General features: G+C 45.1%; 3 protein-coding genes and 1 pseudogene across 13 annotated transcripts in view; 2 read left to right on the top strand and 2 right to left on the bottom strand.

Annotated features, from left to right (window-relative positions):
* HTR3C (5-hydroxytryptamine receptor 3C) overlaps window positions 1-7,020 on the bottom strand; it is a 7,558-nt gene extending 538 nt beyond the window's left edge. Inside the window, 8 exon segments of the mRNA XM_033202125.1 lie at window positions 129-333; window positions 1,180-1,340; window positions 3,023-3,192; window positions 3,771-3,880; window positions 4,694-4,738; window positions 5,198-5,364; window positions 6,953-6,992; window positions 6,994-7,020. Of these exon segments, the coding sequence (XP_033058016.1) occupies window positions 129-333; window positions 1,180-1,340; window positions 3,023-3,192; window positions 3,771-3,880; window positions 4,694-4,738; window positions 5,198-5,364; window positions 6,953-6,992; window positions 6,994-7,020 (925 nt within the window).
* A 14,213-nt stretch (window positions 7,021-21,233) lies between these two features.
* HTR3D (5-hydroxytryptamine receptor 3D) lies at window positions 21,234-28,574 on the bottom strand. 2 transcript variants are annotated; one of them, XM_033200970.1, is made up of 8 exons: window positions 28,514-28,574; window positions 25,003-25,052; window positions 24,099-24,184; window positions 23,674-23,843; window positions 23,323-23,471; window positions 21,973-22,207; window positions 21,616-21,837; window positions 21,234-21,520 (listed from the first exon to the last, which is right to left on the bottom strand). In XM_033200970.1, exons 1-8 carry the CDS (start codon window positions 28,572-28,574, stop codon window positions 21,276-21,278), a joined length of 1,218 nt encoding a protein of 405 aa, XP_033056861.1. In that variant the 3' UTR covers window positions 21,234-21,275. The 2 variants fall into 2 exon arrangements, with proteins under 2 accessions (XP_033056861.1, XP_033056869.1); XM_033200978.1 differs by lacking the exons at window positions 23,323-23,471; window positions 24,099-24,184; window positions 25,003-25,052; window positions 28,514-28,574 and having other exon boundaries at window positions 23,678-23,818.
* A 4,331-nt stretch (window positions 28,575-32,905) lies between these two features.
* On the top strand, window positions 32,906-34,281 carry LOC117077301 (annotated as a pseudogene).
* An 8,849-nt stretch (window positions 34,282-43,130) lies between these two features.
* Window positions 43,131-140,747, top strand: ABCC5 (ATP binding cassette subfamily C member 5). 10 transcript variants are annotated; one of them, XM_033211859.1, is made up of 31 exons: window positions 43,852-44,090; window positions 44,176-45,402; window positions 46,713-46,896; window positions 71,905-72,062; window positions 72,553-72,708; window positions 73,358-73,505; window positions 78,288-78,521; window positions 78,655-78,828; window positions 79,392-79,539; window positions 82,501-82,649; window positions 83,522-83,629; window positions 88,932-89,288; window positions 92,842-92,913; window positions 95,102-95,226; window positions 95,346-95,418; window positions 96,982-97,185; window positions 99,216-99,359; window positions 101,332-101,434; window positions 106,982-107,166; window positions 108,865-109,011; window positions 109,297-109,426; window positions 110,744-110,897; window positions 110,983-111,111; window positions 113,655-113,841; window positions 114,720-114,809; window positions 117,704-117,893; window positions 122,873-123,032; window positions 131,481-131,559; window positions 133,168-133,281; window positions 134,708-134,872; window positions 139,280-140,747. In XM_033211859.1, exons 3-31 carry the CDS (start codon window positions 46,768-46,770, stop codon window positions 139,379-139,381), a joined length of 4,314 nt encoding a protein of 1,437 aa, XP_033067750.1. In that variant the 5' UTR covers window positions 43,852-44,090; window positions 44,176-45,402; window positions 46,713-46,767; the 3' UTR covers window positions 139,382-140,747. The 10 variants fall into 10 exon arrangements, with proteins under 10 accessions (XP_033067748.1, XP_033067756.1, XP_033067753.1 ...); XM_033211857.1 differs by lacking the exons at window positions 43,852-44,090; window positions 44,176-45,402 and adding an exon at window positions 43,131-43,311; XM_033211862.1 differs by lacking the exons at window positions 43,852-44,090; window positions 44,176-45,402 and adding an exon at window positions 43,147-43,311 and having other exon boundaries at window positions 88,817-89,288.
* Window positions 140,748-142,617: the final 1,870 nt, after the last annotated feature.

Genomic DNA, 142,617 nt, shown 5'->3' with positions numbered 1-142,617 from the left:
CCTCTTTCCTAAATCCAGTCTTCTTTCACAGCCCCTTCCTTCCTTCGGTGGAGCAGCAGCCATTTCTCCTGGCCCTCCTCCCTGGCCCTGGGTGCCTTTCCTCCTCCCGAAAGTAGGAGGAGCCATACTGATGAGGGGGGTGCCACTGGCAGGAAGCAAGTCATTCATCATGAGCAGGAAGACGTTGCAGCCCAGCAGAAGCGTTATCTTGAATGGGGCATGATTCTTGCTCTCTGCTGGCAGGTAGAAGCTGAGGGCATCAATGGCAATCAGAAAGCTACTGGGCACCAGCAGGTTTATGATGTAGAGGCTGGGCCTGTGCCTGATGGCCACCTGGAGAGAGACCAGAGAATATGGCAAATAAATAGATGGCAGAGGGCTCAATTTGTATATCTGATCCCTAATCCTTGCCAATGTGCTGTGAGGCTGCTGGGGACGATCTTTTTAAGTAACATTTGCGCATTTAATTGTGCTCGTCTACATAGGGGCCTCTGATTTGTTGTCTAATTTGCATTCATTTTTAACCTACTAGGAACACAATGACTGTAGAATTTTAGGTGCAAGTGGACCCTTGAAGTCATTGTGAGCAGCAGGGGTGAGCTGTTCCATTCTGAGTGGCAGGGCTTATTACAGTCCAGCCATTCCTCCCCTCTCCAGAGCAGGAGCGGGTGAATGAGGAGTGGGTGAATGGGGAGCGGGGGAGGCCTTGGGGATCCTGCTTCAGGGTAATTAGGTAGATGGGGCAGTGGGGAGCAGGCGCCCAACCCTCTGGAGCTTTTTTTTTTTGAGACGGAGTCTCACTGTCTTGCCCAGGCTGGAGTGCAGGGGCACTATCTCAGCTCACTGCAGCCTCCACCTCCTGGGTTCAAGCAATTCTCCTGTCTCAGCCTCCCGAGTAGCTGGAACTACAGGCATGTACCACCACACCTGGCTAATTTTTTTTTTTTTTTTTTTTTTTTTAGTAGAGACGGGGTTTCACCATGTTGACCAGGCTGGTCTTGAACTCCTGACCTCAGGTGATCCACCCACCTCGGCCTCCCAAAGTGTTGGGATTACAGGTGTGAACCATGCACGGCTCCTGGCCTGGAGCTTCTTTTTCACTTCCCAAAGAGCATTAGGTCAAGAGGACAATCACGAAGCTGCTGGGATCAGAAGTCAAACAGGGACCCCTGGACTCACATAGAACATGATCTGGTCATATAGGTTGTTGCCCATGGACATCTTTGGGGTGGCCTTGTTGATGCCCAAGAGCTCCCACTCCCCCTGGGTTCGGATGACGTTGCGAGACGTGTCTGTGATCTCCCACACCTCCTTGTCCATGCCCAGCAGTATGCCGTCCACTGGAAGGGAGGCCGGTCAGTTCATTGCAGACGTTTTCCCAAGCCTCCTGCCCAAGAAGTTGGATTCCTCCCCCACTGAGCTTCTAAAACAAATTTTCCTCTGTCCTTTTAAAGCAGGGTATTCTGGTTTTCTCAGAAGTGGGTTACCTACTAGCAATTCATATGTGTGTGGACAGCAGCATTAATTTCTTTTGTTGTTGAAAACAAGAGTGAATCTAGTTCATTATGGGAATATTGGATATGACTCAAATGTGAGTCAAGAACTTTTGGAGTCATTCCTATTTTCCTTCTCAGTCCCTCAGTTGTATGGTGGTGTTTTAGTGGAATCAAGCTTGAAGAGCTCAATATTTTAATAATGATATGCATGCCCATTTTGATGGTTTTAGTTTATCCAAATCTGCCCCGTGACACCTGGTGGCATTCAGTTATATTAATTTACCAATTTTTAAGTGTGTTAGCTATTAGAGTTAAAAGATTTGAGCTAAAAATTATAGGTGTGCAGCAGCTCAGAGTCAGCTGGGCCTCATTTGGCATAAGGGCCACCCAGCTTGTAAAGCAGCAGTTCTTAACCCTGTCTGCATGTTAGCATCACCTGGGCCCCACCTGGGACAATTTAATTGGCATCTGGGGTGATGTGCAGTTATTAGGATTTTGTTTTTGTTTTTGTTTTGTTTTGTTTTTGAGACAGAGTCTCGCTCTGTCGCCCAGGCTGGAGTGCAGTGGTGCATCTCGGCTCACTGCAACCTCTCCCTCCCGAGTTTCACACCATTCTCCTGCCTCAGCTTCCCTAGCAGCTGGGACTACAGGCGCCCGCCACTATGACCAGTTAATTTTTTGTATATTTAGTAGAGACGGGGTTTCACTGTGTTAGCCAGGATGGTCTGGATTTCCTGACCTCATGATCCACCCGTCTTGGCCTCTCAAAGCGCTGGGATTACAGATGTGAGCCACTGCGCCCGGCCTGTTTTTTTTTTTTTTCTTTTTGGAGATGGAGTCTCGCTCTGTTGCCCAGGCTGGAGTGCAGTGGCGCGATCTCGGCTCACTGCAAGCTCTGCCTCCCAGGTCACACCATTCTCCCACCTCAGCCTCCTAAGTAGCTGGGACTACAGCCGTCCGCCACCACGCCTGGCTAATTTTGTTTTTTTTGTACTTTTAGTAGAGACAAGGTTTCACTGTGTTAGCCAGGATGGTCTCAATCTCCTGACCTTGTGATCCGCCTGCCTCGGTCTCCCAAAGTGCTGGGATTACAGACATGAGCCGCCGCACCTGGACCTGTTTTTTGTTTTAAAAACAGAGTATCACTCTGTCACTCAGGCTGGAATGCAGTGTGCAATCACAGCTCACTGTATCCTCAGCCTCTGTGGCTCAAATGATCCTCCTGCCTCAGCCTCCCAAGTAGCTGGGGCTAATTCTTTTTATATTTTGTAGAGATCGAGGTCTCACTATGTTGCCCAGGCTGGTCTCAAACTCCTGGGCACAAGCGTTCATCCCGCCTTTGCCTCCCAAAGTGCTGAGATTACAGTGTGAGCTACTGTGCCTGGACAGTTATTAGCATTTTCAAAAAGCTTTGTTAGGCCACCGGAGTGGAGCAACACTGATCCAAAACCTTTTCTAACGATACCTATACCACTCAAATGTCTTTCCCTGAATCTTAAACAGCTACCAAAATGTGTCAAACTTACCTGTGTGGAGGAAAGAACTGAAGGTGAAGGTACAGTTCTGTTGGTCAAAAGGGAAGTAGAAGATGTCTAGGTTGCAGATGCTGGTCACCCTCATTGGCTTATCGTACTTTATTTGACCTTCACTGTTGATATAGGCAGTGAGACTCGAAGGCGTCTGAGACACATCCATGCTGTTTGGGGAAGGAAGGGAAGAGATGGAGGCTTAATCAGCTCTTGTCTCCCTTCCTTCCGGGGTCTCCCCTGCTGTGCTCTCCTCCTAGGCTCTTTCTCTTTTTATTTATTTTTTGTTTTTGAGACAAAGTTTCACTCTTGTTGCCCAGGCTGGAGTTCAGTGGCTCAATCTCGGTTCACTGCAACCTCTGCCTCCCAGGTTCAAGCAATTTTCCTGCCTCAGCCTCCCGATTAGCTGGAATTACAGGCGCCCACCACCACGCCTGGCTAATTTTGTATTTTTATTAGAGATATGGTTTCACCATGTTGGTCAGGCTGGTCTCGAACTCCTGACCTCAGGTGATCCACCTGCCTCGGCCTCCCAAAGTGCTGGGATTACAGGCGTGAGCCACCACGCCTGGCCCTGGGCTCTTTCTTTAATGTCACTCTCTCGCCTCTTCTACTTGTAGTGATTTGTGGAAGTCGGTTCGTCGAGACTGTGTGCCTGAATCTTTTGGTGGCCCCATGCCCTGTGCTGACCCTAGGCTGTTCTCGGCAGATGAGGTTTCATGCTGGCTTCCCCAGCCTGGATACGCACAATTCCACGATGAAGATGTCTGGGAGCCACAGGTTTTCAGCTAATACCATGAGTTTATTGATGCCAACACACTCTTTTGGGTTTCGACTAATGAAAGGATTGTCCCCCACCTGTATCAGGGCAGTGAGGGACAGAGGTGAGTGATGGTGAGCTTCTCCTGTTGGCCTCTCCCACTCTTTCCATTCTTCTTTACACCTTGATCCTCCCACTCCCATTTGTGACCCTAATGACCACAGCCTAAACCCCCCTTTCTTGATTTAACAAGGTGTCACCAGAAAAGTGCCCCTTGATAGCCTTTTGTCAGGTAGATATTAAATATGGCCTAAAATCACTTGGAGCTAGGACCACACCAATATGTTGGCCTGCAACCACTTAGCCTTTTTTTTTTTTTTTTTTTTGAGTTGCTATTTCTTCCTTCCTAAGATTCCCAGGGAGGTTTGGGTTCCCATGGTGAGTCCAATTCTACATGGAGTTATTTTGTCCCAGATCCCAGAAAAAGTTATACTTTGGGTAGAGGTTTGAACTAGAAAACTCTTAAGTCACTTTTGTGTGTGTGTGTGTGTGTGAGATGGAGTTTCGCTCTTGTCACCTAGGCTGGGGTGCAGTGGCACAATCTTGGCTCTCTGCAACCTCTGCCTCCCCGGTTCAAGCAATTTTCCTGTCTCAGCTTCTCGAATAGCTAGGATTATAGGCACCTGCCACCACACCCAGATAATTTTTGTATTTTTATTAGAGATGGGGTTTCACCATGTTGGCCAGGCTGGTCTCGAACTCCTGACCTCAGGTGATCCATCTGCCTTGGCCTCCCAAAGTGCTGGGATTATAGGCGTGAGCCACCGCTCCTGGCCCCTTTAAGTCACTTCTAACTCCTCAGGCTTACAATTATAAATGAAGTGGGAAGGAGATAGTTGAATCTGCCTTACCAAATCCATCCACAGGAATGACGTCAGCAGCTGGAGCTGTGCATCCTGACAAGGAAATTTCCATGCAGGATTATTAGTGTAAAAAGGTTTGGCCCATGTCCACTTCATATTCCCACCAATATTTACTAATTTATTGGGTTAGGCATTGTTGCAGATGCTGAATTGTCTTTTCCTCACTTGTTTCCTCTGTGTCTATGGGCAATTCTGATTTTAATTAATATACAGACTACTTTTTTCTAGAGAATTCTAGAAACGACAGGATTCAAAGACAAATGGCTTCCTGAAAAAATATCACTGTAGTATTCTTCTTCATGCCTCTCCATTGCATAGGAAAACCATCTAACTTCCATTGCATAGGAAAACCACTTAACACATTAACTTGTGTTAAATCCATCCAGGGTACCTCTTGTTCACCACGGGGCCAGGGCCATGTTGGGTTGACAGGGCAGAGGGTCCTCGTTCCTTATTAGAAGCCATGGGAAAGATGCAAGGACTAAATCTCACCACTCCCAGGATGGCAGACAGGGTGAAGGAGATGTTGACACGGGTAGGGATGCTGTAGTTGGTGAGTGGACAGAAGGCCTTTCTGTCAAACACTGCTTGGAAGGCAGCAGGGTCAACCCCATGCTGGTCAAAGCCAGAGCAATTGATGGTAAAAGCGTCACCTTTTCCTATAGAGAGCAGAGACTCCGTGAGAGAGGGACTCTATTTCCAGGGCTGGAGTCTCTCTGCAGAGAGACAAAATAGGGGATATACTGAGAGGAGCAGGTGAGCCCCTCCTTCCCATGCCAAGACTCCCAAGGCCATGGTTGGGGATGATGGGTTAGGATGGTAGGCAAATGGTGGAAGTCGATGTGGTGAGCTGAGGTCAGGGCTCTATTCTCATTCCCATTGTTTCATCCTCATGCAAAGTTTGCCCAAATCTGTATGAAAACTTGGCTTAAGTGCAATGGCAGCTACTTCCAGGAGTCCTTTAATATACCTGTCGCAAGGCTCTTGGCTCACCTAGCAGTAGAACTGCCCAAAACTTGTGGTCCAGGTCACCTAAAAATCGATGCTAATGCATTTCTCTCTCTAACTCTTAGGATCTTAGGTCTACTGAAGGCAAGAACTGATTTATCAAGAGGATAAGAGACATTTTACACAACTGCGCTTACTAGGTAGATATGGGAAACGTGGTAGGTATCTGACTAGGTGCTTACCTTGGTGCTATGCATTCATTTTGCTCTTCTCAGATTTAGTGACCTCAGTTATCTCGTGGGTTATTTCTAGCATCGGGATCACGAGGTGACATCACTGAGCATACAGCATTTGTTCAGTCACAAAGTGAGGCCGGTGTGCCAGGCGCGGTGGCTCATGCCTGTAATCCCAGCACTTTGGGAGGCCGAGGTGGGTGGATCATAAGGTCAAGAGATCAAGACCATCCTGGCCAACATGGTGAAACCCCATCTCTACGAAAAATACAAAAATCAGCTGGGCGTGGTGGCGTGCGCCTGTAATCCCAACTATTCAGGAAGCTAAGTCAGGAGGAGAATCACTTGAAGCTGGGAGGCGGAGGTTGCAGTGAGCCGAGATCACGCCACTGCACTCCAGCCTGGGCGACAGAGCGAGACTGCATGTCAAAAAACAAACAACAACATCAACAACAACAAAAACCAAAAAACCACAAAGTGAGGCCGGTGCAGATATTGTCTCTTGGCCATGGCCAGGGAGCCATCTGGGTAGTACCTGAGTGGCATCTTTGCCCCATTGCCATTATTATATGGTTCTTTTCTCTGCCTCCTTCTCTCTATCTCCATCTCTTTCCATAATATTTAAGGTATGTGCCCAGATTGGGAACAAATATTACTTCATGGAAGCAAAATATCTACTCATTTCTACCTCAGATTGTCCCCTTCCTCAGGGCATGTTTAAAATCAGCAGCTGCTCTTCTCATAGATATCATATCAAGAGAAACAGAGACAAGGAGTGGGGAAGAGGTTGAGGCAGAGGAGCATCAGAAGTTGGTGAAAAGGTGGAATTGGAGAAGTGGTGAAATGAGATGGTTTGATAGATCCCTGTGCAGGCAGGAATAGAGAAAGTCTGTTTGTACTCATCAGTGAAATGTTTTTCTACCTGTCACCAAAAGGAAATCAGGACACAGACATTATGGAAGAAATATTTAACACGTTCATTCTGAATGCCCTCCAAGTGCTAGAGGTGAGTCCAGGTGTCCCTCAGAACCACATTCTGGTCTTCCCTGTTCTTGTCCCATCTTACCTTGAAGCAGAAGACTGACAGTGAGGCAGAGGAGGACACCCCCTTCTTGCAGGCCACCCTCCTTCCATTCTTCTTTCTGGACTCTTCCCTGGGGACTCACCAGGAGCCCCCAAACCCTGGAGCTTAAAGGAGCTCAGACCACACCTTGGTTGCTGGTTTTGAATACTACTCATGGCAAGTGACCACTCCCTGTGAGAGCCTGTGGCCAGAGAGATCCCACCAAGTGTCCTGTGTTGGCTCTGCCCAGGTGCACCTTCCGGGCTCCAGGCAGGCAGAAAATTGGGCGGACACTGGGGGAGAAGTATTCTATTTGGCAGCTGTGTGCTGAGATCCAAAACAAAATAACGTGCCTTAATGAGAGAATGTGGGCTGGGGAAATTAGGATTGTGTGCTTCTGAGACCAGGAACTCTGCAGATTTGGAAAGGTGGCAATACTTAGTGATTTGGTTATGAATACCAAAGTATCTCTTTTTTTTTTTTTTTTTTTTTTTTTAAGACAGAGTTTCACTCTGTTGCCCAGGCTGGAGTGCAGTGGCACCATCTCGGCTCACTGCAACCTCCACCTCCCTGGTTCAAGTGATTCTCCTGCCTTAGCCTCCGGAGTAGCTGGGACTATAGGCACCTGCCACCACGCCAGGCTACTTTTTTGTATTTTTAGTAGAGACGGGGTTTCACTGTTTTAGCCAGGATGGTCTCCATCTCCTGACCTCATGATCTGCCCACCTCGGCCTCCCAAAGTACTGGAATTATAGGCCTGAGCCACCAAGCCCGGCCCCCTTACCAAAGTATCTTACAGCTTTTGTTGACAGTGGAATTATTCCAAATGCCAAATTATAAAGCTTGGTTCATGCATTCATCATCTAGTGTCTGTACTTTTCCAGTAGCCCCTAACTAGATTTCCTCTTTACAGTGTCTATGCCTTTCTGATTTATTCTCCCCAAACCAATGTTCTCTATATAATTTTTAAGCTATGCATTGATTACATGATAATAGAAGTCATAAAATTAAGATAGTAATACTTTGTGCTGTCAATAGTGTTAATACGTATTGTTATTGTAAACTAGTAATCTCAGCTAACATCAATATTATTGGCATGTGTTAATATTATGTCTTATGTCACCACATTCCTATTAAAAAAAAATTGGCTCAAATGAATGAATTGGAGCATTTTTATTTCAAGTATCTTAGCTACATTTCCAGAAAGACTTGGACACTTTTTCCTTGCAGAAAGGGTGAAGGGCCAGATGTAGAATACAAAAGAAACTTTGTTCAGAATCGATGATCAGGACAGCCCTAAGTAGAAAGTGCTGAAAAATGCAGGAATGACTTAGAGGCCCAAAGTAGGAAGGCAACTGGAGGGGGCTGCAGTGGATTCCATTTGAGGTTTGCAGTAGCCACAGTCCTTCAGACCTACGAGCTCTGCAAGTAATTTCTTCCCTGATTTGGAAACTTGGCCAGCCTGAGCCAGCGGTTGAAGGGAAAGGAAGAATCAAAGAGGGGAGAAAGAGAAGCAGAAACGTGGCTAGAAGTACTGGAGTGGAAGAAGCAAGAAAGGGAGGAAGAGAAGGGAACAGAGGAATTGTTAGAAAACCTGCTCCAGGCCAGGCACGGTGGCTCACGCCTGTAATCCCACTTTGGGAGGCGGAGGCAGGAAGACCACTTGAGCCCAGGAGTTTGAGACCAGCATAGGCAACATAGTGAGACCCCAGCTCTACAAAAAGTAATTTTATTTTATTTTATTTTTGAGATGGAGTCTTGCTCTGTCACTCAGGCTGGGGTGCAGTGGCACAATCTCGGCTCACTGCAACCTCTGCCTCCTGGGTTTAAGCAATTATTTGCCTCAGTCTCTCGAGTAGCTGGGACTACAGGCATGCACTACCACACCCAGCTAATTTTTGTATTTTTAGTAGAGACGGGGTTTCACCATGTTGGCCAGGATGGTCTCGAGCTCTTGACCTTGTGATCCAGCTGCCTCGGCCTCCCAAATTACTGGAATTACAGGTGTGAACCACTGCACCCAGTCAAAAAGTAATTTTTAAAATGAGCCAGGTGTGGTGGTGTGTGCTTATAGTTCTCACTACTTGGGAGGCTGAGGTGAGAGAATTGCTTGACCTCAGGAGGTCAAGGCTGCAGCAAGCCATAATGGTGCCACTATTTTCCAGCCTGAGCAACAGAGCAAGAGTCTGTAAGAAAGAGAGAGAGAGAGAGAGAGAGAAAGAAAGAGAGAGAGAAAGAAAGAAAAAGAAAGGAAGGGAGGGATGCAGGGAGAGAGGGAGAAAGATGTGTGCTACTCAGGAGGCTGAGGCAGGAGAATCACTTGAACCCGGGAGGTGAAGTGAACCAAGATCACGCCACTGCACTTGAGCCTGGGTGACAGAGCGTGACTCCATCTCAAAAAAAGGAAGGAAGGAGGGAGGGAGGGATGGAAAGAAAGAAAGAAAGAAAGAAAAAGAGAAAGAAAGACGGAAAGAAAAAGAAAGGGGAGAGACAGAGAAGGAAGGCAGAAAGGCAGGAAGGAAGGAAGGAAGGAGAAAGAAAGAAGAAAGAAAAGAAGGAAGGAAACCTGCTCATGGTTTAGAGCGCTCTTTCATGACTTGAAAGGGTTCAGCTGGGAGACACGTTGGCACCTGCAACACAAGGTACTGGCTGACACAAGGAGGAAGTTGTTGTCATGAGGGCTGGGGCAACTGGCCAGGCTACAGATGCCTTCCCAAGCCAGGCAGCCAGGTGGTTCTATACATAATGTACTTTTAAAGCAAGTCAAACACAGGTGCGATCAAGGACAGATCTGGAAAGCCAGGTATGTGAATGGCCCCAGAAGTGGACTGAAGAAGAGAGAGCAGCAAATGAGAGCCTAGGACCCTGGTTTTGGACTATACAAGGCGTCGATCTGGGGTATAGGAACCCTGGAAAAAATGGCCTATCATCAGGGTGATTCTCAGCTTAAAAGGAGGGAAGTGGGGACTGAGGATGACTGAACAACCTGGCAGAAATGGAGCATGAAGTCTGTCCTTTAGATTTGACCTATCAAGCCATTTAGGACCAAAGTACAATGTCACAATGTGACTTGGACAGTGTGTCCTGGGAGTGCCTGCCTCCTCCATCCCTTCCTCAATGGGCTCTCAGAAAGGGGAGGTCAACCATAGAGCTTCAGTAGCTGAGATTTTTTTTTTTTTTTTTTATATGGAGTTTTGCTCTTGTCACCCAGACTGGAGAGCAATGGCGTGATCTTGGCTCACTGCAACCTCTGCCTCCAGGGTTCAAGAGATTCTTCTGCCTCAGCCTCCCAATTAGCTGGGATTACAGGCGTGTGCCACCATGCTCAGCTAATTTTTGTATTTTTAGTAGAGACGGTGAAACCATGTTGGCCAGGCTGGTCTCAAACTCCAGACCTCAGGTGATCTGCCTGCCTAGGCCTCCCAAAGTGTTGGGATTACAGGCATGAACCTCCGCACCTGGCGCAGATGTCATTTTTCTAAAGCCATCAGGAATACCTGTTCCCTACATTCCTACATTCTCTGGAATATCCTGGGTAGTCTTTATGGCTCCCATTTTAATTCCCAGCACATGTCCTTCCTAAGCCAAGCTATAGGCTTTCATGGTGGCTCAGAAGCTCTTCTCTGACTCAGAGGTCACTGCGGAAGGGTCAGGGACTTCCTCCACACTGTCTTCTTTCTCTGAGCATCTTTGGAGCTTATGTCTTGGGTTTACTTATCTCTAGAATTATTGGGCACTCGGCCAGGACAACATCTAGAAATAAAGCCTCTGAATTTAGGCTTTAACTGCCTCCTTGGGTAATTCTGGGTTCAGTTAGGATTCCTGTGAGCCTGCGGTTACCTAGAGCAGGGTTTCTTGACCTCAACACTGTTGACATTTGGGGCCGGGTAATTCTTTGGAGGATGTTTAGCAGCAACTCTGGCCTGTCAGATGCCAGTAGGATCCCCCCACCCTAGTTGCAACCATTAATAATGGCTCCAGAGATTGCCAAAGGTCTTCTTAGGGGTAAAATTGCCTGCACTTGAGAACACTTGGCAAGTTGGGATTCTAGAAGTTTAATGCTTTTTAAAATCCCAAACGACAATAGGGTGGTCATCACGTCCTCTCTTCTCCTCCCACCCCCTGTTCTGACTGACAAGACAATTCCTAGCCCCTCTCATGAAACTCCCAGTATGGACTGGCAGCAGACACTTGAGACTCCTGTCCTGGTACTTTAGTATTGGCACCTGGTGTCTGCTGGGCTGTACTCTGGGGATCAGAAATAGGGAGGTTGCGCAATAGATTCCCTAAGACCTTAGGACACCAAGGTGAAACTTCTTCGGAAGGGTCGGGGCACAGACACTGGATTTAGGAGCACAGTGCTGGGGTCCGGCGCCAGGCCAGCCAGCAAGGTCTGCGTGAGTAGGCATGAAAGCTTGCTCTACTCTGAAATGAGGGCAAGTGTCACCTTTCATCAGTTTCATACACCCTGTGGAGGCACCATGTGAGTATTGTCCTGGCCTGGGATGCACAGCTTGTTCTGGCTGAGGGTATCCCGGGTGACTGAATAGTCAGAATCGGACGTTCCAGAAAGGCTAGAGGCTGGACACAGGAGCACTTGGGCCTTCAGAGGCTCAGGAGAGCCAGAGGTGGTTTGAGTCAGTGCTAAGGACACTGCTGGGCTGGGTTTCCAAGGCCTTCATGTTTTGGGGGGCAGCCCTAGATCTGTTGGAGAATACCATCAAGTCAGGTGTGGGTGTTTCCAGAAACCTTAGTGTTTCCTTGGAATTCCCTAAACCTTGGTTGCAGCTCTGCAATAGCTATCCCTGAGTTGCCTGGAAAAGCATTTCCTTCAGCCTAGGGCTGCCCATCCTCTAGGTGCCCTCATTGGAGAATGGCCTCGTGCAGCGTAGCCAGCCTTCCCAGGAAGGTAGAAAGTTAAGGCGAAGAATCTCTCTGGCAACCGTGCATTACCATCAAAACCCTCCAGCTTCACACCTGGTCACCTGCTTAGTGATCTCACTCCTAGTTTGGTATTTGCTACATTATCTGTCCTTCTAGATTATTCTGAGTTCATTTGTTTGAAATGCAAATCTGACCATGTCTTTTTTTTTTTTCTTTGTTTTGGAGACGGAGTCTTGCTCTGTCACCCAGGCTAGAGTGGTGCAGTGGTATAATCTCGGCTCACTGCAACCTCCGCCTCCTGGGTTCAAACAATTCTCCTGCCTCAGCCTCCCAAGTAGTTGGGACTACAGGCACATGCCACCACGCCTGGCTAATTTTTTTGTATTTTAGAAGAGATGGGGTTTCACTGTGTTGCCCAGGCTGGTCTCGAACTCCTGAGCTCAGGCAATCCACCCGCCTCAGCCTCACAAGTGCTAGGATTACAGGCGTGAGCCACCGCACCTGGCTGACCCTGTCTTTCTTATACTTGAAATCTTTCAACGGCTCCCATTGTTGATAGCACTTAAAATTGTTGGGCCTGAGAATCTGCATTTCCAATGGACTTCCAGGTGTTGCTGCTCTGCAGCTAGCTGGTCTTGGGACCACACTTGGAGAACCATAGGCCTCCACGATAAAATCTAGCTCCTGAGCATGATATAAAATATACTCCCTGACGTAACTCCCACCTAGCTCCCCATCGTTTTTTGCCTAGAATTTTATGTTCTAAAAGAGTTGTTCTTATCTTTAACGTGTATCAGAATTACCTCATGTGCTCTACCCTCATCCTTCTGTCCCTAAATCACAGTCTTGGCTCCAAATCAGAAATGCAGGCAGTTGTCCTCAGGAATTTCCATTTCATTCATGGGTGATTCTAATATGGGTGGGCCATATTAGAAACAGCACCCCCAGCCACATAATACATGATTTTACATCTCTATAGTTTTCTCAATCTAAAATACACCTTCTACCATTGTTTTCCTGTGCCACTAATCAATTCTTTTTTTTCTTTTCTTTTTTTTTTTTTTGAGACGGAGTCTTGCTCTGTCACCCAGGCTGGAGTGCAGTGGTGTGATCTTAGCTCACTGCAACCTCTGCTTCCGGGGTTCAAGCAATTCTCCTGCCTCAGCCTCCTGAGTAGTTGGGACTACAGGTGCACGTCACCACGCCCGGCTCATTTTTTTGTGTGTGTTTTTAGTAGAGATGGGGTTTCACCATGTTGTCCAGGATGGTCTCAATCTCTTGACCTTGTGATCCACCTGCCTTGGTCTCCCAAAGTGCTGGTGGCTCACAGGCATAAACCACCATGCCTGGCCTAATCAATTATTTTTTTTTTTCTCTTGCGATGGAGTCTCACTCTGTTGCCCAGGCTGGAGTGCAGTGGCGCAATCTCTGCCTCTGTGTTCAAGCGATTCTCCTGCCTCAGCCTCCTGAGTAGCTGGGACTACAGGCGTGGGCCACCATACCCGGCCAATTTTTTGTATTTTAGTAGATACGGGGTTTCACCATGTTGGCCAGGCTGGGCTTGAACTCCTGACCTCAGGTGATCCGCCTGCCTCTGCCTCCCAAAGTGCTGGGTATACAGGCGTGAGCCACTGCACCCGGCCAATCAATTCTTAAAGATTCAGCTCAGCTCAAGTATCTGGTCTTCTGTGAAGCCTTCCTCTTGCATGCACACGCATGCCCACACATACCTGAACTCTATCATGATCCCTACATTGGAAGCATCTCTTTGCACGTACATCTCCCCTACTGCTCTGTAATGTCTTGGAGAGCAGGAATCACATCTTCTTTTTTGTATCCCCAGTATATGGCATGGACTAGCAGACAGTCAATAAATGTTTGTTAACTGCCTGGACTGCCAGTTCACTATGCATGACGGGAGGGGACACAGGCACCCTGGGAAGATGTAAGAGGTAGTTGGGAGCTGCATGGGAGTCCTGAGGCCATATCAGAGTAGTTAGCTGTTGTTTCTGTGGTGTGGCTAGGGTGTGGGCCTTTGTCTTGGGTACAGTCTGGAGGAGATTGGGGTTGGTAGAAGCACTGTGGTCTGCAGCAGGTGGGATTCAGAGGGCTGGAGCCAGGGCCTAGCCTTTTCTTTCTTTCTTTCTTTTTAATTTTATTATTTTTTTGAGACAGTCTTGCTCTGTCATCCAGGCTGGAGTGCAGTGGCGTGGTGTCGGCTTACTGCAACCTCCGTCTCCTGGGTTCAAGCGATTCTCCTGCCTCAGCCTCCCAGGTAGCTGAGAATACAGGTGTGCATCCCTACACCCAGCTAAGTTTGGTATTTTTTTTTTTAGTAGAGATGGGGTTTTGCCATGTTGGCCAGGATGGTCTTGAACTGCCGACCTCAGGTGATCCACCTGACTCAGCCTCCCAAAGTGCTGGGATTACAGGCGCGAGCCACCATGCCCAGCCCCAGCCTTTTATTTCTGAATGCTTCTCTAACTTTCCAGAAAATGCCAGGCTCTGAATAGTCTACCAGAGCCACCACTAATTGAGTTTGCGCCATGTGTCCTATACTGTGTTAAGCACTTTACTTACAGTATTCTTATCCTCATGACTGCTTTCAGACCTCAGTATTATTACAGAATTCTCATTTTACAGATTGGAAAATTGAGGCTGGGGTGTAGTGATTCACACCTGTAATCCAGCACTTTGGGAGGCCAAAGTGGGAAGATCGCTTGAGGCCAGGAGTTTGACACCAACCTGGGCAATATAGTGAGACCCCATTTCGACATATGCCTGTAGTCCCAGTTACTTGGGAGGCTGAAGCGGGAGGATCACTTGAGCCTAGGAGTTCAAGGCTGCAGTGAGCCATGATTGCACCACTGCACTCCAGCAAGACCCTGTCTTACAAAACAAAGAGGCTGTAATCCCAGCACTTTTGTAGGCTGAGGCAGGCAGATTGCTTGAGCTCAGAGGTTTGAGGCTAGCCTGGGTGACATGGTAAAACTCCACCTCTACAAAGAATACAAAAATTAGCCAGGTGTGGTGGCACATGCCTTTAGTCCCAGCTACTTGAGAGGCTGAGATGGAGGTTGCAGTGAGCTGAGATTACACCACTGCCCTCCAGCCTGGGTGATTGGGTGAGACCCTGTCAAAAAAGAAAGAAAAAGAAGGAAGGAAAGAAGAAAGGAAGCAAAGAAAGAAAGAAAAGAAAAGGAAACTGAGTTGCAGAGAGGTCCAAAATCTTGCTCAGGCTGGGCACGGTGGCTCACGCTTGTAATCCCAGCACTTTGGGAGGCCGAGGCAGGTGGATCACCTGAGGTCAGGAGTTCGAGACCAGCTTGGCCAACATGGTGAAAACCCGTCTCTACTAAAAATACAAAAATTAACCAGGCGTGGTGGTGAGCGCGTGTAATTCCAGCTACTCGGGAGGCTGAGGCAGGAGAATCACTTGAACCCAGGAGGTGGAGGTTGCAGTGAGCTGAAATCTCACCACTGCACTCCAGCCTGGGCGACAGAGTGAGTCTCTATCTAAAAACAAAACAAAACAAAAAAACAAAAACAAAAAACTTGCTCAGTGTCCACTCAGGTGGAAATTGGTAGAATCCAGATTCGAAGCCAGATTAATCTGATTCTATTGCTCTTTCTTTGCTCTTTTTATTATTCCATAGCTAGGGAATCTTGTTGACTGGTTCATTATGTCCTTAGGTTTTCATCAGTGAAATCCCTGGGCCTGAACAGTGCTTGGATCCCAAGGTAAATAGTAGGGACAGCAGCTGTAGTTTTGCAAATCACAGGCACCAGTATCTGTTTCCTCAGCTTATCCCAAGAGGATCACACTGCATGGCCCCTGGTGGCTCCGTTCATCTGGGACTCTGGGAGATCAGATTTGGAATATAGATGTTAGCTGGCAAGGGCAGAATTCGATGGTTGAAGGAGGCTGTGAGGGCCGCCATTCTGCATCCCGGATGGATGGCAATCACATGCAGAGGCCGTTGGCCAGGGCTAGGGAGCTGGGAGAGCAGGAGGCATCTAAAGCACCCAAACAGCCAGCTGGGTCACAAGCTGAGGTCAGGCTGCTATAGTGCCTGGGAGCAGGAGAGTGGGAGCGTCCTGGGCCTCCTGAGCCGCACCTGGGGAAAAAGGCTGATGGACAAGCCTTCACCTGTGGCTGCCACTTTCACAGGCCCAGGCTCTTGTCCCAGGCACTGTTGAATGATGACAACCTCATATTTGTCACTTCACTTCTCCCATCTGAAAAAGGAGGGGGTTGAGCGCGAAGTCTGTAATTCTTTATGTCTCTTGCCTCCCACCTAGAAGACTGTTTTGCACTTCAGATTTCAGCCTTCGTGAAAAATGGATGCTCTCTACTGTTTCACATTCAGTTTTGCAGCTTCTATCAACTTATTAATAATTTGTCACTAGCAATATTTGAAACATAATTTAATCTGCATTATAGCTCTACTTCACAAGTGAAAAAAAATTTAAATTTATAAGGTTAAGCCACTTGGCCAAGATGATCCAACTAGCAAGTAATGGCATCAGATTAAAAACCCAGGACTGCCAGATGCCAGATTTCTCTCTTCTGTACCTTTGTTTTTTCCTGCTGTATAAAAGAACCAGTGCCAATGAACTGTCAAATAAGAGAGGTTATCAAAGGGAAAATCAGAAATAGAAGAGGAGAAAAAGGACAGGTTTGAAATGCCTGTGGCTTCACACCTCAGAGTAGACCTGAAGGAAAGGGCAGGGGAGGCAAACATGATAATGAGACAAATATTCTAGCCTGAAGTTAATACGGAACCAAAGGAAAGATTAAACATGGAAAAATGATTTTTTTTTTTTTTTTTTTTTTTGAGACAGGATCTCACTCTGTCATCCAGGCTGCAGTGCAGCGGCGTGATCTCGGCTCACTGCAGTCTTGACCTCCCAGGCTCAAGAGATCCTCCCGCCTTGGCCTCCTAAGTAGCTGGGACTACAGGTGCATGCCACCATACCCTGACAATTTTTTTGTATTTTTTTTATAGAGATGAGGTTTAGACTGTTGCCCAAGCTGGTCTCGAACTCCTGAGCTCAATGGATCCGCCTGCCTTGGCCTCCCAAAGTGCTGGGATTACAGGTGTGAGCCACCGTGCCTGGCTGAAATACTGCTTATAATGGTTTAGATAATGAGAAAGTGAACATGTGAGAACCACAGGATAGCACAGCAGATAAATGGACAAAGTGAGGAGCCGCCAGGCAGAAACAGGCCATCAAATGCAAGGTGGCACAGGTGGGACCACTGCCTATAAGCAAGGTTTCTAAAGAGGTCATAAATTACCTTGCAAAGCCTTTCAGAGGTTTGCCAGATAACAAGAGGAAAGTCATTAGCACAAAGTGTACTCATCATATGATTCTATTATAGGTGGAACAGCGAAGCAGCAGGCACACCTGTTAATTTTGTGGGAGAGCTCCAGATTCAAAGGTTCTGTATGATTACCATTGATGTTAGGATCACATGTTCAGATTTTGCTTGTGGAGAAAATAAAATCACTATAATTATATCATGCCTTACTAAAAGGAGATATATAGAATCTTAATCCATGTGTCAAAAAAGATAAACTGCAGACTTTCTGTTAAAATAAAACTTAAAGCTACATTTTGGGGAAAATGTGAAGAAACGAAGCAGAGAAATATGTACCCGGCTGGGCACGGTGGCTCCTGCCTATAATCTCAGCACTTTGGGAGGCCAAGGTGGGCAGATCACCTGAGGTCAGGAGTTCGAGACCAGCCTGGCCAACATGGTAAAACCCCATCTCTACTAAAAGTACAAAAAAATTAGCCAGGCATGGTGGTGCATGCCTGTAGTCCTAGCTCAGGAGGCTGAGGCAGGAGAATTGCTTTAACCTGGGAGGCGGAGGTTGCAGTGAGCCAAGATTGCACCACTGCACTCCAGCCTGGGTGACAGAGTGAAACTCTGTCTCACACACAAAAAAAAAAAAAAGGAAAAAGAAAGAAAAAGAAAGAAATATGTACCTGAAGATGGGGGGAAGACAAAATAATGCAAATTGATCTTACATAATTTCAGAGCCCCTCAAAAGCTGGGTAAACAAGCTACTCCGAAAAAGTTTAGGATGAGTTTCTAAGTGAGAATGACCAACTCAGGATGGGGTTATAGGAGTGGAAGGTCAGCAAGGGTCTGGCAATAGAAGGTACGTTAGCAGCAAAAAAACTAAATCCAGGCTGGGCGTGGTGGCTCAAGCCTGTAATCCCAGCACTTTGGGAGGCCAAGACGGGAGGATCACGAGGTCAGGAGATCGAGACCATCCTGGCTAACATGGTGAAACCCCGTATCTACTAAAAAAATACAAAAAACTAGCCGGGTGAGGTGGCAGGCACCTGTAGTCCCAGCTACTTGGGAGGCTGAGGCAGGAGGATGGCGTAAACCCGGGAGGCGGAGCTTGCAGTGAGCTGAGATCCGGCCACTGCACTCCAGCCTGGGCGACAGAGCGAGACTCCGTCTCAAAAAAAAAACTAAATCCAGAGGGAGCACAGAGAAAAGATGGATTGCTCAGAGTCGATTTGGGAAATACACTCTCCAGAAAGGAATGGAGAAAGTATAAATAGTGAACTTAGGTGCTGGGTCTTGTGACAGGGGTGGGGAGGTAGTGGGTAAGGGATAGGGGTGAGACTCGGGGAAGTAGGGGAGGGAGTAAAAGGAAACGTAAAAGAAAGTTTGTCTTTGGGACCCTGATCAGGGCCTTGCTCTTCCTGTTTTAATTTTCCTCAAGTGTCAACCAATAGAGACTTGAAGTGATACTGATGTCTCCACATGGGACTCTGAGCACCTCTCTGGGTTTCCTCCTCAATTTGGAAAGCAGTGTAGCAGACAGGTTAGGAGTCCGGCCTCCAGGAGTCAGCCAGCCTCGGGTCAAACTGCAGCTCTGTCACTTAACTAGCTGTGGAGCCTTGTGAGACCACTAACTGGCCTCTCTGTCTTCATTTTCTACAGGTAAAAAATGGAGACAATAATACGAAACTACAGTTCTAAAATCTAAATGGCTTGGAAAACTAAATGATTTTTTACAAATATTTGGTGGCAGCCAGGCGCAGTGCCTCACGCCTGTAATCCCAGTACTTTGGGAGGCCGAGGCAGGTGGATCACCTGAGGTCAGGAGTTTGTGACCAGCCTGGCCAACATGGTAAAACTCTGTCTCTACTAAAAATACAAAAAATTAGCCAGGCGTGGTGGCGGATGCCTGTAATCCCAGCTACTCGAGAGGCTGAAGCAGGAGAATCGCTTGAACCCGGAAGGTGGAGATCGCGCCGAGATCCCACCATTGCACTCCAACCTGGGAAACAAGAGCGAAACTCTGTCTCAAAAAAAAAAAAAACGCCAAATATTTGGTGGCAAAACCAGACCAGAATTGATGCAAAGCTATTCGTAGTTTTATTTTTTCCACCTAGTGTGAATATTCATAGATTTCATTGCAGAAATATTAATGTGCCTGGTTACAGGGTGCTGCTCCATACCCTAGTTGGGGTGTCAGTAACATATAGTAAATAAATACACACTTACGACCTTTTTAAAATCTGAAAAATCCCGAACTCCAAAACACATTTGGCTCCAAAGGTTTTTGAATCTATGGTTCCTACTTCATAGGGTTACTATAAGTATTCATACAGTGCACTTAGAGTGCCTGCCACATATTAGTAACTCAATAACTGGTGGTTATTATTATTACTATTACTGTGTCTTTTCTGAAGGCCCACCTTTTAGAAAGCTGTGAGTACAGGAACTGCCAAAATAATGACAGACACAGCAATTTACTTAGGTGAATGTGAGGGTTGTATTCTCCAGGTTATGGATATGCCTGGAGGATGGTGATGGTGAAAAGAATGTGTGACAGCGTTCTGGAAACTGAGGAGCAAAAGACTTTCGAAACAAACAAACAAACAAAAATGCATCCTAAAAAGAGAATGAAGGGACACAATTTGGTTTGAAGACCATGGGCCTGAGTGATAGGAACGATTCAGAGTATTGCAGGGTATTTCTGACTTAACACCCCAGATGCCCATGGGCCCCTCCGGAGTCCCAGTGGAATTGAAAGAAAAGAGCAAGTGACAGCTGGTCCTGGGGTTGCAGCATCCAGCTGGGAACCTCTGTAGCTCCAGGATCCAGTCCCCACCATGGCTTCGGCTCTGCGAGAGCAGATACTCTTGCAGCTAACGTGGGGTAGAACTTTTGGCAGGCACTACTAGCAGCACCTCTAGTGGACATTATCAGCCTTGCCACCCTTTGGGCACCTACAGTGATCAGAGGGAGCCGAAGGAGTTTGGGAAACAGCAGTGGAGAGGAGAAGCCAGAGAAATATTATTTAGTGAACCATTTTGTGAGTCTATTTTTACTCCTAGATGGTCATGATTTGGGAAATATAAGCTACAGGCAGAAAGTAGTAGAATAAATGAAAGAAATGGAAATAAATCGTTGCGAAAAAGAAAATATGATGTTCGAGTTGTAGTCAAGTTGCTCTCAAATAGGTGCTTTCTGAACCAACAAATGCCTTAGCTCTCATGTCCAAGGGCACAGTGGAGCCTCTACTTGTGCAAGTCGGTTAGTGGTCCCTAGGAAGAGACCTTCGAAATAATAAGGCAAGTGTTAGGAAAAGGCACTTTCCAGTTCATACAAGGGCATTTGTGTTCCTCCCAAGTAAAGTAGATGTCATTTTCAAATGTGCTTCCCTTGACCTTATGTTCTTTTCTTAGCATGATTAAGGGTAGATCAACTCAAATTACAACACAGACACTTTAACGGTAATGCAGGATTATGTTAACACTCTAAGTACTTAATGATGAATGAGTCATATGTCAGACTGTGACAAAAGGCTGCGCTCTTTAAGCAGGAGAGGCCTAGTTTTGGCACATTAATTTCTGAAGCTTAAGTCCAGAGTAACTGGATTTAGGAAGTTAATCTCTATTTTACTGTAATTCCTTCTAATAGATTTTGGCCCCTTCTTTCTCTTCCCCACACTTTACATGTTGTCTGATAGACTTAAAAAAAACACACACGTAAGAGAAAATCCTTCTTACTTTGGCTAATGAGGAGAAGTTTCTGCAAGAAGACTCTCAATCCCAAGATTTTTCTTTTTTTACCGTAACAGAATTCAGGGAAAAGCCAATACTTCCTGCAAAGGGGCGTATTGGGGTGATTTAATCAAGGATGTAGCCTAGGAACCTGAATCCTGAGGAGCAAGGGAGGCATGGGAGGGCTGAGTGGGGCTGATGGCATGCAGTAGCAAGGACCCGACTTTTGGAGGGCATAGGAGACTATTCAGGTCTGGTCTGAAACTACACAGAGGACTGGGTTAAAAATGAGGTGGTTGCCAGGGCCACGAGGCTGAAATTTGGACAGGCATGAGAGCCTGGCTGGTTTCTGGAGGCAAAAAGAACTCCAGACTGAAGTTTGCAGCTGAGCACCTGCCTAGGTGTTCCAGAGGCATATGACAGTGAGGACAGAGGAGGCCATGAAGAGCAGGTAGAGGCGGAAGAGCAGGGCGTCCATCACGTGGCTGAACTGCACCCACAGCTCCACCGAGTGCTGCTTTTGGGCCTCATGTTCCCACTGGGACCTAGTCCATTCTGAGCCCCCTGTCAACTCTGCCTCCCCAGGGCCCGGCATCTGCCCTGCTGATACCTCTGGCTCCTTCACACTTACAGAAAGACAGACTCAGCCATGGGCTGCAAATGTCACCTATACAGGCAGGGATACAGGGAAGGAGGCAGGAGCAGAGAAGTGGAGGTGGGGGAAGAGGAAGTGTGACTTCCCTCACCAGGCAGGTGGGTGGGGGTGAGACCCAGGCCCTTATTTCCCCTCTGGGGCGCAGTGGGACAGCATCTCCCTGGGCTGGTGCAGTGGAGCAGCAGGAAGTAGAGCCACCGAGGCAGGGGTGGGGGATGGGTGGTGGCCACGTGCAGGTGGGTGATGAAGATGGTCTCCAGCAGGCTGTCCACCATCAGGGAGAGGCACAGGGCGAAGCAGACACCTGCAGGCAAGGGGGTCTGCAAGAGGGCCAGAGGCGCCACCTAGGATTTCTTGTTTCTTTCCCAGAGGATCTTTTTCTGGGATCCCTTTTCACTTCACCTGGTTCTGCTGGTCCCTCTCCCCATCCAACCCACACCTCGCTTTTGCTCTCTTGGTGGATGAGGACGTACTGATGACGCGTGTGATGAAGTGCCAGTGGCTGGGAGCAAGTCATTCATCATGAGCAAGAAGACGCTGTAGCCCAGCAGAACAGTCGTCTTGAGTGGGGCATAGTTCCTACTTTCCAGTGGCAGGTGGAAACTGAGGACGTCGATGGGCACCAGAAAGTTTACCACGTAGGGGCTAGGCCTGCGCCTGCATCTGATGACCACCTGGTGGGGAGGAGAGGGAGGGGCAAGTGAGGAGTAGGATGGGAGGCTATCAAGACAGGTAATAGCAAGAACTGGAATTTGTCCCAGGCCAAACTGTCTAGTAAGGAAATATTACCTCCTGTCCCTTTCACCATCCGGTCTCTCCATCCAAAGGCGTCTCACAAGGTTAGAGTCTTCCATGCTGCTTACCACTGAAATGTATCTCATTCCTTTTGGCTCAAGGTGTCAACTTTCTCCACTTAAATTTTTATTCCTACCGATGTGCTCTTAGCCAGACTGTGGAACCACCGACTTAGGTGTCACGTGCATTTTATCTTTTCATTTCTAATTGCTGTTCTCATCAAGGTCTAATCTCTAGTGACTTTGCAGGAGGACATTTGAGACCAGTGGGAGGGAAAGCAGACAGTAGCAGATATTCTGGGGTTATCAGGATTTGGAATCATAATATCCCTAAGACAGTGTTTGCTAACTCTTTCTACCATATCTTTTTAAAAATAACAAAAATTCCTGCCTTCCAAAAAGTTCTGACAGCCACTGGGGAAGGGGGAGCTCACCCTCACTGTGAATCACTGGCATAGAGGCTTTGTTTCTTCCTCAAGAGATGCTTTATTTAGTAACTATTTACTGAGTACCAGGTATTGTTTTAGTACTGAAGGTTTATCAGTGAAAAAACTGACAAAAGTCTGGGCACGGTGGCTCATGCCTGTAATCCCAGCACTTTGGGAGGCTGAGGCAGGCAGATACCTGAGTTCAGGACTTCGAGACCTGCCTGGCGAATGTGGCGAAACCCCATCTCTACTAAAAATACAAAAATTAGCTGGGCATGGTGGCGGGCCCCTGTAATCCCAGCTACTCAGGAGGCTGAAGTAGGAGAATCACCTGAACCCGGGAGGTGGAGGTTGCAGTGAGCTGAGATCACGCCATTGCACTCCAGCCTGGGTGACAAGAACAAAACTCTATCTCAAAAAAGACAAGAGTGACAAAGACCAGGCTCTGTGGTTCATGCCCGTAATCCCAGCACTTTGGGAGGCTGAGGCAGGCGGATCACCTGAGGCCAGGAGTTCAAGACCAACCTGGCTAACATGGTGAAACCTGGTCTCAGCCCCTGAGCTCACATAGAAGATGGCTTGTTCATACTGGTTAGTGGCCATGGTCACTTTTATTGCTCTTTGGTGGATACCCAGCAGTACCCACTCCCTCCTTGCTCTGAATGAGGTTCTGTGATGTATCTGAAAGCTCCTGGACGTCCTTCTCCATGCCCAGGCCCGTGTTCTTCCCTGCAAAGCAGGCCCAGACGACTCAGCCTCCCCAAATGCTCCCAAGTCCCTTGCCCAGACTGTTGGATCCCTCACTCCTTAGCATCCAGGCCCTTTTCAGCAAGATTCCTCACTGTTCCCAGCTTTCTGTCCTCTTCTCAATCAAAGCCCTCTCTCTGCCTCTCAACAGTCTACTTTAGTGAGCCCCACTAACCTGTGTAGGTGAAAGAGCTGAAGGAGAGCATGCAGCTCTGTTCATGGAAGGGGAAATAGAAGGTGTCCAGTTTACAGATGCTGACCACTCCCATTGGCTTATTGTATTTGATGTGACCTTCACTATTGACATACTAGCCATGAGACCTGCAGGTGTCTGATCCACACTGATGCTGTGTGGGAGAAGGACAGAGAGGTAGGTGCTGTGGGTTTCCCCATCAGACTTGACCTTCTTTCTCTCTCAGGTCATCCCATTCTTGAGCTCCAGCCCCACTCAGATGACTTCTTTCTTCTACCTATAATCATATTCTGGGGGTTTGTAAGTTCTTCAGTTCAGACCCGGCTCTTTTCTAACTTGAGTCTTTGTGTGTCCTTCCCTGTAGATGTGGTTTCCATTTTGCATTTTTGGCCCTGAGACTCACGACTGCTCGATGAAGACATCTGAAAGCCATAGGTTCTCAGTTGCCATGCCGGACTTCTTGATGCCTCTGCATTCATCTGGGTTCCACTGCACAAATTGAGTGTGCCCAGGCCAGGCACAGTGGCTCATGCCTGTAATCCCAGCACTTTGGAAGGCTGAGGTGGGTGGATCACCTGAGGTCATAAGTTCGAGATTAGCCTGGCCAACATGGTGAAACCCCGTCTCTACTAAAAATACAAAAATTAGCTGGGTGTGGTGGCAGGCCCCTGTAATCCCAGATACTCAGGAGGCTGAGACAGGAGGCAGGAAAATCGCTTGAACCCAGGAGGTGGAGGTTGCAGTGGCCTGAGATCACACCACTGCACTCAAGCCTGGGCAACAGAGTGAGACTCTCTTTCAAAAAAAAAAAAAAAAATTGATTGTGCTAGATCTGTAGGAAACCATGGCATGAGAGAAACATGGGTAGGGAGCTAGTTTTAGTTTTGCTCTGTCTTCTACACCTTCCCATTCCCTTTCTTCACCCATTTCTTTACTCTCCCACCACCTATCTGGTGACAGCCGTCACACTAACAAAGCCTTGTTTGTTTACCTCAGTATTCTCAAGACAGAGCTTGAGCTTGGTTCAGGATTCCCTGGGACAGAGCCACATAAGTATTGGCTCCCGTGGCCTTAGTGTATGCACCTTCTCCCTGTGCCCCTTCTCTGCCCTCCTAAACCAGCAGAATAATCAGAAAGTTTTATATTTTCATTATTGGTCTGACCATTTGACCTTGTCTAATTTATGGATATTCTCGGCTTTATCCAATATACTCTGCAAAACTGGACCTAGCAGTGGAAAAAAGGGAGGTACCCTTTTTTTCCAGAGGTACCAGAGTAGAGTAAAGGGGAAACTGAGTCTGTCATACCATATTTAGCCACAGGAATGATGTCACCAGTTGAAGATGTGAATCCTGGAAAAGCAGCTTTCATTTAGATGATTAACTCCAGGAAGGCAGGTCCCATGCCACCACCCCCTCCTTGCTCACTTTCAAGTCTGTTCCATGTGGCAATAATGATTTTTGATCTAAGCCACGGAAATATACAGGTCAAAACAATTCAAAGTACATGGAAAATATAACCAAAAAACCTAGTAAGAAGGTCTATTGGGAAAATGTTTCTTGACAAATATTCCAAAAAGAACAGATTTTACCTGCAGTAATGTCATTGCAGCATTTCTTATCATGCCTTTCCACTCCCCAGAATACAGCTCTACTTTTTAAAACACTTTTAAGTGTCATTTTTTCTCTTTTTTGAGGCAGAATCTTGCTCTGTCTCCCAGGCTGGAGTGCAGTGGCGCCATCTCGGCTCACTGCAAACTCTGCCTCCCGGGTTCAAACGATTCTCCTGCCTCCTGCCTCAGCCTCCCGAGCAGCTGGGATTAGAGGCACACACCACTATGCCCAGGTAACTTTTTGTATTTTTAGTAGAGATGGGGTTTCGCCATGCTGCCCAGGCTAAAAATAATTTTTTCAATATTTTATTGTGATAAAAATATACAACGTAAAATGTACTCTCTTAACCATTTTAAGTGTACAGTTCAGTGGCATTAAACACATTCACATTGTTGTCCAGCCACCACCCTCCATCACCAGAGCTCTTTTCTTCTTGCAAATCGGAAACTCTACACCCATTAAACAGTTAATTCCCTATTTCACCTTCTCTCCAATCCCTGGCAACTGCTATTCTACTTTCTGTCTCTATAAAATTAGACATATACACTATTTATCGTTTTGTGACTGACTTATTTCACTTAGCATAATATCCTCAAGGCTTTCCCACATTGTGGCAAGTGTTAGAATTTTGTTCCACTTGAAGGCTGCATAATATTCCATTGTAAGTACGTACCACATTTAATCTGTCCATTCATCTATCGATAGACACTTAGACTGCTTCCGAGTTTTAACTATTGTGAGTAATTCTGCTATGAATGTAAGTGTACAAATATCCTGTTTTCACTTTTTTTGGGTATTTATCCAGAAGCATAATTATTTGGTTGCATGGTAATACTATTTTTAATATTTTGAGAAACAGCCATACTGTTTTTCCACAGTGGCTACACCATTTTACATCCTCACATGCAGTGCACAAGGGTTCCAATTTCTCCACATCATCACCAACACTTGTTATTTTCTGTTTTTTTGTTTTGTTTTGTTTTGTTTTGAGACAGAATCTTGCTCTGTCTCCCAGGCTGGAGTGCAGTGGCACAATCTTGGCTCTCTGCAACCTCCACCTCCTGGGTTCAAGCAATTCTCCTGTCTCAGCCTCCCTAGTAACTGGGATTACAGGTACCTGCCACCACACTCAGCTAATTTTTGTATTTTTAGTAGAGACAGGGTTTCACCATGTTGGTCGGGCTGGTCTTGAACTGCTGACTTCAGGTGATCCACCCACATCAGCCTCCCAAAGTGCTGAGATTACAGGCATGTGCCACCTTGCCAGGCTTCTGTTTGTTTTTAATAGTAGCCCTCCTAATGGGTGTGAGATGGTATCTTATTGTAGTTTTGATCTGCGTTTTCTTAACTATTAGTAACACTGAACAAACATCTTTTCTTGTGCTTATTGGCTATTTGTATATCTTCTTTGGAGAAATGTCTTTTCAATTCCCTTGCCCATTTTTGAATTGAGTTGTTTGATTTTTTTTGTTGGAACCAATTTTACAAAATCCAATCAGAGGGCTGGGCACGGTGGCTCACGCCTGTAATCCCAGAACTTTGGGAGACCAAGGCAGGAGGATCACCTGAGGTCAGGAATTTGAGACCAGCCTGGCCAACACGGTGAAACCCTGTCTCTACTAAAAATACAAAAATTAGCTGGGTGTGGCGGCACGTTCCGGAGGCTGAGGCAGGAGAATCACTTGAAACTGGGAGGCAGAGGTTGCAGTGAGCTGAGATTGCACCACTGCACTCCAGCCTGGGTGACAAGAGCGAGACTCCGTCTCAAAAAAAAAAAAAAAAAAAAAAATCCAATCAGAGGGTCCACTGCTCACCACTAGACCACTGCAATGTTGGGTGAGGACTTACCACTTCCAGATGGCAGACAGGGTGAAGGTGATGTTGACATGTATGAGGATGCTGTAGTTGGTGACTGGACCGATAGCCTTTCTGTCAAACACTGCTTGAAAGGCAGCAGGGTCCACCCCATGCTGGCCAAAGCCTGAGCAATTGATAATTAAAGTGTTGCCCTTTCCTGTAGTGAGCAGAGACTCTGAGAGAGGAGGGCCAGGGCTGGGGGGCCTGGAGAGTGTTTCTGCATGGAGAGAAAACAGGGGGCACTGAGAGAAGCAGGTGAGCTCCTCCTTCCTGGTCCAGGAAGGGTGGGCTGGGCTGGTAGGCAAATGGTGGAAGTTGATGAGGTGAGCTGAGTCAGGGATCCATCCTTAGTGCCATTGTTTTGTCCCCATGCAAAACCTGTCCAGATGTGTACGCAAACTCAACCCTAACCGCCACTTTACAGTGTCCTGCCACGTCCTTAACAATCTCACTGCAACCTCTCCACCTTCCCCCAGGGTCCTTCTCTTGCTTACCTCCAATGTGGAGCCATGTGAGTGATGTCAGTGACAAATTTTGCACTCACAGTTCTCCGCCTCACTGTATTAATATGTCATAGATGCTAACAAATTAATGATAAGGGAGGTAATCAGGTAGGTAGTGTGAGACATATGGGATCTTAAGAAAACAAATCAATTTCAGTTTTTTCAATTTAATGAGTATTTACTGTGTCTTTACTATGTGCTGTGATTGTTCTAACATTTAGTAGTCTCCGTCACTGAGATTATCTTAAAGAATTCTCAGGCTGGGCTCAGTGGCTCACGCCTGTAATCCCAACATTTTGGGAGGCCGAGGCGGGTGGATCACCTGAGGACGGGAGTTCGAGACCAGCCTGGCCAACATGGTGAAACCTCATCTCTACTAAAAATACAAAAATTAGCCGGGTGTGGTGGCGGTTGCCTGTAATCCCAGCGACTCAGGAGGCTGAGGCACGAGATCGTTTGAACCTGGGAGGTGGAGGTTGCAGTGAGCCGAGATTGTGCTATTGCACTCTAGCCTGGGTAATAGACCAAGACTCCATCTAAAAAAGAAAGAAAGAAAGAAAGAAAGACAGAAAGAAAGACAGACAGACAGAAAGAAAGAAAGAAGAAAGAAAGAAAGAAAGAAAGAAAGAAAGAAAGAAAAAGAAAGAAAGAGAAAAGAAAAGAGTCAACTAAATGTTAGGATCCTAGGAAGAGGTACAAAGTTGTCAATGACATGAGCATCATTTTTACCATAATGAACATCCAATCATTGACTATCTAGGAATAACAAATATTAGCCTGTTTTCTCAGCTTCCCGGGAGTTACATGTCTGCTCAGCTCTTGCTCTTATTTTATGGTACCTTGCAGCAGCAGGTGGAGGATGAAGCGGAGGAGGAATCCTTTCCCATGGAACCAGCCTCTTTCCATCTTCCTCTCTTTGGCACTTCTCTGGGTACTTGATGATGATGTTAACCTTAAAAAAACTCAGACCACACCTTGAGCCCTACCTTTGAATAATACATATATGAGCTGGCATTAGCCACCTCTCTAACAAGACCCCTTGGTGACAAGAGAATGTCACAGAGGAATAACTCACCCAGTGCTTTAACTGGGCCTGAATCCAGCCTCCAAAAGTAATATGGCAAATCAGTTTGGAGAAGAGGAAGAAAAATATGTGGTCACTGGCTTCCTCATTCTTTAAAGTCACTCTGGTGCACAGTGCATCACCGAGAAGGCACGTACAGCTACCAATGCCTCTAGGTGCCACATGCACTTGTTAGACCCTGCTGCCGCCTTTCTCTCTCTTTCTTTCTTTCTTTCTCTTTCTTTCTTTCTTTCTTTTTCTTTCTTTCTTTCTCTTTCTTTCTTTTCCTTCCTTCCTTCCTTTCTCCCTTCCTTCCTTCCTTTCTTTTTCTCTCTTCCCTCCCTCCCTTCCTCCCTCCCTCCCTTCCTTCCTTCCTTCCTTCCTTCCTCTGTCTCTCTTCCCTCCCTCCCTCCTCCTTCCTTCCTTCCTTTTTTTTTTTTTTGAGATGGAGTCTCGTTCTGTCTCCCACGCTGGAGTGCAATGGTGCGGTCTTGGCTCACTGCAACCTCCACCTCCCGGGTTCAATTGATTCTCCTGCCTCAGCCTCCCAAGTAACTGTGATTACAGGCACCTGCCACCATGCCTGGCTAATTTTTTGTATTTTTAGTAGAGATGAGGTTTTACCATGTTGGCCAGGCTGGCCTCAAACTCCTGACCTCAGGTGATCTGCCTGCCTTGGCCTCGCAAAGTGCTGGGATTGCAAGTGTGAGCCACCGCGCCCGACGCTCTGCTGCCATCTTTCAAAAAAGAAAAACGTTGGGGGGGGCCCATTAATATAAGCAACTTCATACACTGAGGCTTTAAACATGACTTCAGTATAGTTAAGACTTTAGGCCGGGTGCGGTGGCTCAAGCCTGTAATCCCAGCACTTTGGGAGGCCGAGATGGGCGGATCACGAGGTCAGGAGATCGAGACCATCCTGGCTAACACGGTGAAACCCCGTCTCTACTAAAAATACAAAAAACTAGCCGGGCGAGGTGGCGGCGCCTGTAGTCCCAGCTACCCGGGAGGCTGAGGCAGGAGAATGGCGTGAACCCAGGAGGCAGAGCTTGCAGTGAGCTGAGATCCGGCCACTGCACTCCAGCCTGGGTGACAGAGCGAGACTCCTTCTCAAAAAAAAAAAAAAAAAAAGACTTTAAAGTATGAGGACGCCATTAACACTGCTCCAGTGACAACATATTTTTGCTTCCTCTTCTCCAAGCTGATTTGCCATGCCTTTTTAGTGTTTCAAAAGCAATCTGGACCCAGGTCTACCCAAAGAAGGGAGTGATTAGTGGATAGGGGGTGGTGGCAGAGGTAATACGTTTTTTAAATAAAAGCTGACTTATGATTTTTTTAAACGGAGTTTCTCTGTTTCTCTCTTATTGCCCATGCTGCAGTACAATGGTGTGATCTCAGCCCACCGCAACCTCCGCCTCCCAGGTTCAAGCAATTATCCTGCCTCAGCCTCCCGAGTAGCTGGGATTACAGGCATGCACCACAATGCCCAGCTAATTTTTTTTTTCATTTTTTAAAATTATACTTTAAGTTCCAGGGTACATGTGCACAACATGCAGGTTTGTTACATATGTATACATGTGCCATGATGGTGTGCTGCACCCATTAACTCGTTATTTACATTAAGTATATCTTCTAATGCTATCCCTCCCAGATCCCCCCACCCCACGACAGGCCCCAGTGTGTGATGTTCCCCACTCTGTGTCCAAGTGTTCTCATTGTTCAATTCCCACCTATGAGTGAGAACATGTGGTGTTTGGTTTTCTGTCCTTGCGATAGTTTGCTCAGAATGATGGTTTCCAGCTTCATCCATGTCCCTACAAAGGACATGAACTCATCCTTTTTTATGGCTGCATAGTATTCCATGGTGTATATGTGCCACATTTTCTTAATCCAGTCTATCATTGATGGACATTTGGGTTGGTTCCAAGTCTTTGCTATTGTGAATAGTGCTGCAATAAACGTTTAAGTGTGCATGTGTCTTTATAGCAGCATGATTTATAATCTTTTGGGTATATACCCAGTAAGGGATGGCTGACGCCCAGCTAATTTTTTTTTTTTTTTTTTTAGTAGAGACGGGGTTTCTCTGTGTTGGTCAGGTTGGTCTCGAACTCCCAACCTTAGATGACCTGCCCGCCTCGGCCTCCCAAAGTGCTGGGATTACATGCGTGAGCCACCGCACCTGGCTGCTGACTTACGATTTTAAAGAAAAGGTCATGAGCTATTATCCTGAAAGTTTATGTTGTTTTTGGCCCTGCTAGTGTTTTTTTTTTTTTTTTTCTTTCTTTCTTTTTTTAAAGTTAGTTGTGTAACACTTAAACATTGAGAGATTTCACATAAAAACTGTTTCTGGCTTCGTTTGAAAAATAAGATCTAGTAACACGAGGCTCTTGTTTCTGCTTGACAACAATCTGCCAAAGCTCAGAAGTGGTGAAACCCTTTGGATGGTTCATATTTGCTCTAGATCACCGCAGTCTCCATCACCCCTCCTGTCTCATTCCTGAGCAGCTTTCCTCATTTATGTTACCTCCTTGGCCTCTGTAGTTATTTGACTTTGGCTTCCAACGTTAAGATTTTCTTGTGTGATTGTTTTTTTTTAACTTTTTTTTTTTTTTTGAGACGGAGTCTCACTTTGTTGCCCAGGATGGAGTGCAGTGGATCTCTGCTCACTGCAAGCTCCGCCTCCCGGGTTCACGCCATTCTCCTGCCTCAGCCTCCCGAGTAGCTGGGACTACAGGCACCCACCACCACATCTGGCTAATTTTTTGTATTTTTAGTAGAGGTGGGGTTTCACCATGTTAGCCAGGATGGTCTCAATCTCCTGACCTCGTGATCCACCCGCCTCAGCCTCCCAACAACGTGCTGGGATTACAGGCGTGAACCACCGTGCCTGGCCTCTTTTTTTAACTTTTAAGTTCAGGGGTACATGTGCAGGTTTGTTATACAGGTAAACTTGTGTCGTGGGGTTTGTTGTACAGATTATTTCATCACCCAGTTATTAAGCCTAGTACCCATTAGTTATTTTTCCTGATCCTCTCCCTCCTCCCACCCTCCACCGTCTGAAAGGCCTTAGTGTGTGTTGTTCCCCTCTATGTGTCCATGTGTTCTCATTTAGTTGGTACTTGTAAGTGAGAACATGCAGTACTTGGTTTTCTGTTCCTGTGTTAGTTTGCTAAGAATAATGGCTCCCAGTTCCGTCTATGGTCCTGCAAAGGACATGAATTCATTCCTTTTTATGGCTGCATAGTATTCCGTGGTGTGTGTGTACCACATTTTCTTTATCCAGTCTATCATTGATGGGCATTTAGGTCAGTTCCATGTCTTTGCTATTGTGATTAGTGCTGCAGTGAACATATGTGTGCATGTGTCTTTATAATAGTGATTCTTAAATAGCCTTGGGAAGTAATTTCAAAATACCATTCCATGCCTAGGTAATCATAGGTCTTATCAGATTAATGTATGTAATTAATTGGTTCATGATGGAAGCCAGACCTGATAAGATTAATTGGGCCAAGGTCATCAGTGGTTTAACCTGTTTTATTCTAGAATTGTTTCTGGCAGGGAAGGCTTTAGGGAAAGTAATAAGTGGCTTACAGAGCAAAGAGAGAGCAGTTGCCTCAATGAAGGTTTACAGATTGAGGTAGCACAATGCAGTAAGAAATGTCTAAGACCAAATCCTTTCTACGAGAATCATGTCACTCTCTCTCAGCCTCAGTTTCCTTATCTCTAAAATTGGGAGGGTAAAATCTATCTTGCAAGAGTTTTATGTGGTTTGAGATAATGTATATATAGTGCCTTGCCCATCTTAAGCAATTAATAGCAGTAAATTGAAGCAGAAATAACAGTAAAAATGGCAGTAACAGTTATCCTGTTGAACCTAAGATTGCCCAGGTTGCTTCAGCCTAAATGGACTATTCTGGACTTAAAATGTGTGGGTTGACTGCAGCAACCCCAGTTCCTGTAAGCATAAGGCCCTTCTCTCTTAGCCTCACTCAGCTGGGTACTGACAGGATTCACCCATCTGCTGTCCTCAGCATCACTCTTTATCACTGGAGAATCCCTGACCCTTTGGGAAGTTTGTTGTAGCTGTTTTTTCTTTTTTTTAAAAAGTGACATTATTCTTTTTCGCACCAGGTTTGCCGCCAGAACACAAGTGTCATGAAAACTACCAAGCCAAATGGGAAAAGAAAAGACTCATATCAACATCAGTGTCATTGGACACGTAGATTCAGGCAAGTCCACCACTACTGGCCATCTGATCTACAAACGCGTGTCATCGACAAAAGAACCATTGAAAAATGTAAGAAGGAGGCTGCTGAGATGGGAAAGGGCTCCTTCAAGTATGCTTGGGTCTTGGATAAACTGAAAACTGAGCGTGAACATGGTATCACCATTGATATCTCTTTCGTGGAAATCTGAGACTAGCAAGTACCACGTGACTATCATTGACACCCCAGGACACAGAGACTTCATCAAAAACATGATTACAGGGACGTCTCAGGCTGACTGTGCTGTCCTGATTGTTGCTGCTGGTGTTGGTGAATTTGAAGTTTGGGCAGACCCGAGAACATGCCCTTCTGGCTTACACACTGGGTGTGAAACAACTTATTGTTGGTGTTAACAAAATGGTTACACTGAGCTACCCTACAGTCAGAAGAGATACGAGGAAATCATTAAGGAAGCCAGCACTACATTAAGAAAATTGGCTACAACCCCGTCACAGTAGCAGTTGTGCCAATTTCTGCTTAGAATGGTGACAACATGCTGGAGCCAAGTGCTAACACACCTTTAGGTTCAAGGGATGGAAAGTCACCAGTAAGGATGGCAATGCCAGTGGAACCACACTGCTTGAGGCTCTGGACTGTGTCCTACCACCAACTGGTCCAACTGACAAGCCTTTGTGCCTGCCCCTCCAAGATGTCTACAAAATTGGTAGTATTGGTACTGTTCCTGTTGGCCAAGTGGCGACTGGTGTTCTCAAACCTGGTATGGTGGTCACCTTTGCTCCAGTCAACGTTACAACTGAAGTAAAGTCTGTCAAAATGCACCATGAAGCTTTGAGTGAAGCTCTTCCTGGTGACAATGTGGGCTTCAGTGTCAAGAATGTATTTGTCAAGGATGTTTGTCATGACAATGTTGCTGGTGACAGCAAAAACGACACACCAATGGAAGCAGCTGGCTTCACTGCTCAGGTGATTATATGGAACCATTCAGGCCAAATCAGCGCTGGCTATGCCCCTGTACTGGATTGCCAAATGGCTCACATTGCATGCAAGTTTGCTGTGCTGAAGGAAAAAAACTGGTCACCGTTCTGGTAAAAAACTGGAAGATGGCCCTAAATTCTTGAAGTCTGGTGATGCTGCCGTCGTTGATATGGCTCCTGGCAAGCCCATGTGTATTGAGAGCTTCTCAGACTATTCACCTGTGGGTCGCTTTGCTGTCCATGATATGAGACAGACAGTTGCTGTGGGTGTCATCAAAAAAGTGGACAAAAAGGCTGCAGAAGCTGGCAAGGTCACCAAGCCTGCCCAGAAAGCTCAGAAGACTAAATGAATGTTATCCCTAATACCTGCCACCCTGGTCTTCGTAATCAGTGGTGGAAGAACAGTCTCAGAACTGTTTGTTTCAATTGGTCATTTAAGTTTAATAGTAAAAGACTAGTTAATGATAACAATGCATCATAAAATCTTCAGCAGGAAAGAAGAATGTTTTGTGGACCACTTTGGTTTTATTTTTTTGTGTGTGGCAGTTTTAAATTATTAGATTTAAAAATCAGTACTTTTTAATGGAAACACTTGACCAAAAATCTGTCACAGAATTTTGAGACCCATTAAAACAAAGTTTAATGAGAAAAAAAAAAGTGACTATTTTATTTTATTTTTTGAGATGGAGTTTCGCTTGTCGCCCAGGCTGGGGTGCAATGGCGCAATCTCGGCTCACTGCAACCTCCACCTCCCGGTTGGTCTCAGCCTCCCGAGTAGCTGGGATTACAGGCACCCACCACTATGCCTGGCTAATTTTTTGTATTTTTAGTAGCCATGGGGTTTCACCATGTTGGTCAGGCTGGTCTCGAACTCCTGACCTCAGATGACACCCACCTCGGCCTCCAAAGTGCTGGGATTACAGGCGTGAGCCACCACGCCTGGCCTAAAAAGTGACTTTAGATAAGCATTTGCCAAAGCATTTTCTGTAAAACACTAATTCCAGAGGGTGTTAAATTCTGTTTCTAAAATAATATTTTTGTTATTTCATGTTTGGTATGGTTTGGCTGTGTCCCCATCCAAATCTCATCTTAAATTGCAGCTCCCATAATCCCCACGTGTCATGGGAGGGACCTGATTGGAGGTAATTGAATCATGGAGGTGGGTTTTTCCCCGTGCTGGTCTCCTGATAGTGAATAAGTCTCACAAGATCTGATGGCTTAAAAAAGGGCACATGCTCTCTTGCCTGCCACCATGTAAGACGTGCCTTTGTCCTTCCTTCCTTTGCCTTCTACCATGATTGTGAGGCTTCCCCAGCCATGCGGAACTGAGTCCATTAAACCTCTTTTTTCTTTATAAGTTACCCAGTCTCAGGTATTTCTTCACAGCACTATGAAAATGGACTGATAAAATATTCAAATAAGTGTAAGAAATGCTGAACTAAACAAGACTAACCAGCTTTCATTGTTGCGGGATTTCTCAGAGTATTTAGCTTATATTATAAATATATATTTATATATCATATATATTTATATTTACATATTATAAATATATATTTATATATTTGAAAATATATTTTATATATTTTAACATATATAAAATAATATATAAATATATTAAAATGTATAAATATATAAATATATTTACTATATATATGATTATATATATTTACTACATATATATGATATATATATACACATATTTAGATATGGAGTCTTACTATGTTGCCCAGGCTGGCCTTAAACTTCTGGGCTCCTAGCAGTCCTCCTGCCTCAGCCTCCCAAAATGCTGAAATTACAGGCATGAGCCACTGCACTTGGCCTAGCTAATATATTAATGTAACTTTTGACTATGATATACACAATTTTCTAAACTTAGTTGATTTTGGAAATTCTTTTTTACAGAATATCTTGCAGGGCTAGTATTTCATGGATTATTTTGTGGAAATACTGTTTTAAGTAAAAAGGAATCTAGAAAAAACTTGAAAAAATTGTCTCAAATGTGCTACAGATAGAAAATAAAATGCAAAAAGCATATATACAAATAAATGAAGAAATTTTTTAAAACTTGATAAGTATTTTAAAACCTAAAGATTGCTGCAAGCAAGTAGAAAGTAAAATAGACATAAATTTTAATCCCTGAATCCTTTAGCAATTTAAAGTTAGACTGACTCAAGGAGGAATCTTTTTTTCCCTTTTCCTTTAGATCAATGACCTGACAGCTGCAGGCCACATGCCATCTACCTAGATTTAATATTAGGATGAAAGTTTAAAAAGATGCTTTGGTATCATGACTTATCAAATACACTTACATGGCAACCTTAGTTGCTGAAAAACAATGTTGATTTTTTCTCAATGGTGGTCTCCTATAATCAATAAAGTATACAATTTCTGTTTTAAGAATACATATGTTGGCCGGGCGCGGTGGCTCAAGCCTGTAATCCCAGCACTTTGGGAGGCCGAGGCGGGCGGATCACGAGGTCAGGAGATCGAGACCATCCTGGCTAACATGGTGAAACCTCGTCTCTACTAAAAAATACAAAAAACTAGCCGGGCGCATTGGCAGGCGCCTGTAGTCCCAGCTACTTGGGAGGCTGAGGCAGGAGAATGGCGTGAACCCGGGAGGCGGAGCTTGCAGTGAGCTGAGATCCGGCCACTGCACTCCAGCCTGGGTGACAGAGCGAGACTCCGTCTCAAAAAAAAAAAAAAAGAAAAAAAAAAAAAAAAAGAATACATATGTTTTCCTCAGGGTCTCAACAATTGAATTGTTTTGATTGAAAGAAACTGCAGCCTGCCGGGTGCAGTGGCTCTTGCCTGACATCCCAGCATTTTGGGAGCCCGAAGTGGGCGGATCACTTGAGCTCAGAAGTTCGACAGCAGGTTGGCCAATGTGGCAAAACTCCTGTCTCTACTAAAAATACAAAAATTAGCCAGGCTTGGCGGTGCATGCATATAATCCCAGCTACTCCAGAGGCTGAGGCAGGAGAATCACTTGAACCCAGGAGGCAGAGGTTGCCGTGAACCGAGAGAAAGAGAGAAAGAAACAGAGGGAGAGAGGGAGCGAGGGAGGGATCGCTAGTGATAACAACCTTTACACCAAAGTTGTTTATCTCTTCTTCTGGTCAAAAGTCCGTATTTATCAAGCAAAACACTTAAGAGAAGTATTGGGGAATGACTGGGATTGACCATTCTGTCTGACAAGGCCTGTTTTTTGGAGAAGGCTCTGTTTTGTCTGGACTGTTGGTCCTGCTTCTCTGGCTTAGAGGGATCCTATTGATTCCCAGGTAGTGACCTGACAGGTGCTCAGTCCATTCTTCAAAATATGATGTGGGAGAATTCTCCATATACATCTCATCATGAGATGTCAGACATATTCTACCATTTTATTCCGTTGAGTAAGTAAGTATCTAACTGTCATTCTGGGAGGATTAAAATCCCAAGACCTGCCTATGGGCTGTGATGTATTATTTTAGCTGAGTGGATTTAGAAGGGTGTTCTGGGGAGAAGGAACAGCTAGAGTAAGAACATGGAGGCCGGGCGCAGTGGCTCAAGCCTGTAATCCCAGCACTTTGGGAGGCCGAGACGGGCGGATCACGAGGTCAGGAGATCGAGACCATCCTGGCTAACACAGTGAAACCCCGTCTCTATTAAAAAATACAAAAAAATTAGCTGGGCGTGGTGGTGGCGCCTGTAGTCCCAGCTACTCGGGAGGCTGAGGCAGGAGAATGGCGTAAAACCCGGGAGGCGGAGCTTGCAGTGAGCCGAGATCGAGCCACTGCACTCCAGTCCGGGCGACAGAGCGAGACTCCGTCTCAGAAAAAAAAAAAAGAGCATGGAAATTACGTGGACTTCAGGTTTGACTAGGAGAGTGACAGGAGATGAAGCAGTGGTATTATGAGGGCCAGATAATGGAAGACCTTGTATACCCAGCCAAGGTTTGCTTTAATTTTATAACCCAGCGTTTCCATAACTCAAATAAGGCTCAGACCCCTTTTAAGAGAAACAATTCTCTCAAACCCCTGATGTTGACTTCTTATTTACATTATAATATTACTTAAATATATCCATTCATAAAGTTGTGTGCAAAGTCATTATGCTTATAGTTCTTATAGGAATATAAAGTTAAAATTAATTTACAAATATTGTTTTGCTAAAATTAGATAATTGCTGTCCATTTCTTTCCTGTTTTTAACAAGGAGCTAGTTTTTGAACACCTGTTATTGTTGGGCCAATGAATTTGATAGTGCATCTCAATGTAACAGTACTTTAAAAACTTTTTAAAGCAGGCCAGGCCTGGTGGCTTATGCCTGTAATCCTAGCACTTTGGGAGGCCGAGGCGGGCAGATCACCTGAAGCCAGGAGTTCAAAACCAGCCTGGCCAACATGGTGAAACCCCATCTCTACTAAAAGTACAAAAATTAGCTGGGCATCATGGCATCTGCCTATAATCCCAGCTACTAGGGAGACGAGGCAGGGGAATCGCTTGAATCTGGGAGGCGGAGGTTGTAGTGAGTCAAGATCACCCCATTGCACTCCGCCTGGGCAACAAGAGCGAAACTCCGTCTTAAAAAAAAAAAATTAAAAAGCAACTCTTCATACTAACTACTACTCATATTGCTAATGAAGTAATGTAACAATGAAATAACAAGGGAAGTTGTTACCACAAAGGAAATGTGCAATGCTTTCCTTTATAATGATGAATGTGCAATTATGACTGACCATAACATGCCTATACTTCTGTGTACTTTAGGAAGACTTGGCTTCTCTATGAAAATATGTGAACCCTTTGGCTGTAGAACATGCTATCATGTCATCTGGCTTTCATCTGGTATTATTTAAAACAAATTCTCTTGTTTTCTGATTTGCCTGAGGCCATTAAAGAGGTGCATTATTCTTTTACACTACATGATTTCCATGATGTCAAATATAAAACTTAGGTTGGGCATGGTGGTTCATGCTTGTAACCCCAGCACTTTGGGAGGCTGAGGCAGGCGGATTGCCTGAGGTTAGGAGTTTGAGACCAGCCTGACCAACATGGTCAAACCCTGTCTCTACTAAAACTACAAAAAATTAGCCGGACATGGTGGTGGGCGCCTGTAATCCCAGCTACTCGGGAGGCTGAGGCAGGAGAATCATCTGAACCCGGGAGGTGGAGGTTGCAGTGAGCTGAGACTATACCATGCACTCCAGCCTGAGTCACAAGAACGAAACACAGTCTCAAAAAACAAACAAAACAAAAAACAAACATAAAACTTGATTTATTAACTAACTTTAAAAAAGGTCTTATTCCATGAAAATGCCTTTCATTGGAAAATTGAACTGCAAAGGGAGCTTCTGTCTTGATCACTGTTAGAAGAATTCAACATGAGTATCAAAGCAGATATGGGGTGATTGTTAGCATTTGACATTGGCTCTAGACAAGCTAGGTAGAGGAGGGTGTCAGGCTATTGCAGTAGAGCGCTTCTGCCAATGAATAAACCACCGTCTATCCAGTTCCACAACCACCTACTTGTTACCCTTGACATTTCTTTCTCATTCCCCTGTATCTAATCCATCCACATGTTCTGTTGATTTCACCTCTTAAATTTCTCGAGTTCACCTTTTTCTCTCCATCTTTTCCATCACAACCTTAATCCAAGCCACCATGATCTCTTTCCTAGATAACAACAGTCGCTCCTAGGTGGCCTCTTCTCTCCCATTCTAGTGGTCTCGAATTTTTTCTCATCTGCCAGCCACAGTGCGGTTTCCAAAAGGTACTTTTTTTTTTTTCTGTTTTTTGTTTGTTTGTTTTTTGAGACCGAGTCTTGCTCTATCACCCAGGCTAGAGTACAGTGGCCAGATCTCGGTTCACTGCAACCTCTGCCTCCTGGGTTCAAGGGATTCTCGTGCCTCAGCCTCCAGAGCAGCTGGGATTATAGGTGTGTGCCACCACACCCAGCTAATTTTTGTATTTTTAGTACAGATGGGGTTTCACCATGTTGGCCAGGTTGGTCTCGAACTCCCAACCTCGGGTGATCCACCCACCTCAGCCTCCCAAAGTGCTGGGATTACAGGCCATGAGCTACCACACCTGGCCCCAAAAGGTAAATTTAATTTCTCAACTCCTAACATATTCACCCTTTTAAAACTTTTCAGTGGTTGCCTTTTGCTCCTGAAGACCTGTAACAATATCTACATGTTTGGAGATGCTCCCTTCCTTCTACCACCACCTGGTCTTCATCGTTTCCTCTGCTTCAACTGCTCTCTCTGCTGCCTACTTCCACTGTCTTCACTTCACAAACTCCTCCTTCCTTCAGATGAAACACACACCTCCTTTCCTTGCACTTACTACAGTTATTTAAATTTTGATTCGTGTTTATTTGGGAGTCTAAGCCCCATGAGGGCTGGAAATGTGTTTGTTTTAGCTCCATTGCATCTCCATCAAATACTTAATGAATATATTTAGTACATTACACAACATAAATATTGTTTAGAAATACCCACAATTCTGGCTGGGTGCGGTGGCTCACGTCTATAATCCCAGCACTTTGGGAGCTCAGGAGTTCGAGACCAGCCTGGCCGATATGGTGAAATCCTATCTCTACTAAAACTACAAAAATTAGCCGGGTGTGGTGGGACACGCCTGTGATCCCAGCTGCTCTGGAGGCTGAGGCAGGAGAATCAGAATCACTTGAACACTGGAGGTAGAGGTTGCAGTGAGCCGAGACCTAAAAAAAAAAAAAAAAAAAGAAAAGAAATACACACAGTTTTACAATGCAACATAGATTCTCTAGCCCTGCTGCCTGAGGTCCGGGAAATATCGCCCCTCTAAACATTTCACAATACAAACATTTTGAGGGGGTAATTTTGTAAGTATAATTCTTTCACTCAGACTATACTTGGACAGACCAAGACAGTACTACAGTGTATTGAAGCCTGCCACCAGGGCTGTCTGGTGTCCATCTATTCTTTTTCAATAAAAAACAAACTATAATCAACATATATGAAGTATTTCAGGGGGATTTAGAAGCTTTTTAAAAAATATGATCATATCAGATCTGCAATTTTGGGTGTTACAGTGTTTGAGGCATTGTTGGAAGGTACTAGAATCTTTGGTGAGATGGTATCTCATTACTATTTTAATTTACATTTCTGGACCAGGCATGGTCTCACACCTGTACAGGGGTCACACCTGTAATCCCAGCACTGTGGGGGGCCGAGGTGGTCGGATCACAAGGTCAGGAGTTCAAGACCAGCCTGGCCAATATGGTGAAACCCCATCTCTACTAAAAATACAAAAATTAGCTGGGCGTGGTGGCGGGCGTCTGTAATCCCAGCTACTCCAGAGGCTGAGGCAGGAGAATTACTTGAACTCTGGAGGCGGAGATTGCAGTGAGCCAAGGTCGCACCACTACACTCCAGCCTGAGGGACAGAGAAAGACTCTGTCTCAAAAAAAAAAAAAAAAAAGGAAAAAAAATTCCATTTCCCTATTAACGAGATTGGGTGTCTTTTCATATCTGGGTGGCTGCTCAAGTTTCCTATTCTGTGAGCTGTCTGTTCAGGTTATTTACCTATTTTCCTACTGGGTTATCTGCAATTTCTTACTGAACTTGGACATTATTTTGAGTATTTTTTATTCAAAAACTTTGTCAGTTATAACTTGTGGTTTATCTTTACAATTTATGCCATCTTATACAGAGGTATTACTTTTAATATATGAAAAATTATCAACCTTTCTTCCTTTATTTTTTGTTTCTTGTTTAAAAATTTATTTCCTACTCCCAAGTTCATAAAGATATTTCCTGCCCTCTTCTAAAAGTTTTTAAGTTTTCCCTTTCACATGTAAGCGTTTGAGCTACCTGAAATGGGTTTTTTTCTGTGCGGTATGAAGCGGTAATCCCTGATTGTTTTTTCATATGTATAACCAATTGTTCCGGTACTATTTATTGACTGTTCTTCCTTTCCCACGGATTTGTAAGGTTTTCTGTCACAGATCAAGTTACACGTATGCAACAGTCTGTTTGGGGGCTCTTCATTCTATTGCATTGGTCTATCAATTCGTGTGCAAGAATACACTGCTTTATGATACAGTAGTGTCTTCACACTAGCTAACTAGCTAGTTGTTATAAAGATGGACAAATCACTTTACCACCTTCCCCTCCTCCTCCTCCTCGTCCTCCTCCTCCTCATCTTTGAATTAACAAAAAATACGGCAGGGTGTGGTGGCTCACCCCTGTAATCCCAGCACTTTGGGAAGCCGAGGCGGGCAGATTACCTGAGGTCAGGAGTTCGAGACCAGCCTGGCCAATATGCCGAAACCCTTCTCTACTAAAAAAAATACGAAAATTAGCCGGGCGTGGTGGTGGACGCCTGTAATCCCAGCTACTCGGGAGACTGAGGCAAGGAGAATTGCTTGAACCCGGGAGGCGGACGCTGCAGTGAGCCGAGATCGCGCCATTGCGCTACAGCCTGGGCGACAGAGCGAAACTCCTTAAACAAACAAACAAACAAACAAAACCTCATAATACCTACTCATAGGGCTGTAATGGAGATTAAAGGAAACAAGAATGGTATGTAAAGCATCGGATACAGGGTAGGGAAGAACTCAACAGTGGCTTTTATTTAATGATGCTGAAGGTACTGATGAAACAGGGATCGATCTTTGATAAAGGGATCAATCTTTCCGGGAGCCTCAGTTTCATTTATAAAAAGAAGAGGATGAGTTAGCATACCATTTCTAAGGCTCTTGCCACTTCTAAGACTGTGATCCTGGCATTTTATTATCTAGAGACCAGGCAGCGCGACATTGATGGGCAGTTGGTGTTAAAGTGAGAAAGTCGGTATCTGCGCAGAATGCAGGGTCGAACCATGAGCAAGCAATCATATCTGCCACAACAGATAAGAACTGGGGCTGGCCGGCCTGACGACTCTCAACGGGTTAGACGCGGGCTACGATGACCTTCACGATCTTTTCTGGCAGCTGCACGGCCACGCAGGGTCGGGACTGCCCTGCCTACGAACAGCACTGTGTGCGAACACAGGACCACGGTTAAGCCTCCCGGCTGACTCCCCCCGGAAACACAACCCCGGAGAAGATTCCAGACAGGCTCGCAGAGGCACGGGCAAGGATGGAACGGAGCCGGGAGCTCGGTGGGAAGAGGGGCAGCCCGCACCGCCCCCGGGATGTCACCGGCGCTTCTGGGAAATGTAGTTCTTAGCCGCATCCGCAGCCCCGGGCTCTCGGAAGGCGGACTACAGTTCCCTTCAGCCTTGGGAATGCTTTGTGCAGCGCGCTTGCGCGGTGTGGCGGCCGATGCCGCTATAAAGGCTTGTTTTGCTGCGGGGCTCATGCTCGGGAGTGTGGTTGAGCGGCCGGTGCGGCTGTCCTGGAGCAGGGGCACAGGTAGGTGATGGCTCCTGCCGCACCCCTGCCCTCCAGCTCGGTTGTCACGGGGATCACCCCTTTGCATTTCCTCGGGGCGTGGCGAGATGTGGCCAGGGCTACGAGCAGTTCGGGGGACACTGGAGACTTGGGGAACGGGATATGGCCTCCCCCGGTCTCCTGCCGCCGCCTCCTAGGCCTGTGAGCTTGGGGTCTGGTGACTGGGTCGTTTGCTGGAAGACTGGCAGGTAGGGTCGGGATGAGCGGGCAGGGGCGCGGGCTACGTCTCTGGCTGCAGCCGCCAGGGGGCGCTGCGCCCGTGGGCCGTGGGTGTGGGTCGCGCTCGCCTGGCCAGGCCGGAGCGGGCTGTGGAAACGCCCTAGGGCCCGGGCATCCCAGGCGAAGCCAGTCTGAGAGAAGCGCCCACCCGGGAGGCTGTGCAGCGGGCGGCTCGGGGCACCCTGCTCAACCCGCAGCGGAGCCGCCAGCGACCTTCGAAGTAAGTCATCCCCTTCGTTTTTGCAAGCGGGTAAATGGAGGTACGTGACATAAGCACGCGCAGCAAACCCGTGGCTGAGCCGGGAACGTAGCCCAGATCTCTCCACGGTCATCCAGTGCTCTTTTCGCTTCTGCCACACAGAGCTGCGGGTGGCTTTGTGTTTATCACACAGGGGTCATTTGGTTTCTGCACAGACGGAGGGGCTGGAAGCAGGTGGGCACAGGAACGACCGGGAAAGTTTCAGGAGGTCTTGGAGGAGGAGATGGCTAGGTTTTACTGGGGCCTGCAGCGTGCATGAAAGGTGAGGTTGCTTGGAGACGCAACAAGTGGATTACAGTGGGTGTGGTAAATACGTATTCCTTTAGCGTGGTGTCTTCCTTGTGTAGCTTGAGGGCCTGGAGGTGATGGAAACCTACTCAGGAGTGTTGGGATGACTGCAGCTTGCACACACCAGTCTGGCCAGGCAACAGTTCGTGTAGTCCCGTGCAACTCTCCTCCTGCCATGCAGCTGAATCAGTATCATTGTGTAGGGAGACTGTCTACACTTTAATCAGTGGAAAGAGAATCTTGGTAAAAAAAGGGCAGCTAAGTGGCCTCAACCCTGTTGGGACTTCTTTGGGGTCCTCCCACTTTGATTATTCTGCTTCTACCCTTGTACAGGTCTGGACAACAGGTTTGTTTTCTACAAACAAAAATCCCTTCTCTTTCTTCCTCTCTTGATAGCTGAGGCAAGTGAGCATTTAAAAAAAGATTTTCCAACAACTTCAAAGGAGAACACAAGAAGATAGGGAAATATAAATAGTATCAATAAAAAGGCTGACCTGGGGATCCATCCTTGCTTGCTTGCTTCAGACTGGGGCTTTGTTTCTTTCCAAACCTGTCAGGATTACCCAGCTCTTTGCCGGCCTCCACGTGGGGTGCCCTCTTTTATGTTCCAGATACACAGACGATGGTGTCCTTATGTTCAAGGCCATAGACAGTAACTTTGTGCCTACTTTGGCCTGCCTGCTCCCCTGATTGTGCCTCTTTTTCCAGGAAAGTAGAGATGAGTGTGTTAGAGATAATGGAACACTGTTCCCCACACCCTTCATACATAGGATAACTTAGTCCCTTAGGATAGTTTAGCAGTGTCTACCACAGCAGTCACTCTAGGCACAAAACAGTCATTATTTGTGTCATAACAGGGAAGTCGTTTTTTCCCTGCCCCTCTCTGCTCCTGTGCTCCACTGATTCTGCCTTATCCTTTGAAATAAAAGTGGTTGAAAGAATCTTTGGTTATCATGGGTGCTTAGATAATTGAGATGATGTTCGTGTTCTTCTTGACATGGCATTTCGTATAGTGGATGAGTTCCAGTGACCACCTCTCTTTCAAACCGCTCACCACCCCAACGCCCACCTTTAAAAAAGGTAGCACTAATCTTTTCCTTTTCCAGATAATCAGCTAAGCTAGGGAACCCTTGAAGGGGAAGGTTAGACTTCCGTGATTCTCATAACAAGAAGGTTACTCTGATCTACAGCTACAGCTCAACACTGGGGACACTGGCAGATGCCAGGTCTGTTTATAGTTTAGCCTTAATGAGGTCTCAATGACGTGATTGCTGCGCTCTGGCTTGGTGAGCCGCTGTTCTTTATGGTGTAGTTTGTCATTGGACAAGGTGACTTTTTTTTTTTTTTTTTTTTAAAGATAAGTAACAGCTATATCAACTTAGGGTACTTGAACCAGAATTCTGAAAGGCAAGAAGTCAAGCTTTCTTTGGACTGGAAACCTGTCTTTGTGGAGGAGAGTTAGTCTTTTTTATTTAGAGGATTACTAAGTGTTCTCTTTTTATCTGACACCCTAAAAAATACATTATAATGGTTAGAATTTTGTGCTGCAGAAGTAGTACTTTTAAGTCACAATGGTAGCTAGGGATTTATGGAATCCAGAAAGCAACACGGCTACACGTTTTTAATTTCTGTTGGAGGCTAGTCTGAAAGGTATTTTCTCAGCTTGTCTCTGGGAGGCTGTGACCCTTCTTAGAGGGGGGAGGAAACATTTTAGAGAAGTATGTATGTGTTTTTTGTTTTTAAGTGACCTGAGTTGATACAGGATATTGATTAGACTTAGCCAGGCAGGCAGTGGTTTAGAACAGAGTTTCAGGTAAAAACTAGGTGAGACTTGGTAATACAGGATGGGGAATTTTTGTTATTTTTTAATAACAGCTTTATTGCCGTAGGATTTATATGCCATGAAATTCACTCTTCTAAAGTATACAATTCAGTGGGTTTTTTTCAGTGTATTCACTGTATTGTGCAACCATTAGCACTATCTAGTTTTAGAACATTTTCAGTACCCAGGGAATTTGTGTTTGAAGTTATAATATTGTTTTAACTGTATAACTTCATGGAGCTTTAAAATAACACCAGCTAACCCATTAGTTAATTATAAAAAGGCAGAGATGGAATGTATCATTGGTAGAATAAGTGTTTGGTAAGTTTTTATTTAGTAAAATTTAGTGGGAGAAATGATGTCCACTTTAAAATTGTGGAGTTTTTAATACTTGGGACAAACTGAAATTGTTTCTATGAAGTCTTTAAAAAAAAAAAACCAACCTATCTATATGCTGTATACACTGGATTTGAGCTTAGTTGAAGAGAGTGAGTGTCTCTTTAGTAGTGTGTTTACTTTTTCTAAATTTTTTTCCCTTAGAAGTGGGAGAAGGTAATTTTTCTTGATTCTCTTTTACTGATTCTTTTTCTTTAAAAAAATGAAATGAAAATCTTTGAACTTTTTTGAAAATTAATTTTTGTAGCTATAACAGTAGAAAGTTTTAGTACTTTTGCCTTTTTTTTTGGTTTGTTTTTCCGTATTTTAAGGCACTTGAACATATGGTTAAGTACTGTTTAGGAAATAATCTATTTCTTGATGAATTTTTAATTTCAGGAATTCTGATGTGAAACTAAGAGTCTGTGAGCCCTGGAACCTCCACTCAGAGAAGATGAAGGATATTGACATAGGAAAAGAGTATATCATCCCCAGTCCTGGGTATAGAAGTGTGAGGGAGAGAACTAGCACTTCTGGGCCGCACAGGGACCGCGAAGATTCCAGGTTCAGGAGAACTCGACCGGTCAGTTTCCCTTCCTACGAGTCTCTTATCTGCTTATTGTACTAAAACACGTCTTCTGTTTTTCATATAATGCGTAATTTAGAAACTTACTTTTTGGCCGGGCATGGTGGCTCACGCCTATAAATCCAGCAGTTTGGGAGGCCGAGGTGGGTGGATCACCTGAGGTCAGGAGTTCGAGACCAGCCTGGCCAACGTAGTAAAACTCTGTCTCTATCAAAAGTACAAAAATACCAGGCATGGTGGCAGGTGCCTGTAATCCCAGATACTTGGGAGGCTAAGGCACAAGAATCGCTTGAACCCGGGAGGCAGAGGTTGCAGTGAGCTGAGATCATGTCACTGCACTCCAGTCTGGGTGATAGAGTGAGACTCAGTTTCCAAAAAAAAAAATAAAAAAAGTATTTTTCTTTTTTGACTTTAGGTTACTGTTAAGAATTTATGGTTATTTGGCCGGGCGCAGTGGCTCAAGCCTGTAATCCCAGCACTTTGGGAGGCTGAGACGGGCGGATCATGAGGTCAGGAGATCGAGACCATCCTGGCGAACACGGTGAAACCCCGTCTCTACTAAAAAATACAAAAAACTAGCCGGGCGAGGTGGCAGGCGCCTGTAGTCCCAGCTGCTCGGGAGGCTGAGGCAGGAGAATGGCGTGAACCCGGGAGGCGGAGCTTGCCGTGAGCTGAGATCCGGCCACTGCACTCCAGCCTGGGCGACAGAGCGAGACTCCGTCTCAAAAAAAAAAAAAAAAAAAAAAGAATTTATGGTTATTTATGAGTCTCTGGTCCACAGTAAGCACTCAATACGTGGAAGAGAGGCTGGCTTTCAGCTTCCCACCTGATCGGTGCTGAGCATTCTCCTCCTTTTCGCTTTTACTCTATGTTGGTGCCTTCTGAAAAGGCTGTGCTTAAGAGAAGACAACTTATTGAGGAGGAGGGGGTCGTGGGGGCGACGACAGAGAATATAAAGCCAATTAAGCTTCATTCATGTACCTAAACAAACTTGGTGTTTTCTTGTACTTTCTGTCATCTGTGTTTAAAATGTGAATCTGGCCAGGTGCAGTAGCTCACGTTTGTAATCCCAGCACTTTGGGAGGTTGAGGTGGGTGGATCACTTGAGGTCAGAAGTTCGAGACCAGCCTGGCCAACATGGTGAAACCTTGTCTCTGCTAAAAATACAAAAATTAGTTAGGTGTGGTGGCAGGCACCTGTACTCCCAGCTACTCAGGAGGCTGAGGCAGGAGAATCACTTGAACCCAGGAGGTGGAGGTTGCAGTGAGCCGAGATCACGCCACTGCCCTCCAGCCTGGGCAACAGGTGAGACTCTGTCTCCAAAAAAAATGAAAAATAAAATAAAATGTGAATCCTTTGGAGAGACTCAGATTTCAGAACAATTCTAGATAGTTGTGGGATAATCAGTATGTTTTTCAAGCGAATTCATAAGTTAAGCAGTCTTCAGATAATAATCTAGTTTCCTGCAAGGGAAATAATGAAGATGCATTTTCACCTGGAGAAAATGTTCTTTTTCCTGAGGAAAAAAAGCATATCTTTTCTTACAAAAGTACCTAATAAAGCAGAATGGACTAGGTTTAGGAAGTTGAGGTTTATGTTGGTGTATTTGTTATGCGAAAATTTGAGAAAAGTACAGACTTTGCAGCTGGCACTGGCCTTTCTTTAGCCTGATATATGTTTCCCTCTTTGGTTGTGTTAAAGCCATTGCTTTATTAATTAACATTTTCTTGCTAATGAGTCTTCTCTGTACCCTACTGTGTATTATAGAATGCTTTTCCATTCAGATTTAACTTCAAAGAAACAGGCTCAGTGTAATCAGTGTCAAATATTTCTCGTGGTGCCAGTTTTATAACTTCCTCATGTCCTTTTGTCTAGACCTTATGTTGATTAAACATCTATGCTAGACACAGTTAGTGTAACAGTTAAGTCTAGAAAATGTCAGAAGGTAACATTGGGGCAGGGCCTTAAAGGGCAATTAGGTGGGGAGGCTTTTTAGGCAGTACAAGTATAGACCCAAAGGCATGGAAAGAGCATATGGCATATTGGGACTTTGGATAAGCTACTTACGTCATTTGTATATAAAATGGTGTTGACAGTAGTACCTGACTCATGGGATCACTGAGGAGTAAGTGAGATAATACATATAAAATATTTTAAATGGTACCTGGCACATGGCCAGTGCCCAATAAATGTTAACTCTTAGAACTAGTTGTTTAGGGCGTAGGATGTATAAAGGGATTATAGGTTGGGGGAAATTCTGCATGCCATGCTAAGAAATATTTCACTGTGGGCATTGGGGAACTATTGGAAGTTAATGAGATTAAAAAAAAAAACCTTTTTATTTTGAGCTAACTGTAGATTTACATGTAATTATAAAAAATAATATAGAGATCCTGTATATCCTTCATCCAGTTTCCCCCAGTGGTAACATCTTGCATAGCTATAGTCCAATAAATATCACAACAGGATATCAATGATTGACATTGATATCAATGACATTGATTGACATTGGATGTCAATGATTGACCTTGATACAATCCATTGACTTTAGGATTTCACCAGTTTTATATGCACCCTTTTTTGTGTTTATGTGTGTGTGTTCTATGCATTTATTTAAAGGTGTAAATTTGTATGACCGCTTCCACAGTCAGGATGCAAAGGTTCCATCACAAGGATCTCTCGTTACCCTTTTATAGCCACAGCCATGTCCCCTCAACCCCAGTCTCTGGCAACTGCTAATCTTTTCTCCATCTCTGTAATTTTGTCATTTTAAGAATGCTATATACATTGAATCATATAGTATATAATCTTTCAAGATTGCTTTTTTCACTCAGCTGAATTCCCTTGAGAGCCACCTAATTTTGTTGTGTGCAGCAATAGTTCTTTCCTTTGTATTGCTAAGTAGCATTCCATGTTATAGATGTACCATAGCTTCTTTAACCATTCATCTGTTTAAAGACATATGGGTCATTTACAGTTAATGGCAATTATAAATAAAGGTACTCTGAACCTTCAGTTACGGGATTTTGTGTGAACATAAGCTTTTATTTCTCTGGATTAACGCCCAGGACTGCGATTGCTGGGTCATATGGTAAGTGCATATTTCGTTTTGTAAGAAACTGCAGTACTCTTTCCCAGAGTGTCTGTGCCATTTTACATTCCCACCAGCAATGATCCAGTTTTTCCACATTGTTGCCAGTACTCAATGTTATCATAATGTTTATTTAAGCCATTATTATAGATGTGTCTGGTATCTGATTTGGTTTTAATTTGTAGTTCCCTAATGGCTACTGATGTTTGAGAGTAGATTTTTATCTTAGATTAGTCTTGAAGCAATGCAGAAAAAACCTGTACAGGAGAAAGAGATCAAATATAGGGAGCAGTCAGGAAGCGGCTCTGCCCATCCATGTCAGAGAGGCCAGGCTTCTGTTGTAAAGCATAGAAATGAGGATGGAGGAAAGGTGTTTCTAGAAGATAGGGAGGCATTGGGGTGTCTGGGATTGATGGTAAGGATTTAAACTTATTCATGGACATAAGGGAAGAAAAGGAGATTAGGGAGATATTAAGAATGAGTTTGGGCCGGGCACGTTGGCCCACGCCCGTAATCCTAGCACTTTGGAAGGCCAAGGCTGGTGGATTGCCTGAGCTCAGGAGTTTGAGACCAGCCTGGGCAACACAGTGAAACCTCATCTACTTGGGAGGCTGAGGCAAGAGAATCTCTTGAACCCAGGAAGCGGAGGTTGCAGTGAGCTGAGGTCTCACCATTGCATTCCAGCCTAGGCAACAGAGTGAGACTCCGTCTCAAAAAACAAAACAAAAAAAGAATGATTTTGAGTTTGAAGATGTTGAATTTGAAGTGCGTACAGGTAAAATTATCAGTAGGTAGAGCATAGACAAGAAGTAGGGTAGGAAAAAACATTTAGAGCCTTTAGTGTGTCCATGTAGATGAAGCTGTGAGAGTGAGCAGGCTTACCAAAGGATGGCTTGCAGAGCAGACGGCGGAGGCTGTGGAGCTGGTGTGTGGTCCTGTGAAATTTCTGGGGACAGTGTCCCCAGCTTGTTAGAGTAGAGTTGACATCAGGGTATGCAGTGGCAGCAGTGAGCTTTTCCTCTACAAAGTGGAGAAGAACAGCAGTTAGGCACCGCTGGGCCTTGCATACCCTAAAGGATACAGAGTCAGCCATCACTGAAGCCTTATCTCAGAGAAATACGAAGGCTAATACCACTTTTATAAAATTTCAGGAATCCACATGAATTTTATTTTTATTACTCTTTCATGTTTCCTAAACTTGTTTTTTTTTTTTGAAACGAACTCTCCCTCTGTCGCCCTTTTTTGAAACGAACTCTCCCTCTGTCGCCCAGGCTGGAGTGCAGTGTTCCGACCTCGGCTCACTGCAACCTCCGCCTCCCAGGCTCAAGCAATTCTCCTGCTTCAGCCTCCTGAACAGCAGGTGCCTACCTGCTGTTCTCTGTTACCACGTTGGCCAGGCTGGTCTCGAACTCCTGAGCTCAAGTGATCCGTCCGCCTTGGCCTCCCAAAGTGCTGGGATTACAGGCGTCAGCCACCACATCGGCCATGAACTTTTATTTTTTATTAAATTTCTTTTTGTTTGTTTTTTGTAGAGACAGTCTCACTGTTGGCCAGGCTGTTCTTGAACTCCCAGCTTCAAGCAAGCCTCCCGCCTCAGCCTCCCAAAATGCTGGGATTACAGGCATGTGGCACCACACCCTGCTCCTAAACTTTGAAATTTGAGTACTGTTTTCCTGATTTTACTATATCCTTGTAATCTCTGAACTTTTTTAAAAAGATTTCTTTTATTCTACTCTCTTTCTGTTACTTAGCCTAGACCTAGCAAAATAACAACAACAAGCCCATAGGTTTATTCAATCTATTTTTGTATATACATTAAAATGAATGCATAGCTACTAAGTATTTTTGTAAGTTCAGACACCATTACCTGCTTGACTATTACCTGTCGAAAAACAAAATTTCTCAGATATATTTATCTTTAACTTGTCTCATGATACAAGTTTGCTGACAGGTGGAACCAGCAAGATGACAAAAAATTTTCTGGCCTGAGATGGTATAAAAATGGATAATGTAAGTAGTTGGGAAGCAGAATTCCTATATAAGCATATAGTTTTGTTTTTTAAAGTAAGCAGTTAATTGGGCAGAGATTGCAATTTCATGTCACATCATGATAACCATCATTTTTGTGTTAGTTGTTAGAGACGAAATCTGGGACAGGATCTCCCAGGATGCCAGGTATGGCTACTACCCGTCAGAAATTTAAAACAAACAAAAAAATACCTCTAAGTAATAAGAGATAAGGATACATCTGTGGCTCTTATGTGGAAAGCAAGGTTTCATTCACCACTATTAGCCTTTGATATGTCCAGTTAACCGGGAAGCAGGAGACCTGTGCTGCTGGTGTCTCATGCCTCTAATCCCAGCACTATGGGAGGCCGAGGGAGGAGACTCGCTTGAGTCTGGGAGTTCACAACCAACCTGGGCATCACAGTGAGACCTGTCTCTACAAAATATAAAAATAAATTAGCTGGGCATGGGGGTTTGTGCCTGTAGTCCCAGCTACTTGGGAGGCTGAGGTGGGAGGATCACTTGAACCCAGGAGGTCCAGCTGTGATTGTGCCACTGCACTCCGTCCTGGGTGACAGAGCGAGACCCTGTCTCACCAAAAAAAAAATAATAATAAAGAAAAGAAATGGTGTCAAACAGAAGTCAGAAGCAAAGTACCAAAGAGTAAGTTCTGACTTTAAGCAGGCCAGTGCTGTGCTTTTTTCTTCAAGGTGTAAAGAAGTGAAGATGCAGATTACATGGTTTGCCCATTTCTTAGTATTGTGACCAAATCATTCTCTTGGAATATGATTTGGAAAAATTGCTCTAATAGTCACATCTTCAAATATTTGTAGTTTCTCACATATGCTTAGGGTTGAAATAAAGCATTCGCACACCTACACACTTTCTTTGGGACTATAATGTTAATACTTGTGACACAATTTGAGGCTTAGCAGGCATCCTTTAATCCTGAAGTGTTAATAAAGCGGTGGCTTCTGTTGCTGTTAGTTCTTTGAGCCTGAGTACTAACTTTGGCTGGCATTAGGCTGGCGTTATTTCAGCTAACATGAAGATTTATACCTAGGCTACTCTTAAACACTGTTCCTGTGCCTGAGGCATGATTATTCAGGCATGGTTCCTTTTTTTATCCTTTTTGTGTATGCACATGTAGCTCATATGACTGCACAAGCCCTGATTTTTTTTTTTAAGATGCAGTGTCTATTATTCATTTTTTTAATTTAGCAAATATTTGAACACTCTTCAAGATGCATGCACAGCACTGAACCAAGTGGTCTGGTGCAGATAAAGATAAATTGGTGCTGGGCCTGCCTGTCCACCAATAGAAGCTTAAACTCACAAACATGTACTCTACATAGATGACTGTAATTTAGGTGCTGGGGGAATTAGTAAAACGAGAAAGTGCTTCTCAGGGAACACTTTAGGAGGAGGTATCATTTGACTGGAAACTTGAGGAATGGGTAGAATTTGGAGAAATGAAGAACTTGCCAGGCAAAAGAAAGAGTTGTGAGTTTTAGGGATACCTAGTCCCTGTTGGTATTGAGCATAAAATGTATGAAGTCTTAGCTATAGTACAATACCTCAGTGAATTTCACATTATGTGTGTTTTTCGTTTTGTTTTTTATTTTTGTTTTTTTGAGGTTGAGTCTCCCTCTGTAGCCCAGGCTAGAGGGCAGTGACACGATCTTGGCTCACTGCAACCTCTGCTTTCCGAGTTCAAGCGATTCTCCTTTCTCAGCCTCCCGAGTAGCTGGGATTATAGGCACATGCAACCACACCCAGCTAATTTTTTGTATTTTTAGTAGAGTTGGGGTTTCACCGTGTTAGCCAGGCTGGTCTCGAACTCGTGACCTCAGGTGATCGCTCCACCTTGGCCTCTCAAAGTGCTGGGGTTACAGTTATGAGCCATCACGCCTGGGCATGTGTGTTCTTGAATAACAAGCCAAGGAGTTTGGATTTTAATTGCTTTAATATTTAAGCAAAAGCAAGACAAAGCTTGTCAGATGCTTTTATGAGCTTTATTTTATTGGGGTGGTGGTTTGTTTTCTTAGTGCTCTCAGGCAAAGCTAAGGGTGCCTTGTTTTTTATTAGCATGTCTAATCTGGGAAAGGAGGAAGAATGGAAAAATAAGCAGAAGTGGGCCAGGCGCAGTGGCTCATGCCTATAATCCCACCACTTTGGGAGGCCAAGGTGGGCGGATCACGAGTTCAGGAGATTGAGACCATCCTGGCTAACACGGTGAAACCCTGTCTCTACTGAAAATACAAAAAATTAGCTGGGCGTGGTGGCATGCACCTGTTAGTCCCAGCTACTTGGGGGGAGGCTGAGGCAGGAGAATTGCTTGACCCTGGGAGCCGGAGTTTGCAGTGAGCTGAGATGACGCCAGCGCACCCCAGCCTGGGTGACAGAGCAAGACTCTGTCTCAAAAAAAAAAAAAAAAGCAGAAGTAAACTAAAGTTCATGTACCCTTATTACTGGCACATGATCTTTAGTTATTTTTTCCCCTTCTCTCAAAAATGTGTCATTGGTGGGATTTTCTTCCTACCAAATTAGAATATTCTGTGTCTAGGAAAGGTAACAAAGCAAGTATTCATAAAATCCAGGGCTCTTACTTAGTGTTTCTTTAGTTCTGTGGTAGGCTGACCCTTTAACCTTGGTTGGAGTTTTCATAATTAGTGATTTGAAATATTTTGGTGAGCTCAAGTTATATCTTAGGGATCAAAGATGTGAGTCTAATCTCTTACCAGAAATGATTTGAAGATGTATTGTTAGGAAAGAAATATGGGCTCATTATAGAAAATGTACAAAGTGTGTAAAGTTATGGGAAAAAAGTAACCACCCTTAATTCCTCTACCCAGAGACAACCATTGTTTTCATGAAATAGTTTTGTCTAGTACATTGTACTTTTAGAGTTTGAAAGCTTTTCTTTACAGACTAAGGACGTGTGAATTTGTTTATGCCCTTGTGTTTTCCGAGTCAACAGTATTATTACCTGTGAGTCGGCTTGCTGTTAGGAAGGAGCGCAGGAGGAAGGAGATTAGCATTTTGCAGCTCTGCATTATTTTTCTCTTGATTGATACTCAGTGACTCAGCAGATTTTCTGGACAGGGTTAAGATGAGTAAGAATACCTGCATTTTTTTTTTTTCTCTCCCTGTAGGCATCCATAAAGCTTTATGAGGCTCAGTAGTCTCTTAGGCACTGCTGGGTGTGACACCGTATCTGGTCTGGTGCCAGGTATTGGTCTCCAATAGCAGCCCAGAGCTCTCGGGCTGAGATAACAACAGTGCTGCGATTGGTGCAGAGCCCAGGTGGCTCTCATGCTTGGTAACTGCATCGACAGCTCGCTGGGGCTCTTGAGGTTGGGCTGCTGCCGGGATCATGAGCTCTCTTATGCGGTCTGCTGCAAGACTGCCGCAGCTTTCCTAGGAAGTGCTGCTTAAGGGAAATAAATATAGCCTGTTTGCATGAGTTAAAGGAGGTTTCTGTCAAAGGGGAAGAAAAGTGTTGGAATTAGCTTCCTGTTTTTTTTTTTTTTTAAGTACCTAAATCTTTGTTAAGATGACTTGGAAGTTACAAATGGTTAATGGAAACTTTTTCAATGAAATCTTGTTTCCACCGTTAGGTGGTTTCTGTTAATGCTTTCTTTAATGTCTTATCATTTTTCCCTCTCTCTTAGTCAAAAATAAAAAGGTCAATGCAAGAAACAGGGCCTCCGGAAGGGTTTGCAACTGTCATTGTTAAGCTTATAGACTAAAGTGAAGTTAATTTGGTGCACTGAAGTCCACTAATGAGCAGAATTAAATTTATCCTTTCCCTCCCTGCCCCCCTTTTAAGGAGTTAGCCAATTTAGATGATTAGATGTTATATGTGTTTTAACTGCTTAAGATTATTTTCTGAATTAGCTGTTCAAAGAATCAATTGTTATTAGATATCAGATGAGAAATCCCACTTACCAAAGCCTGCTCGTGGAGGCAGAAAGCAAGACTGACATGTGTACTTTAAAAGATGGATGGAACCTCAAAGGCCATCCAGCCCAGTCCCCATTTAGCCTCACCTCTCTGTAGGTGAGGTCCAGGAGAGACACTTACTCGGCAGACTATGCTGGGGCTGGGTGAGCTTCCAGGGATGTTCTTTCTGGAATCCGGTGGCTCAGAACACAGTACTTGGCTCCTCTTTGAAGCATGATGGCTCTGTTGCCTGTCTCTGGCCCAGTGTGCTGGGCTGCCAAAAAGAGCATGGAACCAGCCAGGAGATGCCATGACACTGACAGCTGTACCTGACCTTAGAGTTCAGGGTATGTTTTCAAAAGCAAATCTCACTAAAAAGGATTTATATGTTATTATGAAATCTGTATTTATGTGGTGGAAATAGACACACTCAGGCTTTTAGAGATAAACTACACAGAATGGGTTCCAATAAATGGCTGTAGTTGTTTGGCTTTTTTAAGAATCCTGTGAACTTGACAACCTTCTGTTTACTTTTAATTGGTATTATGCAGGTATGATGTTGAGCAGTCACTTAGTTTTCTTAAATGTTGTGTCTCCCAGTAGAAAAATAGCCAAGCCGCTCAGCCCCTAACCTTTGTGTTTGCTTCTCACCGTGGTCAGCAGTTCTGGCCGGCTCTGCAGTACGGCGGTCACATGATGGAACCCTGAAAGCCTTGTACTATGCATTTAACACACATTGTGTTAGGCACTAGAGGAAGTTTTATTTACAAATTATATTTTAGCCTTTGTTTTTTTTTTTTTTTTTTGAGATGGAGTCTCTCTCTGTCACCCAGGCTGGAGTGCAGTGGCACGATCTCAGTTCACTGCAACCTCTGCCTTCTGGGTTCAAGTCTGCCCTCAGTCTCCCAAGTACCTGGGATTACAGGTGTGCACCACCATGCCTGGCTAATGTTTACATTTTTAGTAGAGAGGATTTCACCATGTTGGCCAGGCTGGTCTCAAACTCCTGACCTCAAGTGATCCACCTGCCTCAGCCTCCCAGAGTGCTGGGATTACAGGTGTGAGCCACCGCATTGAGCCCTTTTCTTTTTTTTTTTTTTTTTTTAGCTAAAGCCTGAAAATCTTGTTGAAGGGATTTTTGTCAAATGCAAAAGAACAATATTCACAACTCTCTAAATCAATGGTTTTTAAGCCAGGCTGAATGTTAAAATCACTTGAAGAATGTTCAACAAATACCAATGTTGGGGTCCTATTCCAGACCAATTAAATCAGTCTCTGGGATAGAACCCAGGCATTGGTATTGTTTTAAAACTCCCCTGGTGATTCTTGTAGGTAGACAGTGCTGAGAATCTCTAGTCTGGATCTCATGGAATAAAGTCTATTCTCTCCCCTCACCCAATGGCTCCAAGTGTTTCCTGTAAATCCCCCTTTACCCCTGTGATTCATTTTCAGTTTATCCTTTGAAACTTTACCATGGTATTAACAAAGTTAATCTTAGACCCAACGTAATAGAAACTTTGAATAAGTTCCTTGGAATTTAGCTTATGAAACAACTGAAAACCCTCAAATTCCTGCTGATTATGGAGTAATGCTAGATTATCAACTGCAGACAAATACCTGTTTTACCGTGATGGTGGAGGGATGCTTGTGAATTGTATTGCTAGCTGATCATCGGCGTCAGAGTAACCGCACAGCTGCGGTTAAGTGAGCTGATGCTCAAGTTCATTCTTTTCTCTGTGTAGCATAGCTGCTGGTGATGGGACTGAGTTTAGCAGCTTCCCTGACTTGGATTAATAGCTCTTTCTTTTGTATTCTGCTTCTTCCCCATATAGGTTGGGTTCTAGAATTTTGCTGATCCTCTTGACTGAAATGACTACTATTTGGAAGTTCTTAAGGGAAGAGCTTAAGATGGTCAGGGTCATGTTAACAACCCACTGGGGAGTAAGGATGTGGTGGGAATTAGGAGAGGAAACGTGCTTGGTAGATTTCTTTAATTTGTTGGAGATTAGGAAGGGTGGGAAAGCCTGAAGTCAGCCGGTCTTGGGAGGACATCAGTTTTTGATCTTTTTAAATTTAAAAGTGAATTTTAATTTCTTTTAAATTTAATTTCTAATATTCTGAGTCCCTTAAGAACTGTATCTGGTGGCACAACAGTTCCCCTTAAAAGTTTGTCTTTCTAGATGTTTGTCATAAAGGCTGCATGGGCCTGGGACATCTGTAGAAATGCTTTTCTTGGCCAGAAGGATGTATTAGAAGAGGCGCCCGTTCTCTTGTTTGTCTTAAGGTCTTGTGAATGAGGAGAGGTAAGATCTGAGGCCTGTTGATTCCAATTGTGCCCCAGATACCACTTTCTTTGAGGGGTGTGCCAGACAGGAGCAGGCAGCCTTTAATCCCCTTGGAAACTGAGGTGCCTCTGTGTTGCCAGTTGATGCCTGCAGTCTCTGCCTTCAGGAAGAACTTGGTTGAATCCTCAGCCTGAGGCTTATTAGGAAGGCTACCCTGCTGTTGTCTGGCTGTCAGGAAGGGACTGGATTGTTCAGACGGGGAATGATTTCTGGCCCCTGGTATCTGTCCCAGTGGCCTCCGTGCAGGGGAAAAGCCCTTGGTTGCACTGTCAGCAGGCATTCACTCTGGCAGCCTGTTAAAATGAGATGGGACAGCTGGAGAAGTGGCGGCCATGGGGTGTGATAGGTGTGCTGATTATCTGAGGCCCGAGGATGGTGTTAGGGCCTGCAGAGAGGCGTCTTTTGCAAGAGCAGATCTGTCTGCTTATGGATCGAATGTTACTTGTTTTTCATACCGGAGGTGTTTATGAATATGTATTTCCCTGACCTTTGTTTGAACCTTGACAGAATCTGAATTGCATTTTGTTGTTGTTGTTGTTGTTTTTGTTTCTCTCTCTCTCTCTCCTTTTTTTTTTTGAGACAGAGTCTGGCTCCGTTGCCCAGACTGGAGTGCAGTGGTGCGGTCTTGGCTCACTGCACCCTCTGCCTCCTTGGTTCAAGCAATTCTCCTGCCTCAGCCTCCCGAGTAGCTGGGATTACAGGCATGCACCACCATGCCCGGCTTATTTTTGTATTTTTAGTAGAGATGATGAAGATTTCACCATGTTGGCCAGGCTGGTCTCGAACTCCCGACCTCAGGTGATCCTCCCACCTTGGCCTCCCAAAATGCTGGGATTACAAGCATGAGCCACCCCACCCGGCAGAATCTGAACTTCATTGTCCCTTTTTAGCTTCCCTGTGACCCCGCTCCTGCCCCATTGCCATTACCTTGGTAGGAAAAATGCTGAGTCTCCTAGTCACATAGTCATGGGAAAGATATAAATGGCAATCATACTTCCTCGTTTAATATTTTTCTCAGCTCCTAGATCTGCCAGTATTTTTCCCTTTGAGACAAAGCAGCTGGTGTAGATGCCTTTCTGTGTGGTCGGGCTGTCTGGCCACTGACAGCCTTTCAGTGTGCCGTGCTCCTTAAGATAAATAAGAGAAATGGGTCCCCTCATCTTGTTTCAGGGGAAGCTTTAAAAAGTTACTTGTAAAAGGGATTGAAAGCATCATAACAAAAAACAAATGGCCTCATAAAATACATTCCCCTAGGTCAGCCTATATCAGTACCAGCTGTTTATCTATCTAGGGTTACCTTAGTATTGACATTTTGGGCAATATAATTCTTTATTGTGGGGGCTATCCTGTGCATTGTAGATGTTCAGCAGCATCCCTGACCTTTACCCACTAGAGCTAGTAGCACCGCTCCAGTGGGGACAACCAAAAACGTCTCCAGATATTGCCAAATGTCCTCTGGGCAAGCAAAACACCCTCACTTGTGAATTCCTGGGCTGCACCATGCGACACAGTACTATTGTGGCTATTGAGCGTTTGACCTATGGCCAGTCTGAACTGAGATGTGCTGTAAGCATAAAATACCTGATTTCAGAGACTTAGTACAAAAAAAGAAATACTTCATTTGTAAAATACCTAATAATTTTTCACACTGATTATATGTTAAAAAAAGATATAATACTTTTTATTGGGTTAAATGAAATACATTATTTAAATTAATCCACCTTTTACTTTTTATTTTTAGAGTCAGAGTCTCACTCCATCACCCAGATTGTAGTGCGGTGGCATGATCATGACTCACTGCAGTGTCAAACACCTGGGCTCATGTGATCCGCCTGCCTCATCCTCCTGAGTAGCTAGGACTACAATCTCATGCCACCATGCCCGGCGAATATTCAAAATTTTTGTAGTGATGGGGTCTTGGAGGGTTACACAGGCTGGTCTCAAATTCCTGGCCTGAAGCCATCCTCCCACCTCAGCCTCCCAAAGTGTTGTGATTACAGGTGTGAGCCACTGCACCCTGCCTACTTTTTACTTTTTAAATATGGCTACTAGAAAAATTTGTTACATTATGTGGCTTACATTTGCAGCTTGCGTTATATTTCTGTTGGACAGTGCTGAGCTAGAGTGTTGATCTACTATAGGTTAGCCATTGATTTTGTATTAGGCATTTAGATCCCTGTAAACTGTTGGGTTTAATGGTTTTTTCTTTTGGAAGATTTTCCTTTATGCAGTAAAGTTATGGAGACCCAGAGTATGTAGTATTACATATTACCAGTTTGCTCTCCTGAATTCCTGCTGGTAGCATATTAAAAATCAGTTTAATGTTCAGACCATGTATGTTTGTCTATATTTCCCTCCTTTCCATGTTGCATTTTCTTTTCCATATTGGATTTTATCTCTTTTAAGGCATATATGGTTGTATCTTAAATTTAATTGGTGACATTGAGTCTGTGTGTTCTCTCCTGTATCTAGTACAGTGCCTGGCACATAGTAGGGTCTCAATAAGGACTAGTTGAATGAACGGATGAAAAAAATACTGTATTTTACTTTTTCAGTAAAAGTCCACTACTTGAAATATATTATTCTGTTAGTTACTTGGTTACTTCTTATTTTTATTTATTTATTTATTTATTTAGAGACAGGGTCTCACTCTGTCACCCAGGCTGGAGTGCAGTGGCATGATCTTGGCTCACTGCAGCCCGATGGCCCCAGCTCAGGCCATCTCCCCATCTCAGCTTCATAAGTAGCTGGGGCTAATAGCATACCTTTTTTGTATTTTTTTGTACAGGCGAGGTTTCATCATGTTGCCCAGGCTGGTCTCAAGCTCCTGGGCTCAAGCAGTCTGCCCGCCTCAGCCTCCCAAAGTGCTCGGATTATAGGTGTGAGCCACCGCGCCCCACCACTTGGTCACTTCTTTAGCTTTATCTTCCCTTCTCTTAATGCTAATTTCCTTACGCAAAAAAGTTTCCTTCTCATGTTCGAACCTCTCTTCCTTTTGATACATTTCTGATTATTGGGGGTGAATGGAGGCTGTCCCCCATCATAGCTGGACTAAGTATGCTATGTAATTTATGTCATCATTTTTAATGTAATTTTTGGGAGGCTAATTCCAGATGGATTAATGTATGATATGAAACCTGGATCTCAATTAATTCATCTCCAATCTGGTTGTTAGGAAGGTAGGTAGGTAGGATGTGAGTGACGGTCTCACTGTGTCACACAGGCTGGAGTGCAGAGGTGCAGTCATGGCTCACTGCACCCTCGACCTGCCAGGATCAAGCGATCCTCCCACCTTAGCCTCTCATGTAGCTGGATCACAGGTGTGCACCACCATGCCCGACTAGTTTTAAAAAAATGTTGTATATAGACGAGTTCTCACTTTGTTGCCCAGGCTGGTCTCGAATTCCTGGGCTCAAGTCATCCTCCCACTTTGGCCTCCCAATGCTGAGATTACAGGTGTGAACCACTGCACCTGGCCCAATCTGCTATTTATTTGTTCCAACAATATTCACTGACTCATGATTCCCTACCTTATTATATTATTTATGCTTTTGTATAGTAAGCCCTTAAAGCTTGAATATATTAAGTCTTTTCTCTTGGTTCGTTGCCATTTTCTATCCATTCAACCTTAGAATGTTGATAACTCACTTCATGGAATGTTAACTGTGGTAGAAAATATTTATTTTTACCTTGAAATAGACATACTTTTTTTTTTTTTTCCTGGCATGCTCGGGCATGTGAGCTTTTTTGGGAAGCCTAAAGAGGAAGAGAAGTTAGACATCCAAGCATGTAGTTAGTTACATGTGGGAGACATCTGTGCGGTTACTGGCAGGTTAGTATAAAGATGCTGTTATGTTTCCTTTTTTTTTTTTTTTTTTGAGACAGAGTCTCCCTCTGTCACCCAGGCTGGGGTACAGTGGCGCAATCTCAGCTCACTGCAACCTGCACCTCCCAGGTTCTAGTGATTCTTCTGCCTCACCCTCCCGAGTAGCTGGAACTACAGGCATGTGCCACCATGCCTGGCTAATTTTTGTATTTTTAGTAGAGACGGGGTTTCACCATATTGGCCAGGCTGGTGTCGAACTCCTGACCTCAGGTGATCCGCCCGCCTCAGCCTCCCAAAATGCTGGGATTACAGGCGTGAGCCACTGTGCCTGGCCCTGAGTCATTGTTTATCTTAATCTGGTATTCACCCGGGGAATAGAGAAGAGCCGTTTATGAGGTACACCTGGGATCATTTTGTACAGTTATGGTTTATTTGCTTGTTTTTTTGGTTTGTTTGTTTGTTTTGTTTTTTTCTTGACAGGCACATAGCAGAGTGATGAAGAGCCTTAGCTCAAGGCTAGATTGAAATCCCTGCTGTGACCTAACATTGGTGTGCTTCAGTTTCCTTAGCTGTAAAATGGGGATACTAGTACCTACCTCAAAGGGTTATTATGAGGATTACATTAGTTAATATCTGTAAACCATTTAAAACAGTGTCTGGCACATAGTACACACTATGTTGGTTTGTTATAAATTTGTATACATTTTCTGAATTACCTTTAAGTGAAAAGCTTGCCTTTATAAATGCATACTGGTCATGAGATTTGGCTGTACACAAGGAAGATTGCTATAGCTTCCTTTATTTCTTGCTGATGTCAAGACAACCTGAGGTCCACAAAATAGAAGTGAAAGTACTAAAGTTAATAGCAGTTCTCTTTTGCAATAATCGTGGAGTACGTATCCTGTAATAAAGTTAATTGGAGCAAACTGAGTAGAAGTCTAATTGCTAGGACCTAACATTTTTTAAATCCTGTAACCCCAGTGATAGAATTTATCCTAAATAATCCAGAAGGAGAAAAATAAAACTATAAGTGTATGTTATACTATTAATAATAAGCAAAAGCTGGGTGTGGTAGCTCACACCTGTAATCCCAGCACTTTGGGAGGCCAAGAATGGAAGATTGATTGCCTGAGCCCAGGACCTCAAGACCAGCCTTGGCAACATAGTAAGAAGACGTCTCTACAAAAAATAAAAAAATTAGCCAGACATGGTGGTAGTGCATGCCTGTAGTCCCAGCTACTCTAGAGGCTGAGGTAGGAGGATTGCTTGAGCCGGGGAGGTCAAAGCCGCAGTGAGCTATGATTGTGCCACCACATTCCAGCCTGGGTGACAGCAAAATCCTGTTTCAGACAAAAATAATAGTAAGCAAAACAGCTAGATAATCTAAACAGAAGTGGAATGGGTAAGATTGCCTCAGTGGTATATCATGTAGCATTAATTGGTGATATGTAGAATGTAAGGTAAAGAAGGTATTTTGAAGGTATTTTCGTTGACATGTGATTACTAGGTGCCAAACTCTCTACTATGCCAGAGGCCAGGGATACAAACAAGAGGAAGACAGTTTACCCTCTAGGACCTCTTACCAGAAGCATCCTGCTGTGGTGGTATAGGTGCAGGGAAGGCATAGGAGGAAGGAAATGAATGCCCCAACCTTGAAAGAGTCAGAGAAAACTAAAGGAAAGAAGAAATAGTTGAGATAGACCCTAAGATTTATTGGCTAGGTAAGTTGGGATAATGTAGCTAACATGTATTGAATGTTTATTATATACCCAGTGTTTTGCTAAGCACTTTTAATTATCACATTAATTCCTCTCATCCCTATGTGGTAGGTGCATGTACCACTGTAAAAATGAGTAAACTGAAACTTAAATCTGTATCTGTTTTCTAAAATTCATGTTTGAAATTACTATGGCCCCCAGCTGTGGGAAAATTCTGCCTATGGAGATCTTCATACTTTAAGGCCATAAGAAAGAAATAGTTTTGTTGGAGTAAGAGAATTCTTTTCTCTTGTTTTTATTATTTATTTGTTTATTTTTCATGTTAACATTTGAGAGTTCTTGCCAACAGCTGAATGTCTGTTGTTTATTGTTTTGAGAGACCTGTCTCTGAAGGAGCTAGGTGCAGATACGGAGTGGGACAGTGGTTTCTTCAAAGGAGAAGATCCCGTATCATATCTGTATTTCCGTCAGATGGTTCATTTTCCTGACTTGGTTAATGTGTAAAGATATGACAACAAGATTGACAGTTTGGGAAAACGTTTAAGAAAGAATAGTAGGGTCAGGTTGTGACTTGGGAAGTTCGTTGCTTGGAGTAGCAAGGTTTGATTCTTTTAGATCAACAATGTAGACTTTTCCATACTCTTACTGTGAGAATTTCTACTCCATGCTTTGTTACATGAGAATTCTGAGATTAGTGCTATTTCAACCACTCTTAGGGGGTTTGTCAGGATAAAATTGCACCAAGTGCCTTGTTCTAAAACCAAAGGCAGCAGGAGAGCCCTGAGTATCTGCCATCAGTCGTGCCACTACGGCATTCAGGAGAAACCTGGGAAATTAAGGCTTGCCTGGCAGCTTTCATTTGAATCTTTTAAAAAAGAGCCTTTGAATTTGATGTCTTCCAATATAGGAAGTAACTTACTACCTAGGTGGTGGTGAAACATGACATAGTTATATGTAGTAAAAGCAACAAAAACCATGCAATCCGAGAATTTAAAAAAAATTATCAAGTCCATTTACTTTTCTATGAATAGGTTTTAGTGAAAACTGTCACTAGGTATTTTAGAAATGAAGAAAATGAAATTAGTGTGTTATACACATAGGAATTGGCATTTGTTTTGTTCCCACCATCTGGAATAGTCTTACAGGAGGAGGCATTTGGCAAGTTATTTGTTGAAAGAATGGATGAAAGATGTGAAGATTCTGGTTTCCTATTAATGTTAATATGCCATGCTCCTGTAAACATACTGATGGATTGCATGCCAAGTTTTCCTCTTCTGATGCTTCTCAAATATCAAATGATGTTTATAAAACCCTTCTAACTCTTGAACTTGGTTCACCTGGAAAAGCAGAAGAAATAGAATAGCTAAAACAAATTTGAAAAGGAAGGATAAAGTTGAAGGCATCACACTATCCTATTTTAAGACTTAGTTTGTAGCTACAGTAATCAAGTCAGTAGTATCAGTGGAGGGATAGACAAATAGATCAATGAAATAGAGTCTAGAAATAGACTCAGACAGGCATGGCCAACTTTTTGACATAAGTGCAGAGCACCTTACTGGAGAAATGGTAATCTTTTCAACACATGATATTGGAACAGTTGGACATCTGTAGGTGGCAAAGTGAACCTTTGCCGAAACCTTACACTTTATACAGACATTAACTAAAGATGAACCATAGAATTAAATGTAAAATGTAAAACTATAAAACTTTTAAGAGAGCACACAGGAGAAAATCTTCATGACCTGGGGGTTGGAAGAAGAGTTCTTAGGCGTGACACTAAAAGCACAATTGTGAAAGAAAAAAATTGGTAAATTAGACTTCAAAATTACAAACTTTTGCTACATGAATGGCCCTAATTAGGATGTAACATGGCCATAAAATGGAAGAAAATATTTGCAAATCATATGACAAGGAACTTTAATCCAGAATATATAAGGAACTTGCTAAACTCAACACTAAAAAAAAATTCGCTTAGAAAATAAATTGTAATTTCAGCACTTTGAGAGGTCAAGGTGGGAGGATCGCTTGAGCCCGGGAGTTCAAGACCAGCCTGAGCAACACAGTGCTGTCTCTGCAAAATAAAAATAATTAGCTGGGTGTGGTGGCATGTGCCCGCAGTCCCAGCTAATTGGGAGGTGGGAGGATCACTTGAGCCCAGGAGTTTGAGGCTGCAATGAGCCATGATCATGCCATTGCACTCCCAGCCTGGGCAACAGAGCAAGACTTTGTCTTAAAAAAAAAAACATAGAAAATGGGCAAAAGACTTGAACAGACACTTCAGCAAAAAGAATGTAGGGGTGACATATAAGTACAGATAGATGTTAAACATTATTCATTCACCATTAGGGTAGTGCAGATTAAAACCACAATAAGATTCCATACCACACCTATTAGAATGGCTAAAATAAAATATAATGCCAATACTGGCCGGGCACGGTGGCTCACGCCTGTAATCCCAGCACTTTGGGAGGCCAAGGCAGGTGGATCACAATATCAGGAGTTCGAGACCAACCTGACCAACATGGTGAAACCCCGTCTCTACTAAAAATAGAAAAATTAGCTGGGCATGGTGGCAGGCATCTGTAATCCCAGCAATTCGGAAGACTGAGGCAGGAGAATTGCTTGAACCTGGGAGGCAGAGGTTGCAGTGAGCCGAGGTTGCACCACTGCACTCCAGCCTGGGTGACAGAACAAGACTCTGTCTTGGGGAGAAAAAAAAAAAAGCCAATACCAAGCACTGGTGAGGATGTGGGGAAACTAGATTTCTCATCCATTGCTAGTAAGAATGTAAAATGGTACTGTGGTCAAGTAATTTCAATGACAACTAATATTTGAATCATAAATAATGTCAAGCTGCTTTATATACTTCTTGTGCTGTCAAAAGTTAAACAAGAAGTGAGATCTCCACTCGAAGTCAGGAGTTTGAGACCAGCCTGGGCAAAATGACATCTCTACTAAAAATACAAAAATTGGGTGTGGTGGTGGGTACTTGTAATCATAGCTACTTGGGAGGCTGAGGCAAGAGAATTGCTGGAACCTAGGAGGCGGAGCTTGCTGTGAGCCAAGATTGCACCACTGCACTCCAGCCTGGGTGACAGCAAGATGCCGTCTCAAAAAAAAAAAAAAATGAGCTCTCCATTCCAATACAAATTTATGGTGGATGTATTTTTCAAACTGCAGTTACAGTTCTAGCAGTGATTTTTAGACCTCAATGATATATGAAGCCAGTTTCCATATTTCAAGATCTATGTATTTTGGAATTAGTGGCAATGGTTGTATAGTATTGTGAATATAATTAATGCTTCTGAATTCTATACACTTAAAAATGGCTAAAATGCCAAATTTTATGTTCTATATAATTTGCCATGTAGAAATAATCCATTTAACTGCGGCATTTAGTAGCTTCCACATAACTTTCTTTTTTTTTTTTTTTTTTTTTTTTTTTTTTTTTTTTTTTTGAGACGGAGTCTCGCTCTGCCGCCCAGGCTGTAGTGCAGTGGCCGGGTCTCAGCTCACTGCAAGCTCCGCCTCCTGGGTTCACGCCATTCTCCTGCCTCAGCCTCCCAAGCAGCTGGGACTACAGGCGCCCGCCATGTCGCCCGGCTATTTTTTGTATTTTTAGTAGAGACGGGGTTTCACCATGTTAGCCAGGATGGTCTCGATCTCCTGACCTTGTGATCCGCCCGTCTCGGCCTCCCAAAGTGCTGGGATTACAGGCTTGAGCCAGCGCCGGTCCGGCCCACATAACTTTCCATTGAAATTGATTAATCTGCAGTGTAATAACATGATAAAGGTAAATGTCAAGAGAGGAATCTAATAGAATTCTATAATGTCTTCCATGAGATAAAAGGCTCAATTAAAAGTGTATATTCCTGGATTTAGCTCAGTATTTGGCAGTTCCTTTTTTTTTTTTTTTTTTTTTGAGACAGGGTCTTGTTCTGTTGCCCATGCTGGAGTGCAGTGGTGCAATCTTAACTCACGACAATCTCTGCCTCCGTGGTTCAAGAGATCCTCCTACCTCAGCTTCCCAAGTCTGGGCCTACAGGTGTGTGCCACCATGCCCTGCTAATTTTTGTATTTTTAGTAGTGATGGAAATTCACCATGTTGACCAGGCTGGTCTCAGACTCCTGACCTAAGGAGTCTGCCCGCCTTGTCCTCCCAAAGTGCTGGGCTTACAGGTGTGAGCCACTGCACCCAGCCCAGCAGTGTACTTTCATGAAGACATTTGCAAAAGTGGAATTGTAGAATCTCATTGCAAATCTGTATTCATAGATGAATATTTGCAATCAATTTTGATGAAAGGGAAAACTATTTTAAACCTCAGTTAAGTGAAATGTTATTCCCCCATAAAAGAATTTCATTCTTCTCGTCAGTAGATGTGTATTACAAAAAATTGTACTCAATTATTACAATCTGAATTGTGTCAACATTTTGTGGAGATTTGTTTTCTCTTGTAATAGGAGTACCTACTTAATATCTTTGATTTTGCCTCTTAGCCCACAAAACTTAAAATATTTACCTCTGGCCTTTTACAGAAATGTTCGTTAACCCCTAGCTTAAAACATTAATTTTTCTCTTTTTCTTCTTTTCTGATATATGCTTTAAAGACAATGAAAATCTCACTCTATTCTCTGTTTTAACTGTATGCCAGAGATGCTGATGTATTGCAGTTTAATACTGTTTATAGTACAGAATATATTCTGATTTCCGTTTAATGCCTTCTTTTTATTTATTTATTTAAAGAGAGTCTTGTTCTGTTGCCCAGTCTGGAGTATAGTGGTGAGATCATAGCTCACTGTAGCCTCAAACTCCTGAGCTCAAGCAATCCTCCCACCTCAGCCTCCTGAGAAGTTGAGATTATATAGGTACAAATTGTCACGCCTGTTTGATGTCTTCTTTCACTTACATTCTTACTTAGAAGTATATTGCATAATTTCTGAACATTTGGAGATTTAAAAAATCTTTGTTTCTGAGCTCTAATTAAATCCTAAAGTGGTCAGAGTGCATGTATACATGATGTCAGTCTTGAGATTTGTTGAGGTTTACTTTATAGCCCAGCGTATAGTCCATTTTGGCAGATACCCAATGTATATTTGAAGTGACATTTTTCAGATCTTTTGTCATCTTCTGAAGCTTTGGATATCCAAATAAGGTTGGTCCCTGTAACATTCTGTACCTACTCCGTACAGATTCCCAGTTTCTACTCACTTAAAATAGGTGTGCTTGTATTTTTAGTGTATCTTTCTGCTTTCTCAACCCAGGAGTTTTTTTCCTTCCTCTTGTGGTTATATGCAGCTTATAGGTAAGAAAAACCTTTGTAATGTACTTGAATCTCAGCAGTCCTCAGTTCATTATCAAGTGCCATAGTCCCTAACCATTAAATTAAGTGTTGACATTATACATAAGGACTTCGTATAAGAATGAGTTCGTTTCTTGTTGTTGACTCCTGTCATGTTGTACCATTGTTCTCTTCACACTGGTCTGACTTGCCTTTGACAAAAGGAAGGGAGTGTGCTTTGCAGGGCTGTGTGCTTTCCTAATACCAAGAAGTTATCTAAAGATAAAACTTAACTGTGCTGTGAACTAAAGCTATTGTGTTTGATCTGCCCAGCCATCCAGCTGACCCCTGTATACAAAATTCTACCTGTTCAGTTCTGTTAATGTTTAAGTTGCCTCTGTTCTTTGGTGGAAAAAGAGGTGATGTATAAAAATTGACTGCTTTGTATAAGGCTTGGTGTGTTAGGTGCTAAACCACTTAACTTTTTCTTGATTTGGGGATCTATTCTCCTTGGTTTTTTGTTGTTGTTGTTGTTGTTTGTTTGTTTGTTTCCTTCTGTTAGAGAGAGTCTTGCTCTGTCACCCAGGCTGGAGTGCGGTGGTGCGATCATAGCTCATTGCAGCCTCCAACTCCTGGGCTCAAGTGATCCTTCTGCCTCCATCTCCCAAGTAGCTGGTACTACAGGCACACATCACCATGCCCGGCTGATTTTTTAACTTTTTGTAGAGATGGTGTGTTGCTGTGTTGCCCAGGGTGGTCTTGAATTCCTGAGCTCAACCGATCCTCCTGCCGTGGCCTTCCAAAGTGTCAGAATTTTAGGCCGGGCGTGGTGGCTCGCGCCTGTAATCCCAGCACTTTGGGAGGCCGAGGCGAGTGGATCACAAGGTCAGGAGATCGAGACCATCCTGGCTAAGACGGGGAAACCCCGTCTCTGCTAAAAATACAAAAAATTAGCCGGGCGCATTGGCGGGCGCCTGTAGTCCCAGCTACTCGGGAGGCTGAGACAGGAGAATGGCGTGAACCCGGGAGGCGGAGCTTGCAGTGAGCCGAGATCACGCCACTGCACTCCAGCCTGGGTGATGAGCAAGACTCCATCTCAAAAAAAAAAAAAAAAAAAAACCAAAGTGTCAGAATTTTAGGTGTGAGCCACCATGCCCAGCTGAGATCTGTTTTTTACTATTTCACGATAATTGCTGGAAATATTTGTAATAATGTGACTTTCACTGCTAAGACAGAAAAGGAAGATAAGGAAATTGAGGAAAATGAAGCTTCTGCTTCTATAACAGGAAAGCATAAACTTTTGAGTTACTTTTAGAGTAAACGGGGATAAGCGTGTCTAGATTCTTGATCCACCCTCTTCTGCCACAGTCAGACTTAGAATACACTTTTGCACGCATTTTTGTTAATCTAATTAATGAACATTTATATGCTTTCTAGTTAGTCAATACGTGTAACTTTATATTTCAGCTCATGAGAGCTTCTGCCCTATGCTGCAGGGAAGTGTATAGCTCTTCAGCTGTGCAGCCAGGATGAGAACTCATGTTCTGTTCTTGCTTCTACTGATGAGACAGGGGAGGCACATGTACATCCAGGCTCTTTCTGCATGGCAGGGCTGTTTAATTAGGGCTGATGGAAGTTTTTGTCATAGAAAATGGGCAATCAGATTTGCAGTTAGTAGTGAAATAATTGACTCTTAATCCATATTGGGAAACAGAAGATAAAACGTTGGTAATAAAAATGTAAATTTTAGAACATTGAACACAAAGAGTGGACCATAAACTGGGTGCTGCGACTCACACCCATAATCCCAACACTTTGGGAGGCCAAGGCAGGCGGATCATGAGGTCAAGAGATCAAGACCGTCCTGGCCAATGTGGTGAAACCCCATCTCTACTAAAAATACAAAAATTAGCTGGGTGTGGTGGTGCACGCCTCTAACCCCCCTACTCGGAGACTGAGTCATGAGAGTTGCTTGAACCAGGGAGGCTGAGATTGCAGTGATCCGAGATCACACCACTGCACTCCAGCCCGGGCAACAGAGTGAGACTCCATCTCAAAAGAAAAACAAAACAAAACAAAACCAGGGCTGGGCACAGTGGCTCATGCCTGTAATCCCAGCACTTTGGGAGGCCGAGGCAGGCAGATCACGGGGTTGGGAGTTCGAAACTAGCCTGACCAACATGGTGAAATCCCACCTCTACTAAAAATACAAAAATTTTCCAGGCGTGGTGGCACATGCCTGTAATCCCAGCTACTCAGGAGGCTGAGGTAGGAGAATTGCTTGAACGTGGGAGTTGGAGGTTGCAGTGAGCTGAGATCGTGCCACTGCACTCCAGCCTGGGTGACAGAGCGAGACTCTATCTCAGAAAAACCCAAAAAAACAAAGAGTGGACCCTAATGTAACCTATGGAACTTCAGTTAATAATGAATCTGCATCGGCTCATCAATTTTAACAAAGGTACCACACTAATGGAAGATGTTAATAATAGGAAAAACAGATGGGGAGGATGGGGGAGGTACAGAGGTATATGGGAACACTCTGTACTATCTGATCAGTTTTTCTGTAGAACCTAAAAGGCCAAAAAAAAACTGTTTAAAATTTTTAAATATCTAGCTTACTGTTCCCCAGTGGGTTCAAATCATACAAAGTTAGTGTTTAACCTCCTGACCCTTGCTTGGGATTTCTCAGTTAAGATGAGTCCAGTTTGCAGTTTGAGCCCGTTTCATCAGTTCCGTTTGCCTCTTGCCTGTGTATTAACTGTGCTCTTGCCTTTCTCCCTATCTGCTGGAATAGTTGGAATGCCAAGATGCCTTGGAAACAGCCGCCCGAGCCGAGGGCCTCTCTCTGGATGTCTCCATGCATTCTCAGCTCAGAATCCTGGACGAGGAGCATCCCAAGGGAAAGTACCACCATGGCTTGAGTGCTCTGAAGCCCATCCGGACTACTTCCAAGTAAGACGCCCTGCCGGGTGATGACATGAAGCATCAAAGCTGTTTTTTTTTTTGGAGACAGAGTCTTGCTCTGTCACCAGGCTGGCGTGCAATGGTACGGTCTCGGCCCACTGCAATCTCCACCTCCTGGGTTCAAGTGATTCTCCTGCCTCAGCCTCCTGAGTATCTGGGACTACAGGCGTGCACTACCAAGCCCAGCTAATTTTTTTGTATTTTTAGTAGAGACGAGGTTTCACCATATTGGCCAGGATGGTCTCAATCTCCTGACCTCATGATCCGCCCGCCTTGGCCTCCCAAAGTGCTGGGATTACAGGTGTGAGCCACCGCGCCCGGCCCATCAAAGCCGTTTTAGAACATTCAGGCCAAGATTAGATGAGCTGGGGAGACCTGTCTTTAGTTAAGAGCTCTGTTCACTAAACTCTGTCTTTAAACATGAGCTGCCCTCTCCGTGCGTGTTGATAGCTTTGTGATTTTGGTTTTCTCTCCTTAGACACCAGCACCCAGTGGACAATGCTGGGCTTTTTTCCTGTATGACTTTTTCGTGGCTTTCTTCTCTGGCCCGTGTGGCCCACAAGAAGGGAGAACTCTCAATGGAAGACGTGTGGTCTCTGTCCAAGCACGAGTCTTCTGATGTGAACTGCAGAAGGTAGGTGCCTCTGGTCCACCCTCATCTCCCCATGCTGGGTGGGCAGGGCCTGAGCTAGGAGTGTGAAGTCCACAGCTCTGTGTCTTTAAAGAGCCAAGCTGTCCAGTGGAGGGTGGGCGGCCTGGGGATGACTTTCTCTTTGCTCTTTTGCTTTATCTCCTATTTCACCTTTGATCCTGTTTTAACCACGGGCTTTCTCTCTCTCTCTCAGCCCCGCTTCTCTTCCTGAGTCTGCAGGGAGATTATGTTGCTGCCTTGTGACAGAATACATTTTTGTGGTAGCTGATTGTCATGATTAAAATCTAGTTTACAACTTCACATTTTACCACAGGAACCTTCAGAAAGGGTCGGGGGCCCCTGAAAAAGGAAGTTCTTATTCACAAATTGCATTCAGGGATCATTTTCCTGGGTGGAAAGGCTTTTGCTCTCATCATTTTCTGTATCCTGGGAGGCTCCCTGTACAGGGTAAATATGTAGTTCCCCAGGAATGGTATTTTTTCCCAAAAGGTGAAGACTATGTACATAATTTTAAAGGAGAGACTTATGTGAGTGGTGGCAAAACCTGGAGACAAAAAGTGGTGGCAAGCGGGGAGCTAGGTGTGCCTTTCCCCCGGGGAGATGTGTAACGAGGACGTGTGCCCTTATTAAGACTAGAGAGACTGTGGCAAGAAGAACTGAATGAAGTTGGGCCAGACGCTGCTTCCCTGCGAAGGGTTGTGTGGATCTTCTGCCGCACCAGGCTCATCCTGTCCATCGTGTGCCTGATGATCACGCAGCTGGCTGGCTTCAGTGGACCAGTAAGTTCTAACCATCCTTTCCGACAGTCTCCAGGGGCCCGGCCACGGCCAGCTCTAACACTCTTATTCTGTTCCAGGGGTTGTGCTCAGCTTTGGGCTAGGTAGCAGTCTTAGAGATGCCTTCAGGACTGTTGAAAGGGGTCGATGGATTTTGGAGTGAATGGTGGCTTGGCAACAGCTGGAAGGATGAAAGGGCAGTGTTGCCAGAGAAGAAATGGAATTGGCTTGATTTCTGGGCGGGGGTAAAATGGAACTGGCTCCAGTTCTGCACAGGACTGTGCCTCTCGGTTGTGTGTTGATATGAAATGATAGTCGGTGCGGGCAGATGTGTCTTGCAGTGCTGTGAGTGAGTGAGAGCACATTATGTGGCCTGGGCTGGTGAGCCAGCGCCGGGGACATACCGAGTGCCTGGAGGCAGAGTTATCACATGTTTGGCGGGTCCGTGGCAAATAAGCCCTGAGAAAACTAGAGGACTGTCGAGGATTTTAGAGTCTGACCTGGAGTCCGTTTAAGTTTGACTTATACTGTAACTGTGTGGCAAGCGTTGGGGTGGCAGCTGTGGTTTTCCCCAGTCTATACTGATGCAGAGTAGACAAGAGAGCCTTTGACGTTCACTCTGTTTCCTGGGCACCTGTTTCTTACACTTGCTGTGCTGCCTTACACTTGAGACCTTGATTAAATCTATTCTCTACACATTTGCCTTGAGGCATCGGAGCAGTAGTACTGCTTGTACTGTGCGTTTTCCGTGTGTGGGTAAAGCTGGAGGTTCATGGTTTCGGTAAGTATGTGCCTCAGATGCATGGCGATTAGGTAAAACTAATTTGCAGTTTTGTTTTTGTTTTTGTTTTTTTGACATTTGATGCCTCTTGTTAAAGTTTTGATCTCTTTTCTGAAGCAGAGAACGCTACTTTTCTGGTATTGGGTTTCTATATTATTAATAATTGACCAACTAACATACTTTATATAAAAGTTTTAAGTAAGAAGGACCATGTAACTGAAATGTTGTGTTACGTAATTTACCAAAATGGCAAACACTTTCATAGAGCCAGCTTCCCCCAAGAAGAGCTTCTGTCATTGTTTCACTACAGGGCTGGTGGCTGCTCTTACCTCATAGGATTCATTCCTCTGGGTAGCACCCTATGCAGGCTTTCCGAATAAAGTGATCATGGGCTTTCTTGATTCCATTTGGCCAATGCAAGAACTTCATTGACTCCCCTCTAAAAAAAAAATTCCATGGATTGTTGGGATTTTTATTTTTATTTTTTGAAAAAAAGTTACCTATCCATATTCAGCTTGGTGGCTTCACGGTCACTCCCCCGAACATTGGTATATTCCGTAATCTCTCATTTATGGTGCAGAACACTGGGATACTAACCTCTAGGAAACTGTTCTAGCTGCCAGGGAAAGCTAAGAGCCCTCGTTTCATAGGAAAGCAGCAGCGTGCTTTTTCTTCTCTCTGCCCTTTCAGGGAAGAGCATCTTAAGGCCAGTGTTATTTCATGGGATTCTGTGCTGGAACTGAGAAAGCAATGGACTCATCCATAGTCTCTTATAGATTTAAAAGTGTAAATAATACACACTTCCTTTTTTGGAACTCCAGTTCTAATATGTTTCATTTCCATTGGAAATTGAAAAACCAGGCTGTTGTTGAGATTAGTACTAGCAGTGAGTAAACCTCCTCTCTGTGGCCTTAAATCCTTTTGAGGAACATTCGTTTTAGATTTTTGCAAGTTTCCTAATCTGGCACGACTTTCAAACTAGCTTAATCTGTCCTTACAGAAACCTGTGTAAGGACAGACTGCCCACATATGGGCTCCCCAAATAAAACGGCATTTTTATTTCTTGTCCCTGCTCGGGTTTCACCGAACCTTGGTAGCCATACACAGAACAAATGAAACACAATCAAGTTGTTGTGCTGTGTTTGTTTTTACCTACCGGCCAGCTGATGCTGACATTTATACACCAAGATGATCCAAGGCTTTGGTGATGCCAGTGGACTAGCGCCATATGTGCAGGGTGCCTGGGGGTCATAATAATGTTCATGGAGTGTCAGACTCTCTAACAGTATGGTCCTGTGTAGCCAGATTGCTACACTTACAGAGATGCTTTGGGGCCTTTTTGGATTAAGACAGTTCTAAAAGACCAGGCCTCACCTGTGATCTGTGTATAAAGAATTAGCATCGCACCTAGATCTGCAAGAGAAGGCCGCCTCCTGCAGTGCTATCTCTTGGTGAATGCTAACTCTGCCCGAGGGCCTTTTGGGGAAAGGACAGTGTAAAACCCTTAGAGAGGTAAGTTTCCCACCCTTCCAACCTCTCTCCACCTGCAGCTTGCTTGGTGCTGTCAGGATCTGGATTTGGGGGGAGTCTCTCTGTAGTGGAACCAGTGACAGAAGCTGTTCTTTAGAATTTTCAGGATGGCTGTATTCTGCGGTCAGAATGAGAGAGTCAAGCTGGGCAGAATCTCTCGCCAAGAGTTCAGGTAAGGTAATGTTTATTCACTGGGAATGCTTTCCACAGCCAGACAGCTATGCTAACAGTCTCAAGTTTTCTTCCAGTTTGTTTAGATTTAAATGATACATTTGTAACTTTTTAAAAACTAAATTTTGTTTGGATTTTTCGTGGAAATCTCTTTTTTCTTTATCCCCTAAAAAATGGTTTGAAATGTCATTGTTATTTAAAAACCCGATGTGTTGGAACTTCTTTAATCTGCTGTTTCCTCTTTTTCCCCCCTCCTTTGAAAGTTTCGCATAGTATAAACATTCACTATGTCTTTTACCTTCCCTGCTCCTCCCCTCTGGGAGGCGCTGATGCTATTATCTGGTGCTGAAAAATGGCACTCTAAAGGTATGGGAAGGAAGGAGCCCAAGGCAACCACCTGCTGTCCTTTCAGCCTTCCTTTGGAGACTGCTCCATCAGTGCTGAGGTGTGTGGGAACAGGCTTCACTGCACCGCCATCTTACTGAGTTGCTTCACGTGAGGAAAAGGGGGCTTTGGCCCTGTGACTCAGTTCCACATTTTGGATTGCATACTGGAAAAGAAGCCAATCTTCTTGCTAGTAAACCAGCAACCCGGCTGTATACAGTGGTGACCCAAGCAATGGATATAAATCTAAAAGTCTGAGGGAGGGGAGAGGTGGAATACAGTAGTTCTTGGAATCTGAAGTCTCCTATTTGATCAGGTTATTTCCTGGGACTTGGCAAAAATCTGATTGGTGGGGATCTCCTAGGACCTAGTGGACATCTGGTATTAATTTAATCTCAGGAAAAACAAGAAATTAACCCAGAGAGATTCTGGGTTCTGGAATTCAGCGTAGCTACCTCCGGACCGTGGTGTCTGGCCTCCATTTTTGTCTGTCATTCAGCTCTGACTTACAACTGCAGTCACCTTTGCTATAAGGAACCTGGGTATAGGGGTGGATGGGCTTCACGTTAATTTTTTTCTTCCTTTAGGGTGGGGGATTGGTTTGGCTTTCTTTTGTTGTTGTTTTTTGTTTTATTTTTGTCAATCAAGATTGATTTTTAGATGCAAGGACTTGAAAAGACCCAGAAGGATGCCACCAGTTTTTCCTTGAGGCCTAGGATTTTTTATTCTGTCCCGAGCAGAGGTAATTCCTCACAGCTTAGTGCACCAGTGGCACCAGCCATTTTGAGCAGAGCACCTCTTTGGGGAGCTTTTCTTTTTGTTTTGTTTTTAATTCTCTTTCCTTAGCAGCAAGGTCTTTTTTTCCTAGAGAATCTACTCCATTGCAGAATCATTGCAACCTCAGGAGCCCTCACTGATTGAGTGCTGTCAGCCTGATATACTACTTTGGACTCTGGAAACAGATATGGGTTTTATTCTCTATTTCTACTGTGTGTCGTTAAACAACCGTCGGAGGCCAGATGACCTGTTAGATGGCTAGTCCTGTATAATTTGACTCTGTATGTTTCAATGTATGTTACTACAATGCTTCACCTGCTGTACAGTGTTTGTGAGATGCTCTTTGAAGATGGTACTTTTATATTTTTTCATTTTCAATAAAAGTACATTCCTTCCCACTTCCTGGTATTTAATACTGTTGCTGAATGTGCCTTGTGTGAGTGTGTGCTCCGGCGTTGCAGGACCTCAGCTGGAGGTGGCACTCGGTGGTTCTTGGGGGCTGGCCGCCTTCCCTCTGCAGGTGGTGTTAGACATATACTGCCTGAGGTAACATGTTTTCATTTTTGGGAGGGAGTTGGGAGTGGGGTGGGCCCATGGGAGGGTCTCTGGAGTTTTGATAGCCTGCTTTGTTTGCTCTCTTCTGTACTATTAAACTGCTGATGTTTATTTTCAGGAATGTTTTGCAAATGCACTTCTCACTCTTCCCCAGTACAACTGTAGGTACACTGTTCCTTTTTATCAAATAAGCACGTTTGAAATGATCCAAAAAAAGGTCTTAATTTCATGTAAAGAAATGTATCCATGTGTGGAGATACTGGAATAAGGTCAAAGCTGTACTTTTGAATGACCATGTGTTTAGAGTTAACTTCAGCTCATTGATAGGTTTATGTTATATTAGAAAGAGTAATGGTTTTGATGGTGTCCTGAAAGGAAGAAAGTTTTAAATTAGACCTAGCTCCTGCAGAATGCCCTGAGTAAATTACTGCAGGCAGCTTGTAATAACTGGGTCCTCCAAAGTTTTGTTTTGCTTGCACACTGGTCCCTGAGTGGAGCTGCCTACTCTTTCTAACTTAACATAAAACTATGGCATTGTGTGTGAGTGCCGTGGAGATGTTGACATTGGTGTGTATCTCTCCCTGTAGGCCTTCATGGTGAAACACCTCTTGGAGTATACCCAGGCAACAGAGTCTAACCTGCAGTACAGCTTGTTGTTAGTCCTGGGCCTCCTTCTGACAGAAATCGTGCGGTCTTGGTCGCTTGCACTGACTTGGGCATTGAATTACCGAACCGGTGTCCGCTTGCGGGGGGCCATCCTAACCATGGCATTTAAGAAGATCCTTAAGTTGAAGAACATTAAAGAGAAATCCCTGGGTGAGGTGAGTGAGGGGTATTTGCTTCACAGCAGAGGGCAACTTCCTAGCTTGCGGTTCGTTCCTCTAGGGCCCTGCCTCCTGAGATGAATGAACCATGTCCTTGCAGGGCCCCCTCACTACTCTTTGTATCTTACAGCTCATCAACATTTGCTCCAACGACGGGCAGAGGATGTTTGAGGCAGCAGCCGTTGGCAGCCTGCTGGCTGGAGGACCCGTTGTTGCCATCTTAGGCATGATTTATAATGTAATTATTCTGGGACCAACAGGCTTCCTGGGATCAGCTGTTTTTATCCTGTTTTACCCAGCAATGGTGAGTAAGCCTCCCAGCTGAATCTTGGCAGCTTCTCTTTAGGAAATTAGTTACTTCCATTGGGTTATAGTAGGCATTGCTGAAGTGTCACATCTCTGATTGGAAATTTCCTCAAAGCAGATTAAATCTAGAGCTAGATAGTGCTTGCTCCGTTGGGACAGAATTTTGACTTGAGAGGAGGTAAGGTGTCACTTGCATGAAAAAGAGTCTGAATGAGAAGGCCAGCCAGTGAGCCCTGTCTCACTTGACGTAGGAGTGTTTGAGTCACTGCGCTGGAGTTGGTGCTAAGTGATAGGGCCCTCCTGCCTCCCCTTTGGAAACATGCAGTATCTGTGGTCACTATTGAGAATAAATACTTGTCTTCATTGCCTTACAAAGAGATAAGAATTCAGTAATGTTTTGTTACAATTCAGTAGGTCACTTTTATTAAATACAGTACAACTACGTAACATCCTAGCAAACAGGATTATATGCTCATTTTATTGAGAATGACCTTAAGCAGATTAGGTAGTTCTCAAGTTTGAATGAGCTTTAATTTGGTGTGGCATCGCTTTTCCTTTCAGATGTTTGCATCACGGCTCACAGCATATTTCAGGAGAAAATGCGTGGCTGCCACGGATGAACGTGTCCAGAAGATGAATGAAGTTCTTACCTACATTAAATTTATTAAAATGTATGCCTGGGTCAAAGCATTTTCTCAAAGTGTTCAAAGTGAGTTTAAAGATTTCATATGTGCATGTGGTGGAAGGACTCTGGATTCTTTGGGTCTTATTCACACACTTGGCTTTCTGAACACATTACATACTAGGACTAGTGTCTAGTATTGTAGGACATAATATCATAGAATCTTTGTGTTCAAAAGGGATCTTAGAGGTTTGAACCCATAACCTCATCTCACTGATGAGGAAATTGAGACCTGGGAAAATGGATTTTTCCCAGTTAATACACAACTAGTTAGGAATAATTCAGTTTCAAAGCCCCCTGTGTATATTCTCATCCTGCCCATGATTTTCCAGCCTGGTCATGAGGCTTTGAGGTAAGCTGGGAGTCAGGATGGCTGGATGCTGATCCTAGCTCTGTCAAATATGTAAGTGCCAATAAAGCTAGGAGAAATAGCACAGATGGGGCATTCAGAAAGATCTCAACACAAGTTGAACCAGTGTGCCTTAAAACAGATGAAATTGAAGCAGGAGATACTTAAAAACAAATACATAGATACATAATTTAAATAAAAGAGATGGGGCTGTTGGTGGACCATAACCTCATCAGGAGCTGAGTCCGATGCTGTAAAACAGTCAATACGTTATAGGTGGAGTAGAAATACAGTGTTCAGGTCGGGCACCAGTGGCACACACCTGTAATCCCAGCACTGGGAGGCTGAGGGAGGAGGATCACCTGAGGTCAGGAGTTAAAGACCAGCCCGGCCAATATGGTGAAACCCCATCTGTACTAAAAATACAAAAATTAGCTGGGTGTGGTGGCATGTTCCTGTAATTCCAGCTACTTGGGAGACAGAGACAGGAGAATGAATCACTTGAACCCAGGAGGCAGAGGTTGCAGTGAGCTGAGATCACACCATTGCACTCCAGCCTGGGTGTTGCAGCGAGACTCTGTCTCAAAAAAAAAAAAAAGAAAAAGAAAAAGTGTTCAGAGCAAGGCAGCTGTTTTCCTTTCATTGAGTAACCTTCAGGAACATGATGTCCAGTTCTGGAATCTGCATTTGATTTATGAGGGCTGTTAAGCTAAGAAGCATCCAGAGGAGGTGACCACTCAAGAGGTGCCCCCCAGTGGATGGGGCTGCCTTGTTAAGCGTGAGTTTGTTTCTACTGGAGTGGAACAAATGGATTCTGAATTGACAGCTGCCAGCAGGTTGATGGCAGGATGGCTGCCAGTGGTCCTTCTGGCTCTCTGATTCTATAGTTTTATGGTCTTTTTTCTGAGATTCCCCTCATCCATCAGCCCCTGACTGGTATCTTTACCTATAGGTATTAATTTGAAAAGTGTGTTCTTACTCATTATAGACATGGCCAAGGTATATAATAAATGTTAAAGTAAGGAGTTCATTGTTTTTATGTGACTTACAAACTAGCTGTGAAGATAGTTCCCCAATGCCTTAGGCAGTGGTAACACCTTTAAGGTCAGTGCATAGCCTCTTAGAAGAATTAAGTATTTGCCAGGTGCAGTGTTGCATGCCTGTAATCCCAGCACTTTGGGAAACCGAGGCGGGTGGATCACCTGAGGTCAGGAGTTCAAGAGCAGCCTGGCCAACATGGCAAAACCCCTTCTCTACTGAAAATATAAAAATTAGCCAGGCGTGATGGCACAGCCTGTAATCCCAGCTACCCAAGAGGCCGAGGCAGGAGGATCACTTGAACCTGGGAGGCAGAGGTTGCAGTGAGCTGAGATCACACCACTGCACTCCAGCCTGGGCAACACAGTGAGACTCTATCTTAAAAAAAAAAAAAAGTATCGTCTAGGTGAGGTGGCTTATGCCTTTAGTCTCGACGCTTTGGAAGGAGAGATAGGATCACTAGAGCCCAGGAGTTCGACACCAGCCTGGGCAACATAGTGAGACCTCATCTCTACAAAAAATAAAACTTAACTGGGCATGGTAGTGCACATCTGTGGTCCCAGCTACTTGGGAAGCTAAGGTGGGAGGATTACTTGAGCCACGGAGGTTGAGGTTTCAGTGAGCCATGATTGTGCCACTGCACTCCAGCCTGAGCAACAGAGTGAGACCTCGTCTGAAAAAAAAAGTATCTTATTGTCCTGCTTCCTGCTCCATGGTCTTCAGTACTGTATGGTTGCTTTGCTAATAAGGGGGTTGATTTTGCAAATATTTAAGAAAAATCATTCTGCCTGTAGAAATTATATTTCACCTATCTTCCAGTTGTTGTTACTGCATTTTTGTATGGAAGCTTCTATGCCACTGCCAACATACAGCAGGCACTCTACGAAATCTTAGTTACCTCCCCACCGCCCTTTTTTTTTTTTCTTTTGAGACAAAGTCTGGCTTTGTCAACCAGACTGGAATACAGTAGTGCAATCTTGGCGCACTGCAGCCTCCACCTTCCGGGTTCAAGCGATTCTCCGGCCTCAGCCTCCCAAGTAGCTGGGATCACAGGCGTGTACTACCACACCCAGCTAAGTTTTGTATTTTTAGCGGGATGGGGTTTCACCATGTTGGCCAGGCCAGGCTCCAACTCCTTTTCCCCCTGCTTTGGCCTCCCAGAGTGCTGGGATTATAGGCGTGAGCCACCACGCCCAGCCTCTTAGTCCCTTTTTAATTCTCCAGTGTCATTGTGTTGTCTTTCCTAGTAATTCCTTAGGCAAAAATTAAACAACAACCGGGTAAGCAAACGCAACTGCCAATTACAGATACAATTAATGTGTTCATTCTTTCTAAACCTAAGAAACTGACAAGAAAAATCAGAAAAAGCTATCATAGAAGGTGATCATTGTGTTCATATATAGTGATTGCTTTCTGTTAGATTCATTCCTGTCACTTGATCCATTTCAAACCTCAGCCTTTTATACCAGCTTTAGTGGTAAAGTTGATAGTCATAGGTGTTGAAGAGTGGCTGGAGACCTACGGAGTCTTGTCTGGAGGTGGAGGAACAACATCCCTAGGCTGCTTTTAACTTGCTTTGAAATTGGCTTGCTTTTTCATAGAAATCCGTGAGGAGGAGCGTCGGATATTGGAAAAAGCCGGGTACTTCCAGAGCATCACTGTGGGTGTGGCTCCCATTGTGGTGGTGATCGCCAGTGTAGTGACCTTCTCTGTTCATATGACCTTGGGCTTCGATCTGACAGCAGCACAGGTCAGGGAACCCTCAGGGATGGGGAACATTTTAGAAATACCACATTTGCCAGAGGCTGAGGCAGGAAAATCGCTTGAACCCAGGAAGCAGAGGTTATGGTGAGCCAGGATTGCGCCACTGCACTCCAGCATGGGTGACAGAGCAAGACTCCATCTCAAAAAAAAAAAAAAAAAAACCACATATGGAGATGATGCTCTGATCTTCTTACTGGACCTGGAGGTTTCCCCAAGAATTAGTAGATATTTTTTCATTCATGGGATTAAGCTGAGAAGCAGAAGAGTGGGGAGCCAGCCCTTATGCACAAATAGTGTATGAGTTGTTTTTAGTCAACCTAAATTTGAGTTTAATTCTGAAATTACAGATCATCCTGTGGTTCATATTTACTGGAAATTTTAATTGAAGGTCTGAAAAACTCTACTAAAAAAAAAAAATGTGGCCAGGCACGGTGGCTCACACCTGTAATCCCAGCACTTTGGGAGGCCAAGGCGGGCGGATCACTTGAGGTCAGGAGTTTGAGACCAGCCTGGCAAACATGGTGAAACCCCATCTCTACTAAAAATGCAAAAAATTAGCCGGACGTGGTGTTGAGCACCTGTAGTCCCAGCTACTCGGGAGGCTGAGGCAGGAGAATTGCTTGAACCTGGGAGGTGGAAGTTGCAGTGAGCCGAGATTGTGTCACTGCACTCCAGCCTGGGCGACAAAGCGAGACTCCATCTCAAAAAAAAAAAAAAAAAAAAAAGGTAATTGACTTGTAATAACATCTGACAGTCAAGCTGCAGCCTTCCTAGCACCTGAGAGGAAATTGATGGTGTCAGGTTACTTTAGTTGCATAGCATAATTAGGCACAGTTTCTTCTCTTCTTCTATTTTCAGGCTTTCACAGTGGTGACAGTCTTCAATTCCATGACTTTTGCTTTGAAAGTAACACCGTTTTCAGTAAAGTCCCTCTCAGAAGCCTCGGTGGCTGTTGACAGATTTAAGGTAAGTGGCTCCTTTCCCTGCCCCAGTGTCAGGAGCCCTCCCCACACAACTAACTGCTGGCTCTGTTCAAGGGGCCATACAGGCTGGCCTCACTGGATTTAAGCTTGGCTTTGGCCTTTTGGCAAGTCGGTAAGAAAAAGGGGGCAGTGGAGGAGACTGAATTGAGGGACGAGACTTACCACCTTTGTAAATTAATGTGAATTTTTACCTTTTCTGGACGGCCGTGATCTGAGCTCCCAGGATTGCAGAATTCCCCTTTAGAGCTAGCCCCTTCCACCTGGTCCTGACATGGATGTGTCGCAACTCACTGGGCCTTGAAGTGGCTTAAACCTAGAAGATGAGCACTGTGGGGCATCTTCCCCTTGATCTTTGTTACTGTCACTTTGATTGGTTGACATGCTGAATCCTTTTTGATACTTTCTTTTTCCTGCCCTGTGGTTGCTACCCACGATGCAGGGAAAGCAGTGACATGGAAATAGTCGTAAAACTAGATCATGTTGAGAAGTGCAGTTAAGTAAGTATCAGCTTCTTTTTTTGCAGGTGGTTAGTTGATCATACCTTGGCTGTGTTCCTTGTTCCTTCAGGATAATACACATACATGATATGAAAGGGAGTATATTTGGGACGGTGGAGAGAAATAGATATTTGACAATGGTTAATACTTAACAAAAAAAAGGGGACGCCATGTGGGCTGGAATTCTTTGACATTGCCACTGCATAGATTAGCTCCTATGCCCCTGCTTGTCTTTATTGGCCGGTGAGAGGAATACGAAAGCAATTTTGCTGATGTGAAGGCTTGAAGCTCACATGTTTGAGGAATGGATATAATCATCTTGGAGGTTCAGGAGAAAACAAATTGGATTTTCTTCTTAAGAAACGTGGAAACTCAGTTCCTGGGATTTGTTTATATTCTGCTTGTTTACAGTTGACCAGGTGACTTTTATTTGGTCAAGAAAGCCAGTCCTGGCCAGGCGTGGTGGCTCGCGCCTGTAGTCCTAGCTCTTTGGGAGGCTGAGGCAGGTGGATCACTTGAGCCCAGGAGTTCAAGACCAGCCTGGGCAACACAGCAAGACCCCATCTCTACAAAAAAATAAAAAAATAGCCAGGCGCAGTGGCGTGCGCCCATAGTCCTAGCTACTTGGGAGGCTGAGGTGGGAAGATTGCTTGAGCCCAGGAGGTAGAGGCTGCAGTGAGCTATGATCATGGCACTGCACTCCAGCCTGGACAACAGAGTGAGACTCTTATCTTTTTTTTTTTTTTTTTTTTTTTTTAAAGAAGAAAGAAAAAGGAAGGAAGGGAGGGAGGGGAGAGAGAGAAGGAAGGAAGGAGAGGGAGAGTGAGGGGGAGGGGGAGAGGGAGGGGAAGAAAGCTAGTCTTCGAATGTGCCCCTCCCTGACCCCAGCATGGCCACTTAGAAAACCAAGAGCCAGAGTCATATGAAAAAAAATGGCCTAATGGGACTCTGAGCTTTATTTTGCTGAATCCGCAATAACCGGTCGTGTATGAAAGGCAAATGTTTGACTATAAGTTCTCCCTGCTGTTCATTTCTGTATTCTTGTTAGTGAATGGATTTGGTAGCACTTTGAATAAAGTAAGGGCCTGTAGTGTAGGTTGGTCCTCCCCTTGTTTTTCGAGGGCTCTCATCTCCTGCTTAGTAGTGAGGACTTGGATTAGCAGGTGGCTTTCACATCATAGGTCCCTCCTCTCTCCAGGAAGCTTCAGAGTTAATAGTAGAAGCAGCACCACCCACAGCTCTATTTGATGCCCCATGAGACTTTAGACCCCTGCTATCTTATTCCTCTTGGCAGTCTCAGTCTATTTTTTCCTTCTTATTCTTTTTTTAATTAGATGCTTGGCACAAGATAGCAAGTATTTATGGCCGGGCATGGTGGCTTACGCCTGTAATCCCAACACTTTGGGAGGCTGAGGTGGGTGGATCACTTGAGGTCAGGAGTTCAAGACCAGCGTGGCCAACACGGTAAAACCCCATCTCTACTAAAAATCCGAAAAATTAGCCAGGCATGGTGGCGTGCGCCTGTAGTCCCAGCTGCTCAGTAGGCTGAGGCAGGAGAATCACTTGAACCTGGGAGGTGGGGGTTGCCATGAGCCGAGATCGCACCACTGCACTCCAGCCTGGGCAACACAGAGAGACTCTGTCTCAGAAAAAAAAGAAAAAAGAAGATAACAAGTATTTATTACTTAATCCCTCCCCAACTCTAAGCCTGTTCTTCTTATCTTCAGATGTTTATTAATTAGAATTACGTTGACTTTATGAGGGTTGAAGGGCTGTTTTTTAGGTGTAAGGCAACTGTTTATTATGTTTCCGAATGCATTAAAGGAAGTCTGCCACAATTGGGGAACCATCTAAGGCAGCCTTTTGGAAACAACAAAACTGTTCCTGGGATTGTATCTCCCCAAAAGCGTCTGCCCTCCCATCATTTTTAGAAGATGGAATATAGAATAACAAGGATGGGACTTGCTTCTTTGATTCATTTTACAGACCTTGAAACTCAACGATGTTGCAGAGCCCTGCTTTTCACCCTGTGTCTTGTTTTACATCATTTTCTTTCTTTCTTTTTTAAATTGGAGTTGGAGATCTGATAGATTGGCAAGTATAGTGTTTTCTCTATTTCACCTACCCTGCAAGTGCATCTTGCAGGAGAACTTGTTGCTTCCTGTTGGGTAGTACGCATAAAGAATAGGAAAAGAGATATAAAATTTATTTATGTAACCTGTAATTTATTGATTTGATGACCTGTAGAAAGGCAGTGCGAAGCTGCACTGATTGTCACCAGTGGAATAGGGTGGCTTGTTCTAGCAAATACAGACACAGGACACCCAGTGAAATACTGCATGGAATATACTTATACTGAAAAATTATTATTGTTTTTCTGGAATCTAAATTTGACTGGGGCCGGGCATGGTGGCTCACACCTGTAATCCTAGCACTTTGGGAGGCTGAGTGGGTGGATCACTTGAGGCCAGGAGTTCGAGACCAGCCTGGCCAACTTGGTGAAACCCCGTCTCTACTAAAAATACAAAAATTAGCTGGGCGTGGTGGTGGGTACCTGTAATCCCAGCTACTCGGGAGGGCTGAGACAGGAGAATGGCATGAATCTGGGAGGCGGAGGTTGCAGTGAGCCGAGATTGCACCCCTGCACTCCAGCCTGGGTGACAGAGTGAGACCCTGTCTCAAAAAAATAATTAATTAATTAATTTAACTGGGCATCTTATATTTATCTGGCAACCCTGTGAGTAGTCCCCTCTTGTGTGCTCTCAACAGATTCATTCTGATTTGATTCTTCTAGTGAATGAATAGTGTTTTCATGGTCAGTGTCCTGTGATAAAGTTGAGGCTTATGGTTTATAGGTTTATATGGTTATAGGTTTACATTATATCTAAGATTCTGTTGTTCTGACAGGTGCAAATTCAAGTAGATACAAGTTCAAGTATGGGGAGGCCCTTGTCTGCCTCTTAGCACATCAGGACAGAGTGATCTGAAGCCAAAATTCTCCTGGTAGAAGGGAGGGTAAGGCTGCGGGGAGTAGGAAGGAAACATGGGGGCTGGAGCTGTGAAAACCAGTAGGTACTGGCATGTTTCTTAATAGTTCGTTGAGGCCTAAAAGACCTTTGTTCTTTGAATAACTCTTTAGGGGAGAGAAATGATGGACATTCTGTCATCATGTGGTTTTACTCTGTGAAGGTGATCAAAATGTTTGGCATGTTACTCTTAGCTCAGTCTCTCAGGAAGGCTTTGAACAAATGAAACCAGCAGCCGTTTCAGCAAGCAGGGGCTACACCTAATGTTACTCAAGAGTGAAGATTATCTCAGAAGTTTAGAATCATGACACTGCGGGGAAGACGGGATCAGGGATGATTGGGAGACGGGAGCTTAAGGGAGAGCTTAGAAGTTTAGAATCCAAGAGAGAAAGGGTTTGTTCTTGGGGAGAGGGATTATGTATGATATTTTATAGCACCTGCAAAATTTAAGATAGCTGCGGGGTTCTCAGTAACTAAGCAGAGTCCTGACCCTAAAAGCTATCTTTTCTCTAAAGATTTTGTAATGTTTAAAATTTTTTAAAATTAAGATAAATATATTTTAAATCATACTGTGAATCCAACTGGTATAACAATCTGTAGAGAAGATCACTGCCTTAAGAGAATTGTTAGAAGTGGATTCAAAGTCTTATGGGAACATCCTGGGCTGCGATATATTATGATCAGTGTTTTACGTCTTCATTTCAGAAACATTTCCCTCTTCAAGAATTCATTCTTCAGCCGGGTGTGGTGGCTCACACCTGTAATCCCAGCACTTCGGGAGGCTGAGGCAGGCAGATCACTTGAGTCCAGGAGCTCAAGACCAGCCTGGCCAACATGGCGAAACCCCATCTCTACAAAAAAAATACAAAAATTAGCCGGCATGGTGGCGCATGCCTGTAATTTCAGCTACTTGGGAGGCTGAGGCATGAGAATCTCTTGAACCTGGGAGGTGGAGGTTGCAGTGAGTTGAGATTGTGCCACTGCACTCCTGTCTGGGCAACAGAGCAAGACTCTGTCTCAAAAAAAAAAAATTGTTTATTTTAATGTAATTCAGGGGTCTCTGGGAATGAGTGGGAGGAAAGTGTCTTGTTCTCTTCCCAAGGGATGTTTCTCTGGGAGATACCCTTCACTTCCATGCAAGCCTGTTCCTTTGGTTGTTGAACTCTCAAGTTCCAAGGCAAGGCTTTGAAGACATGAGAGTTTCTTGGCAAGAAGATGTTCTCTGTGGTAGATGAAATGTTTAGATACTGTTTTCTGACGGTAGCAATGTAAGCCTGTGACAGTCTTTACTTCTAGATACGTGCGGTGCTGTGAGTGTGGGAAGTGGGCAGGCTTTGGGATTCTGCAGGAGGGGTCTGGAAGGAAAACACATAGTGAGCATCTGTACTGGAGGTCAGCATGCCCTTTGCTATTCCTACCTGCTTTTTACTACTCCTTAGAACAAGGGGCTACATGCCAGTCAGTTAAATGTCATTAGGTCCGCGTTAGGCTGGCTGAGGGGGAAAGGCAGTTTAGCATGTAATTTGTCATGTAGAATATTGGGTCATTGACAAGGCCCCTGGACCTCTTGAGGTTGCCCCCACACTCCCATGACCCCTTGATGGGCCTGAGACTGGCTGCACTAATGAGCTACCTTTTGCCCTTCAGCTTCCTTCCACTGTATAGCCTGATGTGTTTTGCTACGTGAGTGTGCGCCCTAGGCTTGTCTCCCTGGTCTTGATCCAGTGTCTCATCTTTGCACCTCTCTCACAACTCCTATCAGAGTTTGTTTCTAATGGAAGAGGTTCACATGATAAAGAACAAACCAGCCAGTCCTCACATCAAGATAGAGATGAAAAATGCCACCTTGGCATGGGACTCCTCCCACTCCAGTATCCAGAACTCGCCCAAGCTGACCCCCAAAATGAAAAAAGACAAGAGGGCTTCCAGGGGCAAGAAAGAGAAGGTGAGGCAGCTGCAGCGCACTGAGCATCAGGCGGTGCTGGCAGAGCAGAAAGGCCACCTCCTCCTGGACAGTGACGAGCGGCCCAGTCCCGAAGAGGAAGAAGGCAAGCACATCCACCTGGGCCACCTGCGCTTACAGAGGACGCTGCACAGCATCGACCTGGAGATCCAAGAGGTAAGCAGCCCGCCCCCTGCCTCCCCACCCGCACCCCGCCACCCCGTGCTGCTCTGCCACCAATAGGCGGCTGCTGTTCCTTTTCACAAAGTGCTTTGTGGCTAGAAGTGATTTTGAACTAAAGAGCAAATTAGACCAGCTCTAACTCTAAAAAAAACCAATTAAGCATTTTGCAGCAGAAATGAATAACAACTGATCTTATGAGGTGATCGTTTTATAAGCAAGGAAATGAAACATTCAAGAGGATTTTCCAGGATTTTCCCCTAAAGAGGATTCAGTTTTAGTTGTATGTGAGCTGTGACAGCTATTTGATTGTTACCACTCTGTGAGGGTCCTTGTGCAGGAGGCTGTGCATCATACCTGGCGCGTCATAGGTAGTCTCAGGGCTACTGTGACAACAGTCGTGTTGTAATTATTTATTCTTAATGTAAGTTAAGGATCGTTACAGTAGATGATGTCACAGCCAGGTAGCATAAGATTAGTCTCAGAGGGCCTCCTACAGGGAATGGTGGAACAGAGATGCCAGGTTCAATCAAGGCTTTTAAAATATAGACTATGTATTTTGGAACCAGCACCATGTTCACAGGTCTGTGTCATTAGAGGGCCCCAGATGTGTATATATTCATTCATTCAATAGCCATTTTATGAGTATCAAATTCCATGCCAGATGCTGTGGTAGGGCTGGGCATAGAGCTACAAAAACCCAAACAGACAAAAATCCTGTCCTTCGTGGAGTTGACATTCTAGCAGGCACAGACAGGTTGTGAGCAAATAAAATACATTGCATATCAGATGGTGATAAGGGCTATGACAGAAGGGGACAGAGGCTGGGCATGGTGGCTCATGCCTGTAATCCCAGCACTTTGGGAGGTCAAGGTGGGCAGATCGCTTCAGCCCAGGAGTTCAAGACCAGCCTGGCCAACATGTTGAAACCCTGTCTCTACAAAAAATAGAAAAATTAGCTGGCTGTACGCCTATAGTCCCAGCTACTTGGGAGGCTGAGGCAGGGGAATTGCTTGAGCCCAGGAGGCATAGGTTACAGTGAGCTGAGATTGCACCACTGCACTCCAGCCTGGGTGGCAGAGTGAGAGACTCAGAGTGAGTCTCAAAAAAAAAGAAAAAATGGTGGGCAGGGAGAGAGGGTGCTGGGGCAGGGAGCAAGTGTGGTTACAACTTGAATAGCTGCCTGAGGGAAGGCGTCATTTAGAAAGTAATATTTGGGCAAAGATCGAAGGAGATGAGGGAGAGAGCTACCTGGGTATGGGGTGGGTGGGTAAGAACATTCCAGGCCAAAGGAACAGAAACACAGAGACCACAAGTGGTGAGTGTGCCTGTTATTGGAGTGGAATGAGCGTGGGAGAGAGTAGTGGATACCAAGGGCAGAGGTGGTGCCTGCCAGAGCCTCTGGTCAGACTTCGGCTTTACTCCAAGTGGGAAGAGGAGCCTTTGGAGGATTCACAGCAGAATGACATGATCAGACTTATGTGTGAAGAGGATCATTCTGGTTGCTGCAGGGGGAGACAAGGAAGCAAGGAGAACAGTCAAGGCTCTGTTACCACAGTAACCAGGAGAAAGATGAGGATGTCTTAGATCAAGGTTGTTTGCGGGAGGTGGTAAGAAATGTTTGTCCGTGTAACTGGAAGTAGGGAGGAGGAGATTTGAATGCAGTGTTTATCAAAATCAGCAACTGACCAGAGGCATGGTAAGCCGATCCAGAACTAGACTGAGAAGAGAACAAAAAGCTTCTAGCTTTTGAAAACTATGAGCGAGAAGGGGAGAGAGTCTTTAGTGACACCACTTGAAACTATTAGTGTCATTGAAGGGCATGCAAGTCAGTTTTTTTACTTCAGTTAACTCTTTTTTTTTTTTGAGATGGAGTCTGGCTCTGTCGCCCAGGCTAGAGTGCAGTAGCATGATCTCGCCTCACTGCAACCTCTGCCTCCTGGGTTTAAGTGATTCTCCTGCCTCAGCCTCCCGAGTAGCTGGGATTATAGGCATGTGCCACTGTGCCTGGTTAATTTTTGTATTTTTAGTAGAGACAGGGTTTCACCATGTTGGCCAGGCTTGTCTCGAACTCCTGACCTCAGGTGGTCCACCTGCCTCAACCATTCAAAGTGCAGGGATTACAGGCGTGAGCCACTGCACCTGGCCTTACTTCAGTTAACGCCTAACAGGCTTTTCATTTAGTAATTATTAGCTTGATTATTGAGAGAGCTCTAATACATTGCTAATCAGCTCTATTAGAAAATGATTCCACACATGCAGCTAAAATGTATTCTTTTACTTTGTGTGTTAACCCTCATTCTGCCCTTCAGAGCCCACAGACACATGGGAGACCTTTAGCCATTTGAAGAGAGATCCCTTAATTCTCCCTGGGCCTTCTTTTTAGGGAAGGGAAGGGGAGGTGATGTTTGCCAAGTGTCTTCTGTGCACCAGGCATTTTTCTCATTTTTGGTGTCTCATTTAGTCATCATTTAATCATCAGAATAGCATTTTTCTCACATAAACCTAACTGGCCTGAGCAGAGGTTGAACCTGTGACTTGACCTCCTTGTTGCCACCAGGCAGTAAACCATTCAGTACTCCTGGACCACGTCAAAAACTATTTGTTCAACTATCAGATACTGTACTTAGTTTTACAAGGATACTGCCTTTCCTCAAGGTGCTCAGAGTCCAAAGAAGGAGACAGACACAGTATTAGGTTAAGTCCTGGGCCTAGATTACACAGTTAGAAAGTGCTAGTGAAACTGGGATTCAGATAAAGACCCATCTGCCTCCAGAATCCATGCTCCGTCCATACCACCACTCTCCCTTCCTTCCTGGGGATGCTTGAACCAGCACAGGGCTGTAAACAAGTGACCTTTTTGAAGTCATCTGTCTGTCCCTTGAAAACTTTCAATGCGACTTTGAGAACTCTGTATCTTGCCTAAGGATACTCAGTTAGTCATAGACTTGGTTTTCTACTTTTGTGTGGGATTGATGATATAAATAGTCCTCAGATTTTTGGAAATGTTTTGCAGAAAAATGGAAGCAACAGTGTCCATGGTTTTTATTGAAAATACATGATGTTTACACCTTAGAGAAAAATCATAATAAAATGATTTTTTAAGAGTCCTGCCCTCTCTTCTGGAAAACAGCAAAAACAAGTAAATAAATAATATGGGTGGCCAGGTGCGGTGGCTCATGCCTGTAATCCCAGCACTTTGGGAGGCTGAGGCAGGCGGATCATTTGAGGCCAGAAGTTTGAGACCAGCCTGGCCCGGAGTGCGAGAATGATGGTGGGCTACCGGAATGTGAGAATGATGGTGGGATACTGGAGTGGGCGGCGTGTTTACTTTCCCCAAAGGGCTTCCATTCCTGTTATCTCAGGTGTCTCCGCAGAAACCCATGAGATAGGCAGCTAATGAGTGAGAAAACAGGTAAGTGGCCTGCTGAGTTATCAGGGTGACAGTTCTGTATGGGTAGACTACAGTTAATGTGTTTTTTCCTCAAGTCCTTTGAGATGAATGGTCAGTAGTATCTCAATGACCCTCCTCTCTGTGTACCTTGTCCAGGGTAAACTGGTTGGAATCTGCGGCAGTGTAGGAAGTGGAAAAACCTCTCTCATTTCAGCCATTTTAGGCCAGGTAAGATTTTTGTTATTGTCCTTTTCTGCTTCTTTGTCTGATTCGCAAGAGTCTCAGGAAAAAATGAACAAATTTCCTGAAGAGAGTCAGGAAAGGTGGAAACAAATGAACCCTCAGCCTGCATTGTACTCCCCCAATTCTCCCCAGTTCCACCCCTTCACAGCCTTCTGCCTGGAAGGAGGCTTGGTGGGCGCCTGATGGATGACTGACTGTTGCCTCTGCTGGAGCCATTTGGTTTCATGCCTTCTTTCATTCAGTGTGTATCTATTGAATGTCACAGGTATGCCCGTGTGTTGAAAATGGCAGAGATAAGAGATGAACAGACACCCTACACTGCAGTGCTGCCCACAGAGTTAACCTGTAAAGAAGCAGGGCTGACAGCACTCCCAGCCTGTCTGTCAGACAGGACTGTCAGGGTTTGATCTAGAAGCAGAGCCGCTTTGTTTTTCTGCCTAATCCCTGAAAGAGTCATGCCCTTGGCGAGTTCATGGTCCAGTGGGGAGCAAGGCCTTGAGGACACACAAGCACATCTCCAGGCAGGGAGTGAACAGCACGCAGGGCCCAGGACACGGTGGCCAGTACTGAGAGTGAGGGACAGGATGGGGCTGGAGTCATGCCGCTGAGACACATTATCATTGCTGTGTTTTAGAACCAAATAATCCAGAAAAAACAAACAAACAAACAAAAAAACGAGGTGCCCACATGCTTTTAAACTAGAATTAAATTAACTTGACTTAGGTGGTTGAGATGAGCGTAAACTTATGATTATCTCTACATCCTGATGGATAAGGTCCGCTGAATTGAAATGAAACACATGGGGAGCAGGCATGCTTTTGTAGTCTCTTACTTTCTTGTCTTGTTTGGCATCAGCTGTCACAGTTGTTGAGTTGTGGTCCTCCTTGAGGGTGGTGGTGCCTGGGGCCGTCTGAGTTCGGATCATGGCGGGCAGCGCCCGCACCTTCTGCTTTATGACACTCTCCAGTGATGGGGCCCAGCCTTTGGTCTTGTAAAAAGCACCAAACTTCCTAGGTGATTTCTGATGACCAACCAGATTTGGAGGGCCAGTGAGGAGAGACAGAGATGGGGGGAGGGGGAACAGGAAAGAAAAGGTCAATTCGTAAGTGCTGCTCTGCCATCTACCAATGTGCTCCATTTTCCAGGGTTGATTAGGCAGTGGTTAGGTTGAAAACCAAGTCAGGCTTTGCTTCTGGACAAATCCTGGCAGCCCTGTTGCTGGCAGGGAAACGGGTTGTGCTGGTCAGCCCTACTTTAACTGTAGTTTACCTCCATTGATAGTGCTGCAGTGTGGGGTGTTTGTGCAGCAGTCGTAAGTGCCAGCTTTCCACAGTAGACCCTCTGAGGGCTTCTGAACCCTTTGAAGTGCACATCAGAGTGCTACCAGTTTGTGGTGTACGTAGGTACACCTGTGTGTGTGCATGCTGTGTGAGGGTGTTTGAGAAGACCAGCTTATATGAACAAGTACTGCACAGGCTGGTTAGTGAAACTTTGCTTCAAAGCTGTAGCATCCCTAAACCAAGACAAATGTCTACTATCAGTCCCAAACGAAAGAAATCATGGAAGAGGGTAAAATGGATAAGTCAATTCGTATCAACCATTGCAACTGAACACAAAATTCAAAGCACATGGCTCATCACTGCTTGTGGGCAGGGAGGGTCCATCATTGGTAAATGGACACTGTGTAAATATTATAAATACTAGGTGATGTCTAACCTGGACTTTTTTTTCCCCTTGGTCCTCATTTCATAGAAACAACTGGTCTAGCCAGCATCCTAGATAATTGCCGTGGATGAGTTGGCCTACCCCCATGTTGAGGCAGGGATTAGCTGGAAACCCCTACAGCATCCTCTCCAGGAGAATTCTGCAAGAACCTCTTGCTTATGCTTTTCCTAATTTAAACAGTTTGCACACAGCAAATGGCTGCAGAGGGAAGTGTTTGCTCCTTCAAGTTACGGGTTATGCTGGGCTCCCATCACACATAAACAAGGAGAACTTTGATGTTTTTTGCTTCTGTAGCTCTCTTTGGAATAAAGGTGGGATCTAGATTTGGGTCCAAAAAGCATCCAGGGAAATTACCAGAGCTAGATTCCACTGTGGAAGGTGGGAGTTCTGTTGGCATAGGGTGATGGTTTTGAGTTATGATGTCATTGGATGGTGTCTCTCTCCCTAGATGACACTTCTAGAGGGCAGCATTGCCATCAGTGGAACCTTCGCTTATGTGGCCCAGCAGGCCTGGATCCTCAATGCTACTCTGAGAGACAACATTCTGTTTGGGAAGGAATATGATGAAGAAAGGCAAGGAATGTTTGGCTTCTGTCATGCTTTCCATCTTGGCCATGTGAGATGCAACGCAGCCCTAGTCAGCAGGCTCTGCTCCTGCCGTGTCCCTCACGCTATCTCTTTGTGTCCTCCAGGTACAACTCTGTGCTGAACAGCTGCTGCCTGAGGCCTGACCTGGCCATTCTTCCCAGCAGCGACCTGACGGAGGTACAGGCCTTCTGCCCCTGATCAGGCATTTAGCAGAGTGGCGGAGCTGGGCCAGAGCTGCTTCTGGGAGTGCATCTGAAGTGCTTGGGAGAAGAGCCTCACAGGCGGTTAGGCTGTCATTAGGCCGTTGTGTTAGGAAAGCATCTGTTAGGACAGGGATGTTAACACTGCTTGTTTTAAGATTGTAAGCGTTTTCTATGTCTTGGGGATTTTGAACAAAATCCCATTGTTGACTCAGGGTTGTTTTTTACTCTATCCAGATATTTTTAAAACTACAAGTAAGCGTGTGCATGTTGAGCTTCTTCCTTGAACTTGATTTTGCCAATCTCCTTAACTCAGATAGTTTGTAGAGAGCCCTTTTCTATTAGAAAGAGCCCTTAGAACAAATCCACATTTCTTTGGGTCTCTGCCCTGCAGCAATTTCCAGAGGCGTGTCTTTGGAACTAATTTGTGCTCTTCAGTGTTAAAACTTGTCTCCCGTGAATTGCCCTGAAGGTCTCTGGGATTGGCACCTTTATTTAACTGACTTCAGTTAAATCCCTCAAACCAGATTTGGTGAATGGTTTCATTACTTTAGAGATCCTTAAATCCATGTCCCCAGATCAGCAGCATCAGCATCAGCATCACCTGGGAACTTGTTAGAAACACAAATTCTTAGGCTGTTCTCCAGACCTACTGAATCAGAAACTCTAGGGGTGGGGTGCAAAAGTCTGTTTTAACAAACCCTGCAGGTAATTCTGATGCAACGTCCAGTTTGAAAACCTCTGAATTAATTGAATATTTGACAACTGATTCATTCATTTGATCATTTAGTAACATTTATTAGGTGCTTATCATGTGCCAGTGACATGTGCAGACACTGGCACTAAGAATATAAAGGAATAAGACAATAATCTGCATGTAAAGAAGTGTACAGTTAAGAGGATGAGATACCCAAACAAACAGGCACAAAATAATCTGATGGAAAAGAGCCCCATCTCTTTGGGGTACTAGCGGGAAGGAGGTTGGGGGAGATTTCAGAGGAGATGATGCCAGAACTGAGCAGACAAAGTAGAGGCAAGCACATGACATTGTCGTGTTCATAATATACACATAATTTCAAATGGCTTAGGTCCCAGGATGTGGAAGGGGGATTATGCACTGGAGGCTGAGAATTGCTGGGGAACTGGGTGGCAAAGGGTCCGGTTTGTATGCCATGTTTAGATAGTCAGGGTTTATCCTTTGGGGCTCTCGAAGAATTTTAAGCAGGGGTGGGAGATGGTCAGCTTTGTGTTCTGGAAAGCTCTTCCTGCCATGTGGAGAATGGATTGGAGGGGGGGCATCTGGGTGGAGTGGCAAGACCAGATGTAGGATTGATTGGTACCCAGATGGCAGTGGTAGAGGAAGAGGCATCTGGGCCAACTCCCCCACTTTCTGGAAGGATCAGCGTGGCAGTTCATCTGCGGGGAATTGAGAGAAGGAGCTGGTCTGGGTGGGAAAGAAGAGAAGTGACTGGGTGACCCCTACGCGCTGTTCTGGACTGACTTGCGCTGGAGGCTTCACCACACTTCTGGGATCTTGTAGATTGGAGAGCGAGGAGCCAACCTGAGCGGTGGGCAGCGCCAGAGGATCAGCCTTGCCCGGGCCTTGTATAGTGACAGGAGCATCTACATCCTGGACGACCCCCTCAGTGCCTTAGATGCCCATGTGGGCAACCACATCTTCAATAGTGCTATCCGGAAACATCTCAAGTCCAAGACAGTTCTGTTTGTTACCCACCAGTTACAGGTATGGTGCTTTCTTCCCTTGGCTGCCTACCTTACTTTGGGAAATCAGAAACAGGGAGGTAGGTTTGCTTCAGGTATCCTTGTGTTATAACTAGAAATTCCTGGAATCAAGGTTTCATTTTCTTAGCAAATTAACCCCCTGTACCAATAAAGCTCACTGTACCAGTGTAACAGATGGCCATCTAAATCAGAGATCCTTGGAGCATATCAGCTTCTGCATATAGATCAGCAAGTAAAAGGGCTGAGAGCAGCGGGCCAAAAATGGAGTTTGGGTATAAGATAGTTTGGAAAGCATTGTGTTAACATCTCTATGCAAGTGGGAACTGTTTTGGGAAAACAAGCTTCTCTCCCTCTGTCATTCCATGATAAGTAGCCACTTTGGAGAGCAGCTCAAAGATGTTGCCATCTGGTTCACATATGTTGTCACGTTTGGGGGGCAAACCCTCCATTCTGCCAAAGAAAGTCATAATTATGTGTATTTGTGAGTGCAGTGAAAGGGTGTAAATTTAATGCAGGGCTCATGTGGCTCCATCAGCAGATTCATGTGAAAAACTGGAGGAACTCGGCCAGGCGTGGTAGCTCACGCCTATAATTCCTGCACTTTGGGAGGCCAAGGCTGGCGGATCACCTGAGGTCAGGAGTTCAAGACCAACTGGTGAAACCCTGTCTCTACTAAAAATACAAAAATTATCCGGGCGTGGTGGCACATATGCCTGCAATCCCGGCTACTCAGGAGGCCGAGGCAGGAGAATCCCTTGAACCCAGGAGGTGGAGGTTATAGTGAGCTGAGACTGCACCATTGCACTCCAGCCTGGGCAACAAGAGCGAGACTCCATCTCAAAAAAAAAAAAAAGAAAAGAGAAAAAGAAAAACTGGAGAAACTGCTCCTTATACTATGTCACGAGGCACAATACACTAAAGTGGGGTTCTCAACGTTGCCACCACTGACGTTTTGGGCCAGATAGTCCACGTTGTACAGGGCTACTTTGCGTACCCCTGGCCTCTAGCCGCTAGATACCAATACAGATGGTTGCTGGCTTATATTTCAACTTACAGTTTTTTGGCTTTATGATGGTTCCCATACAACCATTCTGTTTTTCACTTTCAGCATAGTATTGAAAAAAATTACATTAGATATTGAACACTTTATTATAAAATAGGCTTTGTGTTAGATGATTTTGCCCAACTCTTAAGCTAATGTAAGAGTTCTGGGCATGTTTAAGGTAGGTTAGGCTAAGCTCTGATATTTTCTTTTTTTTTTTTTTTTTTTTTGAGGCGGAGTCTCGCTGTGTCGCCCAGGCTGGAGTGCAGTGGCCGGATCTCAGCTCACTGCAAGCTCCGCCTCCCGGGTTCCCGCCATTCTCCTGCCTCAGCCTCCCAAGTAGCTGGGACTACAGGCGCCCGCCACCTCACCCAGCTAGTTTTTTGTATTTTTAGTAGAGACGGGGTTTCACTGTGTTCGCCAGGATGGTCTCGATCTCCTGACCTTGTGATCCGCCCGTCTCGGCCTCCCAAAGTGCTGGGATTACAGGCTTGAGCCACCGCGCCCGGCCTAAGCTCTGATATTTTCAATTTACGTTGGGTTTATCAGGATGTAAGCCCATCGTAAATTGAGGAGCATCTGTGTACCTCTCCCCCCAGTTGTGACAACCAGAAATGTCTCCAGCTGGGCACGGTGGCTCAGACCTGTAATCCCAGCACTTTGGGAGGCCGAGACGGGTGGATCACCTGCATGGCAAATCCCCGTCTCTACTAAAAATACAAAAAAATTAGGCAGGCATGGTGGTGCGTGCCAAGGCAGGAGAATCGCTTGAACCCAGGAGGCAGAGGTTGCAGTGAACTGAGATTGCGCCACTGCGCTGTAGCCTGAGGGACAGAGCAAGACTGTCTCAAAAAAAAAGTCTCCAGATACTGCCAAATGTCTTCTGGGAGGTTAACTCGCCTCCTGTAGAGAACTACTGAACTAAGGTATGGATGTTTGAATGTATTTGCACAAATAACGTATTGTATTGTCTCTGCCTTTGCCTTCAGTACCTGGTTGACTGTGATGAAGTGATCTTCATGAAAGAGGGTTGTATTACGGAAAGAGGCACCCATGAGGAACTGATGAATTTAAATGGTGACTATGCTACCATTTTTAATAACCTGTTGCTGGGAGATACACCGCCAGTTGAGGTAAGATCTGATGGTGTTTGCGTGTGTCCCCTTCTCTCTCTGCAAGGGAAACATAGCCGGAGTGAGTGATGGAGAGATCTCAGCTGAATCCAGTGTCTATGTCTTATTGGCAGGGGCTCTGTTTTCTGGTGAACAGATTGCTGTGCCTTAGTTCACATACTGATTCTGCTCTAGGAGAGCAGGATTGTAGGGCTGGTGAGTTGAGGTCTTCTGTCACGAAGAACTTATTAATATGACAATGGCAGGGAGAAGGATATGGGCTCAGTGAGGGCAGAGAAGATATGTGCTGCTGTTCAGTCACAGTTTCATAAGCTCCGTCCCCCTGATTGAAGCACTATGAAGCTCTTTTTAAATAAACAAGTGAATAAAGTGCCAAGGTAGGGAAAAAAGCACTCAGGTCGGGCGCTGTGACTCTTGCCTATAATCCCAGCATTTTTGGAGGCTAAGGTGGACAGATTGCTTGAGCCCACGAATTTGACACCAACTTGGGCAATGCACATGGAGAAACCATGTCTTTACAAAAAAAAAAATACAAAAATTAGCTGGGTGTGGTGGCGGGCACCTGTAATCCCAGCTACTTGGGAGGGTGAGGCAGGAGAATCACTTGAACCCAGGAGGTGGAGGTTGCAGTGAGCTGAGATTGCTCAGAGAGCAATTCCATCTCAAGAAAAAACAAAAAAAGACATAAGAGAAACTTGGAAAGGGGAGCACTAAGTAGTTTCTGTTGTCTCAGGTAGAACCTGAGGCTGTTTATTGAGTTCCTGTGTGCCCTGTTACAGGCAGTTCTCAGGGGTAGGGCCTGTGTAAGTTGTCACCGTGTGAGAGACATCATCTCTGTCCTTGAGGGACTCACAGTGTTCTAGGGAAGACCAATGTTTTTATGCTCTTACAAGCACTTACAGATGTGGCTTAGAACACTATGTCACATGTATAGCACTAATGGAGTCCTAAGGGCAAATGGGAGGGTGAGCTTTCCAGGGAGTGTTGCCTCATGAAGAACGGAAGACTTGAATCTATCTGAATGGGGACAACTGTGACTGTGATTGGGAGAAGGGGAGGGGCATTCCAAGTGGAGGAACAAGTGTGGACAAAGGTAGAGAAATGGGAAATTGCAATGTGGTGTAAAGAATGGTGTGAAAGGCTGGGCGCGGTGGCTCAAGCCTGTAATCCCAGCACTTTGGGAGGCTGAAACGGGCGGATCACGAGGTCAGGAGATCAAGACCATCCTGGCTAACACGGTGAAACCCCGTCTCTACTAAAAAAATACAAAAAAAAAAACTAGCCGGGCGAGGTGGCGGGCGCCTGTAGTCCCAGCTACTCGGGAGGCTGAGGCAGGAGAATGGCGTAAACCTGGGAGGCGGAGCTTGCAGTGAGCTGAGATCCGGCCACTGCACTCCAGCTTGGATGACAGAGCGAGACTCCGTCTCAAAAAAAAAAAAAAAAAAGAATGGTGTGAAGTCCAGTGTGGCTTGAGAGTAGGGGCCGTGGACACCAGTGAGATGGGAGAGGAGCTTGCAGGATTAGGGTAGGGCCAGAATATGGAGGTCCTACAGAACCAGGCGGAAAAGCTTATGTTTATCCTGTGGTAGCAGTGGGAAATGATCAGATCTATAGATTTGATTTAGTGATGTGGGGGCTCAGAGATAGTAGGAATAGAAATGACCCCACCCCTAAGACCCCACCCCTAATACTTTGGACAACTTGGAATGGACAAGAACAGAATACAAAGTTTACTGTGTTTGGAGTTTAGTGGCTGGGGAGAGCAAATGTCAGTGGACTAAATTTTAAATCTTAAAAATTTAAGGAGATGAGGAAGTACAGGAAATGAGTATAGGTGACCCTTTTAAAAAGTTGGATGGATCTTTTTTCAGTAATAGCAGCTTGATTGATGATTTCCTAATGTGTATCCTGTGGACATTCATCTGGATGGCTAACGTGACTGGAGACTTTTTTTTTTTTTTAATATTATTAGATCAACTCAAAAAAGGAAACCAGTGGTTCACAGAAGAAGTCACAAGACAAGGGTCCTAAAACAGGATCAGTAAAGAAGGAGAAAGCAGTAAAGCCAGAGGAAGGTAATGGCTTTTTTGAAATTTTTAGATTTGTCATCAAAGTTTATCAGAAATTACTTGTGTGGTAAGTAATCCATGATGTTTGATAGCAGTATGTGTACAATATAAATACCTGGTCTTACATTTCTGGAAAACAAAGTTCTTATATAATACTGGGAGACCACGAGGCACCTTCTGTTTGCTTAAACAGACCAGGGCAGTAAGAGTCACCTTCAGACCCATGCCTTCTCCTCCTGTGCAGGATGGGGTCAGGTTTAGGTAATTAGAACTGAGTCATCCTGAGTAAGGAAAAATCGAATGGTGGGTACAGGTTCACCCTTCCATCCAGTGATTCACCTCTGCTCACGGAAAGTCCCAACCAAATCAGAGGTGTTCTGGCTCTAAGAATACCTGTGTCCTCAGAAGTGCCCGTGTTAGAACAGTAGACTCATCACCTTGTCCTGACAATATAGCACCAGGATTATGAGTAAGAGTGACAGAGAGGGGTTTTTCCTACTTGGCGTTTCCTGTCCAGAGCCCTTGATCCTGTTTCTTAAGCCCTTTATGTTATCAACAGTAACAAATCTTGAGAGTTAAGGGAAGCTATTTGCAATAATGTGGGCATTTTCACCTTTGAATTTTAAGTTGCATGTCAATTTAAATACACACACACTGTGTGTGTGTGTGTGTGTGTGTGTGTGTGTGTGTGTTTACTGTATAGATGTAGATATGTGTGGTCTTGTTTTAATCTCTCTGTTACTTCACCTCCTCACCTCACCGTTTTGAATCCAGGGACTTTCTTGGGTTTGCCATTGCTTTGGAGACAGGGCCTGTTGCCACTTCCTTATCCTTAAAACTGCAGGAGGTCAGGCATAGGTGGCTTACACCTGTAGTCCCAGTACTTTGGGAGGCTGAGGTGGGAAGATTGCTTGGGCCCAGGAGTTCAGGACCAGTCTGGACAACATGGCGAGCCCCACTTCTCTACAAAAAATATAAAAATTAGCCAAGCGTGGTGGTGTGTGCCTATAGTCCTACCTACTTGGGAGGCCGAGATGAGCCACTGCACTCCAGCATGGGGGACCGGGTGAGATCCTGACAAAAAAAAAAAAAAGAAACTGCAGGAGATATTTGGTATCGGGAGTTGATCATTCTGACTTACTGCCTCTTTTATTTCTTTTTTAAAAGGTATGGGATTTTGAATTCAGATGTGGTTTATGATACCTTATTGACACACCCCAGAAAACAAACAGCACAGAAGGCTGAGACATTTGTTAGTTCTTACCATAGGCAGTAAAAATCAGAATATCATTAGCAAACATTTGTTCTTCTCTACATAGTCACTAACCTGGCTACTCACAACTCTTAAAGTGCTCAAGGCATGTGTGAGGGAGGCTTATTCCAAGATTTGTAAAGATTATTTGGGTAAAGAGGGAAAAGCCGGATACTATGTTTAGTACCTGGATGAGAGGATCATTAGTAACCCAGACCTCAGCGTCACACAATATGCACACAGATCTGTATGTAACAGATGTAACATACACACAGATCTGCATGTAACAGATGTGATATACACACAGATCTGCATGAAACAGATGTGATATACACGTGGATCTGCATGTAACCGATATGATTTACACACGAATCTGCATGTAACTGATGTGATATACACACAGATCTGCATGTAACTGATGTGATATACACACAGATCTGCATGTAACAGATGTGATATACACACAGATCTGCATGTAACAAATGTGATACACGGAAGCATGAAATCGATGTGATTTACACACGGATCTGCATGTAACTGATGTGATATACACACGGATCTGCATGTAACATGTGATATAAACACAGATCTGCATGTAGCAAATGTGATACACAGATCTGCACGAAACTGATGTGATTTACACACGGATCTGCATGTATCAAATGTGATACACGGATCTGCATGTAACAGATGTGATATACACACAGATCTGCATGTAACAAATGTGATACACGGATCTGCATGAAACCGATGTGATTTACACACGGATCTGCATGTAACTGATGTGATTTACACACGGATCTGCATGTAACTGATGTGATTTACACACGGATCTGCATGTAACAGATGTGATATACACACAGATCTGCATGTAACGTGATAGGCACATGGATCTGCATGTAACAGATGTGATATACACACAGATCTGCATGTAACATGATATGCACATGGATCTGCATGTAACAGATGTGATACACACACAGATCTGCATGTAATGTGATATGCACATGGATCTGCATGTAACAGATGTGATATACACACAGATCTGCATGTAACGTGATATGCACATGGATCTGCATGTAACAGATGTGATATACACAGATCTGCATGAAACTGATTTGATATACACACAGATCTGCATGTAACAGATGTGATATACACACGGATCTGCATGTAACTGATGTGATATACACACGGGTCTGCATGTAACATGATATGCACATGGATCTGCATGTAACAGATGTGATACACACACAGATCTGCATGTAACGTGATATGCACATGGATCTGCATGTAACAGATGTGATATACACACAGATCTGCATGTAATGTGATATGCACATGGATCTGCATGTAACATGTGATATACACACAGATCTGCATGTAACGTCATATGCACATGGATCTGCATGTAACATGTGATATACACACAGATCTGCATGTAACGTGATATGCACATGGATCTGCATGTAACAGATGTGATATACACACGGATCTGCATGTAACGTGATATGCACACGGATCTGCATGTAACGTGATATGCACACGGATCTGCATGTAACCGATGTGATATACACACGGATCTGCATGTAACCGATGTGATAGACACATGGATCTGCATGTAACCGATGTGATAGACACACGGATCTGCATGTAACGTGATATGTACACGGATCTGTATGTAACAAATGTGATACACACGAATCTGCATGAAACCAATGTGATTTACACACGGATCTGCATGAAACCGATGTGATTTACACATGGATCAGCATGTAACTGATTTGATATATACACGGATCTGTATGTAACCGATGTGATATACACATGGATCTGCATGTAACAGATGTGATATACACACGGATCTGCATGTAACAGTTCTGCAGATGTATTCCCTAAATCTAAAATGAAAGTTCAAAAACAAAACAGAGAAAAGCTTACTGTATAGCTGTTTCTCTTGCAAATGAAAAATTAAATTCTGTGCCCTGTAACTAACTGAATAAACTCTCCTCTAGGCCAAGGGTACCCAATGGAACCTGAAAATCTGTTCAGACCGTGAAGGGAAGACAATGTTGGATGTGCCTTATTATACTCCCCTGCCTTTAGAGTTCAGGCACGCAACTGACCAGCATTAACATTTGTATAGAGATCCTAAGACGCATTAACATTTATATAGAGATCCTAAGACTGACAGAACAGTCTCTTTGTAGCTATAAGATACTTAAGTCCAACCTGACTCTGTTAAAATAATAGAGCATCACATGACAGATAGCAGGGCCCTGGAAGAAATGCATATTTTGAAATGTCCCTGTAAAGCTGTCTGTTGAAGGGGAAATTCTGCATTCTGTAGAGAATCTCCTTCCTTTACTAGGTCTCTCCAGAGGGTCTGACACCTTTGATAGGAGACATTCACATCTATTCTCTCTGAAGTCTGCTACTGGGAGGCTTCATCTACATGACAAGAACCTTGGCGCGCACACCCTGTCCCCCACCACTCCCCGACTTACTTACCTCAAGCTAATTTCAACTCTTTAGGCAGAGCTTAGCCCTTTCAACCAATTGCCAATCAGAAAAAATCTTTGAATTAACCTCTGACCTGTAAGCTGCACCTCCCTGCCCCATGTTGCCCCACCTTTCTGGATCAAACCAATGATTACCCCACTTACATTGATTGATGTTTCATGTCTCCCTAAAATATAAAACCAAGTTGTAATCCAGCTGCCTTGGGCCTGTTCTCAGGACTTTCTGAGGCTGCTTCACTGGTCACGATCCTTAACCTTGGCAAAACTAACTCTTAAATTGATTGAGACCCGTCTCAAGATACTTGGCTGGTTTACACTCTGTATTCTCATATTAGTGTCAGGAATCTGACTGCGCCAGGGAAACCCTCAGGAATATATTTGAACCTTTTCTGTCCTCCAGCAGCCAGCCAGTTACTATGTCCTACTGAATTTACCTCCCGAAATTCCATCCCCCCATCACAACCCTAGTTCAGGCCTTTATCATCTTGTACATACAGTGTTACAGCTGCCTCCTTTTGAACTTGTCTTCCACACTGTCAGCTGCGAGATCTAGTTAAAAACATGAGACCAGCTGGGTGCGGTGGCTCACTCCTGTAATCCCAGCATTTTGGGAAGCTGAGGCAGGTGGATCGCCTGAGGTCAGGAGTTGGAGACCAGCCTAGCCAACATGGTGAAACCCTGTCTCTACTAAAAATACAAAAATTAGCCAAGCGTGGTGGCAGGCGCCTGTAATCCCAGCTACTTGGGAGGCTGAGGCAGAAGAATTGCTTGAACCTGGGAAGGTGGAGGTTTCAGTAAGCCGAGATCACGCCACTGCACTCCAGCCTGGGTGACAGAGCGAGACTCCATCTCAAGAAAACAAAAAACAAAAAAAAAAACAAAAAGCAAAAACCATGAGACCAGCCAACTTTTCTGCATGGAGTCTTTCAGTAACCTTCCATTTTCAAAGCTGCATTTTCTAATCTTTTTCCTGATAGGGCACACATAGAAAAGGCTCTTTGTGTGGAACACGGGAGGCATGAAAGAGAATGCTCGCTCCCAGAGGCAGCTGCTCTGGCAGTATCAGCCATCCCAGGTCCATCCTAGCCCAACGGAAGTCAGACAAACCTGTCACCCTTTCTCTTGATAAGTTCTTTGTGGGGCCAAAATTCAAAGCCTTCTGTGACCACAGCCTGCTTAGTCGGCCTCATCTCTTGCCACTCTTTAAGTGCACATCTGTTCCAGCTGTGCCAAATCACTGTGGTTGTGTGTTTTGCTACCCCTGTGCTTGTGCTCATGTTGTTTTCTCTGCCTGGTATTTCTCCTCTCCCCAGCCGGTCACCTGTGGGTTACCTTTTGAGAAGCAATACAGAAAGTCTTACCTGAAACATGTCTGCCAACCACCCCCACCTAAGCCAAATAGGTCAAGTATACCTCTCCGGGGGTTCTCATGCTGCCCTGTGTATAGCTCTTATCATCACATTGAGCACATTTTACTATAATTATGTGATTATTGATCTGCCCATCCTACCAGTCTGTGGTAGGTTCCTCAGCCAGGTCCCTAGGGGTGGGGACCTGGTCTTCATCCTCTTTGCTGCTCCTGGGCTTCATCCTGGGCCTGGTTCATGGCAGGTGCTCAGTAAATGTTAAATAGATGAATGAATGCTTCTGACAAAGAGGAAATTGCATCTAGAGCCCTGTGAAGCTGCAGGCTCTCCGATTCTGCTGCTCTGCAGGTGACTTAGTTTTGTGGAAATAGTTCTTTCCTTCTGAGTCCATGTTTCTTTTTTCCTTACCTAGGACAGCTCGTGCAGCTGGAAGAGAAAGGGCAGGGTTCAGTGCCCTGGTCAGTATATGGTGTCTACATCCAGGCTGCTGGAGGCCCCTTGGCATTCCTGGTTATTATGGCCCTTTTCATGCTGAATGTAGGCAGCACTGCCTTCAGCACCTGGTGGCTGAGTTACTGGATCAAGCAAGGAAGTGGGGTAAGGTTACTTATAAATGGGAAAGTTCTGTGTCTAAGAATGTGGCTATTTCTCCCTATTCCCTGGCTATTCTTAGGGAAACTGTTCTAGTTTTCACTTAAAAGCCATGAAGAGCCGGGCGCGGTGGCTCAAGCCTGTAATCCCAGCACTTTGGGAGGCCGAGACGGGCGGATCACGAGGTCAGGAGATCGAGACCATCCTGGCTAACACGGTGAAACCCCGTCTCCTACTAAAAATACAAAAACTAGCCGGGCGAGGTGGCGGGCGCCTGTAGTCCCAGCTACTCCGGAGGCTGAGGCAGGAGAATGGCGTAAACCCGGGAGGCGGAGCTTGCAGTGAGCTGAGATCTGGCCACTGCACTCCAGTCCGGGCGACAGAGCGAGACTCCGCCTCAAAAAAAAAAAAAAAAAAAGCCATGAAGAGGCCGGGCACGGTGGCTCAAGCCTGTAATCCCAGCACTTTGGGAGGCCGAGACGGGCGGATCACAAGGTCAGGAGATCGAGACCATCCTGGCTAACATGGTGAAACCCCGTCTCTACTAAAAATACAAAAACTAGCCGGGCGAGGTGGCAGGCGCCTGTAGTCCCAGCTACTCGGGAGGCTGAGGCGGGAGAATGGCGTGAACCCGGGAGGCGGAGCTTGCAGTGAGCTGAGATCCGGCCACTGCACTCCAGGCTGGGCAACAGAGTGAGACTCCCGTCTCAAAAAAAAAAAAAAAAAAGCCATGAAGAGAGATTTTTCCAGGATGAAAAGATGAGTCCCTAATGTAGCCTAACTATAAAGAAAAAAACCCTGACCAACCCACAGGGCAGTAGGGCATGTCAGTAGGACACCTGCAGGCTATCTGCTCTCATCCATTATGTATTAGTCCATTTTTGCACTGCTATAAAGAAATACCCAAGAGTGGGTAATTGATAAAGGAAAGAGGGTTAATTGACTCACAGTTCCACATAACTGGGGAGGCCCCAGGAAACTTACAATCATGGTGGAAGGCAAAGGAGAAGCAGGCACCTTCTTCACAAGGTGGCAGGAGAGAGAGAAGAGAGCATGTGTGTGCAGGAGGACATCTTAAACACTTCTAAAACCATCAGGTCTCGTGAGAACTCACTGTCACGACGAGAACAGCATGGGGAAACCACCCCATGATCCAGTCACCTCCCACCAGGTCCCTTCCTCAACACCTGGGGATTACAATTCAAGATGAGCTTTGGGTGGTGACACAAAGCCTAACCATATCACATTAGAACAGTGAGAAAGAGGGCTAGGTGTGGTGGCTCATGCCTGTAATCCCAGCACTTTGGGAGGCCGAGGCAGGCGGATCACTTGGGGCTAGGAGTTCGAGACCAGCATGGCCAACATGGCAAAACCCCGTCTGTACTAAAAATACAAAAATTAGCTGGGCATGGTGGTGCACACCTGTAATCCCAGGTACTTGAGAGGCTGAGGCATGAGAATTGCTTAAACTTAGGAGGCAGAGGGTGCCGTGAGCCATGATTGCGCCTCTGCACTCCAGCCTGGGTGACAGAGCGAGACACTGTCTCAAAAAAACAAAAAAGATAAAGAGGTGGACAAAGCCATGGCCAGGTCTCAGGGTCATTATCCTGTACCCTGCCCTGCCCTTGAGCTGAGAATGGCGCTGAGCAGGGGCTCTTGGCAGTCTTTAGGAGTCTTGCCTCATAGAGCTTTGGCTCCAAACAGAACACCACTGTGACTCGAGGGAACGAGACCTCGGTGAGTGACAGCATGAAGGACAATCCTCGTATGCAGTACTATGCCAGCATCTACGCCCTCTCCATGGCAGTCATGCTGATCCTGAAAGCCATTCGAGGAGTTGTCTTTGTCAAGGTATGCAGTGGTGGGTGGTGTCTGCCCTCCTCCCTGGTGACCTGTGGTCAGGCTTTGGTGTGGCATCCCTCAATTCATGCTGAGTAGGAGAGCTCCCTTAAGCAGGATGGCCCTAGCTGAGATGACTCGTATTCCATTAGCCTTTGCCTTTTCTCACTTGCCACCCGTCCCTCCTGACCCCTCACACCTCCCCGCTTTGGGAGAGGATGTGCTGTGGAGCGGTTCTCTGGACCAGTAGGAACAGAGCCATCCTGGGCCCTGACCACTCTGTGCTCTGCTCCTCAGGGCACACTGCGAGCTTCCTCCCGGCTGCATGATGAGCTTTTCCGAAGGATCCTTCGAAGCCCTATGAAGTTTTTTGACACGACCCCCACAGGGAGGATTCTCAACAGGTTTTCCAAAGACATGGATGAAGGTATTTCTCACTGAGCCTTTTTTTAATGCTCTGGAGCTCACTGTGCTTCCAGCCTTCTAGATGATTCTCCAAATGTGCAGATCTGTCTGTCTGTAGATCCTGAGAGCACGGTGGCTGCTGGTGTTTTCACCAGGAACATTGCATCTGCGTTTTCTGTCTTGTTTGACCTGAAAACAAATTCAATGGTTTGAGTTAGCAGAAAGGCTTTGGACAGACGCATCTGAGATTCTGAAACACACAGATGTTAAAGCAATGCATTGGTTTCTGGATGCCTACAGCCTGGCAGGTTTTCTGGCTGTTGTATGGGCTGTGCCTGCACCAGAACTGAAATACTGTACCCCCACAGTTCAGAGTAACGGTAAAGCCCCTGACATTGACGGAGGGCTTCCTGTGCAGCAAGCAGCGTGCTCAGTGTTTTATGCATGTTATCTTAATCCCTGCAGCAGCCCTGTCTGGTGGGTGTTGTTTCACTCCTTGAATACATGAGAAAGCTGCTATCTGGAAAGGTCAAGGAACTGGCCCAAGATCTACAGCTATTGAGTAACAAAGCTGGAAATTGAGCCCAGATCTTTTGACTCCAAAGCTAATGTTTTTAATTGCTGCACTATAGCTGCCTTCATAGAAGGACTGTGTTTCAGGCATTGATAGGCCATTGTAAACCCATGGCCAGAGGTAACAAGGAATCAGAACTATCCCTGATATTCGAACTGATGCATAACATGTTCCCATTTCTGCTAAACACACACATACGTGCTCACACATGAATGGAAAAAAGAAAAAAAGTAAATAATAGCAGCATGTCTGAGATTTGCATGAAAATACTTTAGCCAAAAGAAAAAAGGGGGTGTGGTGGGGAGACAGCCAAAAAGAGATGAAAGTTGATTAACTGTTGAAGGGTCTGTGCTCTTCCTTTAACTTTTGTGTATCTTTAAAAATTTTGCAAGACAAAAAATGTCTTAAATGTTAACGGCAGTTCATTGGTATTGGTAAGAATGTAGTTTTTGTTTTCTTCTTCACATATTTATATTCCAAATTTTTAAAACAAGCATATGTTACTTTGTAAAGGGGGAAAATGTTTAAAGCCATGGGGCAGGAAGCGAACCAAGAAAAGGGAGTGGAGTAAGAGGATTTTCTTGAGACAAAAAAAAAAAAAAAATTTTCAGAGCATCCAGGTTTCTAAATTTTTCTTTGATCAGACTGTTTAAAGACAACACAAACTTCAAATAGAGATTTTGTGGAACCTCTTTTTGTTTTCTTCCATTTTCAGTTCCATTTTTCCAAACTGTCTGACACTTGCTCCTTTATTGGTTTCTGCAGTTGATGTGCGGCTGCCGTTCCAGGCTGAGATGTTCATCCAGAACGTTATCCTGGTGTTCTTCTGCGTGGGAATGATCGCGGGAGTCTTCCCGTGGTTCCTTGTGGCAGTGGGGCCCCTTGTCATCCTCTTTTCAGTCCTGCACATTGTCTCCAGGTAAAGAGGAAGCATTCATGTCTGCTGGGGTCCCGGAGAAGCCTGAGTTGCTGGGACTGTGACACGGAGCTCATTCTCTCTCCAGGGTCCTGATTCGGGAGCTGAAGCGTCTGGACAATATCACGCAGTCACCTTTCCTCTCCCACATCACGTCCAGCATACAGGGCCTTGCCACCATCCACGCCTACAATAAAGGGCAGGAGTTTCTGCACAGGTTTGTCCTGATGGGGGCTAGAGGCCTCAAGGGGTAGTCAGCATCCCAGCACTTGATACATGTCTGGGAGGCTCTTCAAGGCCAGAGATGGAGATTATAAAGCTCATTACCAAGGGTATTCATGATTTAATGGAATAATCTCTGATTAAAATCCAATTGTTTGGTGGAACTCCTTTCTGAGCAAGTGAGAAAACAAAAATAGAGATTTGGGCCGCATGTGGTATCATGTGCCTATAGTCACAGCTACTCAGGAGGCTGACGCTGGAGGATGGCTTGAGCCCAGGTGTTCAAGTCCAGCGTGGGCAATATAGTGGACCCCATCTCAAAACAAAATACAAAGAAAAAACCCCACAGATTAGGAGTGTATTGGCCTTTGGTCCTGAAAAGCTATATTTCATAGAGTTTTGCTTTTTCTTTTAAGTAGTAAAAGGTAGTCATTGACATTTGAGTAGATTTTATTTAAGCATAAGGTATTGTTTATTTGTGAAACTTATGTACATTTCATTGTGGAGCTTTGTATTAATAAGAGATTGGAACTAACTTAAATATTCTTCAATATAAGACATGTTGAATAAGCTATGGTATATCCAGAGTACTATGTGGCCCTTAAAAAGAATGAGGCAGCTCTATAGGTACTGATAGGAAATGAATATCAGGCTGGGTACAGTGGCTCATGCCTGTAATCCCAGCACTTTTGGAGGCCAAGGTTGGTGGATCACCTGAGGTCGGGAGTTTGAGACCAGCCTGGCCAACATGGTGGAACCTTGTCTTTACCAAAAATACAAAAAAATTAACCAGGCGTGGTGGCAGGCGCCTGTAATCCCAGCTCCTTGGGAGGCTGAGGCAGGAGAATTGCTTGAATTTGGGAGGCAGAGGTTTCAGTGAGACCAGATGTTGCCAGTGCACTCCAGCCTGGGCGACAAGAGTGAGACTCCATCTCAAAAAAATAAAAATAAAAATTTAGAATATCTCTGTTTTTTTTTTTTTTTTTTTTTTTTTTTTGAGACGGAGTCTCGCTCTGTCACCCAGGCTGGAGTGCAGTGGCCGGATCTCAGCTCACTGCAAGCTCCGCCTCCCGGGTTTGGAAACGGAGTCTTGCTGTGTTGCCCAGGCTGGAGTGCAGTGGTGCGATCTCGGCTCACTGCAAGCTCCGCCTCCCAGGTTCACGCCATTCTCCTGCCTCAGCCTCCGAGTAGCTGGGGCTACAGGCACCCGCCACCTCGCCCGGCTAGTTTTTTGTATTTTTAGTAGAGATGGGGTTTCAGCATATTAGCCAGGATGGTCTTGATCTGACCTCGTGATCCACCCGCCTCGGCCTCCCAAAGTGCTGGGATTACAGGCTTGAGCCACCGCGCCCGGCCTAGAATATCTCTGAAAGGATTTAAGAAAACCTGTTAGTTGCCACTGGAAGGGAGAACTGAGTAGCTGGAAGATGGGAAGGAGACAGACTTGACTTTTCATGGTAAACCTTTTGTAACTTTTAAATTTTCTATTCTGTATATATGTTGCCTATTGCAAAAGTTAGGTAACTATTTTTAGAGAGAAAATTTAGAATAGAAAGTTTAGAAAAAAATATTTTCAAAATGTTAAATGACTCAGAAAAATAATTCCTAAACTTTAAGCAGAAAGGAAAGTGAAATGTACTAAATACATACATGTGTATATACCTACACACAGTAAATGTAAGTGCATTGAAAAAAAACTGCTGGGAGGAAATGCAGCAGAATATCAACTCTGGTTTTAACAGGGTGATGAGATTATTGGAATTTTACATCTTCCTATTTTTATTGCATTTTCTAAATTTTCTGTAAAGATTACACATTTTATTGGAAAGAGGAAAAGTGATTTTTCAAAGCAAAGCACATCTGCGCAGCAGAACTTCCTACTCTGGAGTTCTAGTTGTACATGGTGCACTGAGCCTTCAGAGGGGTCTGGTCTGCTCTCTGGGACCCCTATTGATGGCCGTGCCATGCACCTTCAGTAGCAGTCAAGGTTGCCTGAGTCCCTTTTGCTGTGGTTTAGCTCGCTTCTCCTGGTGCTTGGCTCCACAGCTGGGGAATAAGTGCCATTCTGCACAGTGGCGGTGTGTGCACACACTTACGGTGTTCCCGTATTCACTCTGAGTTTCTTTTCCCTGGTCTTGAACCATTTCTGCTGTTGGCGTTTATAACCTTTCTTTCTTTCAGAAAATGCCCTCTCACCTAAGACATTTTTCTAAACTGTGACACAAGCCTCTTTATTCAGTCTCTTTTCCCATGCTTACTCTGTGCTGAGGTAGATGTTTTTCCCTAACATCTTTAATAGGATTTTTTTTTTAAAGAGTAACTAAGATTAGAAAAACTTAATGTCCTCCTGTGCATGTGGCCTAGAATACCTCCAGAATTCCTAGAATACCCTCCTTGAGTTTCCAGGGCATTCATTCTCTCAGTTAGCAACAGGACGTATGTAAACATGTGCCTTCCATCCTGTGATCACTGAAGCTTTGACCGTGTGCGGGGTTGTGTGGTACTTTCTTTGCTTATTAGGTGTTGTCTTTCTCACAGGTACCAGGAGCTGCTGGATGACAACCAAGCTCCTTTTTTCTTGTTTACGTGTGCGATGCGGTGGCTGGCTGTGCGGCTGGACCTCATCAGCATCGCCCTCATCACCACCACGGGGCTGATGATCGTTCTCATGCATGGGCAGATTCCCCCAGCCTACGCAGGTCTCGCCATCTCTTATGCTGTCCAGGTCAGTCTCTGGGATAGGAGCGTCATCTTTGCTTATTGAGTCCTTCCTATGCTGACGTAAAAGAGGCATGATTGATGGAGGCTCCACCCTGAGCCGTTATTTCACCTCTAGACACCTAGAGTTGCTCGTGGTCTAATTTGACAGTAACAATCTGGATTTGACTGGGGCAGGTAGGGATAGGAGAGAGGTAAGTGTGGAATCCAGGAATAAAGGCATTAAACTCTGTTGCATGTGTGTAAGAAATAGTTGCTATTTTCTTCAAAAAGAAATATGATCTTGAAAATAGTTTCTTACTTGTGGGTTTCTATGTTCACCACCATTTTCATCTCTGGCCTCTTTCTAGTCTTCTAAGAAATATTATAGACTATAATATTTATTTGACAATTGGTTGGGGAAGACAGTGCGTTATATAGACTGTTTTTAGACTCCCCAGTCTGTGGAGCACGGAGGCTCCAGATTCACTCATTTGCCAGCATTACGTATCTGATTTGACTTTCCTGGAAGCATTCTTACTAGTTGCTCATAGGTTGATATCTCCATTTGTTGTGACTCCCACAAACGGGCTCAGATACAAGTAGGAAGTCCGGAAGTGAATCAGCTGCAGATATGTGTTACTGGAAATGTAAAGATGAATAGAAAGCCTTTGGGTACAAGAAAGTGGTTCCAGCAGCACCATAATACTGCCTGCATTCACTGAGCATTGCAGTTGGTGGGGTAACAGGTATGTCTTCAAAGCTAAGAGAACGACTAGGTCCCTAAGACCAGCTGCTGCATGTGCTCAGTTCTTAGTGATCCTCTAGATGAAGGAAGTTCTCCAGCATTGGCCTGGCACGTATTGAAAATGAATTATCTCTTTGATTGTTGGTTTTCATTATCAGTTAACGGGGCTGTTCCAGTTTACGGTCAGACTGGCATCCGAGACAGAAGCTCGATTCACCTCGGTGGAGAGGATCAATCACTACATTAAGGTCAGACTGCTATAGGCCTTTTACTGTGATCTGACTCCTCCTGGAGTCGGTTTACCCTTTGCTGCCTCAGCTGGGTGTACAAGGAGGAGGCTTGTGTTCTCTGCGTATCTAATCCCACAGAATCTCCAGCAGTCTCTCCACCGTGCTTGGAATAGGGAAGAGATTACCATAAGAGTTTCTAAGTATATTTGTAATTTATGTCGAGTTGAGAACTTCATTGGCTAATTTCCAGAACGTTCAGAATCTTGTCAAATGGAGCATTTTCCTTGCACTGTTTAAAACCATGTATTGTTTTAATTCTTACTGTAGTCCAATTGTTCTTAATCGGGATGGCCATCAGGACCCCTGAGCTTTTGACAGGACAAACGTGGCCTCAACTCTGGATTCTGTTGCAGTGGATTGGGGTAGGACCCAGGCTTCTGTAGTTTGAAAACTCTAGCTAATTCTAAACTGCTCTCCCAGCTTACAAACAAGTAAATTTAATTGATACTGAGACTATCCAGCTATTCCCACTTTTCCCCAGGAACCCCTTCTGTCTCGCCATGGGTGGCAGGCATCTTGCTGCTGTCCTAATTGGAACTCTTAAAGTGATTTCCTACAGGGGTGTCTTAGTCCATTTCACACTGCTATAAAGAACTACCTGAGACTGGGTAATTTATGAAGAAAAGAGAGTTAAGTCACTCACAGTTCCGCAGGCTTAACAGGAAGCATGGCTGGGAGGCCTCAGGAAACTTACAATCATAGCGAAATGTGAAGGGGAAACAAGCATATCTTCCCATGGCAAAGCAGGAGAGAGAGAGAGAAGGTGGAAGTGCTATACACTTTCAAACAACCAGATCTCCTGAGAACTCATTATCACGAGAACAGCAAGGGGGAAATCCGCCCCCCTGATTCAGTCATCTGCCACCAGGCCCCTCCCCTGACACATGGGGATAATTATACAATTCAAGATGAGATTTAGGTGGGGACACAGAGCCAAACCATATCAAGGGGTGTCCAATCATTTGGCTTCCCAGGGTCACACTGGAAGAAGAATTGTCTTGGGCCACACATAAAATAATACTGATGATAGCTGATGAACTTAAAACAAAAATTGCAAAAAAAGTCTCATAATGTGTTAAGAAAGTTTACACATTTGTGTTAGGCCACATTCAAAGCTGTCCTGGGCTGCATGTAGCCCAGGGGCTGCAGACTGGACAAATTTGCTTATAAAGAAGCAGCATTTTAAGTAGTTAGATTCTCAAATTGAACTCAATTCTTAAGAGTTATCTGTTTTATTGAACTGCTGTGAGACTTTACAAGCATCTGTGTCGTTATTTATATGTGAAGAGTATATTCTGAGTTCCCAACACTTGACTTTGAAACATAGTTTTGAAAAGTTAACTTTTTTCTTTTTTTCCTTTTTTTTTTTATTTTTGAGAGAGGATCTTATTTTGTCACCCAGGCTTGAGTGCAGTGGCGTGAATACGGCTCAGTCCAGCCTCTATCTCCCAGACTCAAGTGATCCTCCCACCTCAGCCCCCTAAGTAGCTGGGACTACAGGCATGCACCGCTAGGCCCAGCTCATTTTTGTATTTTTTGTAGAGATGGGTTTTGCCATGTTGCCCAGGCTGGTCTCAAACTCCTGGGCTCAAGCGATCTGCCTCTGCCTGCACCTCCCAAAATGCTGGGATTATAGACAGGAGCCATAGTGTCCAGCCTGAAAAATTTCTCTTTCACTTGGGAACTGAGTGTATGTAAACTGGATTTTCTAATAGAGATGTGTTTCACTGATTTGCTTTGACAGTGAACCTCCTTAGTGGTGGAATATTTCTTAAGCTTACAAATGAGTAACTTTCTTATTCTCAGAAAGGATGGCAGGTGGCTGCCCAGTGTATCTAGTAATAGCTCTTCTTTAATATTTAGAAATTAGCCTCTTTGCACACTGTCCTGATATGTAGATGACTCGTGTATACATATGTGCAGTGTTTGAGTTAAATGTTATGGTTGGTGAGAGCCTCATGCTGGAGAGGTCAGGATTACGGTCAGTGGTGGTACAAAGTGGACTCTGCTGAAACCGGTCACATTTCAGAGGCCTGCCCTCCCACTGACTGTCCCAACACAGAGTCCTTCCAGCTTGGAGTTTTGGACTTCAGGCTTAAGCCCCCAGAGTGCTACAGTCTTTGGCCCTTACTTCCCCCATAAGGCTATATATTCCATGGACAATTGCCAGAGAGTTTTAAAAGATCATGAAATATGATTGTTGATGACAAAAATTACCCAAGCAGTTATATCACAGCATTTTGAGCTGGAATAGATTCTCAAGATCATCTAATCCAGTCTCCACAATTTGCATAAGAAACTAAGATGCAGAAGAAGTGGTGATCTGTCCAGGTCACACAGTGGCAAAATTAGAATTAGAGTCTGTGTCTCCTGGATTGACCAAGATGTGCCAGAATGCCAGGATCCAATTAGATGTTCAGTAAATATTAGTTTTCTTCCATCGGATTTAAGCCAATGATTATCAAATGGTAGAATCCTATCTCAAAGAATTTCAGTAAAAACTGCTATGGTGGAGTGGTGGAAGGCCTCGTGTCTGCCTGTGTCGGTTTTCCCTTGGCCCCCAAGGCAGCTTTGTGGAAGAATTCCTTGAGACAAAAGGTAGTCCAAACACCACTTCCCTCCCCAGGCTGCTGCTAGTAGCCATAACACTTAGTAGCCATTGTGCTCTGTCTCTGTCTGGTTTAGTGATAATAAGCATTTACTGCCAAGGGATTCTTTCCTAGCAAGGTGACGGGGTGGCAGCTACCTCGGTGTGGCTACTATGATTCTCCTGGTTTTATTTCTCTGTGACAAAGCCTGCAGCTTCCCAAGAATCTGTGGTCAGTCTGAACCGGCCACTTCTGTCTCCCCAGACTCTCTCCTTGGAAGCACCTGCCAGAATTAAGAACAAGGCTCCCTCCCCTGACTGGCCCCAGGAGGGAGAGGTGACCTTCGAGAATGCAGAGATGAGGTACCGAGAAAACCTCCCTCTCGTCCTGAAGAAAGTATCCTTCACGATCAAACCTAAAGAGAAGATTGGCATTGTGGGGCGGACAGGATCCGGTAAGGATGTGCAAAGCCTTCTTTGAATCCATTGGAACGTAGCAGTTTATGAAATACCACTTTCATCCCTTTAAACCAGATCCTTGTTTGATAAGCGATTAGTGTCTCAGCCCCCTACCGAAACCAATTTTCTAGGTTTATTGTTGACCCCGCTTTGTTAACATTGAGTGCTGTTCCCAGGCATAAAGGTGCACATTCTCAATGCACAACACTGGGGCACACAGCCAAGTACGAAAGAGGAGCAGCACCCACAACTCTGCCACCCAGAGAGAAGCACTGGTAACATTTTGGTAGCTATCTTGTTAGGCTTCCTCTAGTAATATGTAGGTTTACAAAAATGAGGTCATTGACACACGCTGTTTCATGGCCTTCTTTTAAAACTATCAGTAGGCCAGGTGCAGTGGCTCACGCCTGTAATCCCAACACTTTGGAAGGGTGAGGCGGGTGGATCACCTGAGGAGTTCAACACTAGCCAGAACAACATGGTGAAACCCTGTCTCTACTAAAAGTCCAAAATTAGCCAGGTGTGGTGGCACATGCCTGTAGTCCCAACTACTCAAGAGGCTGAAGTAGGAGATTGCTTGAACCCGGGATGCAGAGGTTGCAGTGAGCTGAGATCATGCCACTGCACTCCAGCCTGGATGACAGAGCGAGACTCCGTCTCAAAAAAAAAAAGGAAAAGAAATGCATAACTGTAGATCCTTTAGATTTCTAGGGTCAGGACTTGAGTGATTTACTTCTGTTTTTTGAGACGAAGTCTCACTCTGTCGCCAGGCTGGAGTGCAGTGGAGCGATCTCGGCTCACCGCAACCTCCACCTCCCAGGTTCAAGCGATTCTCCTGTCTCAACCTCTCGAGTAGCTGGGACTACAGGCACGCCAGCTAATTTTTTTGTATTTTTAGTAGAGACGGGGTTTCACCATGTTGGCCAGGATGGTCTCGATCTCCTGACCTCGTGATCCACCTGCCTTGGCCTCCCAAAGTGCTGGGATTACAGGTGTGAGCCATCACACCTGGCCCCTTTTTTCTCACTTTCATTCCTGAATAGCATTTCAAAGATTGAACTTACCTTCTTTTACTGCCTTTTTATCCTTGTATAAGAGGTCTTTGATTCAGTTTTCATTAACTTTCTAGGCTGTATGCTTCTTTGGCATCAAAACTCTTCTAGCTTTTTACCTTGCCATTAAAAAAAAAAAAAAGAAAAGAAAGAAAAACGCTTTTATCTTTTCTGGCCAATTTATTTTAAAGAACTTTCTAAGGAAGAGAAGAAAAAAGCCATTTCCTCCTCTCTGTTTGAGGGAATAACTTCATGTCAAAACAAGACATTGCTCCAGGTCTTTCATGCTGGAAGGGAATCTTAGCCAAGCAGGATGGCTGTCCCCAAGCCTTTTTACTGTTCTCTGCCTTGAGCCCCTCTGCTGCATTGGTCCCCAGGAGTACAACGGCTCCCCTGAAAGCTGACCGATGTCCCTTGTTATGATTTCCCTTTAACACAGGTGAGACAGGCAAAACAGGCACAACTTCATTAAACAGTAGTTAGTGACAGAAGAGAAATAAACAAGAAAAAGAACATAGCAGCCGGGCATGGTGGTTCACACCTGTAATCCTAGCACTCTGGGAGGCCAAGGTGGGTGGATCACCTGAGGTCAGGAGTTTAAGACCAACCTGGCCAACATGGTGAAACCCCATCTCTACTAAACATACAAAAAGTTAGCCGGGCGTGGTGGTGGACACCTGTAATTCCAGCTACTCGGGAGGCTGAAGCAGGAGAATCTCTTGAACCTGGGAGGTGGAGGTTGCAGTGAGCCGACATTGCACCACTGCCCTCCAGCCTGGGCAACAAGAGTGAAACTCCATCTCAAAAAAAAGCCTGATTTACACTCTGTCTTAACAGAGCTTCTTCCAAGTTTCACGGGAAACTTGGAAACTCTTCTGTGGTCATTCATGTCAGTCGAGGACTTCACTGCCTTTCTTACCAGCACATTCCATCAATGCAAAGATGGTCAGATTCAGAGGACTCTAAAGTCTTCCAGTCCAGGTGGTCCAAATCTACGTACCTTTTGTTAAAGTGGAACAACTTGAACCATTGCTTCGAGCACCATTCCTTCCTTGGCTTAGATTTTTTTTTTTAAACTATTTATTTATTTAGAGACAGAGTTTCACTCTTGTCTTGTTGCCCAGGCTGGAGTGCAGTGGCGTGACCTCGGCTCACGGCAACCTCTGCCTCCTGGGTTCAAGTGATTCCCCTGCCTCAGCCTCCCTAGTAGCTGGGATTACAGGTGCCCACCACCACACCCAGCTAACTTTTTGTATTTTTAGTAGAAACGGGGTTTCACTATCCTGGCCAGGCTGGTCTCAAACTCCTGATCTCAGGTGATCCACCCGCCTTGGCCTCCCAAAGTGCTGGGATTACAGGCATAAGCCATTGCACCTGGCTCCCTTAGCTTAGGTCTTAAAGCACTGCCTTGGCCCAGAGAGGGTGTCTCCCTCCCCTTCTTCTATCTGGGAAAGGGGCCAGGAACTGAGTCCCCCAACTCTGAACAGAGTCATTCATTTCTTTTTCTTTTCTTTTTTATTTTTATTTTTTTGAGAGACAGAGTCTCGCTCTGTCGCCCAGGCTAGAGTGCAGTGGTATGATCTCGGCTCTGGAGTAGCTGGGATTACAGGCACATGCCACCATGCCCAGATAATTTTTTTTTTTTTTTTAAGTAGAGACCAGGTTTTGCCATGTTTGCCAGGCTGGTCTCAAACTCCTGGCCTCAAGTGATCCACCCACCTTGGCCTCCCAAAGTGCTGGGATTACAGTGAACCACTGCGCCCACCAGCCTGGAGTCATTCATTTCTAGGAGAAGATCTATGCTGCTAGACAAACCAGGTTTCCTAACTTGTTTCTGGTAGAAGGATGTGGGGATTGTTGCATTAGGAAGATGGGTCCTAATATACTCTCCTAATACTGCTTTTTCCAAGTTCCTGGGCGTTACTTCTTCCAGGTTTTATGGGTGTTTTCAGGTTCCCATTAGGCTGTAAGACAGAAGTATGCCCAGGGGACAGATCCCGACAGTGGGGTTGTGGCTGTAGACACTGGGGCAAGGAGGGCTGTTTGTGCTCTCCATGAGTGCTGAAGAGACAGCATCATGGTGATCTCAATGAGGCCCTCATGGGAGGTCTTTTATGACATGGAGGCAAAAGAAGGGTAGGAGGGTCAAGAACCAGGCGTTCAGCCAAGGAAAATGATTCAACAGCTAAAACACTGTAGTTCTAAATCTAAACCATGGAACCAAGTTGCAGAAAGGTAGACAGGACTATGGCAAACTTATTTTCTTTTTGGCACTATAGAGAGAGCACCTTTTAAATATTTATATCCTTTGACATAGTAGTTTCAGTTCTAAGATTCTTTCCCAAGGAAATCATCTGAGGTAGCAGTAAAGTTTCAGCACTAAGATATAGGACACAACGTTATTACAAGTTTTACATAAACTAAATGTTCACCCTAAGAGGGCTGATTGATCAAGAATATGTCCACATGATAGAATATTGCAACCACTAAAATTGTATCTTGAAAATGTTTTTTAAAATGGTTGACTGCCTGTTATACAATGCTTTTGTTTTGTTTTGTTTGAAACAGAGTCTCATTCTGTTGCCCAGGCTGGAGTGCAATGATGTGATCTCGGCTCACTGCGACCTCCACCTCCCAGGTTCAAGCGATTCTCCTGCCTCAGCTTCCCGAGTAGCTGGGATTACAGGCACACACCACCACGCCTGGCTAATTTTTGTATTTATAGTAGAGATAGGGTTTCGCCATGTTGGCCAGGCTGGTCTCGAACTCCTGACCTCAGGTGATCCGCCCGCCTCAGCCTCCCAAAGTGCTGGGTGGCGTGAGCCACCGTGCCTGGCCAATACAGTGTTAAGTGAAAAAAGCAATTACAATATTGCATTTCTGATACGATCTCAACTCTGAGGAAACTGAAAGGAAGTGTGCCCAAAATGATAGAAGTAAGATTATGGGAGATTGATGATGTCGTCTCATATTACTCATGTAAAACTTTTCGAATGAAGATTCGGTTAACCGGTTCTGCTGACCACTGTAATAACACTGGTCCCCCAAACCTGTTCTCTGCCATAGTTTCCTGTCACAGTAGAGCCATTGACAGCCACTCATTGAGTCGAGGCAAAACCTCCTTCCCGTGCGTGTTTGTTTATCCCTGGAACTTCTTCCATTCCCCAGCTGCTGCCGTGGCAACAAGAGGCCTTGTCTTAGTCTCTCTCTCAGCTGTATTGAGGGGATAGGGAGAGAAAAGGCATCTTGTCCTCTGGTTTGCCCCTCAACTGCTTGCTGTAAGATCTCTGTTCTCCTGACTTTGCCTACGAAGCATTCAGCTCTGTGCACCTGTTCCTAAGGTAACCAGGAGGCATTTTTCCGTTTTACTTTCATGAAAATGGAATGGTCGACCAGGCGCAGTGGCTCTTGCCTGTAATCCCAGCACTTTGGGAGGCCGAGATGGGCGGATCACGAGGTCAGGAGTTTGAGACCAACCTGGCCAATATGGTGAAACCCCGTCTCTACTAAAAATACAAAAATTATTTGGGCATAGTGGCATGCGCCTGTAGTCCCAGCTACTCGAGAGGCTGAGGCAGAAGAATCACTTGAACTTAGGAGGCGGAGGTTGCAGTGAGCCGAGATCGTGCCACTGCACTCCAGTCTGGGCAACAGAGCGAGACTCCATCTCAAAAAAAGTGAAAAAGGAATGGTCCCTTCCCCTCCTTCTCAGGCTGAAGCTGTGTCATTTGAAGGTGTCTGCCTTGTATCTCAGGAAAGTTAATCACTTTTTTCTATCATTTTATACATTATCTCAGTTAATCAGTTGAAATAACAACTGAATAGAAATAGAAAAACAGTTGGCATTGCCCTGAGGCTAAACCAGCATTGTCCTCACAGAATTTGCTAACAGCTCCTCTCTCGCATGTCTTCTGACTCATCAGGGAAGTCCTCGCTGGGGATGGCCCTCTTCCGTCTGGTGGAGTTATCTGGAGGCTGCATCAAGATTGATGGAGTGAGAATCAGTGATATTGGCCTTGCCGACCTCCGAAGCAAACTCTCCATCATTCCTCAAGAGCCGGTGCTGTTTAGTGGCACTGTCAGGTGAGGACTTGAGCACATGCATGCCTCGTGCCTCGCTTAGAGGCTGGGTGGGCACGTGGGACCACACGATGCTAGCACCACACCCTGGGACCATGAGCTCACCATCTCTAGTCTGGTGCTTTTCCCACTACACCATGTGCTTGCTGGTGCAGAAGGGAGAGGCAGCCCCACTGCACATGCCACTTGGTTGACTAAAGGGGACAGGGAGGCCTGCAGCACAGCACTGAAGAGGCCAGAGAGATCTGGGCTCAGAGCTCTGCTCCGTGACTTCGGACAAGTTATTTAACCATTCTTGTGCCTGTTTCCTCACCCATAAGATGGGGATGCTTTAAAGATCTGTAGCTGTGAAGGTTGTGTAAGTTCATGTACATTATATAAGCACGGGGCCTGGCAAATGGTAAGCATTCGGCAAATGGTGGCTGCTGTCATCAGCCTCAACAACATCATCCTCCCCTGCCTCCCACTCCATTCTGTCGTCTCTCCTAGGTGCACTAAAAGTTGCAGTTTTTGTTTTTTTTTTGAGTTGGAGTCTCACTCTGTCGCCCAAGCTGAAGTGCAGTGGCACGATCTTGGCTCAAGGCAACCTTCGCCTCCTGGGTTCAAGTGATTTCTCCTGCCACAGCCTCCCGAGTAGCTTGGATTACAGGCGCCCTCCCCCATGCCCAGCTAATTTTTGTATTTTTAGTAGAGATGAGGTTTCACCATGTGGGCCAGGCTGGTCTTGAACTCCTGACCTCAAGTGATCCATCCGCCTCGGCCTCGCAAAGTGCTGGGATTACAGGTGTGAGCCACTGTACCCGGCCAAAAGTTCCAGTTCCAATGGTGGCTTTCAGGCGTTATTACTCCTCGTGTTATTTCGTTTTCTAGTGTCTTCTTTGATACTCTGGAATTATGTTGCTTTCTGAAATCTGCCAAGATGCCAGAGATAAAATCCCTTTCTTGGCCTATTAAAACAGATCAAGGAGAACGCATCACATTATCTTTCCTAAGCTTACCTGATCCTTTACCCTTAAGCTTCTCCCTCCTAAAAACAGTGGATTTCCATCACTTGTGTCCCTGTCTATTAAAAAATCATTCTAAAAGTAATTTTTAGCCGTTTTCAGAAAAATTGGTACCAACCTGATTTCAAATAATCATAGGCAGTGTTCAGACTTGTTTTAAAACTATCCCCTCCACCTTTGGAAATGGCATTTGAACTCAAGGAACTTTGGTAGGTACCTTAGTCTGCTCAGGCTGCTATATATAACAACATACCATAGACTGGGTGGCTTAAACAACAGAAATTTATTTCTCTCAGTTCTGGAGGCTGGGAAGGCTGGGATGGGTGTCTGCTGAAGGCCCTCTTCCTGGTTTGCAGATGGCTATCTTGTTCTGTCCTCACGTGGCCTTTCCTTGGTGTGTGCCTGTGGAATGTGCCCTCGGAAAGGAGAGCTCTTGTGTCTCCTCTTCTTGAGGCCCCACCCTCATGATCTCATCTAAACCATGATCTCATCTAAATCCCTCCTTACAGCCCCACCTCCAGATACCATCACATTGGGGTCAGTGTTTCAACAATTTAATTCTAGGGGCACACAAACCTGTAGTCCATAGTAGTATATCAGCAGAATATACACAGGTGAGAACCTGTGTTTGTGTAGAGTCAACACCCTAGGGTATGTTTATTTTGGTATTTCTGTAGTTGAATCTGGACAGCATGCACTGTATCTGTGGTTGATAATAAACCATTGTCTTTGGGTATTAAGGTAATAAGGTCAGACAAGTGATATCAGAAGAAAAGTAGAATTTATTGGCCAGACGTGGTGGCTCGTGCCTGTAATCCCAGCACTTTGGGAGGCTGAGGCGGGTGGATCACCTAAGGTCGGGAATTTGAGACCATCCTGACCAACATGGAGAAACCCCTGTCTACTAAAAATACAGAATTATCCAGGCATGGTGGCACATGCCTGTAATCCCAGCTACTTGGGAGGCTGAGACAGGAGAATCGCTTGAACCCAGGAGGCGGAGGTTGTGTTAAGCTGAGATCGCGCCATTGCACTCCAGCCTGGGTAACAAGAGTGAGACTCCATCTCTAAATAAATAAATAAATAAGGAAAATGTTGCCTAACTGGCTTTTACCATAAATCTCTCTATTTTTAAATGCCACAGGAACACCTTGAAAAAAAAAATTGGCCTTACGATATTTGCCTTTGGCCATAAGAACTATTTTTTTTTTAATCATCATTTGGAAGAGAATTAAGAAATAAAGCATGTTAAATTTGAGAAAATGCTGCCACCAATAAGCCTCAGTTTTAATTTAAAAATTTTATAGCATTTCATTTGGGTTTGTGAATTGGGGGCTTCTAGAGTTGGTGGTTAAGAATTGACCATGATGCCGGGTGCAGTGGCTCATGCCTATAATCCTAGCACTTTGGGAGGCCGAGGCGGGAGGATCACTTAAGCTCAGGAGTTTGAGGCCAGCCTGGGCAACATAGTGAGACCGCGTCTCTGCTTTTTAAAATAATATAAAATGTTTAAAGAAAAAGAATTGACCGTGGGCACGTGCAGCTGGTATGGGTAGAACATCATAGACCTGTAGCTTTAGTGGAATTGGAACCATTTATCTCCAGAGAAAAAGTGTTGGTTGCTTTGCGGCTAACTCAGTAGTTGGTACACTGCTGTCCTGGGTTTGTAGCTACTGAGCTTAGAGTGCAGCTTAGGAAGTCAGCTGTGCAAAGTGAGAAAATCGTTTCAGTTAAATTTTCTGCCAGCTCTAATTCTGGCTTTTTAGTCAGTGGTAGACACTGAGGAAAAATTAAATGCCAGACTTGTCCTTTATCCCCTAAGGTTTCCTTTTATCCTGTCAGGTTTCTTATGAATCCCAGAAAATGTTCAGCTCTTGGCATTCTTTTGTTTTTGAGACAGAGTCTCGCTCTGTCGCCCAGGCTGGAGTTTCAGCTCACTGCAACCTCTGCCTCCTGGGTTCAAGTGATTTGCGTGCCTCAGCCTCCTGAGTCGCTGGGACCACAGGCACAGGCCACCATGCCCAGCTAGTAGAGACGGGGTTTCACCATGTTGGCCAGGCTGGTCTCAAACTCCTGACCTCAGGTGATCTGCCCACGTCAGCCTCCCAAAGTGCTGGAATTACAGGCGTGAACCACCACACCCGGCCGGTATTCTTTTGCTTTTCTTAGAAGATAGAAAGCCTATGATGAGTTTCCCAAGGTAAAGGCAGGATATATGAGCTGTTTCCTCAGCTACTTCCTAGAGACTCTGAATCTGGAAACTGCGCCTCCACCACCATTAGCCAGTATTGAGGGTGGGTACCTCTTCTTGAGATACCTGCAAACAATTAAAACTTGAAAGGAACTCTTAGAGGAAAAGCAAGGTAAAACCAAAATCAAACCAACAAAACTCAGAAAGTCACAAGATATAAATTTCTGAGTTGTTCTGTGTACAAATATAATTAATCTAAATCATAGGCCAGATCGTGTGGGACCACACCCCTTCCTAGATTAGCCAGAATGTTGATCCATTCTAGTACCTGCATCCCAGCCCTCCCTTATCTGCCTGTGTGGGCTTGAGCTCTCCAGCCTGTGTTTCTGCAGATCTCTATTGTTTTGCCCTCATGATTGGCTCCAAGAAGAGAGGCCCGTTTTCATCCAGGCCTTAAAACACTTTTGCTGGCCTCTGTCTCATGGCCCTAGCTTTCCCCACCTTCTCCCAGAGCTCCCTGTGCTTCCTGGACCCAGGAAACCCAGCCCTGGCCTCTGTCCTGTCCCCGCAGCTGGAGTGTTTTTCATCCTGAGGACTGTCTGGAGCCTGGCTAGGTTGACGATGAGCTGTCCCCAGCTGTCACTCTGGTCTCTCTTGAGTCTTGGTCCCCTGTGAGTGACAGGTACCTTGTCTACCCGGAGCACTTCTCCTGGTGCCCATTCATTAGCAAGAAACAGTGTTCGCATTTCTTCTTCTTCAGGTGCCCTCTCCTTTTGATCTGCTCTTTTTTTTTTTTTTTTTTTTTGAGGCAGAGTCTCACTTTGTCACCCGGGTTGGAGTGCAGTGACGTGATCTCTGCTCACTGCAGCCTCCACCTCCCAGGTTCAAGCAGTTCTCCTGCCTCAGCCTCCCCAGTAGCTGGGATTACAGGCACCCGCCACCACACCTGGCTAATTTCTGTCTTTTTAGTAGAGATGGGGTTTCACATTGTGGCCAGTCTGGTCTTGAACTCCTGACCTCAGGTGATCTGCCCATCTTGGCCTTCCAAAGTGCTGGGATTAGCCATGAGTCACCATGTCCCACCTGTCATAACCGTCTTAATTGTATTTAACAAATGCTCAAAACTTCATGAGACAGACACCATTGTTATGCATATTTTATTTTACCAAATAGTGAGGTTTCACTGTGTTGCCCAGGCTAGTCTTAAACTCCTGAGCTCAAGAGATTCTCCCACCTCTGCCTCCCAAAGTGCTGGGATTATAGGCATGAGACACCGCCCTTGGCCTTTATGCCTGTTTTATATAGATGATGAAACTGAAATCCAGAGAGTGAGAGTAAATTTGCCCAAAGACACACAGCTAAAAGTGGTAGAGCTAGGATTTGAACCCAGGTTGGCTGGCTGGCTCTACTCACTACACTCACTGCGTTGCCTCCTGAAGCATGTGTCACGACCCCACTATTAACCACAACCTTGATATTCCATCTCTCCAAAAAACAGTTAGACTTGCCTCTTTATGGATCTTGACCTTTAGTTACATTTCTTTTCCCAGCATCTTCAAAGTCTCATCTGCCTTCCTCATCTCAAAAACGAAAAAAGAAAGTCACCCAATCTATGCCGTTCTCTCTAGTCTTTTTTATTTGCTCTACTTTTGCTCTTAACTTTTTTCACCTAATCTGACTCTTAACAACTAAAAGCCACAATCAGTCCATATTTCTGCATACCTCAAAATAAGGTTTCCTTTAGCTTCCTGATAGAAGAAGGTATGTGAGTCCCAAAATCTCCTGCTGTGAAGACTGAGGCTGTTAGAAGCACCCAGCACAGATGACAGGGCAGTGTGGTTTACTACAGTGTTTTCTACTATATCCAGGGTGAATTGCTGTATTGTCTCACACTTTGGGAGATATTCTTGGCTTCATTTAGCAGTGGTCAGTGTTGACTATTGCTAAAAATAAAATATAAAGAACCAAAGATGAAAATGTACTTTTGGCAAGATAGGACTCCAGGGGTTCTGATTGTTAAAAATAACTGCCCTCATGTTCAGACACTTTTCTATCCAATCACTTAACTGAAACCATTTGATTAAGTGGATGCATAACTTTGCTTTCATTTCTGTCTGTGGGTCAGACCCAGGACCATCTGGCTTCTCTAATGAGGGAAGATATTTTTCCATTCCTGATTAAGCTCCCTGTTGAGGTGGGTCTGGTCTGCCTTACTGTGTACCACCTACGAGTGTAGGCAAACATTCCTTTTCTATCTGGAACCCATTGTTTAGTGGTCTGAAGCTCCTTCAGCTGGTGTGATGGACCTGGGTGAATTGAATGTTAAGCCTGGGCTGGGCACAATGGCTCACACCTATAATCCCAACACTTTGGGAAGCCAAGCCGGATGGATCACCTGAGATCTGGAGTTCGAGACCAGCCTGGCCAACATGGGGAAACCGTGTCTACCAAAAAATACAAAAGTTAGCCAGGTGTGGTGGCGCACACCTGTAGTCCCTGCTACTTAGGAGGCTGAGGCACAAAAATTGCTTGAACCTGGGGGGTGGGGCAGAGGTTGCAGTGAGCTGAGATGCTACTGCACTCCCGCCTGGGTGATAGAGCAAGACTGTGGCTCAAAAAATGAGAATGTTATGCCTGTTGTCATATTCACCCATAGAAAATCTGATAGGGCCGGCTACTCAGTGGGCAGGAGACTGCACTTTTGTGTACAGCAGTTCCTGCTTCTCTGTGGTTTCACTTTCTGCAGTTTCAGTTACCCATGAGCAACCAGGGTCCAAAAATATTACATACTATATTTTGTGAGAGACCACAGTCAAATCATGTTCATTACAGCATATTGTTATAATTGTTTGATTTCATTATTGTTAATCTCTTACTGTGCCTAATTTATAAATTAAACTTTATCATAGGTATATATATATATAGGGAAAAAAAACTTGGCATTTATAGAGTTCAGTACTATTTGTGGTTTGAGGCATCTACCGGGGCTCCCTGAAGCATACCCTTGTGGATGACGGGGGACTCCATGTCTGCTGTTTGATCCAGCGGCATCTGATGGACTTACTCGCTATATTTGTTTCCTGGGGCTGTCACAAACAGTTTAAGCCACAAACTAGATGGTTTCAAACAACAGAAATTTACTATCTCACAGTTCCGGGAGCTGGAAGTCTAAAATCAAAGTGTCAGTTGGGCCATGCTGCCAGTGAAACCTGTAGGGAAGGACCCTTCCTTGCCTCTTCCAGCTTCTGGTAGTTGAGGCCATCTTTGGCATTCCTTGGCTTGCGGATGCACCCTCTGGCCTCTGCCTCCATTGTCACATGATGCCCTCCCAGTGTTTCTCTGCCTTCATATGGCCATCTCTCATCAGGACCAGTCATATGAGATTAAAGGCCCACCCTTCTCTATTACTGTGGTATGACCTCATCTCAACTAATTACATCTGCAAATTACCCTATTTCCAAATAAGGTCACATTCTTAGGTACTTAGGTGTCTTTTGGGGAGACACAGTTCAACCCATTAAACTGTACAGTATTAAACAACACTTCCTAAGCCAGGGCTAGTGAGAAGCGAGCATGTTCCACGCGGGAAAAATGCTGTGCAAAGGGCAAGAGGCACCGGAGAGCAGGGCGGGTCAGAATCTCCCAGGAGATCAAGAGATGCCCAAAAAGCAGAAATGAGGCAGTGCCGGCCTGCTCTCCCCCTCTCACCAGAGTTCTGTGATAATGACGTGATTGTATTTGCATGCCTGTAATTAGTAACCCCAGGTATGGAGACAGGTGTGTGGCATAGAGCAAAAGTCCATGTTTCTCCCAGAGATTTTCCTGTTTCCCACATGCCAGACATAATTTTATGAGCAAAGCAAATTATTCTTAATACTTTTCAGATTATTAGACCTCCAAATGTTATGTGTAGATCAAGACAAGACATCCACAATTACTGTAACATCCCAGTTTTCCACCAAATACCTGTTCCACCACCAGCTCTCCACCCTCATCCTCAGTGGCAAAGATAATTTTCTCCTGTCCTAAACATTTCTAGTCCTGGCCGGGCACAGTGGCTCGTGCCTGTAATCCCAGCATTTTGGGAGGCCAAGGTAGGCTAATCACTTGAGCTTGAGCGCTGGAATTTGAGACCAGCCTGGGCAGCATAGCAGAACCCCATCTCTACAAAAAAATACAAAAATTACGTGGCGTGCGCCTGTAGTCCCAGCTACTCAAGAGGCTTAGGTGGGAGGATAGCTGGATCTCAAGAGGAAGACGTTGCAATGAACCGAGATTATACCACTGCACTCCAATCTGGGTTACAGAGACTAAAAAAAAAAAAAAAGTCTCGTTCTTTTGGTATCGCCTGATTTCCTTGAGGTAGATACTGTTGGCACAGTAAGCAAAAATGGCCCCCAAACTGGTCTTCTGTGCCAGGAAATTGCCTTTTTCTTGACTTGTCCTTTATTCTCTCTCTCCTTCTTCCTCTACCCTTCTACTGGATCCGTTTCTTTTCCTGGTCAGGCCAGCTGTCGTGGAGCCCCATGCTCAATGACAGGGCTGTGAACCCAGTAGACCAAGAGAAAGAGGGTGCTTTTCTAAGTTTGTATGTACGGAGAGGTGTATTTTATTTTATTTTGTTTTGTTTTGTTTTGTTTTGTTTATTGAGATGGAGTGTCATTCTGTCGCCCAGGCTGGAGTGCAGTGGTGTGATCTCAGCTCACTGCAACCTCTGCCTCCCAGGTTAAAGCAATTCTCCTGCCTCAGCCTCCCCAGTAGCTGGGATTACAGGCGCGCACCACCACGCCTGGCTAATTTTTGTATTTTTAGTAGAGACAGGGTTTCACCATGTTGGCCAGGCTGGTCTTGACCTCCTGACCTCTAGTAATCCACCTGCCTTGGCCTCCCAAAGTGCTGGGATTACAAACATGAGCCGTCGCACCCACCTGAAAGATGTGTTTTAACAAATACATGCACAGGAAAAAATCTAGAAGGATATTTGCCGATATTTGCATTTATAAATTGTTCTATAACTAGTATTATTTACATAGTAAAAATAATAAAAGAATAAATCAAGTTTTATGGAGATGAGGAGGTGGCCCAATGTGCAGTCAGAGCTCCCATCTGGCTGGTTGGGGAATGAGCCGTCTGTGATCGTCAGGGTTTGGAGTCTTCTCTCCCTGTGCATGTGTGTTAAACATCTTCCACAGACAGCCTTTGCCAGTAGGTCACTTCAGGGCGGGACCACTGAGAAATTCCTGTGTTTCTCCCTAGATCAAATTTGGACCCCTTCAACCAGTACACTGAAGACCAGATTTGGGATGCCCTGGAGAGGACACACATGAAAGAATGTGTAAGTGAAGAGCCTGGGGGAGCTGTGCTGGGATGGTGAGGGTGGAAGGACGGCGGTGCCATTGCCACACCCTGTCTGGTCTGGCTGTGCCGCCAGGATGCCTGTGGACGAAGGCTTCGTGGCATGGTTCTCTAAGTCTTCCAGACACCTGGGAAAAACTGATCTCTCCCAGTCCCACCTCCCACACTGCCCACGGTCATTTTGGCCTTGCACTGTCCATTGATTGAAGATAGTAATGACAACTACTTAGAATTAAGTGATGCTTTTAATTTGTTTTATTAGTCATGACAGTGTAACATACTTTGAAGCATCCACATGTATGCAAAAGATACATAACGTGGCCAGGTGCAGTGGCTCACACCTGTAATTACTCCCAGCACTTTGGGAGGCTGAGGCAGGTGGATCATCTGAGGTCAGGAGTTCGAGACCAGCCTGACCAATATGACGAAACCCTGTCTCTACTAAAAATACAAAAACTAGCTGGGTGTGGTGGTATGCACCTGTAATCCCAGCTACTTAGGAGGCTGAGACAGGAGAATCACTTGAACCCAGGAGGCAGAGGTTTCAGTGAGCTGAGATCGCACCACTGCACTCCAGCCTAGGCAAGAAGAGCAAAACTCTGTCTCAAAAAATAAAAAATAAAAAAATGATACATAACGTATTGAGTCTGCAGAAAGCACACAGTATGCATAAGGACCACAGACCTTTTGGGATAACTCAGTAGGCCCGCACGAGCAGCTGTAGTGTACAGATTGATAACCCTGGCCTGGGGTGAGGTCTCTGGTGTGCCTGGGTTGAGTCAGGCCCAGGATCCCCTGCCCTAATTCAACTATTAGTAGATGAGCTCTGTTTTTTCCTTTCCTCTACCGGGATTCCTCTCATTTGAAGAGTAAGTTCTGGCCGGGCGCGGTGGCTCAAGCCTGTAATCCCAGCACTTTGGGAGGCCGAGACGGGCGGATCACGAGGTCAGGAGATCGAGACCATCCTGGCTAACACAGTGAAACCCCGTCTCTACTAAAAATACAAAAGCTAGCCGGGCGAGGCGGCAGGCGCCTGTAGTCCCAGCTACTCGGGAGGCTGAGGCAGGAGAATGGCGTAAACCCGGAGGCGGAGCTTGCAGTGAGCTGAGATCCGGCCACTGCACTCCAGTCCGGGCGACAGCGCGAGACTCCGCCTCAAAAAAAAAAAAAAAAAAAAAAGAGTAAGTTCTGCAGCTTACAAAAAATGTTTCACAGTCACGGGCCTACAGCTTTGGACTTCAAAAGGAGAGTACTTTTCCTTACTCTATTTCCTATTGCATGACCGTATTTTCAGAACCAAAACTTAAGGCCCACTATCTGACTGGATTTTGGGGACATGAAATCATGGGAATTTCTGGGATGTTTTAATGGTATAAAGCTAACAGAATAGTCTATTGGAATCATGGACTGCCTTGGAAGTGGGTCTTAGTGCGCATGATCAGTACACCTGCACCTTCGTTCCAGATGAGGCAGGTTCTTGGCTAATAGTTCTTTCATCTGTTTCAGAATAATTTCTTGTTGTCCTTGGATTTTCAGGAAGTTCACCTTAGTTTCTTACCCCTCTGATCTCTACTTTCCTTTTCCCTAGATTGCTCAGCTACCTCTGAAACTTGAATCTGAAGTGATGGAGAACGGAGATAACTTCTCAGTGGGGGAGCGGCAGCTTTTGTGCATAGCAAGAGCCCTGCTCCGCCACTGTAAGGTAAGGCAGTTCGTGATTGGCAGGGAAGGGGCGGCAGCAGAGAATGGGAACGTTTTTGTGCAGCCTTTCCCTGACGCAGTGGGGTCCAAAGGTATTCCTGGCTGTGAACCCTGTTGGCACTTTCTAAGAGCATGGCCAGTGAGAACTCTAACCCTGACACAGTTTGGGTATATTAGGTTCGGGTATGTCGGGTTTGGGTATGTCAGGGTCGGGTTCGGGTGTGTCAGGTTTGGGTGTGTCGGTTTTGGGGTATATCGGTTTGGGTATATCGAGTTTGGGTATATTGGTTCTGGGTATATCGGGTTTTGGGGAGGGAGAACAGGGGTTGCTTTGTTGTTAACTTCATCCAAGACTGACTTTTGTTTCTGGCCATTGAGTAGTTTTGTATGACTGCAAACCATAGACATAGAAGTTTTTTTTTTTTTTTTTTTTTTTTTGAGACGGAGTCTTGCTTTGTCCCCAGGCTGGAGTGCAGTGGCACAATCTCGGCTCACTGCAACCTCCACCTCCCAGGTTCAAGCGATTCTCCTGCCTCAACCTCTTGAGTAGCTGGGATTACAGGTGCCCGCCACCATGCCAGACGAATTTTTGTATTTTTAGTAGAGACGGGGTTTCACCGTGTTGACCAGGCTGATCTTGAACTCCTGACCGCATGACCCGCCTGCCTTGGCCTCCCAAAGTGCTGGGATTACAGGCATGAGCCACCGAGCCCGGTCGATATAGATTTTAAAACTGCAAGAGACTTTAAGGTCATCAAATCCAACCCCTTCATTTACAAACAGGAAAAGGAATGTCCAGAAAGATGAATGTTACCAGCCATACTGGATTCAAGGGAAAAAAAGGATTAATTGCACATACTCACTGTCACAGAGCATGTAGGGGCAAGTATTTGATTAGTTTTGTTTTGTTTGGTTTGGTTTGGTTTTTGAGACAGAGTCTTGCTCTGTTGCCCAGGCTGGAGTGCAGTGGTGTGATCTTGGCTCACTGCAACTTCCACCTCCTGGATTCAAGCGATTGTCTTGCCTTCGCCTCCCGAGTAACTGGGACTACAGGTGCGCGCCACCACACCTGGCTAATTTTTGTATTTTTAGTAGAGACAGGGTTTCACCATATTGGCCAGGATGGTCTCGATCTCTTGACCTCGTGATCTGCCTGCCTCGGCCTCCCAAAGTGCTGGGATTACAGGCATGAGCCCAGCCTAGATCAGTATTATGCAAATATGCTGTTATGGAAATCAAGCCAAACATGGTTTTGAAGTTGTATCACTTCTAAGTAAAAGGTTATTTTTACATATATGTGTACTTACTTAGAAAAAAACAGTAGATGATATAAAACTTAATAATCAAATACATTTTAGTAAAATCTAGATTAACCAGAAAGCTTAAGGAATTTAATCGAGTTTCTTTCTCCTCTGCTTCTCTGGCAGATTCTGATTTTAGATGAAGCCACAGCTGCCATGGACACAGAGACAGACTTACTGATTCAAGAGACCATCAGAGAAGCATTTGCAGACTGTACCATGCTGACCATTGCCCATCGCCTGCACACGGTTCTAGGCTCCGATAGGATTATGGTGCTGGCCCAGGGACAGGTACCGAGTCCTTCAGGGACTTTGGCTTGGCACATCTGGGAGGAAACTGGCTCCTGGCAGGGATGGACTGATTGCCATCTTGGTAGCATTCTGGGCATTCAGATAAGCACTTGCAGCAACTCTATTTAGTTGCTATTGGGAAGGATGCAGCCTCCTAATCACAAGATTACTCAGGCACACTCTGATGGGGTTCTCACTTTACTTTACTATTTGTCCTTTTGTTGCTTGTGAGTAGTGACACTTTGACTTAAGTCAGAGAGTACATGTACTTAGTGACTCATTCACATCCACAATGATCACCCCTGGCATACTTGGGTCAGAGAGTATAGAAACTCAGTGACTCATTCACATACACAATGATCACCCCCACAGAGGCCTGTTGAGACCAGCCAGCACATGTTTGCTTTTTTGCAATCACGTAGCGGCGCCAAACTTCTTACCCTGTTGTTTCAGGCGTTCCCACAGCCTGGCCCTAGCCTTGCCTTCTTCATTTTCCACTCTTCCCTTACAGGCGCCATTGGCTATGGACATCTTGCATTCTCCAAGCTTTTTATTTGTCTTTACTCAGACAGTTCCATCCACCTAAAAGGCCCTTTGCCCTTCTCTCCCCCATATCCACCTGCTCACAACTTGCCTGTCCCTGAAGAATGACATGGCCCAGATGCCAAAGCCTCCATGAACCCTCCTGGCTGCCTCAGCTGCCCTAGGCTGTATCTGTGCCTCTCTTGTAGCTCTTCTGCCTCAGGTGATAGGAATTGTGCAATGCCCTGTCTCCCTAGAAAACTCCCTGAATGCTCTCTGAGGGCAGAGTCACTGCTCGTTCATCTTTAGGGCCCAGCAGTGTTTAGCACTACAGTTCTTTGCACAGGTGATGTTAAGTACATTTATGTTAGACAAATACCTCCTTTGTGTGCCCCTAGGATAAAAGTAAATTAATAATTTGGAGGAAATAGCAAGGCATTTATAATGGGTAACATGTCTTCTGTTGTAGAAGCTACCACAACAACAGCTACTATAATGGCTACTTCTATTGAATGTTTACTGTGTATCAGGCACTGTGCTTAGTGCTTTACATAGAATCTCTCAAAATTCAATCAGTCATCACAACAACCTAGAGAGAGACATAGCGTGAATTCTACTTTTTTTTTTTTTGAGATGGAGTCTTGCTCTGTCGCCCAGCCTGGAGTGCAGTGGCCGGATCTCAGCTCACTGCAAGCTCCGCCTCCCGGGTTTACGCCATTCTCCTGCCTCAGCCTCCCGAGTAGCTGGGACTACAGGCGCCCACCACGTCGCCCGGCTAGTTTTTTGTATTTTTTAGTAGAGACTGGGTTTCACTGTGTTAGCCAGGATGGTCTCGATCTCCTGACCTCGTGATCCACCCGCCTCGGCCTCCCAAAGTGCTGGGATTACAGGCTTGAGCCACCGCGCCCGGCCGCGTGAATTCTACTTTACAGATGAGGAGACAAAGTCTCAGGGAAAGTCCATAGGAAGTGGAGTAGGCCGGGTGCGGTGGCTCATGCCTGTAATCCCAGCAGTTTGGGAGGCCGAGGTGGACAGATTGCCTGAGCTCAGGTGTTTGAGAGCAGCCTGGGCAACATGGCGAAACCCTGTCTCTACCAAAAATACAAAAAATTAGCCAGGCATGGTGGCACACACCTGTAATCCCAGCTACTAAGGAATTTGAGGTGGAAGGATCATTTAACCCTGGGAGGCAGCGGGGATTGCAGTGATTCGAGATAGTGCCACTGCACTGCAGCCTGGGTGACAGAGTGAGACCATCTCCAAAAAAAAAAAAAAAAAAGGAAACAATAAAAATTGATGGGATTTTAAAAAAGGAAGTGGAGGAGATGGGACAGGACTCAGGCCAGCAACCCCACTGCCAGCACACTGTCTAAATTGTGGAGAAGTATTGAGAAAGTGTTAAACAGGGCGGGTTCAGCCTGGGCTTCAAAGCTGAATTGAGAGAACTTGGGGGCTAAGGATTTTTCTCCTCATCTTGAAATTATTTTCACACTAGTGTTTTTTGTGACTATCTTTGTTTGCCTTAAACTAAGTGTTTACTGAGATTCTGTCATACATAAGATATATTGAGCTACTACTTTGTACGTAAGTATTAAAATAGAGCCTAGTAAGGTATAATAGATGGGACCAAGAACATCTTCTGGGAAATTCTTTTTTTTGAGCCAGAGTCTTGCTCTGTCGCCCAGGCTGGAGTATAGTGATGCAATCTCGACTCACTGCAGCCTCCGCCTCCAGGGTTCAAGTGATCCTCCTGCCTCAGTCTCCCGAGCAGCTGGGATTACATGCATGTGCCACCATGCTTGGTTAATTTTTGTATTTTTAGTAGAGACAGGGTTTCACCATGTTGGCCAGGATGGTCTTGAACTCCTGACCTCAGGTGATCCACCCACCTTGGCCTCCCAAAGTGCTGGGATTACAGGCACAAGCCACCGTGCCCAGCCAGAAATTCTTTCTTAAGGACACAAATTGAGATCCCTTTCTTTCTATAGTTGGCTTGATGTTTTGGAGTGGGGAGCCGATTCACTCTTTATGAGAGACTCTATCCTTCTCTTTCCTTAATTTTTTTCTTGCTAATTAAAATTTTCTTGTAATTTTAGGAAAGCCTAAAAAAAAAAAAAAACCACCAAAAAAGCATAACGGCAAAAACAGGATGGTAAGCCATTTGCCCCCAGAGATGAGCATTGTAATACACTGACTTACCCTGTGTTTTTCATGCATCTGCACACACAGACTCCAACAGATGGGATGCTCTTTGCCGTAGACACAAAATACCAGACTAAAAGGGGTTTGGAGGATAGGATTTTGTTATCCCACATGGCAAATGGGAGGGCGGAGGGTTGGTTTTTGTGCAGCCCAGCAGTGTGGGGCTCTGCGTCACTCTCAACCAGTACTCACCTTCCCCTGCTGGTACAGGATGCCTGCTCAAGTACCCAACCAAAGGAAGGACATGTGTCCAAAGAAAGGACACGTTCACGTTCTGCTCGTGGCATGTCCACTGGGCAGGACACCCTCTCCTAGAAGCACCAAGGAGACTTCCTCTTACATCTCCTTAACCAAGGATGTTCCATGCCTTTGCCCTGTGGCGGGGGAGGCTGAGATAGTTGGGTATATGCATTTCAGCCTCTGCCACAGGAGATGGGTTCTGCCAGCATATCATTCAGGGTTCTGCTGCCACGTGATTTTCCGTGGCTGCATAGATGTCCATCATAGGAATGGCCACTTGACTAAGTCACTCCCTGACTGCCTTTTTTTTCCCTGACAACTAGACATTCTGAGCTCTTCCATTTCCCTCTACAGGGTTAGATCAGCTTGTATAACAAAATGACATTTGTCTGGTGTGCCCTTGACTTCAGCTGCAACTTCTCTCCCCTGCAGTTTATTTTATTTTATTTATTTATTATTTATTTATTTATTTTTGAGACTGAGTTTCGCTCTTGTTGCCCAGGCTTGAGTGCAATGGCACAATCTCTGCTCACTGCAACCTCCGCCTCCCAGGTTCAAGCAATTCTCCTGCCTCAGACTCCCCAGTAGCTGGGATTACAGGTGCCTGCCACCACACCCAGCTGATTTTTGTATTTTTACTAGAGACAGGGTTTCACCATGTTGGTCAGGCTGGTCTCGAACTCCTGACCTCAGGTGATGCACCTGTCTCGACCTCCCAAAGTGCTGGGATTACAGGCATGAGCCACCGCACCCAGCCTGTTGTTTTCTATTTTATTTTGTTTTATTTTTTTGAGATAGTCTCACTCTGTTGCCTAGACTGGCGTGCAGCAGTGCAGTCTCAGCTCACTGCAACCTCTACCTCCTGCGTTCAAGTGATTCTCCTGCCTCAGCCTCCCAAGTCGCTGGGATTATAGGCGCCCACCACCATGCCAGGATAATTTTTGAATATTTAGTGGAGACAGGGTTTCACCATGTTAGCCAGGCTGGTCTTGAACTCCTGACCTCAGGCGATCCGCCCGCCTCAGCCTCCCAAAGTGATGAGATTACAGGTGTGAGCCACCAGCCTCCTGCAGTTTATAGACCTGGTTGGTTGGTTCCTTCACTCCCAAGGCTGAAGGAATTTGGATTTATGTGAAGGAGGTCTGGAAGTCGTTTTCTCTTTTCTTTTTTTTTTTTTTTTTTTTTTTGCTATGAGAATACTTTATTAGGCAAAACCGCCTACTGTAAAAATGCTGGAAGTCGTTTTCTCTGTCCTTTCCCTTACACCCTGGATAGTTGAAAATAAAAAAATAAGGGGGGAGGTGCACTCAGGGCTTGTTGAATTGTCCCCAGATTCTACCCTCAGGGGGCATTGGGACTTCCCTCCCTTCCTGAGCAGTGGATCCTCTGAATCACCCTGCATGACCCAGAGCTGCGTCCTGACGGCGTCTCCTTCTTTTGCAGGTGGTGGAGTTTGACACCCCATCGGTCCTTCTGTCCAACGACAGTTCCCGATTCTATGCCATGTTTGCTGCTGCAGAGAACAAGGTCGCTGTCAAGGGCTGACTCCTCCCTGTTGACAAAGTCTCTTTTCTTTAGAGCATTGCCATTCCCTGCCTGGGGCGGGCCCCTCATCGCGTCCTCCTACGGAAACCTTGCCTTTCTCGATTTTATCTTTCGCACAGCAGTTCCGGATTGGCTTGTGTGTTTCACTTTTAGGGAGAGTCATATTTTGATTATTGTATTTATTCCATATTCATGTAAACAAAATTTAGTTTTTGTTCTTAATTGCACTCTAAAAGGTTCAGGGAACCGTTATTATAATTGTATCAGAGGCCTATAATGAAGCTTTATACGTGTAGCTATATCTATATATAATTCTGTACATAGCCTATATTTACAGTGAAAATGTAAGCTGTTTATTTTATATTAAAATAAGCACTGTGCTAATAACAGTGCATATTCCTTTCTATCATTTTTGTACAGTTTGCTGTACTAGAGATCTGGTTTTGCTATTAGACTGTAGGAAGGGTAGCATTTCATTCTTCTCTAGCTGGTGGTTTCACGGTGCCAGGTTTTCTGGGTGTCCAAAGGAAGACGTGTGGCAACAGTGGGCCCTCCGACAGCCCCCTCTGCCACCTCCCCATGGCCACTCCAGGGGTGGGTGGAGTGGGGCGGGCAGCTGGAGACCATGCAGAGCGCCGTGAGTTCTCAGGGCTCCTGCCTTCTGTCCTGGTGTCACTTACTGTTCCTGTCAGGAGAGCAGCGGGGCGAAGCCCGGGCCCCTTTTCACTCCCTCCATTGGGAATGGGAATCACAGAGACATTCCTCCAAGCCAGGGAGTTTCTTTCCTGCCTTCTTCTTTTTGCTGTTGTTTCTAAACAAGAATCAGTCTATCCACAGAGAGTCCCACTGCCTCAGGTTCCTACAGCTGGCCACTGCACAGAGCTCTCCAGCTCCAAGACCTGTTGGTTCCAAGCCCTGGAGCCAACTGCTGCTTTTTGAGGTGGCACTTTTTCATTTGCCTCTTCCCACACCTCCACAGTTCAGTGGCAGGGCTCAGGATTCCGTGGGTCTGTTTTCCTTTCTCACCGCAGTTGTCGCACAGTCTCTCTCTCTCTCTCCCCGCAAAGTCTGCAACTTGAAGCAGCTCTTGCTAATCAGTGTCTCACACTGGCGTAGAAGTTTTTGTACTGTAAAGAGACCTACCTCAGGTTGCTGGTTGCTGTGTGGTTTGGTGTGTTCCCGCAAACCCCCTTTGTGCTGTGGGGCTGGTAGCTCAGGTGGGCGTGGTCACTGCTGTCATCAGTTGAGTGGTCAGCGTTGCATGTCGTGACCAACTAGACATTCTGTCGCCTTAGCATGTTTGCTGAACACCTTGTGGAAGCAAAAATCTGAAAATGTGAATAAAATTATTTTGGATTTTGTAAAACTCTTCGTGTATCAAACAGTTCTCTGGGAAGGGAGTGAGATATCCTGGAATGGCTTTGGGACCTGGATATCCAGCGATGGAGTTGCATCTGGGAAGGGCTGGTAGCAAAGCTGGTTGGTTGCAAGGGCCATGGGGCCCTGAACGCCTGGAATCATCTCTGTGGGCCTTAGTCCCGCTGCCTGTGTTCCTGAGCATGGTCCCCAAATAAAGCTCCTTGGCTGCCCATAAGAGGGTGGGGAGTGGAAAGGTGAGTGGTTGTGGTGAGGTGGGTGGTTGTGGTGAGGTGGGTGGTTGTGGTGAGATGTATTTAAAATGAATAGTTTGTCGAGGATTCTTAGCAATTCAAACAATATAATTACCCTTTCAGCCAATTCATTCAGATTCACCCACTGAAAATTAGTAACCCCGTCTCTACTCAAAATACAAAAATTAGCCAGGCGGGGTGGTGGGCGCCTGTAGTCCTAGCTACTCGGAAGGGTGAGGCAGGAGAATCACTTGAACTCAGGAGGTGGAGGTTGCAGTGAGCCGAGATCGCAGCGTTGCACACTAGCCTGGGCAACAGAGTGAGACTCTGTCTCAAAAAAAAAAAGGCCGGACGCAGTGGCTCACGCCTGTAATCCCAGCACTTTGGGAGGCCAAGGCGGGTGGATCACGAGGTCAGGAGATCAAGACCATCCTGGCTAACATGGTGAAACCCCCTCTCTACTAAAAACACAAAAAATTAGCCGGGCATGGTGGTGGGCGCCTGTAGTCCCAGCTACTCAGGAGGCTGAGGCAGGAGAATGGCGTGAACCCAGGAGGCGAAGCTTGCAGTGAGCTGAGATGGCGCCACTGCACTGCAGCCTGGGCGACAAGAGTGAGACTCCATCTCAAAAAAAAAAAAAGTATGCGTTCTAAAATTTCTGACCATATTGTGTTGAGTGCAGCCAAGAAAGCTTTTAAACTGGTATGAGTTCGTTGACCATCAGTAGAAATTATACAAATTTTTCTAAAGTACCTGTGCTGGCGTGAGAACCCAGGGGCTTAACTCTAAAGTTAAACATCTAGTTCCTCCGGTGTCACATTTCAAGCACTCAGTAGCTGTATGCGACCTGTACAACATAGTAATGTACAGTGCAGATACATAGGACGTGTCTATCATTGCAGGAAGTTCTGTTGGACAGCACCAATCTAAACGGTAACCACTTCTACTGAGGCACTAGATTTATCTTCCAAGAAGGTAATAAGGTCCGCAGAACGAGACCCTTCAAAGTGCTGGGATTACAGGCATGAGCCACTGTGCCCAGCCTAAATTGAATTTTTAAAAGCAATTTCCTTATCGCCATTTTGTGCTTTCCCAGCTCATAATTCTCTGTTGCCAAGTAGAGTAGGCTAATAGCTGTGAGAAACAAGCCCAGACTTTCAGCAGTTTACCACAGTCACCAAACTCCTGTAGCAAAGCAGTGTGGTCTGTGGAGGGGTGAATGAAGTTTTGCCTGTGTGTTCAGGAACCCATGCTCCCTCCCTCCTGGTCACCCCGCAAACCTCTTCTAGATTTGAGCTTCTCTGCTGGATCCACTGTGCTGATCAGAGAAGAGAGCACAGAATGTTGAGCAGAAAGGGTTATGAGCCAGGTCTGAAAACAGTAGACATTGCTTCTGTATTCGTTTTCTTGGCTAGAACTCAGGGTCAGGGGCACCTGTATGCTAAGCACTGTACGAGGTACTTTTAGCATATGGGCCTTACTTGATTTTCTCAGCCACTTTACAAGGTAGCTATAATTAAGCATATTTTGCTGATGAGGAAAGGCTCATGAAGATTTAAGTTGTCTCAAGCCAATATGCAGTATGAAGTGAGTCACACAGATTTCAAACCCAAACAGCCTACTCCC

The sequence above is a fragment of the Trachypithecus francoisi genome, unplaced genomic scaffold (assembly GCF_009764315.1).
Source record: "Trachypithecus francoisi isolate TF-2019V2 unplaced genomic scaffold, Tfra_2.0 Lachesis_group0, whole genome shotgun sequence".
NCBI classification, from domain to species: Eukaryota; Metazoa; Chordata; class Mammalia; order Primates; family Cercopithecidae; genus Trachypithecus; species Trachypithecus francoisi.
The sequence above is the reverse complement of the archived record's forward strand: the minus strand, read 5'-3'. Positions and strand labels throughout refer to the sequence as shown.

Bases quoted from the DNA above. Each gene is read 5' to 3' on its own strand.
- ABCC5 (XM_033211856.1), top strand. From the start codon at position 43,453: ATGGCCTCCCCCGGTCTCCTGCCGCCGCCTCCTAGGCCTGTGAGCTTG. The intron at 82,650-83,521 runs GTCAGGGAACCC...TTCTATTTTCAG, and splicing joins TCGATCTGACAGCAGCACAG to GCTTTCACAGTGGTGACAGT. The intron at 97,186-99,215 runs GTATGGTGCTTT...CTTTGCCTTCAG, and splicing joins TTGTTACCCACCAGTTACAG to TACCTGGTTGACTGTGATGA.
- HTR3D (XM_033200970.1), bottom strand. From the start codon at position 28,574: ATGGAAAGAGGCTGGTTCCATGGGAAAGGATTCCTCCTCCGCTTCATC. The intron at 23,844-24,098 runs GTGAGTCTCAGG...ACACAGCATCAG, and splicing joins GATGTCTTCATCGAGCAGTC to TGTGGATCAGACACCTGCAG. The intron at 21,521-21,615 runs GTCACACTTCCT...CCCATGGCTGAG, and splicing joins CCACCTGCCTGGTGAGGGAA to TCTGTCTTTCTGTAAGTGTG.